General features: G+C 44.2%; 4 protein-coding genes and 1 long non-coding RNA gene across 18 annotated transcripts; 2 read left to right on the top strand and 3 right to left on the bottom strand.

Annotated features, from left to right (window-relative positions):
• Positions 1 to 4,312: 4,312 nt before the first annotated feature.
• Positions 4,313 to 11,883, bottom strand: LOC106048151 (guanylyl cyclase-activating protein 1-like). The gene is made up of 4 exons (XM_013199984.3): positions 11,342 to 11,883; positions 8,961 to 9,110; positions 7,086 to 7,176; positions 4,313 to 6,089 (listed from the first exon to the last, which is right to left on the bottom strand). The coding sequence occupies exons 1-4, from the start codon at positions 11,537 to 11,539 to the stop codon at positions 5,962 to 5,964; spliced, it is 567 nt and encodes a 188-aa protein (XP_013055438.1). The 5' UTR covers positions 11,540 to 11,883; the 3' UTR covers positions 4,313 to 5,961.
• A 4,611-nt stretch (positions 11,884 to 16,494) lies between these two features.
• GOLGB1 (golgin B1) lies at positions 16,495 to 87,318 on the top strand. Of its 11 annotated transcripts, XR_007167406.2 has the most exons (25): positions 16,495 to 17,220; positions 21,347 to 21,502; positions 26,631 to 26,727; positions 27,336 to 27,488; positions 27,936 to 28,088; positions 33,458 to 33,616; positions 35,694 to 35,816; positions 36,266 to 36,379; positions 40,905 to 41,313; positions 42,823 to 42,908; positions 43,210 to 43,309; positions 50,634 to 50,707; positions 53,669 to 53,759; positions 55,315 to 55,382; positions 56,736 to 61,780; positions 65,827 to 67,777; positions 69,842 to 70,020; positions 71,286 to 71,451; positions 72,575 to 72,706; positions 74,265 to 74,423; positions 74,553 to 74,647; positions 75,309 to 75,443; positions 78,287 to 78,390; positions 84,219 to 84,324; positions 85,588 to 87,318. XR_007167406.2 is itself a non-coding variant. In XM_048074813.2 (24 exons), exons 3-24 carry the CDS (start codon positions 26,638 to 26,640, stop codon positions 85,720 to 85,722), a joined length of 9,723 nt encoding a protein of 3,240 aa, XP_047930770.2. In that variant the 5' UTR covers positions 16,653 to 16,789; positions 21,347 to 21,502; positions 26,631 to 26,637; the 3' UTR covers positions 85,723 to 87,318. The 11 variants fall into 11 exon arrangements, 10 of the variants coding, with proteins under 10 accessions (XP_047930770.2, XP_066848220.1, XP_047930769.2 ...); XM_048074813.2 differs by lacking the exon at positions 78,287 to 78,390 and having other exon boundaries at positions 16,653 to 16,789; XM_066992119.1 differs by lacking the exon at positions 78,287 to 78,390 and having other exon boundaries at positions 16,654 to 17,220; positions 33,464 to 33,616.
• On the bottom strand, positions 53,013 to 58,088 carry LOC106048158 (uncharacterized). Its single transcript, XR_001214085.3, has 2 exons — positions 58,002 to 58,088; positions 53,013 to 53,134 (listed from the first exon to the last, which is right to left on the bottom strand). It is a non-coding gene; the product is annotated as an uncharacterized lncRNA (long non-coding RNA).
• A 2,459-nt stretch (positions 87,319 to 89,777) lies between the features above and the next one.
• On the top strand, positions 89,778 to 105,709 carry LOC106048163 (hematopoietic lineage cell-specific protein-like). 4 transcript variants are annotated; one of them, XM_048074869.2, is made up of 15 exons: positions 89,778 to 89,904; positions 92,192 to 92,275; positions 93,802 to 93,875; positions 94,766 to 94,895; positions 95,659 to 95,769; positions 96,451 to 96,505; positions 98,331 to 98,441; positions 98,829 to 98,939; positions 99,632 to 99,687; positions 100,882 to 100,951; positions 101,195 to 101,331; positions 101,954 to 102,064; positions 102,555 to 102,858; positions 103,160 to 103,231; positions 103,621 to 105,709. In XM_048074869.2, exons 2-15 carry the CDS (start codon positions 92,192 to 92,194, stop codon positions 103,755 to 103,757), a joined length of 1,563 nt encoding a protein of 520 aa, XP_047930826.1. In that variant the 5' UTR covers positions 89,778 to 89,904; the 3' UTR covers positions 103,758 to 105,709. The 4 variants fall into 4 exon arrangements, with proteins under 4 accessions (XP_047930826.1, XP_047930828.1, XP_047930827.1 ...); XM_048074871.2 differs by having other exon boundaries at positions 101,957 to 102,064; XM_048074870.2 differs by having other exon boundaries at positions 101,198 to 101,331.
• Positions 105,710 to 107,755: 2,046 nt separating this feature from the next.
• LOC106048164 (olfactory receptor 5AP2-like) lies at positions 107,756 to 109,306 on the bottom strand. Its single transcript, XM_013200001.3, has one exon. It carries the CDS (start codon positions 108,930 to 108,932, stop codon positions 107,943 to 107,945), a length of 990 nt encoding a protein of 329 aa, XP_013055455.1. The 5' UTR covers positions 108,933 to 109,306; the 3' UTR covers positions 107,756 to 107,942.
• Positions 109,307 to 128,333: the final 19,027 nt, after the last annotated feature.

Here is a 128,333-nt window from a genome sequence, read left to right on the forward strand (position 1 = left end):
CTGCGATGGCCAGAAGGACCGAGCAATGGACAAAGGAAGTCAAAGGCTGAATATGGGGGTCTAGTGAGAAAGGAGGAAATAGGAAACAGCACGGGGAGAGAGACAGAAAAGACAAGGACAGGAAGCAGAACAGAGAGGGACCAGAAGTGAGAATAAACACAGGGACAGGGAGGGGTGCATCAGGAAACACCAGGGGCAGAGGAAGCTGGACAGAGTGACAGAGAAAAGTAAGCAAAGGAACAACTGGGCTATGCTTTGAGGCAGACAAAGACGAGGAAAGGGACAGGAACTGGGACAGAGGAATAGAGGGGGGGGAGGCACGAGAAAGAGGGAGAGTGAGAATCACGGGGGGTGTGGGGTGCAGAGAAAGGTCAGCACAGGGACGTGGGGTTTGACTGGGAAAGGGGACAGGGAGCACAACAGATGGACTGAAACAGAGGGGTGGAGAGCAAGGAAGCACAATCGAAACAGTGGAGCGGAACAGGATGTAACAACACAGAAAAGCAGAGGTAGACAAAGTGGGAAAAAACTGACAGAAAGAAATTGCAAGATAAATAGAATCATACAATCATAGAATATCCCGAGTTGGAAAGGACCCATAAGGATCACTGAGTCCAACTCCTGGCTCCACACAGGTCTATCCAAAAATTCAGACCATATGACAAAGTGCACAGTCCAAGCGCTTCTTGAACTCTGACAGGCTTCGTGCTGTGACTATGTCCCTGGGGAGCCTGTTCCAGTGCGCAACAACCCTCTCAGTGAAGAGCGTAAGGAGCAGGAAAGAAAGATTGAGAAAAATCAAATACTGCTGGGGCAACAGGACTGAGAGATGGAGAACTGAGAAGTTCTTAGAGGGAGTGGGCAGGGGGAGAACACTGGAGCACTGAGACTGAGGGGTCTCAGAATGGGACAGAGATGAGAAAGGAGAGAGCAGTGTGCAGCAGGGTTGAGACGGCAAAAGAGTGTCAAGGGAAGGGGAGAAGGACAGGGGCACAGAAGAAAAAGGTGAGCAAGCTGGACAGAGGGCTTGATGGCACGATGGTAGAGGCCATGGGACAGAGACATGCAGACGGGTAGGACAAGGAGCGGAAGGACCACAAGAGCAAAGAGCAGGGCAGATGAGGGTAGTGACACATTAGCAGGGGAGAATTGGTGTATAATTGAGAAAGACGGAACGAAGGACAGAGTGGGGAAAAGAACGACAAGGACAGAGAAGGAAAAGCCTAGGATGAGCAGAGAGAGGAAAGGGAAGTGGGGAAGTCCAATTCACGGAGCATGGGGAATAAGCAGGAGTAGTTAGAAATCCATGTTCAGTCAGGAGATTATGATCTGGTGGCAATTACAGAGTCATGGTGGGACAGCTCACATGACTGGAAAGTGGTCATGGATGGTTATGCCCTCCTCAGGAAAGACAGGCCAGCAAGGCAAGGTGGTGGATTTGATCTTTACATGAGAGAGCAACTACAGTGTATTGAGTACTGTCCAGGGGCGGATGAGGAGCAAGTTGAGTCTGTGGGTGACGATTAAGGGGCAGGCTGGCATGGGTGATACTATTGTGGGTGTCTATTACAGGCCACCAGATCAGGATGAGGAAGTTGATGAGGCCTTCTACAGGCAGCTGATAGCAGCCTCGCAATTGCAGGACCTGGTTATCGTGGGGGCTTTTAACTACCCTGATATTTGCAGAAAGCCTACTCAGCCAGCCACCCACAGTCCAGGAGGTTCCTCCAGTGCATTGGTGATAACTTCCTGATGCAAATGGTGGATGTGCCAACTAGGAGAGGAGCGCTGCTGGATCTTATTCTCACTAACAGGGAGGGTCTGGTTGAAGTGGTGAAGGTTTAGGGCAGCCTTGGTTGCAGTGGCCATGAGATTGTGGAGTTCAGGATATCACGTGGCAGGAACAGAATACCAAGCAGAATCACAACCCCGGACTTCAGTAGGGCCGACTTTGACCTTTTCAAGCAAGTGCTAGAGGAAATCCAATGGGACAGGGTACTTGAAGGTAAAGGGGCCCAAGGTAGTTGGTTAGCATTCAAGGACTGCTTCTTCCGAGCTCAAGATCAGAACATCCCAACCCGTAGGAAGTCAAGAAAGGGAGCCAGGAGACCTGCATGGTTAAACAGGGAACTGTTGGGCAAAGACAAGTGCTTCTTTGTCTCTGTCTATACTGCCGGAGGCTGTCCTGAGGAGCCCTGTACCCTTGAGGCCCCAGAGGAAGTCAGGATAATGGAGGAGTTTGCCTCGGTTGATGAGGACTAGGTTAAGGACCAATTAAGCAATCTGGACATCCATAAATCCGTGGTCCTGACAGGATGCACCTGTGGGTGCTGAGGGAGCTGGCAGAAGTCATTGTTAGGCCACTCTCTATCATCTTTGGTAAGTCGTGGGGAATGGGAGAGGTGCCTGAGGACTGGAGGAAAGCAAATGTCACTCCAGTCTTCGAGAAGGGCAAGAAGGAAGACTCAGGTAACTATAGACCAGTCAGCCTCACCTCCATCCCTGGAAAGGTGATGTAATAACTTATCCTTGGCACTATCTCTAAGCATATCAAAGATAAGAGGGTCATTATGGCAGTCAACATGACTTCACCAAGGGGAAGTCATGCTTAACCAACCTGATAGACTTTTATGAAGACATAACCAGGTGGATAGATGATAAAGCAGTGGATGTGGTCTATCTTGATTTCAGTAAAGCATTTGACGCCATCTCCCACAGCATCCTCGCAGCTAAACTGAGGAAGCATGGTCTGGACGATTGGGTAGTGAGGTGGACTGTGAACTGGCTGAAGGAAAGAAAGCAGAGAGTTGTGGTCAATAGGATAGAGTCTAGTTGTAGGCCTGTATCTAGTGGACTCCGTCAAGGGTCAGTACGGGAACGAGTACTATTCAGTATATTCATCAACAACTTGGATGAGGGAATAGAGCTCATTGTCAGCAAGTTTGCTGGTGACACTAAACTGGGAGGAGTGGCTGACACACCAGAAGGCTGTGCTGCCATCCAGTGAGACCTAGACAGGCTGGAAAAGTGCGCAGGGAGAAATTTAATGAAATATAACAAGAGCAAGTATAGAGTCCTGCATCTGGGCAAGAACAACCCCAGATATCAGTATAAGTTAGGGACTGACCTGTTGGAGAGCAGCATAGGGGAAAGGGACCTGGGGGTCCTGGTGGACAGCAGGATGACCATGAGCCAGCACTGTGCCCTTGTGGCCAAGAAGGCCAATGGCTTCCTGGGGTGTATCAGAAGGGCTGTGGTTAGTAGGTCGAGAGAGGTTCTTCTCCCCCTCTACTGTGCCCTGCTGAGACTGCATCTAGAATATTGTGTCCAGTTCTGGGCCCCTCAGTTCAAGTACAGGGAACTGCTTGAGAGAGTCCAGTGCAGAGCCACAAGGATGATTAAGGGAGTGAAGCATCTCCCTTATGAGGAAAGGCTGAGGGAACTGGGTCTCTAGCTCGGAGAAGAGGAGGTTGAGGGGTGACATCGTTTATGTTTATAAATACGTAAAGAGTGAATGTCAGGAGGATGGAGCCAAGCTCTTCTCAATGATACGCAATGAGAAGACAAGGGGCAATGGGTTAAAGCTGGAACATAGGCAGTTCCACTTAAATGAGAGAAGAAACTTCTTCTCGGTGAGGGTGACAGAACACTGGAACAGGCTGCCCAGAAAGGTTGTGGAGTCTCTTTCTCTGGAGACATTCAAAACCCATCTGGATGCATTCCTGTGTGACCTGATCTAGGTATTCCTACTCTGGCAGGGGGATTGGACTAGATGATCTTTCAAGGTCCCTTTCAGTCCCTAACCTTCTGTGATTCTGTGATTTTGTGATTCTGCGATTCTGTGATTCTATTCTTCTAACAAAGGGAACAGTTCCAAGGTAGATTTTTTTATGCTTTTTTAATCCTTTATATACAAAGAAAGCCAAATAGGTTAGAAAACAACTATCGTCCCCTTTACAGAGATTTCCTCTCTCCTGCACCCTCAGTTTTCTTCCGTGTAGGTTCTGACAAAGGCACATACACTGTCAGCATGGTGTCACAAAAAACATGCTTGCTTGAGAGCCAAAAATAAGTGAAATCATCCAGTAACAGAAGGACATAAAAATCTAGAAACTGAGAACACAATGCATGTCTGCAACTGAGTGTAATGATAATATATTGGATATTTTTTTGTGTCTATTACAAATAAACTTACAAAAATTCTTTACTTTCCTAAGAACTAAAATTAGATATTTTTTTCTGTATGTCAGATGATACTAAAAGTGCAGTTTTACATGTAGCTAAGTGACAAAGGTACAATAGAGCGAGGACTTGTAACAGGTACAGGACAGGTTTAATAGAGGTGCTTTTTTTTAAAAAAAAAAAAAAAGTCTGTCTTCCTTAGTACAAAGGGACAGCAGAATCCAACAGCGTATGTTCATAATAATCCTCTGGAAAACTGAGAAATGTTTGCTAATATCCAGGTTGTGATTCCTCTCAGCAGCTCTAAGACTACAGATGGGTACATGCCACTGGGACCCAGAGTGTAAGCCCCCTTGGCAAAATATTGGCACCTAGGCTAAAAATGATCAGTCACTCTCTCAAGCTCTAGCGACAATCCTGACTAAATCTTCCTTGACTTAGATGAAAGCTTAGACACTTTGCTAAGTATATATAGGTACATCACGGAAGCTAAAATATAAGCAAGATTAATCCCCCTCCTAATGTCTAAAGTCTTCTTGTTATAGATCTGCAAGTTCTTCCTTCTGCACAGGAATCGCATACACAACTGTGGCACAGGCACTCTGCTGAACTTTTCCTGTGTTCTCTTACCTTCTCTCTCTCTCTCCAGATTCAAAGGAGCCTCTGATTCTGACCTTACCTAACATCAGTGAACAAGAAACAGTTGGCTCAGTTTCTACCCATGCTACATGGCTCATTTTCTATCCATGCTACATTACTCATCCCATCATCTACAAAGACGCATGGTCATTTGTGGCAACACTGATCTATAGTATGAACTTCACCAATTGCATGAACAGCAGAATTCACAAGTCACCTTACTGAGTTGCCTTTTGCTTCTCAGGTTTTCTCCCCAAGAATAAAAAGAATGACCAATAAGGATGTGTGAAGCAACAATACTTAGGATCATCTTCACATACTTCATTTATTCAGTTGTATGAGAGCACAGCAGTAGGAATTACAAGGAATGTAAAAAAGATCTGATATCTCAGGTAATTCTTTTTCTTTGAGAACATGACTGGCATGTTTTCTCTGATTACTGAAGTTGCTCGTAAACTATTGACTAGTTTGGTAAAGAGTACTTTTATCAAAGAAAGCTGCAAACGGCAGCATTACTGACAGTGCAGCTGGGAACAGAATAGTCATTACGAGCCTTAAAGACTGATGTTTCTTTCAGCTCTCAAGTTCTTATGGATAAAGCTACCAAGGCTATCAGAGACTACCAAATATGAGCACGTCTGCAGCAGACAAGCCTGCTGGTGTTTATGATCTAATATCATGACAAGAACAGGGGATGTTACAATGTATTGACAGTTCTCTCCATTGATAACAATTCGTAGCTCTTCTTTTGTACACATCTGATATTTTCCACAGCCCATCGCCCCTTTCTCCCAGTGCTCTTTGCAAATTTAGGATTACCGTTAGTCCATTGCAAAGTGACAATCTGGGACACAGAAGGAAGTAATTTGTGTCTTGAAACTTGCCCTTTAGAGTTTAGGAAGTCAAGTTGAATACTGCTACACAGACCCAGTTTTTCTGAACCTCCCCTGCATATGTGTGTCTGAGTTTCAATGCTTGCACAAGAACATGGACTCAGGTACACACATATAACAGTTTCTTTCTGTTCCTACTTCCATATGTATGCTTATGGAAATTTTGTTTGTTTTTTAACAACCTCTGTCCTTCCTGGTATGTGTACAGTCTTCGGTCTATTGGCACACCATTTTCTCCCAGCTTGATTTATACACTATGCCGACGGTTGTTGATCATGGCCACAATGTGCGACAGATCCAAACTTTTCATCATAACCTCCATGAACTCCTCGTCTTTCCTTGCTCCTTCCACAAATTCATCCAGAGAAAGTTCACCTGTGTCAGGCACAAACAGAAGACCTCAGAATCATGCCAATCCACATTTGAACAGTAAAAGGAGTACAGTAATCTGACATTAGGGACCACGTGGTATACATACACTGTTCTCATGCACCAAGAGGCCTGAGAGTCATTTCAACTTTATTTGAAACTTAGCCGATATCCAGGAACTACAACTCTCACATTTTTCCCTTGCAAGGGAGAGTACATTACAAAAAATACAGGAAAACTGTGGCTAAAGAACAGGGTCATAGATTCCTATTTATAAGGCTGGATTAGTCTGCTTCTTTTTGGTGTAACCTGTCATACTGCTAAACCTGTCCCATAATTGCTGTTTTTCATGTTAAAAGAAGTGACAGTAGGAATTGTGCCAGTCAGAAATAGGTTTTCTGCCCTAGACTAATAAGATCTTGTTGAGGGAAGCAGCTCAGCAGAATTCTTCTGGAATAACAAGAGCGTATGATAAGGTAAGCACATGAAGTAGCAAGGAAAGAAGTACCTCTCAGGGACATGCAACGATTACAGTGCCACTGAATATCTTTTGGCTGACTGGTCCATAGCACTTAAAGTACTTGCTGTACAGCTTGTAACAGTCTCAGTGAAGGAATTCGGAACTTCAACATTAAATTCCAGTTCTTCCTTCTCCTGTTGCTGAAAGAGTTAGGAGCAGCTGGGAGCACCTGTTAGCCCAACCCACTTCTAACTCTGACATAAGTTACACAGAAACATACAAAAAGGAAGGAAAAAAGAAACCCTACAAAACTAATGTGGAGAAAATGTAGCTAAGAATTAGTACCAGGGAACAAATTCTATAGTACTGATTATGTATGATTCAAGGAGAAAAGTGTCTTAGCAAAACTCATGAAAAATGGATTCATGTAACAAGCAAATATAAAATGAAGAAGCATAAAGTTCAAGAAAGAAAAGAAAACATGGATCTCTCTCTTTAGCACTGAAACTATCTAAGTAGGATGACAGACATAGCATTCTCACCATCTCCATTCACATCAATTTTGTTGAAGACTCTGTTGGTGAACTCTTCTGCACTAGTTTCATGGTCACCACCATTGATAGCCCGAATAGCCTAAAAGAAAAGAGCAAGAATGGGAAGCTGCCTATTGACTCCCAGAACAACAGACTACTCCATTGCAGCCTGTCAGCCTAGATTCAGAACAAGGTAGTCATGCATGGTACCTTTCCATGCCATAATCATAGGAAAAACACAGCAGACATCATCTGGCCTTATGGTTTGCACTGAAGGGTAGGAAAGAAGAGTGGTTCTGGAGCATGTAACGAGCAGTTAAAACCAGAGGACTGCCCTAAATCTGCTTCGGTAGAGCTTTAGCACTGCAGATATGGCAGAATCAGGATCACGGCCACTTACCCAGATCAAACATACCTAACTTAAGCCATCTACATTCACAGATATAAGATGGCCATCTATGCTACCTCTAAACAAAATAAGAATATTGATAGACACATTTCCAGAGACCAATTTACTCTGTACTGAGAACTATTAGATGGATATCATGAACGTCTCTCTACAGATGCCCATTTCAATGCATCCACTGCAGCCGAATCTTGCCAAATCTAAAACTAGATTATCATTTTTCAGGTGTGAAGTGAAGATGGAATAAATTACACCTTCAGAATCTGACAGGTTAAAAGCAAAACCTTCAAATTTATCTGTGAAGCACTGGATATAAAAAGATCACTCGCAGCCCTTTGGGATTTCATGCTCCACACAGAAAATCTTGCTAACAGTTCATATTATCAAGTATAATTGCAAATGCTATGCATTTTTGAAGTATTCCACACATGAATTGATTGAGAAAAGGCACGAAAATACTCTATTTTCTATGTGAATCTTCCTAGATTCCTCTGTAGTTAAACATGATACAAAGACACAATTTAACTTCCTTGCATGCCTTGTTCTTTTGATAATCCACCTTCTACTACCCTATGGTGCACTAGGCTCAATAAACACTGTCAAACATTCTCTGCATTTGACATGCTGAAATTCTTTACTATGAGGGCAGTGAGAGAGGTTGTCCAGAGAAGTTGTGGATGCCCCATCTCTGGAAGTCTTTATGGCCAGGTTGCATGGGGCTTTGAGCAATCTGGTCTGGTGGAAGGTGTCCCTGGCCATGGCAGGGGCGTTGAAATTTGATGATCTTTAAAGTCCCTTCCAAACCAAGATGTTCTATGATTCTATGCAGTAATATATGCTATGGTGGTAAAGAAGACTGCTAAGTCTGCTTATTGGACTATGGCTTTTATAGAAGATGTCAACCATGACCATCCATGTGAGGAACGTCAGAAGTCCTACTTGTGTGGGAAGGGAGGGGAAGGGGGGGAAGAGGGGGGGAAGAGGGGGGGAAGAGGAGAGGAGAGGAGAGGAGAGGAGAGGAGAGGAGAGGAGAGGAGAGGAGAGGAGAGGAGAGGAGAGGAGAGGAGAGGAGAGGAGAGGAGAGGAGAGGAGAGGAGAGGAGAGGAGAGGAGAGGAGAGGAGAGGAGAGGAGAGGAGAGGAGAGGAGAGGAGAGGAGAGGAGAGGAGAGAGAGGAGAGGAGAGGAGAGGAGAGGAGAGGAGAGGAGAGGAGGAGAGGAGAGGAGAGGAGAGGAGAGGAGAGGAGAGGAGAGGAGAGGAGAGGAGAGGAGAGGAGAGGAGAGGAGAGGAGAGGAGAGGAGAGGAGAGGAGAGGAGAGGAGAGGAGAGGAGAGGAGGAGAGGAGAGGAGAGGAGAGGAGAGGAGAGGAGAGGAGAGAGAGGAGAGGAGAGGAGAGGAGAGGAGAGGAGAGGAGAGGAGAGGAGAGGAGAGGAGAGGAGAGGAGAGGAGAGGAGAGGAGAGATGTACCCCTGGAGACTCACCTTAATGATGTTGAGCAATTCATGTCGATCAATGCAGCCATTGCCATCTACATCATACAGTTTGAAATACCACCGCAATTTCTGTTCCATCTTCCCACGGAGAACAAGGCTGAGGGCAGCCACGTATTCCATGAAGTCAATATATCCATCCTACGGCAAAACAAAAACCAACTTGTGACAGGAACAAACAGAGGGAGTTGTGGCTCTGGAACTGCTTTACCTTATTCCTGTGTAGATTTGCAGCTAAAAGAGAAAAACAAATGTCACAGAACCGCATATGTATGTACAAGCTTTAGAACAAGAATATATACACACTATTTTTCTGGTTGCCTTTAAGATTTCCTAAACACCTGGATTCCTGTACTTATGATCTATTACATGTCTAGGATACTCTGTCATCACCAACTGCAGATAGAACATGTCATTCCTCGTGGCCAGTGCTCTTTTTACAGTAAAGGTTTCTAATCCCTAGATTTAACACTGACTAAAATTTATATTAGTTAGACACAAAAAAACAAAAAACAAAGTGCATATGTTCCTCAGTGATTCTGAGTAACTACTTCAACAGATTGCAAAGGAAAAAAATGAAACTTTATTTAAGCAAAGTCAGATGCCTTTCTGGAATGCATGTTAATATATGTAAAATGCAAATGTTGGTAGACTAGCAGAGCACTACCGTTTTACAGCAAGGACCACAATATTTTAGAATATTCATTCAGGATCATTGTCATATTCCCATTACATGAGTTTTTCATAACTTCATTGAGCAAAATAACAGAAAACACAGATAACCAACTTTCAATATGGGAAGGAGAAGATAATTGTAATTTATAAAATAACTCCATTGAAAATTTTTATTCTTTGCCCTCAGCAGAGTTCTCAGAATGTGAATATCCAGGTAGGTGATTTCATCCAGTGTCGATATCTGTGTTACTGCAGGGTGGCTCTTCCCCTGGGTGCTTTTGTTCCTTGCCATTGATTATAAAATGAACGTAGATTAAATGGCTATTAACAAGCTAAGATTAACTGATGTAGGTCCAACCCCACTGGTTGTCACACTCTTACTTCATTCCTCTTGAAATCATTTTCTTCGGATGATAGCTTTTTATCTTAATATGATCTAATTTGAATTTGAAACTTTTATTAAAACATCGTTCACTGCATAACTTGGAGCTCACGAGGAACTTTGGACAGTGCAACGTTTTTGAACAAATATTCAAATCCTTAAACTTCTCAAGAAATGACAGAGATAAAGGGAAAAGCTTGTGCAAGAACTGTAAACATGTTGGTTTAGTTTATAAAACTGCTTCTCATCACCATCACTATCCTGGGCACTGAGAACATTAGAATGAGAAAGAAGATTCTTTGATGTCTGCAGTCACTTGCAGTCATTACATCCACCACAATATCTCAGCAACCCTAATGGAGTCTAGCTGCTCCTCTCTTACCTTTCTGTAGTAATTTTGCAATATTCTTTAGCATTCCTTAACTCCATGTGCCTTTTTACATTGTCCAAACTGCCATTCCTTCCTCAGTCCCCAGCCTTTCCTTCTTCAAAACTTACCCTGAGATTTCCCACCTGTTTCACATGTCTCAGCACCTAGTTCCTCCTTGATTCGGGCTATTTCAGAATGTTGGAACACAGAGCAGAGCTGAGTTTTCCTGTGTTGCTATATGAGCAAATTTATCTGCCATTGAGATTACAGGCCTGCAAGCACAGGATGAAGTATATACAGATAAAAAACAGGCAAAAATGAGGGGCATTTAATGATTAAAGACATTATGGGAGCTACTGTTTTTTACATGGGACAGCCAGAGGTCACCTGTCACAGTGAGAAATACTACCTGCCTCCTAGCTGCTGCTGTGTGCTCTACCTCCTACTGCTCAGGAGAGCCGTTGAGACAGATTGTCTCCCCATGCAAGATTAATTTCATCTGTGAAATAACTGGAAATTACTTCCTCTACAAATGTTATAAAGATTTCTATTGACTTTGAATCATCTACTATCTAACATGCGTATTTTTGAAGAATAATAAAAGGCTTTAAAAGCTCTAGATTTCAGCATCATCTCTTTCTATTAGCATTTTGCTAGTCAAACAAGGCCAAACCAATTAATACACTATAAGGAATTCTTAAAATTCAAGGGTGAACTTGAACAAGGTAGTTAGATAATGAGGTCTTATTACCTATGGGTGTTATCTATGCCATTATCTACACTTGTTAATTTGCCCCTTACATTCTGCTACTTTACATTGACATCCCTCAGCAGTTTTGAAAAAAAAAACAAAAAATAAAAAAATACAGGGACTCCCAAAAGTTGCAAGAGTTGGTTTACTTTTAAGCAGTACAAGGTATTTCATTTCCTTGCTGGATAACTCACCTTATTCATATCAAATGTGCGAAACATCTGCTCAATGTATTCATTGGCCTGTGGATCCAGCCCTCGAAGCCCAAAGAACTGTTTAAATTCATGCTCTGTCAGCTGTCCAGAAGGACACTCCGTCATGAACTTTTTGTACCAGTGGTGGATCTCAACAGCCTGCAGATCATCCACTGTGGAGCTGCTATTGTTCCCCATATGTACGTGTGTTCAGAAGAATGGATGTTATAGGAATGATCCTCTTCGTCCTGTAGCTCTCACAGCAATGCCCGTTTGCTCCTTTCCACATTCAACGTTAATCTTAGATAAGTAAAGATCTAACCTTCCCCAAGCCAATTATAAATGTTAATCTTCTTAAATGCTGATTTACAAACCTGAAAGTTTCAATGATACAAACAGTCTTCTTAGAATGGAAAGAAGGTGTGAGATAATCTAGTAAATCACTGCTATTTCAGGAGACAAATCAGAAGGGGTGAGAAGGTTAAGCAGATACATCAGGAGCTATACTGGTTTTGTACACTACCCTATTTTTAACATTTATATAATTATACATGAAGACGAGAGGAAAAAGCTACACGATGGTGTATTTGATGTGAAGATCTGCTCCTCTAACTGGATTTGAGTCTTCTCAGCTAGAGAACTTGAATAATTTAGAGTATAGGAACAAAAGATTTCACATAAATGACCCCTCATAAGTATTAAGCTATGTGGGAAAAACCTCATCTCCACACACATGAAGGGGCATAGAAGAACAACAGCAGGTGGGGGAACCAAATTAGTCTCCTGATCTGGCTAGCCCCAGAGATACTACAGAGGGGCAATCAACCCATAAAAGACAACTGCACAAACAGGAAGGAGCAAAAAAAGACAATAACAGGGAGGGAAGCCCATTAACCTAGTAAGAGAGAATAAGCCCCTGCCTCAGCTTCTCCTAAGGCTGTCATAGGAGACCCATCAGCCCCATCGGCCTGAAGGTGACACCCATCACCATGAGTCAATGGGACAGGTTGCCAGAGTACCTTGCTGACTGGGGGGTTACTGCTCAGGGGCATAGAAAACATTGTGGGTTGCATGGGAAGGGCAATGAGGGGATTGCACAAGACTATGGGGTGGTTAGGGGAGGAACCAAAGGTAGGGAAAGGGATGGGTCTAGGTGGTCTGGGAAGGAACAAGCACGGCAGAATAGAAGGAAAATGGATGAAAGGGGCTGGTTGAATGTAAACAGATTGCTGTTTAGTATGCATGCCCTGCACCAGATCAGCACAGTCTTTCCTGACTTCTTATTAAACTCTAGAGTTCTGGGGATGCTGGAAGACTCTTGTCTTCTTATTAAACATCCAGAGATCTGGGGGTGCTAGCTGACAGCAGGCTCAACATGAGCAAGCAGAGTGCTTTGGCAGCCAGAAGGGCAAACTGCATTTTAGGATGCATTAAACACAGCATAGAGAGCTGGTCAAAAGCGGTGATTCTCATACTATATTTAACATCAGTGTGTGCAGTTCTGGTCTCCACAATATAAAAAGAATGTTAAGGTCCTTGAAAGCATCAGAGAAGGGCAACAAAGCTCGTAAAAGGGCTTGAAGACATGCCTTATGAGGAGAGGCTGAGGACACCTGGGTTGTGTAGTCTGGAGAACAAAGAGGAAACCTCATTGCTCTCTCCAGCTTCCTGAGGAGAGGAAGTGGAGAGGACAACACCAATCTCTTCTCCCTGGTAACTGATAACAGGATGCATGGGCATGGACACAAAACTGCACCAGGGGAGGGTCAGACTGGACATTAGGAAAAATGTCTACTGTGAGGGTAGTCAAACACTGGAACATGCTTCCTAGAGAGGTGGTTGATGCCCCATCCCTGTCAGTGTTCAAGAGGCATTTGGACAATGCTCTCAATAATATGCTTTGACTTTTGGTTAGCCCTGAAGAGGTCAGAGAGTTGGACTAGATGGACTAGAACTGGAGTGGGGACAGCATGTCTTGGATGCCAGCAAATGGAGCAAGTGAGAGTATGCTTGTCGGTATGTGGTCATGGGATCGTTAATGAATATCAGGATGGACTAGGCACCAGATAGGTTTATTGATTTGGGAACCAGATGTGTGCGTGTGTATGTTAGTGAAACGACTGGAGGAGTTAACCACCAGAGAAGGACCTGGGGTCCAGCCCAACTGTTGGAGAGACTGTAAGGCATGCAGTCAACTGAGACCCACTCCTCTGTGTTTCTCTGTGCAGGAGACAGACAGCCTTCAGAGCAAGGATCCTGGGCCAGCTACTGGATGGCCTGAGTCGTATTGCAATTACTGATGGGACCCACAGAGCATGTGCCTCTCTGTGTGTGGGTGTGTGCAAGGGGATCTTTAGCAGCAACTGTGTTGGTAATAGAAGATGAAATAATACAATATTGTTTAATATGTGTTACATTTGCGATGTACTATTCCGGGGCTGCGCTTGGAAGATACAAAATATATGTGCAAGGATACCATGGGAGAATGCACCGATTCATGATGAGGAGTAAGGAGGACTAAAAGAATGCTCAATTTGCAAGACATCTAGATAACTGGGGCCTCTTGGACCCTGGGAACTGGATCAAACCAACCTTGCAGTTTGGACTGAGACCGAGGGCTCAGAGAGTATGCGTAAGAAGAAAAGGTTAAAAAGTTCAACTCTGATGAAGACATCTTACTTCATCCCGACGACCACCAGAGAGTAATACGCAAGCGCAGAAGGACTGATAAGATAATTAGCATACGAAGCGGGGCTAGGTGGAGCTAGGAAATTAATATGCATAGATGTGCTGTGAAACTTAATGCATATGTAATATTTTAGGAGATAAAAGAGAACTGAGTGAACAAATCGGACGAAGTTAGATTTGGGCAGGCATGCTCCTAACTTCCGGCGCCTAATAAAGCACCTTTATATAATCACTTTGTGGATTATGTGTTTTCATGAACACTAACAACTGTAGTGGGACTGTGGGCCTCAGGGTCTGGCATGCACAGGTGCTGGGGAGACTGGGCCTGCAGGGTTAGTTACAGCATAGACCAAGTATCTCAGCCCCACTAATGGAAGGATCTGCATTGCGTATATGTTTTTATCTCCCTCTAAGGGATCATCAGCCTGATCAGCCAGAGTCGTGGACAGTCTGCAGCCATTGGTGCTAATTGTGTTTCTGTGAGTGCTGGGTGCTTCTGTCTGTGTTGCTTGCTGGGTGTAACGTACACATATTATATACATGTGTTTGTGTGAGTGTGCCTATTAGGAACGCAGTCTTAGCCTTGCAACTGGTTGGGCCTAGGAGCATGGAGCTGTAGCAGCCTCACTTCTATCAGGCCAGGAGATCTGGCAGCTCCTAACAACAGCACAGAAGAATCAGAGACAATTACCTGCTTTACTTAGGAATGGTTGTAATTCCAAGTTTTTTCCTCAAAAACTGGTTTCTGTTAAAACACAGTAATAGTTTATTTTTATAGTGTAATTTATGAACAAACAAACAACCCCTCAAACAGAAACACTTTATAATAAAACAGAAGTAATTTTAGATGATGAAACAATTAACAGTACTAAACAATGCATGTACTTATCTTTTACGTCTAGCATCATATAACAATGTAAGCAGTACATAAATTTACTTTCTCAGGAGCATATTAAATCAATGCAACAAAACTATGTATAACAAATGTTTCAGTTACTTATACTGAAGCATTATATAATGTAAAAAAAAAAAATCATTGTGACCATTCAAAAATGTCGGTGTTAGTGAATGTAGTGTGATACTATTGGAACTGAGCCCTGAAAAATATCAATGGTAATTCATGTAAGACAGACATAAGTACATAAAGGAGATAGCTTCTGTCTCTGTTAGAAAACATTACTAAACATTCTTAGACTTAGACTGCAGTGTCACATTCAAAATCTTGTTTATGGGCAAAGAGGAAGAACAATTTACGTACGTATGTAAAGCCAAGAATTTATTATTAGTGTAATGGAAATTTTAATAGTCTAATTCAAGAATCATCGTAAGTCTAGATCTAATCACAGAAAAACAAAGAAAAATAATGTTGATTGAGTACTTATACTCAGGTAAAAGTTGTACTAATAGCAATGATACAATCAATATTGCAAAACACACACATGGTTTCGACACAATTTCTGGTTTTACATTCACCAGACCACTGCTCTGGGTCCTAAAGTCTGAGGTTCACTGTAGCGTTGGCAGTGGGGAGGTGTCATAGCCAGTTGTCAGCATCTTGAGCCCTTCACTGGGAGGAAAGTGATGTCCTTGTGGATGGTTTCCTTCTCCTTTTTTTCCCTTTCCTCTTTTTCCTTCCCCTTAGGCTTACTTATCTATGTTTTGTAACCTACATTTATGCCTGCATCTTTCTTCACTGATCTGCAGCTCCATTACATCTGAATTTACTTGATATGGTGCCCCGCACACATACCAAAACCTGTTTTGTCCAGCTCTACATTATTAAACTAATCATTAGTTACTTGTTTATAGACAAGGGGTCTCCAGCACTGGAGCCTGTGCCATGCCTCTTGTTATCCTGCACCTATTCTCTACACCAAATACTGTCTCTACTTTTCAAGACCTCAGCCGGTGTACCAGACCTGCATTTCTCTACTCTGCATCTAATGTTAGAGTTTTAAATATCGTTCTAGAATAATTGCTTGTTATTACTACCTATATGAAACTATGATTATACCACACAAACAAAAGTAAATAAATTAGCCATAGGCACCTGATAATTAGAGAAATTGCTCTCTCATCTAAACAAAGTGAAACGAAGCCAGAGACAGACCGCAAAGGTTCAGACAGTTCAGACCAGCCTCAGTCCTGTAGCCTTATGAGCTCAATACAGAGCCGACGCTCTGTTCCTAGCCATAGCAATGCCTTGTTACATCGTGGTCACATCGGCAGCAGAAACACCAGCGCGTTCGAGCGCCCGCGTTAACACAGCCGTCAGCCAACGCCGCGCTGCGCAGCCCCTCAGCGCTCAGAGCGCGGCCCGAGCGGCGCGGCGCGGCGCGGCCGTGCGGGGGCGGGGCCCTCGGAGCGGGGCCAGCCGGGGGCGGGGCGTCCAAGCGTCGGGGTGGCCCCGCCCTCCCGCGCGGACGAGATGCACGGTCCCGCCCGCCGTCCCCCCGCAGCCCTCGGCATGCCTCAGAAGCCTCGGCTAACGGGCGGCTTCCTCGTTATCGGGCGGGCCCGCAAGGCCCCCTCGGGGTTGGTGGGTTTGTGCCGTGTGTCAGCGCAACCGCGGCGCCGAGGCGGGTCCTTCGCCGCGATTGGCTGAGCGATCTCCTGCGCCCCGCAGCCGATTGGCTGTTCTCCGGCGGGTAGGCGGGGCCGGACGGGAGGCGGAAGCCGCGGCGGAGCGTTCCGGTGCTGAGGTGGCTGGGGCGGGCTCGGTGCCGTGGCGGCTCGGTTGTCGCTGCGTGCCGGTTGCTGGTAGGTCGGTACCTTCCGCCTCCTGGTGCCGTCCTGCGGTTGTGTGAGGTCTGTGGGGCTGCCGCGCGGCTCTCGGCGGCGGACCTGGACCTGGACCGGACACGGGCCGCTGTGCGGCGCTGGGCACCGCTGCCAGCTCTGGCGGGAGCGGCTCCGCTGGTGTGTGGGAGGAATCGGGGCGGGTTCGCGGCTCCTTGGGGTCCAGGGCGGTGAGGAACGGCCGGGCGGGCTGGGCCGGCGGCGGTCTCCGCCTTCACCGGGCTCTGTGGTCAGGCCTGGTCTCGGCATGCCGGTGCCCGCGCTACGACCGAGCTTCTTTTGTTGGGGGTCTGAGCTCGGTGCCCAGGTTTAACCAGCAGTGGAGCCCTTCCTGGGAAGGTTTCTGCGCCGTGAGCCCCGCCGGAGGCATAGCGATCACCTTGTCCTCGCCGGTAAGTGCGGGATTGGCGGGGCAGCCGGACGCTCCCGTAGCTGCACTGTCGTTGGGACGCGCGGGCGAACCCGCTGGCAGGGCTTGCTGCCGGCTCCTTGAGATCTGGAGCTGTGGGCAGGCGGCGGTGGTTGGTGCCTGTTGTGCTCCTTCGTTCCGTGTTGCTTTTAGGGACTCTCTGCTCCCCGTGAGAGGTTTGTCCCAGGGCTTCTGTATAGCGACAGTGCTTTCAATGCCTGTTTGCTTCCCAAAGGAGGGAAAAAAAACCACAAAGAATTAAAGTTAATTTATGTATAATAAAGTTACAATAGAATAAATCAGTTACAGATACTGTCAAGGCTTTCATCATTAATTAATATGTAGAGATAGAAATGGATACATTTATGCCTAATATATTGCTTGTATGCGAAAATGGAAATCCAAGTCAGTATGATACCAGAAGAGCAATATGCTTGCCTCTGCCAGCTGTACTGTTTACTTATTTGGGTGAGGCAGTGGAGCACAGAATAACCTGTGTCCTTTTGTGCTTGTCTACTTCTGTTTATAAGGAAATTGGCCAGCACTATGTAATGCTTTACTGCTATAAGCTCAGCTTTAGCAAATCATTTGATACAGTTTCCCACAGCATTCTCCTGGAGAAACTGGCCGTTCATGGCTTGAACGGATGTACTGTTCTCTGGGTTAGAAAAAAAAAATGTCTGGGTCCAAAGGGTCCTCGTGAATGAAGTTAAATCCAGTTGGTGGCCGATCATAAGTGGTATTCTTTTGTGCTCAATATTGAGGTCAGTTTTGTTTAACATTTTTATTAATGATCTTGATGAAGAGATTGAGTACACCCTCAGCAAATTTGCAGATGATGCCAAGTTGGGTGGGTATATTGGTCTACTTGAGAAAAGGAAGGCTCTGCAGGGGAATCTGGATAGATGAATGCCGTATAATGGGATGTGGCCCAACAAGGCTGAGTACCAGCTGCTGCACTTAGGTCATAGCAACACCAGTGCAGCAGTACAGGCTTAGAGAAGAGTGGCTGGGAAGATGCCCAGCAAAAAAGGAACCTGGGGGTGCTGGTCAACAGATGGCTGAACAGGAGCCATTGGTGTGCCCAAGTGGCCAATAAGGCCAATGCCATCCTGGCCTGTATCAAAAATGGTTTTGCCAGCAGGACTAGGGAGGGAAGGAATTGTTCCTCTGTAAACAGGACAGGCAAGACTGCATTTCAAGTACTGTGTTCAGTTTTGGGCCCCTCACTGTAAGAAGGTTATTGTTGAGTCTAGAGTAAAGGCAGCTGAGAGAAAACCTCATCGCTCTGTACAACTACCTGAAAGGTTGCAGCAAAGAGGGTGTCGATCTCTTTTCTCAGATAATAAGTGATAGGATGTGAGGAAACAGTCTCAAGTTGCACCAGGGAGGTTTAGATTGGATACTGGGAAGAATTTCTTCATGGAAAGGGTAGTTAGGTTTTGGAACAGGCTGCCCAGGGAAGTGGTGGAGTTGCCATCCCTAGAGGTACTTAAGGACATGGTTTAATATGGAGTTGGTAGTATTAGGTGGTGCTTGGGCTTGATAATGTTAAGGGACTTTTCCAACCTCAACCGTTACATGATTCTAAGTAAATATGAAGTGCAAGCACCAGGCTATTTCTGCTACAGGTCTGTGAGGCTAATGTATAGGACAGCTACCAGCTTGTCTGCTGACTCTTGGCTTTGGGATGGTATTTGAAGGTGTTAAGCTTGTTCTTGGATTTAACCTCAGGGAGGGAGCAAAGAAGATGATGCCAAGCTCTCCAGTGGTGAGCAGTGACAGAACAAGAGGCAGCAGGCACAAACTGAAGCACAGGAGATTCTCTCTGAACATCAGGAAACACTTTTTTTTTTTTTTAACTGCATGGGTGACAAAGCAGTAGCACAGGTTTCGCAGAGAGACTGTGGAGTTGACCTCCTTGGAAAGTCAACTGGGCATAGTCTGGAGCAAGTGGTTCTGAGTGGCCCTGCTTTAGCGTTGGAGTTGGACAAGATGACCCCCCAGAGGTCCTTTCCAACCTCAACCATTCTGTGAAAAAGATCTTCCTCCGCTCAGCTTTCTCTTAGTTGCTGAATTTGGTCCATCAAGTTCACAGCTTTCTTGTACTGGGGAGACCAGAACTGGACACAGTACTCCAGTTACGGCTCTGCCAATGCTGAGTGGGGAGTAAGGATAACACCTCACTCCTGGCGATGCTCCTGGTGCAGCCCAGGATGCTGTTCGTCTCTGTCATGAGGCTGTGTTGCTGGCTTATGGTCAACCTGTTGTCTACCATGACCCCTAGGTCCTTCTTTGCAGAGCTGCTTTCTAGCTGGGTGGTCCCTAGCATGTGCCTGCGGTTGTTCCTCCCCGGGTGCAGGACTTTGCATTTCTGTTGGTTGAACTTCATGAGGTTCCTGTCAATGTGTTTCTTCAGCCTTTCCAGATCCCTTTGGGTGGCAGCATGACCCTCTGGTGTATCAGCACCTCTTCCTCATTGTGTGTTGTGAAAATTTGCTGAGGGTACGCTCTGCAATGGTATCGGCTAGCTCATTTTGCACTTGTGGGTACATCCTTGTGGACTTGTGTATGACCAGTTTGTGCTCCCTAACTTGGTCCTCTTCGGAGTGTAAATCTGCATTGCTCCAGACTTTCAGTCTGTTGTCAGGGCACTGGGATTCCTGAAGGTCTTACCTGTATGTGCCGAGGGGAAGAGGGCATTGAGTACCTCAGCACTCCGTGCACTTTGTCATCAGGACATCTGTCACATTTTGCAGTGGGCCCATGTTTTACCTAGACTTCCTTTTGCTGTTTATGTATTTGCAGAATCCCTTCTTGTTGTTCTTTGCATCCCTTGCCATATTCAACTCACCTGAGAAAATAATTTAAAAGTGAGTTAGAAAGACATGAATCTTTAAGACTTGAGCTCATGTTATTAAACTCCATGTCTATGCAAATAGGTACCAGCTCCTCTGTTTGCATCTTGAGGAGCACAGTTTTGAGCCAAGACTGGCAAGAACCTGTAGTTCAGTATCAGGTTATTGCAGTCAGTCTGGACATAGGCCAGGGAATCTTAAGTTTCTCCTCAAAGTCCATGTGCAGACGCTTGAAATTGTAATTCCTGTAGACTAAAGATACGTGTTGAGCCCTATAACACATTCTGCTTACAACGAATGCCTGCAGATGCCTAGATTCTATATTTTTTCCCCCATGTTTCTAATACCACTTCTAATAATTCCTCTTTCGTGTAGCATTTAAGTTCTATCAATCCTGAATCATGTTGTATGATATTTCATGTTACCTCTCAGCCACATATTGTGTATTTGTGACTTTGAGATGTAGCCTAATGGTCAGTAGGAAAATCAGAGTCATCCTCTTCAAATATTGGTGATTGTCACCAATAGGCATTTGTGCATTTGGCTGACATTTTAGAAATATGCTTTTACCACTGCCAAGAGAGTAGGGCGTGTTCCTCATTGGAGGACGGTGGGGGTGGTGGTTTACAAGCCACCTTTATTATTTTTATTCTTTAATAGCTTATTGTTCTTATGAACCAGTGATTTCAGGTCTTTAAATGAGTCTTTTGTATTACTGACTTGGTGACCAGTTAATGCTGAAGGAAGAAATGTCTCTGGTAGAAATTATAAAGCCTATATTACTGTGGAGTTCTATGACTTAGATTCGTGCAGGGCCAGCTAAGATGTGTGCAAAATGCTAGTGCTTTTTTTCACTGGCTATCATATTGATACAGAACATGTGCAATCATAGCTTTATGACGGTGTCCTTCTCCAGCAGCAGTGTCATCTCCAGAATTCTTTGCAGGAAAGACTATTTGAGGCCTGGCTTTTTCTTTCTTTCTTTCTTTCTTTCTTTTTTTTTTTTTGCTTCACTAACTTCGTAAGTATTTTATTCTGTAGGCTGCAGAGATTTAAGTTCATGCCATTAAGCATTAGAAATCAGAGTGTGTGTTTGCAAGAACAGGAGAAATTATATTTTATGAACAAGGAAGACTTTTCACTTCTTACGCTTATTCCAAATGAGTGATTGTAATAATCCAAGAGTGTGCTGTGTAGGATGAAGAATGTGCTTATTTCCTTACTGTTAAATTGTTTTCTTCTCTCCCCAAGAATCTTGGTTCCTGTGACCTGTCAGTATCCAAGAGATTTAAAAAAAAAAAAAAAAAAAGAATGGTGTGAAGGACCTGTGCATGACGAATAGTACTGTCTGGAAGTCTCTTCACTGCTGAATAAGCATACCTACCAGCTACTCAGTGCATGGGAGAGGTTGGTGTTCACATGGCATTTTCTGCTACTGATATTGAAATGTGCATTGTTACCATGATTCTATGATTTTCTACTTCTGTAAAATCAGGTAGTTAAAAGGTGACTGCTACAAAAAAGTAATGCACCGGTGTCCTCTTAACTGTCAGTATTTCCATGCTTTAAGTGGCAATGTAATGTGAAAGATTAGCTTACAAAGATAAATGGGGGCAAGAATAAGTAGATCATTGTAGCCAGCCTTAGAAGCCTACCTCTAGGTAAAACATACATCTTGTCAAACTGAAAGATTCTGTATGGTGGAGATAATTATTCTAATATGAACTAGAGTTTATATCTAATGTGATACTTGCATGTCTTACAGTTGGGACAGATAGCATGTTTTTTTGTTAAGAGAGATGTCAAATGTCCCATGTGACCTGGTCTTCATAGTATGTTAGAATAACTTAGGTCGTAAGGGATCTTGGGAGTTCATTTGGTTCAACCCTCTGTTTTTAGTCTGGCCAACTTTAAAGTTAGATCAGGTTGCTGTAAGCCTATTCCAGTGTGGTTTTGTGTGTTTTGTTTTCTTTTGTCGCCTTTGCTGTTTATTTTTTTTTCTCTGATTGAAATTCCATATACTGCATGCAACTTGTGTGCACTGACTCGTATCCTTTTGCTGTGAACCTTTTAGAATTGTCTGGCTCTGTCTTCAACTACCTGATGGATAGAAAACACCGTTCTGTGATTATAGAATCACAGAATCATAAAATATCCTGAGTTGGAAGAGACCCACAAGGATCATTGAGTCCAACATTTGGCTCCACAGAGGACTAACTAAAAACTAAATCATATGTCTGAGAGCCTTGTTCCAACAGTTCTTGAACTCCATCAGGCTTGGTGCTGTGACCACTTCTCTGGGGAGCCTGTTCCAGTGACTGATCACCCTATCAGTAAAGAACCTTTTCCTAATACCCAATATGCACTTCACCTGATGTAGCTTCTTGCTGTTCCTTCGGTCCTTTTCTGTTACAGGGAAGACAATGATTATATGTCCCTTCTTGCCCTCTGTTCTCAAAGCTGAACAAACCAGCATTCTCAGCCTCTCTGTGTCTTGAAATCCAGAACCTGATCATCATGGGAGCTTTCTGCTGTGTTTGCTCCACTTCCTTCCTGACCTTTTTTATGTACCAAGGAGCCTGAAAGTGGACACTATGCTTTAAATGTAGTCTTACAAGTGCTGAATAGAAAGGATGAATTGCTTCCCTCAGCCTACTTGGTACAGTCTTATTAATACAAACCAGTATGTACTTGGTCTTCTCTACTGCAAGGGAACACTGCTGATTTGTCTTAAACTTATCTGCAAGCATCCCAAGTTTGTCTTCTGCAGCACAGTTTTACAGCCAGTTGGCCCCTATTTTGTGCTTCTGCATATGTTTATTCTACCCTGCGTGTAGGATTCTATTTGAGTTTGCTGAACTTCATGAGGTTTCAATCAGTCTATTTCTCTAGCCTGCTGACATTCTTCTGATTGTCAGCTCTGTACTCTGGCTTATCAACTGCTCCTCACAATTTGGAGAATTTTTTGAGGGTGGATTGCATCCCCTTGTTCAGGTTATTAATGAAGATCATATTCTGCCACTTATCCCAGGATGGCAAATTGTGTTGCTGTGTGTTACGGCTGCCATTTTGTGATTCTTCAGCCCCATTTTGGCTTCTGAGTTTCAAGGAAAGGAAAGAAGGTATGCTAAGTGTCAGCCAGGGAATATATGCCCTCTCCAGTCTGTATCTCTATGTCAAGGTCCTGTCCTGTCATATATGTGTTATGCAAAGGTCTCCTCTTTCTCATGGGACATACCTTCATCTACTTAAGCATCAGGACTCAGTTCAGCATTCCCACTACTTATAACTAGAAAGCTTGTTTTGCAGGTATTGTTGCCTGTATATATGCTTGGCCTGGAAAGAAGCGTCTATTCGTGTAAGAGTCAGTTATTCTTCTTTTGAATAACTATAATTCAGTAAACTGGAGCTGGTCTCTTTTCAGTTGTGCCCATTGAGAGGACGAGAGGCAACGGGCACAAACGGAAGCACAGGAAATTCTGGCTGAACGTGAGAGGGCATTTCTTTACTGTGAGGGTGACAGAGCACTGGAACAGATTGCCCAGAGAAGTTGTGGAGTCTCCTTCTCTGGAGATATTCAAAACCTGTCTGGATGCCATCCTGTGCAACGTGGTCTAGGTGATCCTGCTCAGCAGGGGGGTTGGACTAGATGATCTTCAGAGGTCCCTTCCAACCTTGACGATTCTTTGTCTGTGGTTATGTAATGACATTGTTAAGGAAGGTCAAGAATGAACTATGAGGGTAAATTGAAATCCTGTATAAAAATGTATTTTGCAATAACGCGTGTAGAGTGGTAAAGATACCATCTTATCTTAACAATACATCTGCTTATGTGTTTAAAGAGTTTGGCTTTTCTTGGTTACGTGACCACTTATGTATTCCTTTGGTAGTTTAACACTGACTAGCAGCCAGACACCACAACACTGCTTCCTCACTCCCCCTCCTCGGAAGGACAGGTAGAGAAAATATGATGAAAGAAAGCTTGTGGGTTGAGGTGAGGACAGGGAGATCACCCACCAGTTACTGTCATGGGCAAGACAGACTCAGCATAAGGGGGACGAATATAATTTATTGCCAATTAAAAATGGACTAGAGCAGTGAGAACTAAAAGCAAACTTAAATACTCCTTCACATCCACCTTCTTATACCTCCTCCCTCCAAGCAGCACAGGGGAGTGGGGAATGGAAGTTATCGTCAGTTTATAATGCTTCATTTCTGCCACTCTTTCATCCGTATTCTTTTTCCCTGCTCCAGAGTGGGGTCCCTCCCACAGGATGTAGTCCTTCCTTGAACTGATTCTACATGGGCTTCCCACAGACTGCAGTTCTTCAAGAGCTGCTCCAATGTGGGTCTATACCATGGGGTGCAGTCCTTCAGGAATGGACATGCTCCAGTATGGGTGCTCCACAGGCTGCATCTCCTGCCAGACAGCCTACTACCGCATTGGCTTGTCTATAGAGGCTGCAGTTCTGGCCCAGAGTCTCTGCCTGCATGGACTGTCCACGGGGTGCAACTTCCTTCAGGCCATACCTGCTTATTCCACTGTGGGCTCCTCCATGGATATTTGCTCTACTGTGATACACTATGGGCTGCAGGGAGATGGGTTGCAGGGGGACAGCCTGCTCTACCATGGTTGTCTCTATGGGCTGCAGGTGATCAGTTCCAGTGCCTGGAGTACCTACTCCCCCTCATTCTTCACTGACCTTGGTGTTTCTCTCAACGTTTTCTCACTCATCTCTCTCAGCTGCTGTTGTACAGCATTTCTTAACCTTAAACATGCTCTCACATAGGCATAACTAGCGTTACTCATTGGCTTAACTTTGGCCCATGGCGGGTCCCTTTTGGAGCTGGACCAGTTTGTTTGGAACTGGCTCTTATCTAACATGGGGAAGCGTCTGGACTCTTCTCATAGAGGCCAGCCCCCCCCAGCTACCAAAACCTTGCCATGTAAACCCAACACAACTCTTGAGGCTTGGCTTTGGCTTTTCTCTCTGTTGTGGTTTCACCCCGAGTTGGCAGGTAAGTACCACATAGTCTCTTGTTCACTCTACCCATGTGGTATGGGGGAGAAAATTGGAAAGGTAAAAATGTGATAACTCATGGTTGAGGTAAAGACAGCTTACTAAGTAAAGCAAAACTTTTGTGCACAAGCAAAATAAAACAAGGAATCAGTTTGCTACTTCCCATCAGCAGGTAGGTGTTCAGCCACTTCCAGGAAAGCAGAGCTCATCACATAGGGAAAACAAACACCATCGCTCCAAACGTCTCTGCTGTCCACCTTCTTGGACAAGCTGAAGAAGTGGGCCGATGAGAACCCAATGAGGTTCAGCAAGGCCAAGTGCAAGGTGTTGCACTTGAGCTGGGGCAATCCCAGGTATTTATATAGACTGGGAGAAGAGGAACTTGAGAGCAACCTTGTGGAGAAGGACTTGGGGGTCCTGATGGACGAGAAGCTGGACATGAGCTGGCAGTGCGCGCTTGCAGCCTGGAAGGCCAACTATGTCCTGGGCTGCATTAAAAAAGGGGTGGCCAGCAGGGAGAGGGAGGTGATTGTCCCCCTCTACTCTGCTCTTGTGAGACCCCACCTGGAATACTGCGTGCAGGCCTGGGGTCCCCAGCACAAGAAGGATGTGGAGCTCTTGGAATGGGTCCAGAAGAGGGCCACTAAGATGATCAGAGGGCTGGAGCACCTCTCCTATGCAGAATGGTTGAGGGAACTGGGCTTGTTTAGCTTGAAGAAGAGAAGGCTCCGGGAAGACCTCATTGCGGCAGTCCAGTACTTGAAGGGAGCATATAAACAGGAGGGGGTACACCTGCTTACATGTGTTGGTAGCGATAGGACAAGGGGGAATGGTTTTAAACTAAGACGGGAGATTTAGGTTGGAAATTAGGAGAAAGTTTTTCAATCAGAGGATGGTGAGGCACTGGAATGGGTTGCCCAGGGAGGTTGTGGATGCCCCATCGCTGGAGGCATTCAAGGCCAGGTTTGATGCAACTCTTGGCAGCCTGCTCTAGTGGCTGGCAACCCTGCCCAGAGCAGGGGGGTTGAAACTACATAATCTTTAAGGTTCTTTTCAACCCAGGCCATTCTATGATTCATTCTATGATTCTTTACCCTAGTTCTTATTGCTGAGCATGATGTCATATAGTATGGGATATTCCTTTGGTCATTTCAGGTCAGTTGTCCTACCTGCATCCTCTCCAGTCTTCTTGTGTGCCTTCAGCCTTGTTGCTGGTAGGACAGCATAAGAAGCAAGGTCCTTGACTCTATGTAAGCACTACTCTCCATCCACGAAAAGCATTGGTGTGTTACCACCGCTATTTTCATCAAAAATCCAAAACACAGCCTCATAGGAGCCTCTACAAAGAAAATTAACTCTATCCCATCCAAAGCCATGACACTCTCTTGGCAGAAGAGATGTATTCTCTATAAGACTGGTCTCCTCTGTAACACTGAAAATCAGCATGGAGGGATACCTGCGTTATCCTAGCAGTTTTGACTGCAACTGTATTCTGACTCTTTGTTTTGTTTCAGGCTGAAGATGCTGAGCCGTTTGTCAGGTTTAGCAAATACTGTTCTACAGGAGCTGTCAGGTGATGGTGCAGATGCAGTTACTGAATCCTCTGTGACTGTAAGTACATTGTAGTGGAAAGATTTTCACATCTTATTGAGAGTTACTTGGGGAGTGTAAAGTATGTGGTTTCAGTGAAAACCGTTTCCTGTTTCTTCGCTGCTGAGTGCTAGACCGAACTGGCATTCCACTCTGTTTCCTGTATTTCTGACCTCTTAAGTCAGCACTTTTGCGATGCAGACCATAGTCTTAGTTTCAGCACCTCATATAGAAAAAAAAATTCTGAGTGAAGAAAGACTTATGAGAGTGCTAAATATTCTGTAAAGCTTAAAAGGGAGCTCTGCATAATTGGGTTACAGTGGAAGGGTTGATCTGCACGTTGCTCTCTGATACCTGAGACAGTGCAGAACATGTGGGTAGTAGCATCCCCCCCAAACTGTTTCAGATTTGCTGTTGTCTTTGGCAAATGTTTTGTTTTTTTTTTTTCTTGTATATTTTTTTTCAAGGCTATCCCGAGCTTTTCTCCTGGTTTCACCTAATTGTGTGTAGTTCTGTAGGCTGCATGAAAGAGTGCAGCATTTAGGAGTGGCAATGAAGATACCATTTGGATGCTATACTTCAGTCTTTTTGGACTTCTTTCCTCCAGAGTGCTCATTTCACCATTTCAGGTACAAACTTCAGAGTCAGGAGCAGAAAGCATGGAGGAGGCACCTGGGGAGTTACTGGAGCGCCTAGCTCAAACAGAAAAACTAGTTGTCCAGCTGAAGGATTTGATCCGAGAAAAGGATGCTCTGCTCCAGCAAAAAGAAACCGTACTCAAGGTATCATTTCTTTTAGTGGGGACCTGGGAACAAGAGTGAAATGCTGCATCAGCTTTCTGTGCAAGTCAGTCTCTGTTTTCTTCCAAGCCTTAGAGATATCTGCACTACTAAATGCATCAATTTCAGAGTGATTAAATTCCAAAGAATGTGCGCTAACCATAGAGATGTAGGATTACACTTACCTTAGGTGTAGTTGCCTCTAGAGTAGATACATTGCATGCCATGTATTTTGTTGTGGAGCTCCTCTGTGCCCACATGGAGTCCTCATATATATTGTTATACTAGTATAAAAAATACTAATATCTCTTGTGATTTTTTTTCCAGTTCAGAGTATCTGAGACAGAATGGGCTGTATTGCAGCCATCCAGCAGTCCAGTGGTTTTATGGCACGTAACCAAAGATATGTATGTGTTTTAAGCATAATCCCTTTGAATCCTTCTTTTACAGGAAGAGCGGGAGGCTGCAGATGCAAAACTGATGAAGCTGAAACTTCAGGCCAAAGCCAAACTGGCCTCTCTGAACAAACGCATTGAGGAGTTGACAGAGAAAGGATCACCGATGCCTACACAGACCTTATCAGAAGAACAAGTGTATTCTAAGGTTGGGAGAACAGGGCTACTTAAAAGATGTTAGCCTCTATATATAGTTTGGTATTCTCTTACATCTTAGGTCCCAGAGAGCTAGTAGGACCTATCTCTGTTATTAGCAGGTCATTCATAGTTCCAACTAGGATGTCTGTCCTGTAGGAAGCTGGTCTGTCTAGCTTTTTTGTACTACAGATGCCCTTGGGGTGCACAGCTTGATGTCCTCAAGGGTGTGGGCCAGTTTCACTTTGCATACCTTTGGCATATCTTTGGTAATCTGTTACAGTTAAGTTTTTCCCTGCAGAAATCACATCTCTGTGTCTAAGCTGTAAGTTTCAAAAGATTACCTGTCATGTAAGTACAGCAAAGGAAAGATGAGGTTGGCTGGAATACAAGAACAAGAAGGTCATTAAATTTGAAAGGCATTTGAAGCCATGTAGCTTGCTGTGCTACCTCAAAGTTTTGTGACTAACAAGACCTGTTCATATAAAACTGGGTAAAAGTAGGGAGAAAGAGTGTAGAGAGAAAGAAGCTATTAGCTACTAGCTAGAAACTACCATGGTTGGCAATTTCTGAAAAATTTTGAAATTGTTCTGCTGACCACATACTTTTTTCTTTAAAAAGTTAATATGACTAGGCAAGGCAAATGCAATAGAAGTCCAAACGGATCACAGGACATTGGACTCATAGAATCATGTAGGCTGGAAAAGACCTCTAAGATCATCAAGTCCAACTGTTAACCAAGTACTGCCAAGTCTACCTCTAAACCATGTCCCCGTGTATCACATCTACACGTCTTTTGAAGACCTTCAGGGATGGTGACTCAACTACTTTCCTGGAAAGTGTGTTCCAGTGACTCCCAATCCTTTCAACGAGGACTTTTTTTTTCCTAATATCCAATTTAAACGTGCCCTGGTGCAAGTTAAGGCCATTTCCTCTTGTTCTATTGCTTGTTGCCTGGGAGAAAAGACTGACCCCCCCATCCTGCTAAAGCCTTCTTTGAGGTAGTTGTAGAAAACAATAAGGTCTTCTCTGAGCCTCCTTTTCTCTAGACTAAGTAAGTTCCCTCAATGTTTCCTTATAAGACTTGTTCTCTAGACCCTTCACTGGCTTTGTTGCCCTTTTTTGGACATGCTGCAGTACCTCTATGTCCTTGTAGTGGGTGAGAGACCCAAAACTGAACACAGTGTTTGAGGTGCAGCCTCACCAGAGCTGAGTGCAGGGGTTCAATCACTTCCCTAGTCCTGCTGGCCATGCTATTTCTGATGTGAGCCAGGATGCTGTTGGCCTTCTTGACCAAGTGAGCACGCTGCTGGCTTATGTTCAGCTGGCTATTGAGCAATACATCCAGGTTCCTTTTCTGCTAGGCAGTTTTCCAGACACTCTTCCCCCAGCCTGTAGTGTTACAGGGGGTTGTAGTGCCCCAAGTGCAGGATCTCACCTTGTTCAACCTCATACAGCTGGCCTCAGCCCATCAATTCGGTCTGTTCAGATCCCTCTGTAGAGCCTTCCTGCCCTCAAGAAGATCAATGCTCCCACCCAACTTGGTGTTGTCTGCAAACTTACTGAGGTTACACTTGATCCTCTTGTCCGTTTCATTGTTAAAGATACTAAAGAGAACTGGCTGCAGATGATCTTCATTACACTAGGGAAGATGAGGGCTAATAGAAACATTGAAAAAAAGATTAAAAGATTATGGAAGATGTTAAAAGGTGAGTGTAAGTGATATTTAATGGTGAACTGTCAGGTAAAGAGTGGCTATTAATTGAAAGACACCTGAAAGACAGTCCAGTCATTGGTCACAGCCAACACTGATTAACTAGGGGAAGGACCAGTTTAATGAACTTAATTTCCTTTTGTAACAAGGTACCCACTTAGCTGACCAAGGGAAGCCAGTTGATGTAATCTTTTTGGATTTCAGTAAAGCTTTCAATACTGTTTCTCACAGTATCCTTCTGGACAAAATGTCCAGTATACAGCTGACCAAATGCATAGTACGGTGGGTGAACTGTTGGCTGATAGGTCAGTCTCGAAGGTTTATAGTAAATGGGGTTACATTAGGCTGGTGGCCAGTCACTTGGTGGGATTCTGCAGGGCTCTATTTTGGGGCCAGTTCTCTTTAACGTTTTCATAAAGGACTTGGATGCAGGACTCAAAGGTATACTAAGTAACTTTGTGGACAATTCTAAATTGGGAGGAGTGGCTGACTTCATCCACGGTAGACAGGCCTTGCAGAGAGATCTTGACAAATTAGAGACCGGGGCAATCACCAACCACATGAAGTTGAACAAGTGCTGGATTCTGCACCTGGGTTGGGGTCACCCTGGATATATGTACAGACTAGGGAGATGAGAGGCTGGAGAGCAGCTCCACAGACAGGGATCTAGGGGGCTCTGATTAATGGCAAGCTGAATCTGAGTCAACCGTGTGTCATGGCCTTCAAAAGGTCCAACCATATCCTGGGGTGCGTCAGGCACAACATTGCTAGCTGGTTGAGGGAAGTGACTGTCCTGCTCTAGTCTGCATTGGTGCAGCCTCACCGTGAGTGCTGTGTGCAGTTTTGGGTGCCAGAATATAAGAAGGACATAAAGCTCTTAGTGTCCAAAGGAAGACTACATAAAGATGGTGAAGGGTCTAGAGGACAAGATGCATGAGGAGTGGCTGAGGACACTTAACTCATTCAACCTAGAGAAGAGGAGGCTGAAGGGAGACCTCATGGCAGCCGACAGCTTCCTCATGATGGGAGTGTGGAGGGGCAGACGCTCATCTCTTCTATAGGGACCAGCAACAGGTCTTAAGGGAATGGCATGGAGCTGTGTCAGGGGAGGTTCAGGCTGGATATTAGGAAGAGGTTATTCACTGAGAGGATGGTTGGGCACTGGAACAGGCTCCACAGGGAAGTGTTCATGGCACTAAGTGTGATGGAGTTCAAGAAGCATTTGGGTAACACAGACATATGTTCTGATTTATGGGTGGTCCTGTCTGGAGCCAAGAGTTGGACTTGATGATCCTCGTGGGTCCCTTCCAACTCAGGATATTCTATGATTCTAATGGAGTAATGATTGGCTACGTGACTTGTACTTAATATTGTTGATGGATGACATCACAAAAATTACAGGAATTTGTTGCTGTAAATTGCTTTACACTATCATCTTGATAACCTTTTTCAATACAAAGTAGCACTTGGTTTTCATACGGGAGGAACTGGATGATTTTGAGGATTAACATAATATGAAAATGAGACAATTTAACAAACAGGAGATCAAGCAGTTTTGGTATCCCGCCACTGTATACTGCAAGGCCATGGAAAAAAATCCTCAGTCTGTGTAGATATGTCACTCAGGCTTTATTTCACTGAGGCTTTATTTACCTTATTTGGCTGTAGCATGTGTAGTCCAGTGTGCTGTTGCATTATTTTATGTAGACTGTTATGGACTAATGAGCATTTCTGCTGCAAAATTCAAATTCATCAGTTGAAGGCAAAATCAGAGAGAGTTTATTACCAGTGAATCAATGTGATGTAGATTTTCATTAAAAGGGTAGGTTTTTGTTTAAGGCAAACAGTTGTCCCATTATATCAAGAGTGGCAAGGCCTTAATATGGAGTGTATTCATGTTCAGATCACTTAGAATTAGGAAAGATGAATTCTGACAGCAGCAAAGGACTTTCTGTTTCCCAGTCATACTAGCAACTGCTTTTACTAGACATGCAAAATATTTTGGCTATTTAGTCAGCCAAAGGCTTAGAGGCCACAATTTTTTTCTAGAACTGTGTGAGGAAAGTAAGCACCAAGAAAATGACAGAACTGTCAAAGTGAAAGGACCATAATGACAGGTGAATGAGTGGGTATTAATTATCTATTAAGAAAAATGGTTTAGAAAAAGCTTCTAATTAGAAGAAAGAGATCTTGGTACAGCATTCAGCGGAAATGTTGGGCACCAGAGTGTTACCGGGTTTTAGTTCAGAGAAATGATGTTAGGACAATTACTGGCAATATTATGTATTTGACTCAGAAATAACTTGCCAAATATTTTGTTTTAAGGCTATGCCTACTGAGAAGCTACAGATTCCTTTATAATTATTTACCTAAGAAGATGCTGCCTTGAGTAATGGTGATATTTCCACGGGAGATATCTTGTTACTTGAAGGAAAAAAAAAACATTCAGGTTAGGGTTGCATGTTGTGTTGAACATAAGTGGTTCAACTAGGAAATCATGAGGGATCTACACAGCAAAACTTTTTCTTATTTGGTTTGCCTTTTTTCTCCTCTCCATGACAGGGGCTTTCTCCTCACTGTAATAACCCCAGGCAACAGTACCGGCTGGGGCTACTCAGCTGGAAAGCAGATCTGCAGAAAAGGACCAAGGACTCCTGGTAGACACCAAGTTGAACATGAGTCAGCAATGTGCCCTTGCTGCTAAGAAGGCTAGTGGCTGCATTAGGCAAATTATCACCAGCAGGTCAAGAGAGGTGATCCTTCCCCTGTACTCAGTACAAGAAAGACCTAGACATAAAAGCACAGAATGGCTTAGGCTGGAAGGGACCTTAAAGAACATATAGTTCCAAATGCCTGCCATGCACAGGGATACCACCCACTAGATCAGGCTGCCCAGGGCCTCGTCCAACCTGATGTCACACACCTCCAGGGATGGGGTATGCACAGCTTGCAGATGCAGGACCCAGATGCAGGACCTTGCACTTGGCCTTATGAACCTGTACAAACCTTCATGAGGTTCTCAAGCCTGTCATAGTCCCTCTGGATGGCATCCCTTCCCACTAGCATGTTGACCACACCATACAGCTTGGTGTTGTTGGCAGGCTTGCTTGTGCACTGTCCATTTCAGTGACAAAGAAACTGACCCCTGAAGAACACCGGTTGTTACTTATCTCAACTTGGACACTGAGCTGTTGACTGCAACACTCTGAGTGCAACCATCCAGCCGATTCATTACCCACCAAGCAGCTCATCTGTCAAATCCATGGCTCTCCAGTTTAGAGACAAGGCTATTATGTGGGACAGTATCCAATTCTTTGCACAAGTCCGGATAGATAATGTCAGTTGCTCTTCCCCTATCCACTAAGCTGTAACCCCATTGTAGGCGGCCACCAGATTTGTCAATGCAAACACTTAGGAAACACTTCCCAATTAAAGACATCTTGTACATGCCTATATAGAAATGAGGAAAAATGTTACTTAATGTAGCCTAACTTCATTTTAAGAAACAAAGAATAAGTAAAGAAATAAAAAAATGTTTTATGATTAGGAGTAAAGAGTGATGTAGCATTTCATGTTTGATTTATTTTGTTTATTTTCAAAATTGAGCAATAGTACCAATCAGTTTTCTTTCTTGTGTTTCTTTTCTTCTCAATTCTTTCTTCTTGCAGTGTCAGAGTAATCAAAATACAAATGAAGGGCACAGAGATGAAGTCAAAGGACTAATAGAGCAGCTCAGGGCACAAGAGGATACTGTTCAGGATCTGAAGGAACAGCTGGCTCTAGCCAAGATGAATCTTAATGATGCTGAAATCAAGTACGCGACACAGGTACACAAAAAGGCTTCTATTTTTATGTGTTTCTCACTCCACCACTGACACTGGCATAATTTAGGACAGTTGTTCTTGAGGACATGCTGCTGCTTAGGGGATATGGCCAAATATGGCAGTCTTGACAGAAGTGAGGCTACCATAGCTCCATGATCCCAGGTGCAGCCTGAAAATGCAATTCCTGGCAGCTATGCATGTACAGCTCATTTATACATGTACACAGACAGCCATACAGATCAGCACAGAATGAAGCACCAGCACTTGCATGAACACACGCAGTATCAAAAGCCTCACCCTATTTGCCTCTCAGTTCAGATGAGAGAATAGTGAGAATATGTACAGACAGAGATTGTTTCCTACCAGCAGCTGTGCTTTGACACTGCCCAGTAACTGCCCCCTGGATCCTAGTCTCTCCAGTTGCTTGTAGGTAGACATGCAAACCCACAGGGCCCACAGCCCCACTCCTCTGCTCACACACACACACGCACAGAGCTGACTCGGACTCCCCTGGTCCCTCCAGTTGCTAACTCTCTGTACCTGCCTTGGAGAGGTACAGGCGTACTAATGGACATACATAACATACACTCATGCACACCCTGACCAGGACTCTTTTGGTCTTTCCAGTAGCCAGCTCCCTGTGGTCTCACCCTCAGGGACATGCAAATACACAAAGGCAGGTCTTGCTCTTAGAGAACCTCACCAGGACCCAGTGGTGTCTCTGGTAGCTAGCTAAAGCTCCCCTGGCCATCCAGTCGTCAAGTCTGCTTGTGGTTGTCCTTGGGCACCATACACCCTCTGTCCTGGCTCCCAGGCCTCTTCACCTACTTGCCAGATAGTCTGGCTTGGTATTAGAAAGTGATCATACACTCATTTACATGCTGACACTTGCTACAGTTGCTGGCACCACAGACACATGGGCCCTTTGACCCACGGTCTGATTCTAGTTACTGGTACTCAGACCTCCCTCCCCGTGATACACACACATGCACGCTGGATAGAGGGTGCTTCCCACAGAAAAGAAAAAGAGAAATGGACTTTTATAAGAAGATCGGACAGACTGCTGATCAGGTACAGGGCATGGCCAGGGAAGCCACTGTTTGCACACACAACTGACTTTTATTTTTGTATGCCTTTACTGCCTGGTTTTTTTCATGCTTGCTCCTCTCCAGATATCCTAGATCCATCCATTTCCCTGCCCTTGCTTCCTCTTCTAAACATCCCATAATAAGTCTTGTACAGTCCCAGAATTGCAGTCCTCTTTGGCTGCTTCCACTAATACATCCTGTATCCCTAGGCAGTAGCCACTGCTAAAAGTGCTCTGCAGTTATCTTAATGAGTCTCATGCTTGAATAATGGGAGTGATGGCTCTCTGAGGAAGAAGTACTACGGAAGCAGCCCTTGGAAGGGTGTCCCTTACTCTGAGTCAGAATTTGGTTTCCTGTCTGCCTGCCGTTGTGCTTCTAGGCTTGCGTAGGTGGGCTTTTGGTGGGATTATTGTTGTCCTGTGATGGGCTTTGGAGTAGCTGGGACACAGTATTATTTTTGACTCCCACACCTGCCATTGCCTCTCTCTGCTCTGCCATGGATGTGTAGATGAGCTTTTTATCACATAACTTAACAGCTGTTGCTGCTATTGTGTTTATTTATAAAATGATTTATGTTAATACTATGGATGTCAGTTTTAGGTTTTGGTATGTGAAATAGACTGTATCCTACGCAAATACAAAACCAGAAGTTTTATGAAGTTGGACTTATATAGAAATTATATCTTTTATCGTTCTGTGTAGTTGTAAATGAAAATTCTACATTTTCTGCTTTCTGGAATCACAAATATCAGTTAACGTATATATATTAAGAGGTTAAAGATACCGTGTGACCAAGGTGACGTAAAGGATTACCAAGCTGAAGACATCATCACACACACACGTGGTGTGCTGATGTTGAAAGCTGGCCTGCACATTTGTTAAGCTCATAACTTTCTTGTTTGTTTTTTTTGTTGTTGTTGTGCAGGTTTTTGTTTGTTTTTGTTGTTTGTTTGTTTATATGTATATATATATATTGTGGCTTATGTTTTCAGCTGAGTCACCTGCAGGAAGTAATTGAGGAGAAGGAAGCTTTCCTAAAAGAGCAGGTTCAACAGCACCAAGCTGAATTGCTGAAGATAGCGGCCGAGTCAAATCTGGATGTAGAGATGCAGCAGGTATATTTGTTATTATAATCTTATGAAGGTGAAGAGAAAAGAAAATAATTTTTATTAGTCTGAGGACTCACTGGGAAAGCAGTTCTCAGCAAAGTAAGTCAGAAGGGACGAGAAGGGATTTGATCTGATTGTCTGCTTTTTTTGGTTGTTTACTTTTAGGATGCTATCTTAGACTTTCAGAGTTCCAGCTTCAGTGTGCTGATTTGCTATAAAACCTTCCCTGTCACAGTTAAGAAGTACTCGTTTATTGAGCTCTAGTTCCCTATTTGTGAAACAGTGGTGTGCTCTTACTGTACCATGGTTCCAGAATAAATGTCAATAAAGAACAAAGTTATTTAGGCTGTTAAAGTAACTGTGTTATGAAAAGTAGGTCTATGGATGAAACAAGGGAATCTAGCCTTCTTATGTTAGCCTCTCAGATTACTGTTACAGTGCTGTCTCTCTTACAGAACCTGCATACACTTCAGAGAAAGCTACAGGAAAAGGAAACAGCTCTGCTAGAACAAACTCAGGTGGTAGAATTTCTGGAGCAGGAATTGCATATGGCTGAACAACAAAAACAGGTACTTTTTCATGTTTTGCTTGTTGCTTTACTGTCATGTCTCTTTAGTGGAGTCATAGAATGGCTTGGGTTGGAATGGACCTTAAAGATCATCTAGTTTGAACCGCCTGCCATGCACTGGGATGCCACCCCACTAGATCAGGCTGCCCGGGGCCTCATCCACCTCCAGGGATGGGGCATCCACAGCTTCTTTGGGCAACCTGTTGCAGTGCCTCACCACCCTCTGAGTGAAGAATTTTCTCTTAACATCTAATCTAATTCCCCCTCTTTTAGTTTAAAGCCATTCACCCTTATCCTATCAGTACCTGCCTGAGCAAAAAGATGCTCTCTATCTTTTTAATAAGCCTCCTTTAAGTATTGAAAAGCTGCAGTGAGGTCTCCTCAGAGCCTTCTCATCCTCAGTCTGAACAGACCCAGCTCTCTGAGCCTTTCTTCATAGGAGAAGTGCTCCAGCCCTCTGATCATCTTTGTGGCCTTTCTCTGGACCTGCTCTAACAGGTGCACATCCTTTTTGTTGTGGGGGCCCCAGACCTGGATGCAGCACTCCAAGTGGGGCCTCAGAAGGGCAGAGCAGAGGGGGCCAAATCACCTTCCTTGGCCTGCTGGCCCCTCCTCTATTGATCCAGCCCAGGATGCAGCTGTTCTTCTGGGCTGCAAGCACGCACTGCTGGCTCGTGTCAAACTTTTTGTGCACCAGACTGAATGCGGTGGACTGGACTTTTGTCAGTAGCCAGTTACCAGACCGGCTTATTTCTGGCACCAAGTTTCGAGCATGAAATCAAGCTGGCAAATCCCTCAGCTCAGAGAGAAAAAATGTTAATTCTTGGATAAGAGAAAATTTAGTCTGAGTGGGGAATCATGTGATTGTTACCTCAAAATTAAGATACTCCTCCCTTTCAAAGAAGAGGACAGATTTTTTTGGTTCTGGAAAAGAAAAGAAAATGATTACTACTATGCAGAAAAGATTTCAATAATATTGCTATTAAAGATTACTAGGCACACTTTCTAACCTTATTTCTGGCTTTATGCTCAGCCTTGTATAGTCTCCCCAAAAGTTGATGGCTTCTGTCTGGTTGAGGATAAGGGCTTGCAGCGAGTTGACAGCACCACAAATCTCCAAACAGGTGGAATTTTGTGTCCGTAGCTTATTCCTCAATCCAGGATCCACTTGGAGTTATTTTTATGTTTGCTAAAATGGTTTTACACTTTGTTTTGTCTTCATTAGAAAGCAAGTTCATGCTGCATCTGATTTTACTATACATGATGTGTTTTATGTCATAGAAATAAAATGATATTGTCTATATGTCATGCTTTATGTCAGCAAATAGAGTTCTGTTTCTTTGTCTATTTTGTTACTACTCTATCCAATTTTCTCCAGTTCCCAGATTGCATTTTTTCAACTGACCACTGGTGAAGTGTTTATAGCGTTGGGGTCTCCAATTCCAATGTGTGCCTCACCTTCTATCATTCCCTGCCTTCATGTACTTCCTGCATCCCATTCTGTGTTCCTGCTTCTCAGTGCCTCTGCTGTCTCACCAGGCCCGCATTTTTCTACACTATACTGTTGTTAGTCATACCTATTTCATTTTACAAAGAGTAGGTCTTTGTAGCTGCTATCTGTTACAGAAAAACAAAAAAAGCTGCAATAATGTAAATGGATGAAGATAAGTAAAACAAATTTTGCTTAATTACATGGTAAGAGAAAATATTTTTGTAGCTAAACTGAGTAAAATCATTTCCAGGAATTTAAGGCATGTTCAAACAGCAGGCTTGACGAGCCTTGTTCCAGAGGACTTGTAAATGCAATGTAAAGCTTTGAGTCCTGTTACTAGTAGTGTCAATGCTACATTATTGGACTACAAGGCTCTGTAACTATTAATCTGGTTTTGTGGCTAGCTATAGATTTTCCAGGTGATAGCTGTTTAGGGGGCTCTAGCCACCACACTAACACGTGCATCTGCACTGAACTTGAACTTTTTCTAAGGCAGGTTTTAGAGCTACAGGTCTCTGTGCATTGCTTACAGTTGGTCCAGCCAAGCAACAGGGATAAAGATGCTTCAGAAGACCTCTCTAGCAGCCCAGTTTTTGTGCATGTGAACAGGGACAAAATCTAACCATACTGTGCAGTGCGGCCTGGTGCATTCAAAGCTGACAAATACACGGTGCTTCACCTAAGGCAAAAGTACCTAGCATGGTGCTAATATAGCTACACTGTTCTGGACTACAATGTCCAGGCCAGATCAAAGACAGATGTTCTTTGGTGCAACTTGTGAAGGACTTGGTAATATGACACAGCTTCTGCAGTGGTATTGGCTCTCACCTAGTCATTTTGGAGTGTGAATAAAATGAGATCAAGTCTCTACATACATGACTATATATACATGTGCCCCTTGAGATGAGATCCCTTAAAAGGTTTGTTTGCAGATGTATGATGAGTACCTTTTTTTTTTCCTCAGTAGCACAACTGAAAATCTCCACCGTTCAGAATGAACTTCTGCTTTATCAGTCTCGTGGGAGGGTGGTGCAGTACATCAGCTGCACTTCTGGTCAAACAAGCAGATATGTTACAAATTCATTTTTAAGCTCAAATGCTCATCATTTCTACTTAGAAACAAAAGGGACCTCTACTGTTGTCATTGGTTGTGCTGTCCTCCAGTGTCCTTAGTTAATTCAAGTTTTGAACATTAATATTGTTCTTCCTGGAGAAATGCTAGCTTTTATTATAAATATCCTTGGTCTCAAAGCAATATCTAATTCTACCACCTCTCTTCCTTTATTTATTTATAATTATTCTCTATCAGAACACAACAGGTTGATCTACTTCCAGATTTTTTGGTCAGGCTTTGAAAACTCTCAAGGTATTTGTAGGGAGCAAATGTGAGCTGATTCATTGTCTTGTACGTTTGGAGAGAAGCAGAAAGAAATTGATTTCTGACCAAAATGCTGGAAACTTCTTAAATATCTTGGAAATAGTTTCTTCCTGTTTAGACCTTGAAGACAATGAACAGAGAAACATACGTTTATTTTGGTGGTTCTTGTGGGTAATGTACGTGTATTTTGTTATTATCATTATTATTATAGAACTTGCATAAGGTGTTTAGTGGATGAAATGTAGTTTTGATGAGGAGGCAAGAAGCCACTTTTTGTTCCTTTCATGTATATTGGTTGAAGAGCTCTGATTTTTAATAGGTTTTGTAAACACAATTTGGAGCTCTTTCACAATGGCTTTCTTCTGACCACTTATAGCCCATCCCCCAGTGGTAGAGTAATGCTAGATTACAATACAGTTTACAAGTAAGCAAGATGCTCTGGACCTCTTCTCATAGGAGTCACCATAATGAGTCAGAATTGTAGCCTGCCCAATAACTCCTCCAGCAATGGCCAGGAGTCCTGTCTTGCTTCAGTCACATGCCGAGAGAAAATATTTCCCACGTGATACCCAGATGTCCCTCATGGGCATCTGTTTTGCAAGCCTTCATAGCTTTTCCGCACACAGCACTCCGCAAAGCCCGTCCAGTGCTGAGCCTCACTTCGGAAACTTTTTTCTTTTCTTTAAAACTTTTATGCACCACTCTATTTTCTTGTTCATGTGTCCCAACCAGGCACAGTGGTGGGACCTCTTACTGTCAAGAAGAGGTGAAGAACCTCGGTGAGCTGACTTGTACTCACTGTTGATTATACTGCTTGCCAAAGAGTTTTGTGGAGTGATAGCATGGATATCTTCATGGCATGGTTGTTGGGGTCCCCTGATTCCTCTTCTATGCCCTGAATCCCCTTGTGCCCACTATATGGTCATCAGGAGATCCGGGTGTACCTATACCCTAAGGCCATGGGGTGGAAGCTTCTCTTCCTACCCATAGTGTAAAAGGAGCTCCTCATCAGCCTCCTCCAGAAACTAACTATGTTGACCATACATAGGCCTAGGAGAAGGAAATTTGATGAAAGGAATTCTGGCAAGTATAGGTTCTGTGTCTGTTCCTTGTTTGTCTTAAATCTGTGGTCAGTGTCCACCAGCTTTCTGAGATCTTTCATGAATCACTGGGCATTGTGTAGAGTGTTCTGTCACTTATGGCTTCCTTTTTCAACATTTTTAACCCAATTTCACATATACACTTTTGTTCCATTTGTTAATTGTCGTCTATAATTCTCCTTTTTCTGTTGTAGTGCTTCCTCACCTTTTTGGGAAGCTTTCTTCCCTCTAAAACACAACTCATGGTAACTGTTCTACTGTTTTCTTCCTGTCTATTCCCCTGCACTAAATTTAGATTTTTCTTTTCTTTAGTTTTGGGAGTTGAACTCAAATTGTGAGTTCATGTTTACCCCAGCTTTATATCCTTTCAAGAAGCAAGTAGTAGGGCAGGTTCTTTCTAACAAATTGAGATTCCTCTCATGTTTATTTCATTCTTTCTGCTACTTAAATATTTGAGGAGGATATAATGGCAATTTTAAGATTTAATTCAGGTACTTCGCTTTGGTGCTGAATTGATCTAGATAAGAGTTAATTTAATTTTCATATCCTTTTACAGATGTTACAAGATCAATGCCAGAAGATGTCAGTGGATCTAAGCTCCCTGAAAGATGTGCTAGATGCAGAGAGACGAGAGTCTCGGAGTCTTAGAGAGAAAATGGAGATGGAACTAGCCGAGAGGAAGCTGTCCTGCCATCACTTGCAGGAGGAGGTACAGTGTCTCTCAGAACAGCTACAAGAGACAAGAAGGGCGCAAGTGGAATTAGAGAGATACAGAGGCCTGGAGAAGAAACGAAGGCAGGAGGTGGAAGAGAAAAACCTACAGATCAGTTGTCTAAAGGTGGCTGAGCAAGAACTCCAATCTAGCTATGCTGCCCTTGTAGCTGAAAATGATAAGCTGAAACAGGATGTTGACCAGCTGTTGATGCTGTCTGCTGAGAACAGTACTACAATAAAGAAACTACAAGGTGAGTAAGCATGGTATTTTGGTGAAGCAGGTTTTCAAGAACCGAAGGATCACTGGGTTGCCTTCTACTTGGCTTTGCTTTTATGATGGCTCATAAGAAACTACTGATCGTAGAATCCTTCAGGCTGGAGAAGACCTCTAAGATCATCAACCTTTAAGATTGTATTAATGTCCACCACTAAACCATGCTACTAAGTTCTAAATCTACATGTTTCTTGAAGACTTTCAGGGGTGGTGTCTCAACCACTTCCCTGGGCAGCCTATTCCAATGCTGCACAGCCCCTTCAGTAAAGTAATTTCTTCTAATATCCTACTTAAGTATGATAAGGTCTCCCCGTAGCCTTCTTTTCTCTAGGCTAAACATCCCTAGTTCCCTCAGCCACTCCTAATAAGACTTGTTTTCTAGACCCTTCATCAGCTTTGTTGCCCTTCTTTGGACACACTCCAGCACCTCGATGTCCTTCTTGTAGTGAGGGGCCCAAAACTGAACACAGTATTAGAGGTGCGGCCTCCCCAGAGCTGAGTGGATCGCTTCCCTAGTCCTGCTGGGCACACTACTTCTGATAAAAGCCAGGATATCCTGGTTTCCACCTGAACATTGAGCTGTTGACCACAACTCTTTGAATGCAACCGTCTAGCCAATTCCTTACCTAACACATGGTCCATCTATGCAATCCATGTCTCCCCATTTTAGGGACAAGAAAGTTGTGCAGGACAGTATTGTGTGCTTTGCACTAGTCCAGGTAGATGGCATCAGTTGCTCTCCCCTTATTAACCTGTGCTATAACCCCACTGTAGAAGGCCATCAAATTTGTCAGGCACGATTTGACCTTAGTGAAGATATGCTACCTGTCACCAGTCGTCTCTGTTTTCCATGTGCCTCAGTGTAGTTTCCAGGCAGATCTACTTCATGGTCATACTGGGCATAGAAGTGAGACTGACAAGCCTGTAGTTCCCTGGATCTTCTTTTTTCCCCTTCTTAAAAATGGGGGTTTTATTTCCCCTTTTCCAGTCACTGGCACTTCACCAGGCTGCCACAACTTCCCAAATATTATTTGAAAAGGGTAGCATTTGTTGTACTTTCTTCCTGTGGTGTCGTAGCCTATAATTTTTTGAGACTTGCTAATTTCTTGAGCCATATATATATTTCTAATTAATTTTAATAATTTATTGGATTCCTTTTTCTTCCATCGACTTGTGCGAGTTCTTCTTGGATGTGCCACATTCTTCAAAATCTTTCAGATTCTTCTACTGAAATGTTAAACAAGCAACCAAGGAAAGCAAACTGTACCACTTTTCTCTGTACGCTTATATTGAATCAGAACTAAAAATACTAATCTTACTGGAGGCTAATATTTCAAACTGATTTTTTCCAGCTACTTTAGGTCCCAAAACTGGAGCAGTGACTGGGATATAGAGATTCCATGTACTGTAGTGCATACATTTAAACTGGGTATATTTCAGCAAAAAAAAGATACGCCTTAACTCCCTTTTTTCCTTCCTCCTTTAGATGAACTTATACAGAAATCTAAAGAATTTGTATGCTGTCAGAATAAGCTGAAATCCTGGTTGGAGGTCTCTGAATTGAACAAAGAGGTATGGTATTTTCATAGGTCTCGTAAAATTTTCCCATATGTTGAGGAGGAACTGAAACAGAGTGAAATGTTTAGAATTTCTTTTTCATGTGGTGTTGCTTCAGAAACATTCTTTTGGGTTCTCTCAGCTCATGGGCAGACGTGTTATGACTATAAGAGCCTGGGCAAAAATAGGAGACAATCTGACTAATTCAGAAGTTGCCAACTGATACATTAAAGGGATAACTGAAAAATCAAAGACTAATGCTTCTGTAAAAACTGTGTGCAAACTTGTCTCTCTCCTCCATCCTATGTTTAAACAGGATGAAACAACTTCACAGGAAAAAACGATAGAGAAGGAAGATGGGACTGGGACTTTACTACTATCCACAGAAAACGTGGAAAGACGGAAGACTGAAGATGGTATTATTATCCTTCTTCTTATCTATTTTAGATAAAAAAACATGTCCACGGTTACTGGTTCAATATGCTTTTGTTGACAAGATCTTAAAAAATGCTAATCCTTCCCAGTTCTTAAAAGTAGAATTTATTAGCTCTTATACTGAAGGGTTCAGGCAGCACCTCTAATAGAATTAGCTAGAACTAAGATGAATCACAGAATAATTTACGCTGGAAGTTATCTCAGGGAGACTGTAGTCAAGCTTCCTGTTCAAAGCAGGGTCAGCTATGAGATCAGACCATGTTGCTGAGGCCTTTGTCTAGTCAGGTCTTGAAAACTTCCAGGATGGTGACTATACAACCTCCTGGGCAGCCTCTTCTGACACTTGACTGTCCTCATGGCAGAAATGATTTTTATGATATCCAGTTGGAACCTGTTCTGTTTCAGCATATGCCTGTTGTCTTACATCCTCATAACTTGCATCACTCTAAAAACCCTGGCTTTGTCTTCTCAAGAACCTCTTCACAGGTTTTGGAAGGCTTCTTTTAGGTGTCTACAAAGCTGTGTCTTCTCCAGGCTAAATAAGCCCTGTTGCCTCAGCCTCTCCTCACATGGCAAGTGCTCCAGCCACATGACCATCTCGATGGTCTTCTAAGCTTGCTTCAGTTTATCAATGTTTTCCTGTATTGTCCATACAAAACTGAATACAGTAGTTGAAATGCAGTCTAACGAGTGCCAGGTAGACAAGAATAATATCTTTGTATCTGCTGGCTAGACTGCTGTTCATGCAGCCCAGAATGCTGCTGGTGATGTGTACTGCCAGGCACACTGCTGGCTGGTATTTAGCCTACTGTCGATCCGATTTTCTTGATCCTTTCCCAGAGAACTAGTTCCTAGCCTGTACTCCCAGGGAGAGGACTTTGCATTTGTCCTTGTTGAATTTCATGAGGTTTCTTTAACACCCTTCCTCTAGCCTGTCTAGGTTTCTCTAAGCGGCAGCCCAGCCCTTGAGGGTATCAACTGTTTCTCCCCAGTGTGATGTGTTCTCCAAACTTGAGTGTGCACTCTGCCACCTTCAGGTCATAGATGAAGTTGTTAAATGGAAGAGGTCACAAGATGGACCTCTGTGATGCTCCACTTGTTACTAGCCTCCAGGTAGTGAATGACTCATTCAGCACTGTTCTCTGAGCCTGACCATACAATCATTTTTTTTTTATGCATCGAGTTGTCCTGAAGTCCAGACCGTCTCTTATCTTGGATACAAAAATATTTTGTGAGACACTGGCAAAAGCCTTGCTAAAGTGAAGGTAAATGACATTCCCTGCTCTCTCCGTATCCACAAATGCATGGAAGGCAATCAAGTAGTCTGACTTGCCCTTGGTAAATGCATGCTGACTATTTCTCAGTCACCACTTCCTCTTCCCTGTGCGTGGTAATGTGCTTCAAGAGGTTAGAGGCCACCTCAGGCACAGCAATTGTGAATTAATAGAGTTTCTGATTCTTGGAAAAGTATGGAGGGGGGTTAGCAGAACTGCCACCCTGGACTTTCAGAGGGCAGACTTTGGCCTGATAAGGAGACTGGTTAGAGGAGTCCCTTGGGAGGCAGTCCTGAAGGGCAAAGGAATCCAGGAAGGTTGGACACTTTTCAAGAAAAATCCTAAACTTACAGGAGCAGGCTGTCCCCACATGCCAAAAGGTGAGCCAGTGTGGAAGACCAGCCTCACTGAACAGGGAGTTGTGGCTAGAGCTCAGGAAGAAAAAGAAGGTTCATGACCTTTAGAAGAAGGGGACACTCAGGAGGACTACAAACGTCAGGAGGCTCTGCAGGAACAAAATTAGAAGGGCCAAAGCCCGATTTGAGCTCAATCTGACTATTGCTGTTTGTTGTGGTTTAACCCGGCTGGCAGCTAAACACCACACAGCCGTTCGCTCACCCTCCCCCCTCCCTCTCTGGGATGGGGGAGAGAAACGGGAAAGTGAAGCCGGTGAGTTGAGATAAAGACAGTTTATTAAGACAGGAATATAATAATAACAATAATAATAGTGATAATGATAATAGTATTAATAATAATAATGTGTAAGAAAACAAGTGATGCACAATGCAATTGCTCACCACCCGCTAACCGATGCCCAGCCTATCCCCGAGCAGCCCGGCCCCCCACCCCGGCCAGCCACCCCTATATATTGTTTAGCGTGACGTCAGATGGTATGGAATACCCCTTTGGCCAGTTTGGGTCAGCTGTCCTGGGTCTGTCCCCTCCCAGCTCCTGCTGCACCCCCAGCCTGCTCGCTGGCAGGACAGAGCGAGAAGCCGAAAAGTCCTTGGCCTGGTGTAAACACTGCTCTGCAACAATTAAAACATCAGCATGTTATCAGCGCTCTTCTCATCCTAATCCAAAACATAGCACCCTACCAGCTACTATGAGGGAAGATTAACTCTGTCCTAACTGGAACCAGGACACTGTTAAAGAAAATAAACATGTTTTTACAAATAGGTAAATGAGAAAAGGAGGAGTAAAGAGAATTTCCTTCCTTTATTGGATGTGGGGGGGAAACATAGTGACAGAAGATGAGGAAAAAGCTGAGGTGAGGTAACTAATGCCTTCTTTGCCTCAGTCTTTAGCAGCAAGACCAGTTGTTCTCCAGGTACTCAGCCCCCTGGGCTGGTAGATAGGAACAGGGAGCAGAATGAAGACCTCACAATCCACGAGGAAATGGTTAGCTATCTGCTACTCCACTTAGATGTATGCAAGTCTGTAGGGTCAGATGGGATCTGCTCAGGGGTACTGAGGGAGCTGGCAGAAGTGCTCACCAAACCGCTTTCCATCATTTAACAGCAGTCTGCCTATCCAGGGAGGTCCCAGTTGACTGGTGGCTAGCAAATTGCCCCTCACTACAGGAAATACATCGAGGCTGTGGAGTGTCCAGAAAAGGGCTACAAAGCTGGTGAAGGGCCTGGAACACAAGTCCTGTGAGGAACAAATAGGGGACTGGGAACTGGGGTTATTTAGTCTGGAGAAGAGGGGGCTCAGGGGAGATCTTATTGCTCTCTCCAACTACCTGAAAGGAAGTTGTGGGGAGCTGGGGGTCAGCCTCTTCTCACAGATAGCTAGAAATAGAAAAAGATGGAATAGGCTTAAATTGCACCAGGGGAGGTTCAGGTTGGAAATTAGGAGAAATTTCTTCTTAGAAAGAGTGGTTAGGCATTGGAAGGGGTTGCCCAGGGAGGTGGTGAAGACACCGTCCCTGGGGGTGTTTATGGAAAGGTTCAATGTGGTATTTAGGGACATGGTTTAGTGGTTTATATTGGGGGACAGTTGGACTAGATGATCTTGGAGGTATTTTCCAATGTTAATGATTCTGTGATTCTATGAAATGTGATACATTTCATCTACAAGAAGGGCCAGAAGGAGGATCTGGGGAACTACAGGTCTGTCAGTCTGACCTCAGTGCCAGGGAAGCTCATGGAGCAGATTATCTTGAGAGCCATCATGCAGCACTTAGAGGACAGCCGGGTGACCAGGCCCAGTCAGCATAGGTTTATCAAAGGCAGGTCCTGCTTTACAAGCCTGATCTCCCACGACAAGGTGTCATCCTCAGTGGATGAGGGAAAGGCTGTGGATGTGGTCTACCTAGACTTCAGTATGGCTTTTGACACCATTTCCCACAGCATTCTCCTGAAGAAGCTGGCTGCTCATGGCTTGGACAGCTGTACTCTTTTTTGGATTAAAAACTCTCTAGGTGGCTGGTAGCCTGTTGAATATGAGCCAGCAATGTGCTCAGGTAGCCAAGAAGGCCAACAGCATCCTGGCTTGTATCAGAAATAATGTGGCCAAAAGGACTAGGGAAGTGATCGTCCCACTGTACTTGGCTCTGATGAGACTTGGCTCTGATGAGGTCACACCTCTAATACTGTGTTCAGTTTTGGGTCTCACTCTACAAGGTCATTGAGGTGCTGGAGTGTGTCCAAAGGAGGGCAATGAAGCTGGTGAAGGGTCTAGAAAACAAGCCTTATTAGGAGTAGCTGAGGGACCTAGGGTTGCTTAGCCTAGAGAAAAGAAGGCTAAGGGGAGACCTTACCATACTGTACAATTACCTTAAAGGCATTGTAGCGAGGTGGGTGCTTCTCCCAAGCACCAAGTGGTTAGACGAGGGGAAATGGTCTCAAGTTGCACCAGAGGAGGTTTAGGTTGGATATTAGGATAAATTTCTTTACTGAAGGGGTTGTGCGGCATTGTAATAGGCTGCCCAGGGAAGTGGTTGAGTCACCACCTGTGAAGGTCTTCAAAAACTGTGTATGTTTAGACCTTAGTGTCATGTTTTAGTGGTGGACATTAGTACTAGGTGAACAGTTGGACTAGATGATCTTAGACGTCTTTTCCAACCTGAATGATTCTATGATTCTCTCTACCAAGAGGATACATTTTGTAATTTTTCCAAGAGACCAAAGTAAGGCATACCAGCTTGCAGTTTTCCAGATCATCTTTTTGTTCTTTTGTTTGAAGTAGGATGCAACATTTGTATTTTTCCAGTCACTGTGGACCCCAGTTTCCATAACTGATCATTGCATCAGTGAACAAGGCAGGAACAACTGTTGTCATCTACGTGGATTTCTATAATGCCTTTCTAGTCCCGCACAGCACTCTTGCTTCAAAATTGGGTAGATATGGTTTTGATGGATGAACTGATAGATGGATAACGAATTGACTGGATGACAGCATCCAAGGAGTTACAGTCAATGACTCAGCGTTCAAATGGAAACCAGTAATGAGTGCTGTCCCTCAAGGGTCTGTACTGGGACCAATACAACTTAATATCTTCACTAATAACATCAATAGTGGGATTGAATGCAACCTCAACAAGTTTGCGGATGACATCAAGCTGAATGGTGCAGTTGATACACTAGTGGGAAGGGATGCCATCCAGAGGGACCTTCACAGGTGTGATAACTGTGCCTATGTAAACCTCATGAAGTCCAACAAAGTCAAGTACAAGGTCCTGCACCTGGATCAGAGCAATCCCCAACATGAGTATGGACTGGATGATGAATTGATTGAGAGTAACCCTGCAAAGAAGGACTTGGGGATACTGGTGGATGAAAAATTGGATATGAGCTCGCAACAAGTGCTTGTAGATTGGAAAACCAATCATATCCTGGGCTTTGTAAGAAGTGTGGCCAGCAGGTCAAGGATGATTCTCTCCTTGCACTCTGCTCATGAGACCTCACCTGGAGTACTGTAACTAGCTCTACAACCACCAGTACAAGAAAGATATGGACGTGTTAGATTAGGTCCAGAGGAGGGCCACGAAAATGATCAGAGGGTTGGAACACCTCTTCTAGGAAGAAAAGTTGAGAAGGTTGGTGTTGTTCAGCCTGGACATGAATAGAAGCCTCTGAGGAGACCTTTTTGAATTTATAAAGGGGGCTGATAAGAAAGGCTTTTTGCTAGGGCCTGTAGTGACAGGAGGAGGGGCAAAGGTTTTAATCTGAAAGAGGGTAGATTTAGATTGGACATAAGGAAGAAGTGTTTCATGATGAAGGTTGTGATGCAATGGAACAAGTTGCTCAGAGTAGTCGTGGATGCCCAGTCACTGGAAGTGTTCAAAGTCAGGTTGAATGGGGTTTAGAGTGATGTAATGTAGTGAAAGATGTCCTTAACCTTGACACGAGGGTTGGACTAGATGATCTTTAAAGGTGCCTTCCTACCCAAACCATTCTATGATTCTATACGGTACAGGACATGTTTTTGCCTTTCTTTTGCTTTTGAGTATCAGAATGTTTTGAGTATTGTAGAACAGTTAAGGTTGGAAGGGACCTTTGAAGGTAATCTTGCCCATCCCTCCTGCTCAAGAAGGATCACACAGAGCTGCTTATCCAGGACCATGTCCAGCTGTCTTTTAAATATCTCCAAGGGAAACTCCGCAGCCTCTCTAGGCAACATATACCAGTGCTTGGTTACCTTCACAGTTTGTTTTTTTTAAAAAAAAAGACAACAAAAAATGTTTTTTTTGTGTGTTCAGACAGTGTTTCAAATTTGTGTCCATTGCCTCTTGTCTTGTCACTGGGCACCACTGGAAGGAGCCTGGCTCCATCTTCTCTGACCCCTCCCCCCCCCCCCCCCCCTTCAGGTCTCTAGGCTAAAAAGTCCCAGCTTTCTCAGCCTTTCCTCACAGGAGACATGCTCTAACCCTTTAATCATCTTAGTGGCCTTTGTTGGTCTCTAGATGATTAATGAAGAGGTTGACTAGCCTTGGACCCAGTATTGACACATTGGCTCTGTGGTTAGTTACTGGCTTCCAACTAGACTTCGTTCTGCTAAAAACCATCCTCTGGGCCTGGCCCATACCTCAAGAGCTTGTCTGTAAGGATTTTATGTTGCACTGTGGCAGAAGCCTTACTGAAGTCTGTGTAGACAATACTCACTGCTCTCCCCTTATCTACCAGTCCAGTCATTTCATCATATACAGTATAGTGACATACCTATCATGAAAGGTGTTTATATGCCAGTTCTCAGAAATAAAAATAAAAATATCCTAAGTCAAACAGCAGATGAGTTCTTGTACTGTTCTTGATTTGGACAATGGCCCTCCAGTGTTTTTATTCTTTCCCAGTTTTGACAATTTCTCTTTTCATTTTTATGCTAATGAAATTTGAAGCATTCTGCTACAATAATTCTTTCTTTCTCCTACTTTTTAAGAATGATTTTTAAAACTTGAAGCTCTATCAGCTATCCTTTAATTTCAATCTAAATAACAATAGAATAGAATAATTCAGTTGGAAAGGACCAACGAAGATCATCAAGTCCACCTGTCTGACCTCTTCAGGGCTAGCCCAAAGTTTAAGCATATTATTAAGGACGTTATCCAAATGCCTCTTGAATGTTGACAGCCATTAGTCATCAACCACCTTGCTAAGAAGCCTGCTCCAGTGTTTGACCATCCTCATGGTAAAGAAATTTTTCCAAATATCTAGTCTGGATCTTCCCTGGTGCAGCTTTATACCATTCCCACACATTCTGTATCACTGGTTACCAGAGAGAAGAGACCATCACATCTCTCTCTATTTCCCCTCTTCAGGGGAAGGAGAAAGGGAAAAGAACAATAAATTTTCTTTTCTAAAAGGTGCTTAAAATCATTAATTTGTTTTGGTGGTTTGTTTCTTTCAGGGAAAAAAATAACTAACACGTTATCCAATGATAATGTTATATATCTTCTGTGCAGAAGTGCTGTGTGGAGCCATGTGTCCTGTTCTCTAAAGTTCCTGAAAGAATATCATGTCACTCTCTAAACGAGAGTTTTAATTTTCAAAGAAATTGTTTCATGTGCATGCGTTTTTGAATGTTTCAGAGATACAACGCTTGCAACTTGTTCTCCAGGAGCCTCAGCAGGAAGCTGTGATGGTTGCAGAAAATTCAAAGGAGGTAATGATTAAGCAGCAGAAATAAGCCAAAACTAAAACAGGTCAAGGACTGGCCTTAAAACAGCTAAGCTGTTATGGCCTTTTTTAACAATCCTCTTTGAAAGGTTGTTATTAACCGGATTAATGGTGAAAGACAGAAATAGCTTCCAAATACTGCTTGTCCTGTGTTCTTATCAGACTGTATTTCCCTTTGCTGTCTGTGTGGAATTCTTGTGTCCTTCATTCACCCAATCCATATTCTTGCTATTTTATACCTCTTATGAGTTAGTTCTGCAGCAAAATCATAGGCTAAACTGGGGGAAGTCTCAGGAAACACGATTCCAAAGGTTCAATTGTCATTATAGGATACCTTTCAAACCCTACTTATCCCCGCTGCCTTTTTGGGGATCTGGCAGACTGACTGGAAGAAGCTGAGTTCTCTTTGTCAAACAGGAGACTAGACTGTATCTTTATATTCTTTCACTGTGAACAGGTTTAGGTACAGTTGCAGGCAATCCATTGGTGAGAAGAGTGCAGGGTTGCCTGCCTTCTACTTTGCTTTATACTCAGTCAGCCAGGTGATGGAGATGGCTGCCAGTGTATACCTGTAGTACGAATTTGTTGTAGAATTGTTTGTCAGCTTAGAGCAAGGTCTTGGCTCTTTCCAGACTGCCACGCTCTGTTCCAGTCTGCCTGCAGGGGGAAGAAGATGATGCTGTGTTTTATCTAAAACAGTCCTCTCCAACTGAGAGAGTTGGTGGTTTAAAGTTTCCAGCTTCTCTCCTTCTCCAGTAATTGCATAGCAAAATATCAAGCTTCATATTTAATGACTTTTTTATTAGCTTTTGATTTAAAAAATGGGGATGGAAGGTGTTACATATGAAAATGCCAAAGACTGTTTCCTTAAGTTTTTACTGCTGTGAAGTAATTAGGGCAAAAGTTGACATCTGGGACTCATGCATTCTGAGTCAGTTCATCCTGCTTGACTTCAGAGCCTTACATTCCAATTGCCTATTGTTGAGGTCTAATCTAGTGGATCAACAGGTACATACACGCGTAAACACATGCATGCATGTGGTCTTTTCAAGGGCAGCTATAAGCCTCTGAGCTATTTTATAGAGCTCCTTTATAAGCATTGGTGTGAATAGGTACTTTAGCATATGATTCACCTTGACCAAGGTGGGTGTTTAAAACAGTTGACGAATCCAACTCTGGAAGCGTCCATTTCAGTGCCTTCATACATATATATGCCTATATAAATAGTTTTTGTGGAGTGTTCACATTTGGACAGCTGTATCCTGCCACTTATGCTCCTGACCCATTACTTTAGGCAAAGATATGTATGAATCCAAATCCAGTACATGCGTTTGTGTTGTGTACACAAATTATTTTAATGCAGCCCATACATTTCATTTCAGTGTGTGCAGCTTGCAAAGGCAAAAGTACTCTAGAATGTGGGTCTGGAGATTGCTTCTGTATGACTGGGTAACCTGTTAGCACCCCATGTACTTACGTTCTAGATAGTTACAGCAAGTGTTAATTCTATTCACTTCATTTTGTTTTATGTCCTTACATTGCTGGGATGTTTTTTTGTCTTTGTTTTTCAAGAGGAGAGAGGAGTAGATTTTTTTTAAAGATGTTTTACTCTAGTGTTGTGGGTTAACACCAGTAAGCAGCTAAGCACCACACAGCCACTTGCTCACTCTCACCTAGTGGGATGGGGAAGAGAATCAAAAGGGTAAAAGTGAGAGAACTCCAGAGTTGAGATAAAGACAGTTTAATATTGTAAAGCAAAAGCTGTGTGTACAAGCAAAGCAAAATAAGGAGTTCATTCACTACTTCCCATCTGATTTCATTCACTATTTCTTCATCCGATTGCTGAGCACAGCATCATATTTGAAATACCGTATTGGTCAGCGGGGGACATCTGTCCTAGCTGTGTCCCCTCCCAGCTTCTTGTGCATCCCCAGTCTACACACTGGCTGGGCATTGTGAGAAACAGAAAAGGTCTTGATGCTGTGCAAGCACTGCTCAGCAAAAACTAAAAGAACATTGGTGTGTTATTAACACTCCTTTCATCACAAATCCAAATCATAGCACCATATGATCTACTATGAAGAAAATTAACTCTATCCCAGACAAACAAAATATTTCTACTTAGTTCTGACTCGTAGTCCCTTTGTACTCTAGTTCAAACCTTTTCCCACAGAGGTAGTTGTTGTGAGAGACAGTGTATGTTAGGAACTGTCATGGAATATTGCAATTTGCTCGAAGTGCAACTCGACCTGTAAGTCTTACTTCTTTTATGAATGTCAATAGCAAACTAACCAATTTCCTGAGTTTTATTCAACATCTTTGTGTGGGCAAAAGGAGTCTGTGTCTGTGAAATAGCAAAGTCTCCTCTCTCTTAGCAGTATGCTCCAACTTCAGCAGTCAGGTTCTTTCCTATCTGAAAGAGAAGCAGGAGATGTATAGCAGTTAATAGATTCTTGATGAGTAGTTCATTTGTTTATGTTTTGTAGCCTAGTGTAACTTTCCTTGAGAGACTGGAGGTTCTTTATCTGCTCTAACAGTAAAGCATAGAGTGACAAACACATGACTTCTCACATTCACTGCTTGGATGGTTCAGTGAAAAGTTAAGAATCTATAGTCAGTTGCTTTGAAGCACTGAAGATGAAAGAGGAAGCAAGGTGGGAAGGAGATTAATTGCATTCATTAATATCCTGAACTCATATCCTAAATCTGATCGGATACCCTAATCTGATGTCTTAGTCTTTTGTCTTAGAAAAACATCTTAGTCTTTTGCTTAACATCATAAATAATCTTTTTTTTTTTTAATTTTATTTCTGTTAGGCATCAGAGATGGGTTTAAAGTAGGAAATGTCAGTTTTTACACAAAGCTTGGCAGAATAGCAGCTAAGATAGCTGTCTTCCAATGCAAAGATCGTAGCTCAAAACTAAGTATGTTTTCTTCCACCAATAGAACAAAAATGCTGGATCTGAGGTGAAAATGCAAGACTTGCAGACTCTGGAAGATCCAGCCTCTTATGTAGATTGCTCTCCTACGCTGAGAGGTAAGGACATAGAATAAATTACATTGATCTTAAAACTGTGGAAATTTGAGAATCGTCATGGAAAAATCCAAGGCAATTTGGAAAGAGGAGCTTTGAAGTCAGAATCTAAAGATATACAGGAATTAGCAAAGATACACAGGAGGTAGAAGAGAAAACACTATTGCAGGCAAGAAGTAATACATCAGAAGAGAAGAAAAAAGTAGTCCCTAAGATGAGAAAGGGAGAACGTTTTGAAGGAGGCTGTTTGTAGATGCAGAGACTGATGTGTCGTACATGGAAGAGACTTAAGGTAAGATGAAGGATTGGGTTCCTGTCTTCAAACTAGCAAGCTTTTTTTTTGTCTCTGGTACTACTGCCTCCCCTCCCCACCCTACCCCTAAATTATCAAAAAAAAACAAAAAACCAACCAACCAAACAAAAAAACCAACCACCATCACCACCAACTAAAAACTGTTACCTGGGTGGTTGCAGAGTAAGGCTTCTAAAAATTAGTAATGCTATGATTAAATGTTCATATCTCTACCTTCTTGCACTTCATGAAGAGATGATCACTTGCTTAATTGCTTGAACGTTTAAGCTGTTGCCAACAATCATAGAATCATAGAATGATTAAGGTTGTAAAAGACCTCCAAGATCATCTGGTCCGACCATCGCCCTGCTACCAATATCACCCACTAAACCACATCCCTAAGCACTATGTCCAACCTTTCCATAACCACCCCAAGGGACGGTGACTCTACCACCTCCCTGGACAACCCGTTCCAATGCCTGACTACTCTTTCTAAGAAGAAATTTATCCTAATTTCCAACCTAAAGCTCCCCTGGTGCAACTTAAGGCCATTCCCTCTAGTCCTGTCCTTAGTTATCTGTGAGAAGAGGCTGACCCCCAGCTCCCCACAACTTCCTTTCAGGTAGTTGGAGAAAATACGTACAAAATAGCAAAGTCAAACCTGAATGGGCAACTACTATAATCTCTGGTGTTTCCTAGCATTTAAGAGCTTAGATTTACAACCTTGCTTTTCTTAATGCACACGTTTATAGCTTTCTATTTTTTTTTGTTTTTGACAACAATAACAAACAAAACAACAAAAAAAGAAGCAACCCAAAACAAACAAACAAAACAGAAACTGAGGTTTCAGAGTTTTTTTAATGATAATTCTAGCAGTGTGACAGAGCTAGCTGTTAGCTATCAGAAAAGTTATTTTCTCAAAGAAGAGGTGTAATTACAGGATTCATAATTAAATCCTGTGTGTTTTTTTTTTTTTGAAGGGTGCAAGTGTACTGGTTCACTTTTCTCTTTTTCTCTTCATTCTTCTGTAGAGGTTAGATATACTGTAGACTTGGGTGATGCCAGCATGCAGTAAATGCAGTAGTTTTTGCATCTGCAGAGCTTGGGGATGTCTGGACCCAGTACATAGGCTCAAACTCTTGACCTTTTTTTCTTTCCTACCTTGGAAACTGGAGAAACTCCAGTCCTGTAAATTGTCTGTCCGATTACCTACTGAATTAATGTACAACTCATTTACTTATGGTGACATGTACATTTTATGACTAGGTGTGTCAGGAGAGATGGTGAATTCAGAAGTGCAAAAGCCTTTTGATGATACTTCGGTGCTACCTGAGGTACAAATTTTACCCTATACTTTTTACTTCTCAATATTGTATGCATCCATGGATATGGTAACTACTTGTAATTTCAGAAGCCCCAAAGAACAGTTTTTTGTTTTAGCGTCCCATAATAACAACTAGTTGTTGCAATGGTGTAGTAAGCTTTAACACATAGCTTTTTTTTAATAGTTCCTGATAAATTATTTCTGCCCTCCAACCTGGTAGAATGGACAGCCTTTGCAACACAAGATACTGACTTATTTGTGTACTGGTGATCCATGCTTTATGGCCAGGATTTGTGACTGTTTTTGTCTTTTCATCTGTTTTGGGGGGTAGCAGAAAACTTTAAGATTAATATTTGGAAAAAATCAAGCACTTTAGACCAGTTGTTTTGTTTAGTGTTCATACTTTGGAGATAGACACATACTGGAATATGGGTTTCTATATTATTTCTTAACCATGTTAAATGGGCAAGTAGAATAGGGGACAAAACCTCCTATTTCAGAGACTATGGATACAGCGTATAAGTCTAGTGGAATACATCTGAGAATTACAGGAGAACTGAGACATTTCAGAATCATACTATCCTGTAACCAAGAAAGAATGTGAAATAAGGGAACAGGAAGTTACATTTATGGTTTAATCCTCAAAACAGAGTCTTTCATGCTGCAGCTTCATAGGATCATAGAATGGCTTGGGTTGGAAGGGACCTTAAAGATCATGTAATTCCAACCCCCCCCACCCTGCCGTGGGCAAGGACACCTTCCACTAGACCAAGTTACTCAAAGCTTCATCCAACCTGGCCTTAAACAATTCCAGGGATGGGGCATCCACAAATTCTCTGGGCAACCTGTTCCAGTAAATAAATTTTACTATTATCCTCATAGTAAATAACTTCTTCCCAATATCGAATCTAAATCTACCCTCTTTTAGTTTAAAGCCATTAGTCCTTGTCCTATCACTACACTCCCTGATAAAGAGTCCCTCCCCAGCTTTCCTGTAGGCTCTCTTTAAGTTCTGGAAGGCCACTTATAAGGTCTCCCCAGAGCCTTCTCTTCTCCAGGCTGAACAACCCCACCTCCCTCAGCCTGTCTTCATAGGAGAGGTATGTTCCAGCCCTTTGGTCATCCTTGTGGCCCTCCTCTAGACTTGCTCTAATACAACCATGTCCTTATATTGTCCTTAACATATTCAGGAACTGAAATGACCTGAGGAGGAGTCCTGTTTTTAATAAGGGTATTGCACCTGCTAGCACAAGTAAGGGTAACCTTAAGCTACAAAATGTGGAAAGCAGATACTTTGAGAACAATGAAAAGTGTCCCTTTGACAGGATTCAAAGGAAAATTGAAACCTTTTGTTGTGTTTTAGGCAAGAACAGATGGCTTTCCCAGGGGAAGTGAGCAGTTTACTGGGGAAAAATGTATGTCTGGAATTCTAGAATATCTTGCTGCAGAGAAACAGAAGGAGCTGTCAGTTTTGCTGCTGGAACTGAAAGAAGCCCAAGAAGAAATAGCATTTCTGAAAGGGCAGCTCAAGGACCCAAACAGTCAAACTTCTGCAGTAAATGAAGCAGGAGAAGAAACTAACCAGCTGGAAGATAATTCCCAGACACGGCATCTTGACAGGGAAGAGCAAAAGGCTTCAGATGCACAAAATGAGTTGATCAATAGCTCATTGCTGAGAGAAACAGAAATACAGCAAATTAGTGCACTTCAGGAAAACAAAACCAGTCTTCAAGAAGTGCCCCAGGGGAGTGCTGTTCATGACAGAAGGGAAATGGAAGCAACACAGGAAGTCTCTACAACAGTTTCAGAGCCTCGCATCTCTCAATGTGAAGAGCTGATAAAGCTGCAAAACCAAGTTACAGAACTGCAAATAATTCTGCTGAAATCAGAAGAATCCTATAAGAAAGATCTGGGAGAAAAAGATGAAGAAATAAATAGGCTAAACCAGTTGGCTGAGGAATACAGAAAAAAGATAGAGGATTCTGACAGTGCATTTTGTGTTTTGGCTGAAGAAAGAGATCAGCTCCTTTGTCAGGCGAAGGACCTTTCTACCATAACAGAACTGAAGGAGCAAGTGAAGCAACTGGAGGAAAATCTAGCTCATTCAGAAAAGCAGAGACTGTCAGACAGTCAGAGCAGTCTTCTGAGAGAACAAATCCAAAGCCTAAAACATGAATTTAAATCCAAAGAGAGAAAAATTGAAGCTTTGCAAAAAGATTTGGATGAAGCACAACTTCAGCTTTCTGATCAGGACCTGCAACTAAAAGATATGAGAAGCCAGGTCCAGAACAAGGAATGTGAAGTACTTGATCTGGAGCAACTTCTGAGGAAAAACACAGCTGAGATTGAAGAGCTTTCCCAAAGTTTAGCCTTAAAGGGCCTTGAAGCAGCAAGCCTAGAACAGCTTGTTGCTGAACGTACCAGGTGTATAGAGACCCTGCAACAAACCTTGTTTGACAAAGAAGAACAGATGACAGAGATCAGTGTCAGCATGTCTGAGAAAATAGTACTGCTGAATGAAGAAAAATTTTCTCTAGAAACTGAGTTAAAGAGTCTCAAAGAGAAAACAAGCCTCTTATTAAAAGCCGAGGAGGAAAAAGACAAAAACATAAAAGCAAAAGATACATACCTGAACCGTGAATCATCTGAGCAGCAGTATGAGACAGAAGCAGCATGTAAAGAAAGTGAGACGTTAGTAAGTGAACTTGAACTTCTGAAAAAAGAAAATGAACAAGTAAAGCGGAAGCTGCAAGCAGCACTTGTTAACAGGAAGGAGCTCCTGAAGAAGGTTAGCAAATTGGAGAACGAATTAGTACAGCTGAGAAGAGAGGCTGAATCAGAAAACTCAGTGGCTCAAGAAGCTGAAGGAGGGGAAAATACAACAATTAGAATAAGCCAAGAAGTGAATCTTGAAAGCCATCCCAGAGAGGGATATCTAATTCAACTGCTTTCTGAAAAGGAATCTGAGTTGCAGAGCATCCAGAAGGACCTGCTGGATAAAGAAACTGCTGAAGCACAGTTACATGCAGTGACTGAGGAAATGAAGCAAAGCTTGCAAGGAAAGACAAACATTGATTCAATTAAAGTTGAAATCACGGAAAGTCAGACAATTGCTGACAAACTAACTGAAACCAATAAAAGCCCAGAAGATTATGAAGAAAATGAAAAAAATTGTTCAGCAGCTACAAATCTTGAAGAAAACCAGAAGTCTGCTCTGAAAGAGAGGATTTCAACTCTTGAACAAGAAAAAGAACAACTTCAAAAAAAACTTCAGGAAGCCCTGGTGTCTCGCAAAGACACTATAAAGAAGGCTCAAGAAAAAGACAGGCATCACAGAGAACAGCTTAAACAGCAGAAAGATGATTACAACATTCTACAAGAACAATTTGATATGCAAAGCAAAGAGAAGGAAAGCATCCAAGCTCAGCTCAGACAACTCCAAGAACAGAGAGGATCAACAGAGAGTATTCCTGAGAATCAAGGTTGGTTGGATTCTTCGTGCTTGGAAGCAGAAAATACTACAAACAGCAAGCTTATACAAGTTGCAGGTGTTTCTGGGGAAGAGTATAAGACAAAATTTGAGAAATTGCAGATGGAAAAAGAGGAGTTGGAACATAAGGTCAGCCATATGGAAAGTGAACTTGCTTGCAAATCAGAATTAGTCTTTCATTTGCAAGAGCGCATAGCACAGTTGTTTCCGGAGACAGAAGGACTGACTAGAACCTCTGACCAAGCTGAAGCTGACACAGCAAGACTTAAGATAGAATTGGAGGAAGGTCAAGTAAAAGTTTCTAGCGAAGGCAATTTGGAAGACCTGAAAACACTTATGCATCAAAAGGATGAAGAAATTGAATTCCTTAATTTGCAGTTAAGGCAGAAAAGTGAAGCTCTCATTAACGCACAGGCACAGTTGCTGGAAAAAGAAGATTCAGTCAAGAGACTCTGTAGTCAGTTTGAAACTCAAGCTCAGGTACATGAGGAACAAAGCAAGAGACTGCAAACTGAGCAGCCTGAAATTCAGCACAAGCAAGATGACAATGCAGAAACAGCTAAACAGAAGAATCAAATGCAGAGAAAGTTGCAAGCTGCACTTATTTCTAGAAAAGAAGCGTTAAAGGAGAGCAAATCTCTGAAAGAGGAACTGGCAAATGCCAAAACTATTATTGAGAATCTTTCTGTCAAGTTGACAAATATGGAAAGCCAAATATGTGGCCATGTTAAAGAAACAGATAGTTTAACAGAAAAGTTAGTGGGTCTCACTGAAGAGCGAGAAAAACTTATTGCAGAAGTTGATAAGGTAGTTAGAGAAAATCAGAATCTTGATGGATGCTGTAAAAACCTTAAATTGACTCTAGACAGAGTTGTTCTAGAGAAGGAGAAGCAGGAGAAGGAGATGGAATCCTTGAAATGTTTTCAAGCTGCTGAGAGTTCTGAGTGGCGTGAGAAATACAGGGAGCTTCAGACAGAATATGAAACTCTCCTGCAGTCATATGAAAATGTGAGCAATGAGGTTGAGCGGATTCAGCGTGTTTTGGAAACTGTTAGACAGGAAAAGCAGGAAATTTTCATTAAGCTGAAAAGTGCTGAAGCAAAAAGTGAAGAAACAGATAAGCAGCTGCAGGAAGCTGGGCAGGAAATTGATGGAATGAAGGAGAAAATGAGGAAATTTGCAAAATCAAAGCAACAAAAGATCCTGGAACTAGAGGAGGAGAATGAGAAGCTTAGATCAGAGATGCATTCTACAGATGAGGATCTACACAGGACCGGAGATGTATCTTTATTTACAAATATTAGCCTGAAAGAAGATCTGGAGAGCTCTAGGAGGGATTATCAGTCTCTTTCTACTCAGCTTGAAACAGTAATGGCTGAAAAAGAGTCTCTTACTCGAGAGATCACAGACTTAAAGCATCACTTGGAGTTAACAGAATCCAAGCTGAAGGAAAGCAGAGAACTGATAGACAAGTATGTTGCCCAGAAGACAACAGCGGAAGAAACAAATCAGGCAGTTGTCATGCCACCACCTATGGAGAGGACTGAAAATCAAGTGGACTTAAGCTTTAGACCAAAATCTCCTAATGCAGAGCTGGAACAAAAAGCTTTTGAAGATAGTAGCTTATCTGAGGATCTTAATATCTACGTAAAAAGGATAGCTGAGCTCACAGAGCGAATCACAGAACTAGAAGATAATAGGAGGGCTTCAGAACAACAGCTGGGTGACATCCGCGTGTGTGTGGAGACTTTAGCAGGTGAGAAAAGGGCTTTAGAGACCCAAATGGAAGTGAAAGTCCATGAACTGAATATTCTCCAGGACACAGTAGCAAAGATGGAGCAAACAGTTCAAAACACAAAAGAAGACCTCATCAGGATGTCTGAACTGAAAGACACTCTAGAGGCTGAGAAGGATGATTTGGAAGAACGGCTCATGAATCAGCTGGCAGAACTTAATGGGAGTATTGGAAATTATCAGCAAAATGCAACAGAGTTCCAAATTGAAAATGAGCAACTGAAACGTGAGCTTCAGAGTTTGCAGAGAATGATACATGAAGTAGAGGAGGAGAAACGTCAGATGGCAAAGGAGAATAGTAAAGCAAGTTCAGAAAAGCAAAAGGAATATTTAGAAAATCTAAAAAACACGTGGAGGGGAGACAGTAGCACACATGTAAAGGAGCTTCAGGAATTGCTGAGACAGAAACAGCAGGAGATTAAGCAGCTGCAGAAAGACTGTATTAAAAGCCAGGAAAAAATCAGTAGTTTAGAAAGAACTGTTAAAGCTCTGGAATTTGTCCGGAGTGAGTCTCAGAAAGATCTAGAAGCAGCCAAAGAGACTTTAGCAAAAGCACTTGAAGACACCAGTAAAGCCCAGAAAGAGCTTGCTCTCTGCAGAGTAGTATTGGATGACACACAGAGTGAGGCAGCAAGGGTTCTAGCAGAGAGTGTCAAAGTAAAAGAAGAGTTACGGGCAAACAAAGAGAATATTCAAATTCAAATGAAGAAAAAAGATGAGGACTTTGAAAGAAGACTGGAACAGGAGAAAAACAAGCACTCAAAGGAAATCAAGAACATGGAAGAAAAGCTGGCAACTTTGCAGAGGGAGAAAGACTACATGGAAACAACTGTTCGTGATGTTCAAGGCTCCTTGACAACAAAGGATCAAGAAGCCAAGGAATTGGAAGGCAACCTAAACAAAACACTAGCCCAACTTGCAGCGTTCACCAAGAGCATGTCTTCCCTTCAGGATGACAGGGATAGAGTGATAGATGAATCCAAAACATGGGAGAAGAAATTCACAGAAACTATTCAAAAGAAGGAGGAAGAAATACGTTCAAAAGAGGAAATGTGTGTTATGCTAAAGGACCAGATGAAGCAGATGACTGTACGTGTGGAAGAACTTCAGATTCATATATCCAGGTAAAGAAGGTGATAATGACTAAGCTGGTATTAATGTATTTCCTTTTAAGAAGCAGCAGACAGAGGTAAGGAAGGACTTCCACTTCCTTTTGCAACATACTGTAAAGAAAGAATTATGAATACAGAAATATGCTAAACATGACAGCTGGCAAAATTAATGAATGCCTAAGATGGAGAGCAGAATTATTCTTCCTAAAAAAAACATAATTAGTCTCATCTCTTGGATCACTTGCATTTGAACAGAAAAGAGGTTTGGAGTTACGCTGTAGGGAGTTAGTATGTATTTGTTGAATGCACAAAGATGCAGGGGGATTAACACTGTGAACTATTCCCCCTTCTCATCATGAGAGTACTGCTCTTAGATCTATTCCCTGTAACAGGCAGTAGCCAACTGAGTATTATCCCGAGTCTTTAGTACTCTGAAATTTGAAATATTCTTTTGCATCGTATTGTCACTCCTAGAGATTAAACTTGGCAGGTCAATAGAGGGTTGGGATACATAATTCCAGTTTAATCCCAAATTAGATTTTGAGGGAAAGATGGAGCAAGAGAAATATAATGAAATGCGTATCTTTTATTTTCCCAAATTAAAAACCAACCCATTCTTTCATGAGGAAAATCGTTTGACAAAGTTTGCAATCAAAATGCTCTACTTTTGTATGCTGGAAAGTGAAATGAGTATCAAGCAACTGAGAACAGCAACTTCGTTGATTTATATTTCCCAGATGAAATGGGTGAGAGAAAGGAGTATTTTGATGAAAAGGAGGTGATAATACTCAACATCTAACCTTCACAATTTTTGACAATATTGACATAAAGATTTATTTCACTGAACACTGAAAAATATTCACAGAATCACAGAATGTTTGAGGTTGAAAGGGACATCTGGCATCTTGTTTTCAGGAAAACTGACTTTGGCTTCTTCAAGGCTCTGCTTGGAAGAGTCCTGTGGGATAAGGCTCTGGAAGAAAGAGTGGCCCAAGAAAGCTGAATGATATTCAAGGATCACCTCCTTCAGGCTCAAGAGCAGTCCACCCTAATGAATAGAACGGCAAAAATGCCAGGAGGCCTGCATGGCTAAACAGGAAGCTCCTGGCCAAGTACAAACACAAAAATAAGCTTGTAGAGGGTGGAAGCAAGGATGAGTAACCTGGGAAGAATACAGAGACATCGTCTGAGCATTTAGGCATGAAGTCAGAAAAGCTAAGGCCTGAATGGAATTGAGTCTGGCCAAGATCATTAAAAGGGCTTATGTAAGTACACCAGTAATGAAAGGAAGACTAAGGAAAATGTGGGCCTGTTGCTGTATGAAATGGGGTACCAGGGTACCCAGGACAGGGTAAAGGTACACAGGCTGAGGTACTCGGATGCATTCTTTGCCTCAGTCTTTACTGGCAAGACTTCCCTTCAGGAATCCCAGGTCCCAGAGACTAGAGTGAAAGGCCAGAGCAAGGAAGATGTACCAAGAAAGAGGATCAGATTGTATCAGGTTTAAGCAAACTGGACATTCATGGGGCCCATTCACTGTGGGCCGTGATGGAATACACCTATGAGTGCTGAGGCAGCTGGCAGATGTCATGGCAAGGACACTCTTGATAAACCTTGATAGATCATGGTGAAAGGAAGAAGTGCCTGAAGAGTGGAGGAAAGCAAGTATCACTCCTATCTTTAAAAAGAGCAGGGAGGAGGACCCAGGGAACAGGCCTGGCCAGCCTCGCCTCAAACCCTAGGAAGATGATAAAACAGCTAATCCTGGAAACCATTTCCAGGCACATGAGGGACAGGAAAATCATAGACTCATAGATTCGTTAAGGTTGGAAGAGACCTCCAAGATCATCTGGTCCAACCATCCCCCTACCACCAATATTAGTCATTAAACCACGTCCCGAAGTACCACATCAAACCTTTCCTTAAACACCCCCAAGGATGGTGACTCCACCGCCTCCCTGGGCAACCCATTCCAATGCCTAACTATTCTTTCTGAGAAGAAATTTCTCCTAATATCCAACCTGAACCTCCTGTGGCACAACTTGAGGCCATTCCCTCTAGTCCTATCACTAGTTATCTGGAAGAAGAGACCAACCCCCAGCTCCCTACACCTTCCTTTCAGGTAGTTGTAGAGAGCAATAAGGTCTCCCATGAGCCTCTTCTGCTCCAGACTAAACAATTTCAGTTCCCTCGGCCACTCCTCATAGGACTTGCGTTCCAGACCCTTCACCAGTTTTGTAGTCATTCTCTGGACATGCTTCAGGGCCTCAGTGTCTTTCTTGTAGTGAGGGACCCAAAACTGAACACAGCACTCGAGGTGTGGCCTCACCAGAGCAGAGTACAAGGGGACGATCACCTCCCTGGTCCCGCTGGCTACACTATTCCTGATACAAGCCAGAATGCCATTAGCCTTCTTGGCCACCTGGGCACACTGCTGGCTCATGTTCATGAGGAACACTTACCACGGATTTACCAAGGGGAATTCATACTTGACTGATTTTATAAGCTTCTACAAAGAAATGACCAGCCTGGTAGATGAGAGGAGAGCAATGGATATTGTCTACTTTGATTTCAGTAAGGCCTTTGACACTGTCTCGCATAAGATCCTTATAGACAAGCTCTTGATGTACAGTCTGGATGAGCAAATAGTGAGGTGGGTTGAAAACTAGCTAAATGGCTAGGTCCAGAGAGTGATGAGCAGTGGCACAAAGTCCAGTTGGAGGACAGTAACTAGTGGTGTAGCCCAGGGGTCAGTACTGGGTCCAGTCTTATTTAACATCTTTATTGATGTGCTAGATGATGGGGCAGAGTGTACACTCAGCAAGTTTGCAGATGACACAAAACAGGGACGAGTGGCTGATACTCCAACAAGACTGAGGGGAGACCTCATTGCTCTCTAAAGCTACCAGAAAGGAGGTTGCAGCAAGGAGGGTGTCAGTCTGATTTATCAGGAGACAAGTGATAGGATGCAAGGAAATGGTCTCAAGTTGCACAAGCTTTAGGTTGTATATCAGGAAAAATTTCTTCATGGAAAAGGAGGCTAGGCATTGGAACAGGCTGCCTAAGGAAGTGCTTAAGTAACCATCCCTGGAGGTATTTAAGAAAGACATGGATGTGGCACTTAGGGACATGGTTTAGTGGTGGACTTGGTAGTGTTAGGTTGATGGTTGGACTTGATGATCTTAAGGGTCTCTTCCAACATAAATGACTCTATGATTCTATAATTACATTAGCCAAGACACAATGGTCCTCTCTAGAACATGCAAATATTATGCCCTTTCCATTCCAAGCTACAGCTTGTTTCATCTTCAGTCTTTTATAGGAGAAATTCATTTCCATGCACAGTGAGGCTCAGATTTTGTTTGCTACTTAAGGTGTGTACCATTCTATGATTATGTTTGTCAGAGCGTCATACTGCCATCCAGCAGGACCTGGACAGGCTGATAGAAACCTCATGAATTTCAACAAAGAAAAGTATAAAGTCCTGAACCCAGGGCAGAACAACTCCAGACACCAGAAGACGCTGGAGGGTGCCCAGTGACAGGACAAAAGGCAATGAGCACAAACCGGAACACAGGAGGTGCCATCTGGACATTAGGAAACACTCCTTCCCTGTGTGGGTGACCAGGCATTGGCAAAAGCGGCCCAGAAAGGCTGTGGAGTCTCCAACCTTGAAGATCTTCAAAAGCCATCTGGAAATGGTCATGGGCAACTTGGTCTAGGTGTCCCTGCTTGAGCAGAAGGGACATGAAAATCAAGACTTGTGAGCTTCCTTTTCCCCCCTCCTCCCTGTCCTCAGGATCCTTAATTCCACTGTCTCATGGTCACTGCAGTCAAGGCTGCCTTTGACCACCACATTCCCAACAAGCCGCTTGTTGGTGTGTATGAGGTCCAGAAGAGCGCCTGATACTTTGAATTTTAAATTGAGGGAAGCTAATAATCTGGATATTTCTAGATAATTTTCTTACAGTAAAACTAATTGTGTGGCTTTTCTGTGTGGTTTTGAATACTGAGATGCTTCATTGATTTGTGACTGATTTTCTTTTCTCTGTTTTCAGGCTGGAATGCAATAAGAAAGACTGGGAATCTGAATATAAGGAGGAGATTCAGCATCATCAAAAGACATGCGAAATATTGCAGGCAGAAAAAAAGGAGCTTTTAACTCAGCTAGAAGGGTCTCAGAAACTGTACAAGGAGTCTCAGAATGAACAGCAGAAACTGGAGTCAGAAATCCAGAGTCTGAGAGACCAACTTGCTGACTTGCAGAGTTCCTTTGCCAGATGTGAATTGGTCAGAGAAGAGCTGGAGAGTATGGTCAAGCAGCAAGAGACCAGTATCCAGAATTTTAAATTCAGCTATGAACAGCTTGAGGCTGATCTGCGGGCTTCCAAGGACTTAACAAATAAGCTGCATGAAGAAACCAGTGCCAAAGATCAAAAGATCATTAGTTTGCTGTCTGCCAAGGAAGAAGCAGTTACAGCAGCTCTATCTGAATTACGGCAGCAATATTCTGAAGAAATGACATTGATGGAGGATAGGCTAACTAAGGAGGAAGAAGATAAAAAAGCCTTGGAAAATGAGAAGAACAAATTTCTTGACAAACTTGATCATCTCACTGAAAAGATTAAGATAATCAGAGAAGAAAATAAGCAGCAGAAGGCACAACTGGAATCCTTCACCAAATCCATGTCATCTTTGCAAGATGACAGAGATCGTGTACTGAGAGACTACAAGCAACTTGAGGAACGTCATCTTGTTATAATCTTGGAAAAAGACCAACTAATTCAAGAGGCTGCAGCTGAAAATAATAAACTCAAGGAAGAAATCAGAAGTTTTCATAGCCAGATGGATGACCTCAACTCTGAGAATGCCAAGCTGAGTGCAGAGTTGGTGCGGTACAGAGAAGATCTGAACCAAGTAATTTCAATAAAGGACTCCCAACAGAAGCAACTTCTCAAAACACAGCTTCAGCGGATACAGACTCTGGAAAAGGAGAAGGCAATAGTAGAAACACAGCTGAAGGAGTCTGAGCATACTCAGGATAATCTCAGGAAGTGCATGGAAGTCTTGAGAGAGGATAAAGTCAGTATGTCTCAAGAGGTTGAAACCCTTACATCCTCTCTGTCCCGGGTACAGAGTGAGATGGCAGCATTATGTGAGGGGGGTCCTATCATGGAGTGTCAAGCACAACTGAAGGCCCAACAGGAAGAGGCACAAGAACTGAATCATAAGCTTGCCCTCTCACAGAAAAGAATAAGGGAACTTGAGGGAGAACTAGTATGTGTCCAAAGGGATGCAGCCAGAAGAGTGAGAGAGGTTGAAGACAGGCTTAAAAAGGAATTAAAGTACCTGCATCATGATGCAGGGATAATGAGGAATGAAACAGAAACAGCAGAGGAGAGAGTAGCAGAGTTGGCACGGGACCTGATGGAAATGGAACAGAAATTTCTTGCAGTTACAGATGAAAACAAAGATCTGAGAGCCCAAATTCAGTCTTTTGGGAAGTCCATGAGCTCTCTTCAGGATAGCAGGGACCAGGCCAATGAAGAGCTTCAAGTTTTGAAACAGAAATACTCTGCAGACTTGGAGGAACAACAGAGTCTAGTGCAGGAGCTTCAGAAAAAGATGGTTCAGTTACAAGAGGAGCAAAATTCTACTGCCAGGGACCGAGACACATTGAGGTCTGAGCTGACAGAACTGCAGAAAGCCACTGATGAAAGAGGTCTCTTGGCCCAGATTGAGAAACTTTATAAGAAGCTCAGAGCCAAAGATGATGAGCTTCTCCATTTGTCTTCAGAACTGGAAGGCTCTTCCAACCAAGTCAAATCTTTCTCCAAGGCTATGGCAAGCCTGCAGGATGAAAGAGACCGTCTGCTGAATGAATTAGACAAAACGCGTAAGATTGAAGAAGCAAAGCAGCGAGCAGAAGGGAGCACTTTGACGACTCCTTCAGAAGTGCAGAGTCTTAAGAAGGCACTGTCCTCCTTGCAGAATGACAGAGACAGATTAGTACGTCCTTGTTTTCTCTTCTTGCTCTTATTTAAAGCTCCGTAGGAGATTAGGATCTTCAGAATTCATCACATTTAATCTGTCATTCACAGTGTTAAAAACGGATCATTGTCCTTGCAGAACCACAGTTATCACTGAGGTTGGAAGGGACCTCTGGAAATCAAGTCCAACACCTCTGCTTAAAGAGGGTCAGCTAGAACAGGTTGCCCAAAACAGTGTCCACTCAGGTTTTGAGTATCTCCAGTGGTGAATATTCCACAAGTCCTCTGGACAACCTGTTCTTTCATATATCTGGAAATGGTTTCAAGGATTTGTTGCTCCATCACCTTCCTAGGGATTGAGGTGAGGGTGACCAGCCTGCAGTTTCCCACATCCTCCTCCTTGCCCTTCTTGAAGGTAGGGATGATACCTCTTCCAGTCTTCAGAAACCTCTACTGATTGCCATGATATTTCAAAGGTAATTGAGAATTGCCAGTGACCTCATTGCTTGTGGGTGCACTCCATTGGATCCCATGAACTTAGTATGTGCCATCTATCTTACCCTCTCTGACATAGGGAAGCTTAATTATGATTTCATAGTTAACTTTGCAAAGTAGTTTCTCTTATTAGTTTCTTTTAAAACATGGAACCATAGAAGTAAGGTATGTGTTCCCTGTTAGTCTGCCATCTGTGGAAGCTCGTGCATTGGTCTTTGCTATAGTCTGCTAGTAATCTAAGACAAGGGTTGGTTTCTCCTCTTGATTTCTGATTCTCAAGACAGGTACAAGACATTGCAACTTCATTTTAATATCCTTGCTTGCATACTTATTGTGTCTGTCTTTGTGTATTCTCTGACACAATGCAGCTCAGTGAGTTTGACTTCTAGTTGCTGCTCAGATGACAGACTTTTACCATCGTTTTCCACTGATGCTTGGTCTTAGTTTTCTCTTTGTTCTGTTAATTCACAACATACTTTGTGATACTGTCTTAAACACTTATTTTTTTTGTAGAATCACAGAATGGCTCAGGTTGGAAGGAAGGGACCTTAAAGATCGTCTAGTTCCAACCACGTGCCATGAGCAGGGATGCCTCCCACTAGATCAGGTTGCCCAGGGCCTCATCCAGCCTGGTCTTGAACACCTCCAGGGATGGGGCACCCACAACCTCTTTGGGCAACGTGTTCCAGTGCCTCACCACCCTCTGAGTGAAGAACTTCCTCCTAACCTCTAATCTAAATCTCCCCTCTTTTAGTTTAAAACCATTGTCCTTTGTCTTGTCATTATCTGAGCAAAAAATTTCCCGCCATCTTTTTTATAAGCCCCCCTTAAGTACTGAAAAGCTGCAGTGAGGTCAGCCCGGAGCCTTCTCTTCTTTAGGCTGAACATCCCCAGCTCTCTCAGCTTGTCTTCTTTGGAGGAGAGGAGCTCCAGCCTTCTGATCATCTTCGTGGCCCTCCTCACAAAGGACCATTTTTGTCCATTTAATATCTCAGTTATTTGTAGACTTATGTCTCTTCTACTACTGTTCTGTTGAACTTGCATACCTGTGTAGCACTGCTAATACTAAGAGAGAGCCTTAGTAGAGAGATCTGGCTCATTATGTCTCCAGACTCAATCATGTCATCTAGACCTCAAAAACTGGTTGCAATGTAATGACAACTTATTCTAACTCCAGTCAGAGTAGACTGTTGGAAGGATTTTAGTTCCTCAGTGCTCTAGTTTACACTAAGTACCATCTTCAGGATTTATTCTTAACCAGCTCCTTCTGTCTTACTTTATGGTTTCCTCTGAATACGTAAATTAATGTTGTAGTCCAGGGTCTTTTTGTTGATGTGTGTCAAATCTTCCGGGAAGGTCTCAAAACTCACTATGCTGTTATTCACAACAGAACTCTCTGATATTTTTTTTTCTGAGCATTTCTTAGTAGCCTGTTGTAATCACTGATGTCAATTTCTAGTTTCTCTGTCATTTGAATATGACTTTTTCTCCAGATGCCACAGTGACAAATGTTCTTAAATGCTTGGAAATAGTAAACATAGCTGCTTGCTCAGTTGTCATGCACACTGATATTTCCCTTTAATTAAAGGTAAGAGAGCTGAAGAATCTGCAGCAGCAATACATACTAGTTGGGATAGAATCAGCTGAAAACTCTCGCTTAAAGGCACAAGTACAGGAATATCAGCAAGAAGCAGATAAACAGCACCATCTCCAAGAGCAGCTGGAGCAAGAAAGTATTTTCTACCAGCAGGAGCTCCAGCAGCTTAGGTGAGAATTATCTTCTTTCTTTCTCAGAGTTGTTAATGTATCATTTCTTTCTTTCCAAATGCCATTGTGGGCAGAAGGCAAAGAAAACATTGAGTACCTCAGCCTCACATGTGTCTACTGTCACGAAATCACCTGCCCTATTCAGGCGTGGGCACACATTTCCCTTGTTCAGCAATTTACTTCACGCTTAGAGTGGAGATTTACGGCCTGACATACTGGAAGGAAGAGCCTTTGTGAAATAGTTAATGGCCTTTTAATTTTTATTTCCTTCCTCCAGTGGTGGCCAATGTTATCTGCTTCAGAGGAAACTTAAGCTGTTTCTTTTATTGGAATTTATTTATATATAATTATAGCACCCTCCATTCAAAGCTGATAATAGAATGAACACCCTTTATTACCTTTCTGATATCATTGTATAGAAAATACTAATTTTGTATGACTGTCTAATCCTTTGTTTCACTTGCTTTACATCTTGTATTAAAAAATGTCTGTAATTTAAGTCTAGTAAGTTGTCATCCCCCATTGGACTAAAATTAATCAGACAAATAGGCTCTGTGCTAAAAATGGGGAAAAAAAATGTTTCAGATACTTCAGAGATCCTGAAGAATGACTGCAAGAATGACTGAACCTGGAGTGAAAGGGGGAGGAGGGGGAAGAGCAGGGGGCATTTGGTAGAAAGATGTATGGCTTATCTTTGTCCAAAGTTATATAACAGCTTTTAGTGCTCCTTTTCCCTTCCCCACAAATCTGACCTCCAAACTAAACAAATCTCATTAAGTGTGAAGCAGCTTACAAATTTTATGTATCACCTGATAGAAGAAAAGGGTTATTTCTTGGATAGCTTTTACAACACAAGCGATACTAAGGCCCCAAGTCTGTATGTTGTGATCCATGCTGTGGTTCTTGTGCATATGTGACTGAGGCAGTGCTAATGTTATAATGACAAGAGGCATTGTTAATAGCATCCTAGAAAAAAGCTTTGTTCAGCAAGAACAAGACAATATCCAGGAATACCAAAACTATGAGCCTTGAACAATCTGCACTGTTGAGCTGAATGGAGAACACTTCCTTATACTTGCTTTTAAGGTTCCTGTACTTCAGTGGTTTTTGTTTCGGTTTGTCTTCGTTATAAAACTTCTTATCTGGCATGGAATAGTGGTAGGAAATAGTTGTAATCCTTCTTGTCTCATTCTAAGCTGGGTGCCTGGATGTCATAAGCAATACTAGTAACTTCCTGGTAACTTCCTTTGCATGGTGCTTTGCAGGCAAGAGAAAATTACTTGGGAAAAGCAGATCTGCAGCATCAAAGAGCAGTACCTGATGGTCATAGCAGAAAAAGACAAGCAGCTGAACCATTTCCAAAAGATCATGCAAGAAATGAGGCTGCCCCTTACCAAGTTTCAAACTGTAGAGGAGCAGTACCAAAAGAAGGTGAGTAGAAATATACAGATTCTGTACTGCATGGAAATGTGAGGTTTGAAATTCAGCCAAAGTAGCGTGTGTTGCTTGTATTTAGATCTTGGGGATCAAACATTTTCCAGAGTGTAGTATTGTATTGTGTTGTGTGGCCTTCAAGGGCTATACCAGTGTTGTAACTTGAATTGTTGAAAACTTTTAGAAAACTCTGACATAACCTTATATGCACTTCCTTTTATTCACTTTTCCTAATGTTTCAAGAAAGAGAGTAAAAGAGATGGGGCTTCATAGGCACCTTTGTTCCTCTGAGCAGTTTGGATCTTCTCAGGTCTTTCAATCTGTCTATTTTAGAGTTGCCTCTTGCACTGTTTTTGAGTCTGAAATCTTATTTTCTGTTTTAGTCCTTTGTAGTGTCACATTCTAATTTTTAAGTCTTTTACAGAATTTTTATTGTTGTTTGTACTGTGACAGGAATCTACAATCCTGACTCAAGCCCAGAGAGGTTGAGGATTGAATGTTGCACTTTCTGCCTTCTTTTTTTCATATGGCAGTCCTAAGAGTGGAATAAGTTGACTGTTTTGCTTGGTCTAGGGAAAGACACTTCCCTGCTGCGTGTGCAGTACCTTAACATTATGAATAAGGAAAGCACTCTCCTGTCAATATCTGTAACAGTTCAGTGAAAAGCTTTTCTGTTAGTGAAGGAGGGAGGAAACCTTCCCTATCCCTTTGACACACATGCATATACACAAAGAAAAAGCTAGAACAATGTGCATGTGATTTTTTTTTTTTTTCCCAGGAGAATGCTTCAGTGCTAACCTTTTAGTCTGTGCTGAATGAGAGTAATCAGGACATTGATTTGTGTTTTGTCTTGTTTTCCTGTTCTCTTCCATATGCTTTTTTTTTCTTCCTGTATTGTAGACAGGCCCGAGACAGCTTTTGAGAAAGACCCATCCTATGTGCACATAGAGTGATCATTCCTAATTGTTTAGCTTTTCAGATGGCTTTTGGGTTATTTCTATTTATTTGCCATTTGCTGTTTTGCTTGGGCAGATCAAGTACTAAATAATGTAGGGCAGGGAGGAATAATATGAGAATAGATTGACACGTGATATGTTCTTCATTATACTTTCCCTGGCAGATTTCTCCAGAAGCTCTGAGAGGGGACTTTTCAAGCCTAGAAACAGAGACAAAACATCTCCAGTCCCAGTTAAGTGACTGCCTGAAAGAACTGCACCAAAAAGAACTCAGAATTCAGCATTTAAACAGTAAGGTACAAATTACATTTTCTATTCGCAGAGTTTGGGCTGAGGAATGTGAGGAAGAGGGTAGGCTTGAATAAGGCTCAGGGAGCAGGAATAGATCGTTCTGTTTTTGTGGGCGTTCACTGAAGTGAACACAGAATCAGAAATATTAGTTAGAAGAGACCTCTGGAGATGATCTAGTACACCCTTCTGGTGCTCAAAGCAACACTGTCAGGAACATTAGATGAAGTCATCCATGCCCTTCCCTAGCCAAGTGGTGAAAACCACCAAGAACAGATATTCCAGAACCTCTCTCGGTCCTTGTCCAATGCTGCTCTACAATTTTAATGAAATGTTTTTCTTAATGTCCAGCTTGACTTCTGTAAGCCACCGTCTATGGTCTGTTCTTATATTTTCTGCCACTACCAAAAAGAGTTTCAATCTGCCTGCTTTATGACTCCCTTTAAGGTAACTGTAAAATACTGTAAAATCACCCTTAAGACTCCTTTTACCAGGATAAAGCAGCTCAGCTCTCACAGGCATCATGTGCTTCAATCCTTTGACTATCACTGTAGCCTTTTTCTGGACTCTCTCTGTCCATTTTGAAACTGGGTCCCAAAACTAATCACCGTATTCCAGGTACAGTCTTACTGTTACCAAACAGATCAGGTAGTAGCATTCCTCAGTCTGCTGGCCTTGCTTCTCCTAATGTAACCCAGGATACAATTTTCCTTGTCCACAATGAGAGTGTCCTCTTGACTTGTATTCAGCTGGGCAGCTGCTGTAATTCCCGTCCTTCACAGCAGAGCTGTTGCCTTGACAGTCTCTTCCCATCCTGTATTGATGCGTGGGTTTTGCCTCAGGAGCAGAAGTTTGCACTTCCCTTTATTGAACTAAAGATTTCTGTTGGTACAAGGTCCCTCTAGATTGAAGTTTCAGTCTTTGTTATGTCAGCCAATCCCACAAATTCAATATTGCCTGCAAATTTCCTGATGCTATACTGTGTCAATTTATGTTGCTGTCAGTACTTAGCAGTATGTACCTCAGGCAGGCCAGAGGAGTATTCTGTCCATTGCTGTCTGTCAAGCCATTGACCACTACCTTTGAGTCCAGCCAATTTTGGGCCTATGTAGCAATTCATTTGTCCAACTGATAGCTAGATGAAGGGTTGGGGGGGAGGAAGGGGAGAGGGAGTGAAGGGAAGCAGGGGAAGGAGGAAGAGTGAGAAAGGCAGCAATAAAGCTTCCATAGGTTTGTCGGCAATAAAATGATGATTAGGGAAACTGCGGGCCCTCTCCAGAAGGAAACAGGAGACCTAGTTATCCAGCATACAGAGAAGGCTGAGGTACTCAATGACTTTTTTGCCTGTCTTCACTGGCAAGTCCCCAAGTTGCAGAAAGTAAAAGTATGCTGGAAACTTTAGCCACAAGCTACTGTTGGAGATTATCACTGGTCTATGAACCTTAGAAATGTACAATGTGGTAATACCTATGTTCCCATTAGAATTATTAGCCTCAGTTACACAGAAAATTTCACTTTCACAAAAACGTTTGAGTTCTTTACTCAACAGTTGTCTTCTCTTCTCAGCTCTCTCAGGTATTTGAGGAGAAAAATGCCCTCTCCCTCCAGCTGCGTGGTAGCAGTCGAAACATCTGTGATAGTCACCAGCACTACAATGAGGTTCTGAACCGCTGCTTGGTGCTTGAAAGGCAGCTCCAGGAGCTGCAGTCTGCAGACAAGAGCATGGTAAGGGTCTTCCTCTGGGTGCAAGAGAGTGCAAAACTTACTGCAGATGGCTCCACTAAGCGTGCAGCATTGTAGCTAGTTTCTATCTTCTTCCAGTGCCCTATGCCATATATTCATGCTTTCTCTCAGGAGTCTTTTACAACAGATGCTGCTCCTGGAGCACCCCAAGAAAAGAATGAGCCTGGAGGGAGTTACACACCTGAACTACAGGAGTTGCAGCTGAGGTAAAGAAAGCCTAAGAAACTGGGGGGCCAGGAGGAGTGTTAGTCCTGACGGAGATCTTCAGGCTGGGAAGAGCACAGTTGAGTTACACTTTGTCAGAGCTTTCAGCAGCTCATTTCCACACTAGGACTTTGTTGAAGTGGAGGTACTGTCACACATGCTTGACAGCTATATTTAGTTGTTTCTTTGCATAGAACTTCAAACAACGAAGAGACAACATTCAGTAGCAATTCCGGTTCACCATCACCAGCCGAACTACCATCTTTGATTTGACGGGCTGGTTCCTCAGTAACTGCCGAAGTATATTAATTTGGCCTGGTCTCAGTGTTGTTAGTTGTTAGCCTGGTCTCAGTGTTGTTGCGAGTGTGTCTGGAATTGAAACCTAGCACATGATTCACTGTGCCCTTTCAAAACAGTTAGCAGAAGGTGGGGTCATGGATGACAAAGCCAAGAAGCTCATTCCAGATGTGACACAGAATCTTTAAGAGGCTTGTATTCTCACTCTTGATTTCCAAATAATTTAAATATATTCATGAAAAATACCCATCTTCTTTGTAAGTGGAAGGGAGTTGGAATCTGTTCACATACTGCATTATTGAATAGAAACAGAATAGTCTGTGAATTAGCCCATTTTTTCACATGTGCTTGGTTATTTTCTGACAGGTTGTCTGAAACTGAAAATTTACACAGCAGCACAAAGCAAGATCTGAGGTATTTAGAGGAGCAACTGGAGGAAGAACGGGACCGTCGTCTTGCTGTAGAGGAAGCACTCTCTGCAGCACAGGATCAGATCAGGAGGTGAGGGAGCTTGACCAAATGGGCAGTATTACCATAAGAGTATGGTGATCATAGCTCTTTGTTCATTTCTGCACTTCATTACATTCATATGTTCAACATGACATTCAACAATATTTTAATGTATTTAATAACGTGACAGGTATAACAGATTTGGGATTGTCATTAATAAATTCACTTACTGCAATAGTGCTAATATATGATAATAGCGCCAGCAAAATTCTATCCCGTTTATTCCTCAACAAAGGGTAAAGGCACAAAGCTTACCAAGAAGGTGTCCCTGTCTTGGTGGAGGAGAAAGGTCACATCCTCTTCTACGTTTAGAATTTCTTCTTCCCCCCCCAACCCCCCAGCTCTTCACTCTAACTTCATCTTCTCATTTTTTTTCTTTTTTCTTCTCCTATATATGTACACTAACTCCTAACACTCTTTTATATCCTAACCTTATCTATCAGCTCTTCGCTCCCTGGGGTGACGTTTAGCATGATCTGGGTGAAGTGTTGAGTACTATAATCGTACATGTTTAGCATGTACTTCTTTAAGCTCATTATCATATTCAGCGATGTGAATTTTAATATTAATGTTACACATAATGAAGCAAAAGGTTACATTCATGCACAGTGGCCCTTAAGATTCTGCTCTGCTGCCAAAACAGGGCTGTCCCACCAACACAAAACTCCCTCCTTCAGCAACCTCTCATCAAGCTTGCGGACCTCCAACCACGAAGTTTGTATAAGAGATAAACTAGAACAAGATGCTCAATTCCTCTTTGCCCATGGCTTGTGCTTCTCAGAACAAGTATGACTGTTCTCTACACTGTTGGACATTGAAATGACTATACCATGTCTATCCTTCAACTGTAGACAAAGACTGAATGAGACAACTGAGTGAAAACTCATGTAAGACAAATTCTGACTAGGAATGCCAATTTTCTTAATGAATTATATTAACTATTGGAAAATATAATTTGGATATGAGAATTGGATGAAGACAAAAAAGGAGTTTTCAGGTATTTCATAGAATCATAGAAAGGTTTGGGTTGGAAGGAACCTTAAAGATCACCTAGTTCCAAACCCCCTGCCATGCACTGGGATGCCACCCCCTAGATCAAGCTGTCCAGGGCCTTGTCCAGCCTGGTCTTGAACACCACCAGGGATGGGGCATCCACAGCTTATCTTGGGCAACCTTTTCCAGTGCCTCACCACCCTCTGAGTGAAGAATTTCCTCTTAACATCTAATCTAAATCTCCCTTCTTTTAGTTTTGAGCTATTCCCCCTTATTCTGTCATTGTATGCCTAAGCAAATAGTTGTTCTCCATCTTTTTTTGTAAGCCCCCTTTAAGTATTGAAAAGCTGCAATGAGGTCTCCCCAGAGCCCAGGATGCAGCTGGCCTTATAGGCTGCAAGCATGCACTGCTGGCTCATGTCAAGCTTTTCATCCATCAGAACCCCCAAGTCCTTCTCTGCAGGGCTGCTCTCAATGAGTTCTCCCAGTCTGTACTCATGTCTGGGATTGCTCCACGTACAAGTGCAGCACCTTGCATTTAGACTTGTTGAACCACATTAGGTTCACATGGGCCCACTTCTTTAGCTTGTCCAGGTGCCTTTGGATGGCATCCCTTCCTTTTATTATATAAACTGCAACACTCAGCTTTGCGTCATCTGCAAACTTGCTGAGGGTGCACTTGATCCCCCTGTCTATGTCACTGATAAAGATATTAAACAGTACTGGTCTCAAGACAGACCCCTGAGGGAGTCACCAGCTTCCATCTGGACATAGAGCCATTGACCACAACTATCTGGGTGTGGCTTTCAAGCCAATTCTTTATCCACTGAATGGTCCACCCTTCAAATCCATATCTCTCTTCAGTTTAGAGATCAGGATGTCGTGTGTGACCATGTCAAAGGCCTTACAGAAGCCTGGGTAGATGACATCGGTCAGTCTTCCCTTGTCAACTGATGCAGTCACTCCATCATAGAAGGCCACCAGATTGATCAGGCACAATTTGCCCTTTATGAAGCCATGCTGGCTGTCTTGGATCACCTCCTTTTCCTTCATGTGCCTTGACATTGCCTCCAGGAGGATTTCGTTCCATGATCTTCCCAGGCACAGAGGTGAAGTTTGCCAGTGTGTAGTTCCTAGAGTCCCTCTTTCTACTCTTTTTAAAAATGGAAGTGTTGTTTCCCTTTTCCAGTCACCAGGGACTTCACCTGACTGACAGGACTTTTCAAATATGGAGATGGACAGAGGCTTGGCAACTATATCAGTCAGTTCCCTCAAGACTCTGGAATGCATGTCATCGGGACCCATGGACTTGTAGCTGTTCAGTTACATCAGGCGGTCTCAAATCTGCTCTTTGTTTACAGTGAGAGGGACTTTGCTCCCTAAGCCCTCATCTACAGATTCAGAGAAATGAAAGATGTGGGAAGCCTGGCTGGAGGTGAAGACTGGGGCAAAGAAGTTGTTGAGTACCTCAACCTTCTCCATGCCTGTCATTATCAGTGTTGTTGTTGTTGTTGTTGGTTGGTTTTTGGTTGTTTGTTGTTTTTTTTTTTACCTTCTTGTTTATCAGAGGGGGAACATTCTCCTTGGCCTTTCTTTTCTGGCCAATGTACCTATAGAATCCCATCTTGTTATTTTTTGCATACCTTGCCAAGCTCATTTCCATCTGTGCATTGGCTTTCCTTACCCCATCCCTGCCCATCGGGACAGCATCCCTGTACTCTTCCAGGACACGTGTCCCTGCTTCTAGTGCCTGTGCATTTCTTTCTTCCACTTCAGTTTGACCCGCAGGTCTTTGCACAGCCATCCCAGTTTCTGTCCTTCCTGCCTGCTTTCTTACACAGAATCACAGAATGGTTGAAGTTGGAAGGGACCTCTGGAGATCATCTGGTCCAACCCCACTGCCAAGCAGGGTCACCTACCATGTGTTGCACAGGATCGCATCCAGGTGGGTTTTGAATATCTCCAAAGAAGGAGACTCTGGGCAACCTGTTCCAGTGCTCTGTCACCCTTACAGTAAAAAATGTTTTCTCATATTCAGCCAGAACTTCCCATGTTTCAGTTTGTGCCTGTTGCCTTTTGTCCTGTCACTGGGTACCACTAAAAGGAGTCCGGCCCTATCCTCTTGACTCCCACCCTTCAGATACTTGTACACATTGATAATATCCCCTCTCAGTCTTCTCTTCTCCATGCTAAACAAACCCAGCTCTCTCAGCCTCTCCTCATATGAGAGATGCTCCAGTCCCCTCATCATCTTCACAGCCCTCTGCTGGACTTGTTCCAGGAACTCCGTGTCCCTCTTGTACCGGGAGCCCAGAACTGGGCACAGTACTCCAGGTGAGACCTCACCAGGGCTCAGTAGAGGGGCAGGATCACCTCCCTCGACCTGCTGGCAACACTCTTCCTAATACACCCCAGGATACCATTGGCCTTCTTGGCCACAAGGACACAATGCTGGCTCATGGTAAATCTGCTATCCACCAGGAGTCCAAGGTCCTTCTCCACAGGGCTGCTTTCCAGCAGGTTAGTTCCCAACCTGTACTGGTGCATGGGGCTATTCTGCCGTAGGTGCAGGACCCTGCATTTGCCTTTGTTGAACTTCATGAGATTCCTCGCTGCTGAACTCTCCAGCCTGTCCAGGTCCCTCTGAATGGCAGCACAGCCCTCTGGTGTATCAGCCACTCCTCCCAGTTTTGTGTCATCCACAAACTTGCTGAGGGTGCACTCTATTCCATATCCAGGTCACTGGTGAATAAGTTGAGCAGGACTGGACCCAGTACAGACCCCTGGGGGACACCACTAGCTACAGGCCTCCAACTAGACTCAGCACCACTGATCATAACCCTCTGAGCTCTGCCATCCAGCCAGTTCTCAATCCACCTCACCGTTCACGCATCCACCCCACACTTCCTGAGCTTGCCTATGAGTATGTTGTGGGAGACAGTGTTGAAAGCCTTACTGAAGTCAAGGTAGACAACATCCACTGCTCTGCCATTGTCCACCTAGCTAGTCTTTCCAGCATAGAAAGCTATCAGGTTGATCAAGCATGATTTCCCCTTGGTGAACCCATGCTGACTACTCTTGATCACCTTCTCCTCCATGTGCTTGGAGATGACCTCCAGGATGAGTAATTCCATCACCTTTCCAGGGATGGAGGTGAGGCTGACTGGCCTGTAGTTTCTTGCCCTTTTTGAAGACTGGGGTCACATGGACTTTCTTTCAGTCCTCAAGCACCTCTCAATGACTTTTCAAAGGTGATGGACAGTGGGCTAGCAATAACATCCGTGAGCTCCCTCACCACTCACGGATGCATCCCATCTGTGCCCCTGGATTTGTGGGTGTCAAGTTTGCCTTAGAGATCTCTGACCTGATCCTCTTTGACTAAGGGAAAGACCTTATTTCTCCAGACTTCCTCCCTTGTCTCTGGGGCCAGAGATTCCTGAGGGCTGGTCTTAAAAATGAAGACATTCAGCAACAAAGGCATTCAGTAATTCTGCCTTCTCTGTATCCTTTGTCACCAGGGCACCCACCTCGTTAAGCAGCAGGCCCACATTTTTCTTAGTCTTCCTTCTGCTATTAATATATTTGAAAAAGCCCTTCTTGTTGTCCTTGGCACCCCTTGCCAGATTTAACTCCAAATGGGCCTTGGCCTTCCTTGTTGCATCCCTGAATCCTCTGACAGTGTCCCTATATTCTTCCCAAGTGGCCTGTCCCATTTTCTACATTCTCTATATATCCTTCTTCCATTTGAGTCCTTCCAGGAGCTCCTTGCTCATCCAAGCAGGTCTCCTGCCCCCTTTGCTTGCCTTTTTGCTCATAGGAATACATAGTTCTTGAGCTTGGAAGAAGTGATGCTTGAATACTCACCAGCTCTCTTGGACCTTCTGACTCATGGGATTCCTCCAAGTAGGTCCCTGAAGAGGCCAGTTAGCTCTCCTGAAGTCCACGATTGTAATACTATTTCTTGCCCAGCTTCCTTCTCGCAAGACCCTGAACTCTGCTATCTCATGGTCACTGTAGCCAAGGCTGCCCCCAACCTTCACATCTCCAACAAGCTCTTCTCTGTTTGTAAGCACAGTATTCAGCAGCACACCACTCCTCGTTGGCTCCTCGACCACCTGCATCAAAAAGTTACCATCAGTGCTCTGCAGGAACTTCCTGGACTGTTTGTGCCTCGCTGCATGGTCTTTTATACATACAGGGGGATGGAGAGTTCTTGTTCTCTGATAAAAACATCCTTAAAGAGTTGCCAGCTCTGTTCAGCTCTTTTGTCCCTAAGGACAGTGTTCCAGGGGATCTCATCCACTAGATCTTTAAACAGCTCAAAGTTTGCTCTTCAGAGATTCAGGGTTCTGACTTTGCTCTTCTCCCAGGCCCATATTCCTCAAGATCACAAACTCAACCAGGGCATGGTCACTGCAGCCCAGACTGCCTCCAATGTTAACCTTTTCAATGAGTCCATTTGCATTGATGAGCACCAGGTCCAGTAACGCTTCTCTTCTGGTTGATTTGTCTAATGCATCGACCAGGAAGTTATCCTCAACGCACTCTAGGAATCTTCTGGATTACTTACAGCCTGCTATGTAGCTTTTCCAGCAGACATCTGAGTGGTTGAAGTCCCCCATCAGGATGAGAGTGTGTGAGCATGATGCTTCTTGTAGGTGAAGCAAGAAGTCCTCATCAACAGGCTCCCCTTGATCAGCTGGCTTGTAGCAGACCCCAACCACAAGGTGCCCTTTATTGGTCTGGTCCTTAACTTTTCCAAATCAATCCATTCCCTAACACAGAGGGCAATACCCAATATTTCCAAGGGTTTTGTCTCTTTAGTAAGCACCTATCTGTCTTGGGCAAAACAATCTTGACTTGATGAATTTCACTGAATTTAAATTTATTGCCAATGAACATAAACTTTGGGTATTGAGAAACAACTAATTTAGGGTAAACACTTCTCCCTACCCCAGGCTCAGCTTCAGCGTAGACACTTCTCCTCCCCCTTTCCTAGTCTCCATGCCTGTTTGCACCTTACATTATACTCATTTCCTTCAGTGAGGCAAAAGGCAGCACAAGAGGTTGGAGTCAGTATGCTATGATTTCTTTCTGCTGTTCCTTGCTTCTTACTTATTTCCTCTGCTCTGCTGTGGGTTCCTCTACTGGCCTATCATGATCCAAAGAGGGAAGGAAACTGCCCAACCCAATGATCGTAACGATCGTAACAGTGAGTTTGTAGGATTCTGTGATACACAAGGACACACAGGCTTTATTCACTAAGAATTTCTATTTATTACTAATCAGTGTGAATCACCACTAGCAAGAATGCTATGATTAATCAGGCAAATACAGATGGAATTGTATTTCTGACAAAATTGATTGGTGCCACTGGGGGGAAAAATAAATACGTCCTTCTCTAGTTGGACCTTCCCTTCTGTACTGAAGATGTACTGTTGGTGTTCAAGAAGTGTTTGGAAAATGTTCTTAAGGTGTATGGTTTAACTGTTAGGTTGCCCTGTGTGGAGTCAGGAGTTGGACTCGATGGTCCTCATGGGTCCCTTCCACTTAGGATATTCTGTGATTCTAAGATGAAAGATAGATAACAAGCTATTACAGATATTACCAGGAAGCAAGCATGCATAGGTATAGATATATGCAACAAGTGTCAAGGATGTAGTACCAATTAATAGTAATATCACTTAAGAGTAGTAGAAGTGCAATTTGAGGTAAGAAAATCAGTAATGTAACAGCAGATACGATTTGGGAGTAATTATAGGTTTTACAAAGTTATCAGTATTACTATGACAGTGAAAATACTTATGACAAACCTATCAATACTTTGACAGCAAACAGACTTACGATAGGTTACCCTTATCAATTCTAGACTTACGACAGATTATATACATACATATTCATAGAACTACCAGTACTGAATGCATCAAACAGATCCTAAAAGGGAACAAAGGAAGGGGCTGGTGGTAATGTCAATAAAACAATGTCCAAAAAGACTGACTACCAAACAGGTCAAAAACAAAACAATTCCCCAAAATACGGACAACCCCAAGGGGCCCAGAAAGGGAATAAAGTAACAGAGTCACACTTCAAAGTTGAAGTGTCACCACTTGAGGAGTATTAGGGGGGTTAGGAGTAGACCTGGCCAAGTCACAAAGTTAACCTAAAGTTCCAGCAAAACTTCAACTTGTTTAAGGAGGGAAAAGGGAACAAAGGAAACAAAGAGATGTTTCTCAGAGAGAAAAACTCTGTCTTGGGTGAAAATCAGGCCCATTTTATATTATTGAGACATAAGAAGGAGTAGGACAGCATGCTTACGTAATCAACAGGTGCTGTTAGTAGTGGTCTTCTTGCTGAGAGAGTCAATAAATAAAATTTCTTGTTTCTGCTATTTTCCTTTAAACAAAAACTTATTTCTCACATCGATTCCCACCTTCTCAGATGATAAGTCGTTCTCCTTTTCTTGTTTTGTACTGATCAACGGCGTGGTATCTTCAGGATGCCTCCCCATTATGAGTATTCAGCCACACTTCAAGGATGTTGGTTCCCAGGCTCATTTAATTAGGCCAAGTTCTTGGGCTTGGCTCTCAGGTTGTCAGACCTTTTGTTACTACAGTCAGGTTACCCCCATAACTGCTCCCATCATGGCTGCAGGCTATTTAGGGGAACACCAGCTCCAGTGTAGCTTCCTCCATAGGCCACAGTCCCTTTGGGGATGTAGCTACTCCAGCATGTCTTATCTTTGAGACACAGTCCTAGACATGCTTTCTCCAGCATGGAGTGTCTCCTTACAAGAGTGAATCTCCATCTGTGTTGCCCAGAATGTTCCTTTCCACATACCACCTCATGTATCTTCTTCTGTGCCCACGTGTGTCTTCCTTCTGCCCCTATGAGCTACCACCCTTTCTTTAAATAAGCAAATGCACGATATGTTCCTCTGATGTTTTGGCATGCAGTGAGGTGTCATCATCCATTGCCAAGCTAGATGAAAACATCTGTCAATGACACAGGGCAATTCATGGCTTCCTACCACACAGTCTCCCCCTGCAGCTCCCTGTTACCAAAACCTTGCCGTTTATGCCCACTTTATCCCAGGTTACTTGACAGGTACCATTACAGTCAGTAGAGAAAAGGAGTCTGACATAGACTAGATGTTAAGATTTGACGGTGCTGCTTGTGCATTTCATCCTTTAATAGTATCTTACCAGTCTTGAAGATATGTTACTGGGAAATAGTTAGCAAGAACCAGCACTGTTGGGACCTGAGCTGGCTTCCAAAATATTTTCATGGAATTTAAGATAATTAAATCATATGCCCTGTCTTCTTTCAAATCACATGCTATTAAATTTCACTTAAAAGCCCCCATGCACAACACAGACACCTCAGTTAAGTCAGAGATTGAAATTCCTGAAGAGGAAAAGCAGCACCAAAAAAGAAATCAAGAGTTCTGAATTTATAGGACATAAATTAGGAGAGAAAGGACTTCACTGCCAACAAGTGAACTTCCCTCTACTGGTGAGGAATGGTAATCATGCAATATGGAAATTTTCAATTTTTCTCTGACTTTGGACACAGAAAGAGGCTACACTGAGCAAGTATAACGATTATGGATTAACAATATGCCAACTCTGTTACGTTTTCACTAGCCTACAGAAAATCTGGCAATAATTTAATTTTGAAACCATATTTAACAAAATGAAAGAGGACTGTTGCTACTTGGATCACCCAGTCCTTCTACTCATTGATTTAATGTTTGTTTGTTTGTTTTTGTGGCAGGTTGCAGTCGAGTGAGTGGACATCTTCCTTAAGTGGTAGCATTGATATGACTCCAGGTCATGAGCATTCCTTGCTGATTGACTCCACGGATAATAATTTCAGCAAAGTAAGAATTTTCATTCACAGCTCTCGATGACGTGAGCCCTGGCTGATGTAAGAAAATGTGAACTGAAAACTCTGAATCAATAGCAGCTAAATCCTTCTGTAGGCATATTTAGGTCTGTAAAGGTCTGGTGGGTTTCTGCTCTTGGCTTGCTCTGCTTTCCATGCCAAAAGCCACATACTGTTCTAATTGTTTTTCTGCTACAATCTGCAGAAACAGAGTAAATTTCAGAAGCCACTGAAATGTAGAACAGCATTGTTTGTGCCCAGGATCTGGTCCCAGGTTCCTTGTGGCATAGTCAAGGCCCCAATGGTGAGCAACAGGCAAAGTCTGTGCAAACATCTTACATACGAAGTATACATGTTACTGGCCCAGCATCTGCAATGTCTGGAGAGCCTGACCTTTTATTTAGCAACCATCTCAGTTTTCCCTCAGTCACGATCTTTCAGCCTGTGTCAGGCTGGGATCCAAAGTGGAGAGATGCTTTTTCACTGTACTGAATAAGAGTCTGACAGCCACTTGTCCTGTTTTGCTAAGGAATAAACCCTGCTGAAGAGCTTGGCCTCTTATCTCTTCAGCATTTGGGGGTGCTGCTCCCAAGAGCAGCATCACTGGAAGTAGGGCAAGAGCCACAACTGGATGGAACCCTCTGCTAATGCTGGAGGTTTGTCACTAGAATAGACAGTTTTCTCTTTGTTATGGAAATTTGCCAGTAGATGTTACATTGTCTGAGGATTCCTTGAAGGCCCCTGTAGTATAAGATCACCATAGGGCAGCGCATTCAACAGGATCCAAAGTCCTTTCAGCTGCAAGGATGAAAGATCTCATCAAATAAATAACCATTTTCTTCTTCTAGCCCAGAGGATGGGTGAATCAGGATTCCTAATAGTTTGAGTCTCTAGCAGAAAAGTACCATTGATCAGTTTGTTTGTATTTCACTGGGAGGGGCTAGGAATTTGTAGAGAACAAATGTTAGGGGGAAACATTCTGCATTCTGTTGTCCTTTCTCATTCGAAATTGGAGAGAGCTAGTTCATGAGAAATCTGAAGAGAGCAGGTTTTCTGGGGAAAACCTGAAAATGGGAAAGGGGAGTATTTCAGTGAGGATTGGCTCTAGAGGTCGAATCTGACATTGGAATGGGTTTGGGAAAATTTGTGCTTATTTAGCTTAAACAATCTTATATTTGTGATATGGAGAACTTTTGGTGAAGGTTGCTAGGGACTTAGCCATTCCTAACACTGATTGGTCTCTCTTTTTCTCTTCCAGACTCGGAATATTGTTGGACTACGACGCTTGTTATGCTCTCTCTTCCGTTCCCGGACCCACTTGCCTTTGCTAGTGGCCATGTATCTGCTTGCTCTTCATGCCCTGCTCTTCCTGTGCTTTACAGGCCACCTATGAACAGAACAACAGCCTTTTCTTGAGCCACAGCCCTCTGTGTAATCCCTGAGCCTGTACTCCCTATCCACCAGGTAGCTGTAACCAGCACACCTCCCAGCTGCCTTCCCTTTCCAAATCAGCCCTTAAGGGGCAGCACCACCCAGCAACCTGAACACAAGTTGCTTGCTATCTGAATATGCAGCAGCCAGTGCTGATGCCTGGGGTATGTTTCCAGGACGTCTGTCATTCCATTCAGTGGTTTTAAATGATTGAGCAGTACATTTTCTGAACTGGGGTCCTCAAGCTAACAGTTTAAAGGACAGCATCTGATCCCATACCTGGAGGTAGCATCACTCATTTTATGTAATATCGTGATATGGTAGGAATAAATAAGATATTCATGAATTGCTGCAGTAATTCAATGCTTCTAAGAACTGCAGGATCTTCACCCTCTTAGACTGAATCAGTGAGCTGGGTTGAGAAAACTAGGTACAAGAAAGGAAAGCTTCTTCCCTTTCTTTCGTACCCTATTTCATGCTCCACAGCTCAGTGCTATTTGAAATGTATGTCCTAACGAGTTTGTGGACACTTTCAGGAATATGAATTTCAAAATCATGCTTCCTGCTCAGTTGCATTGCCTGTTGAAATAGGGACAAAATTAGTATGTTTGGACCTACTGAGCAATCCATTTAAAAACAGTTGTATGTCTGCTCTGACAAGCTTGTAAAATAATTTCAGAAATGTAATTATTGAAGAGGAATAGGAGGAAGAAACTGTTTAGCTCCAAGTTAATAACCTTGCTGCTTATAGCATTTGTGCACCTCTTACTGAAGAGAGAAAGTGCTTGCATACTTCTTGAAAAGAGAGCAGCCGTGCTCTTGCATTCTGCTCCACTGTACCGTTGTCACAAGATTAAACCTGTACAGGCTGTGTTGAAGGGTTCCATAATGTGGTATGTGGGTCCAAATCAAATGCAGAAGAACTTGAACTATAACTGTTCCCCTTGTGCTGGGGAATGGAACAGAGTTCTGAGGCCTTTGGCATCGTTGCTTTAAGAAAAGCTTGTAGAATGCTAATTGTGATCATTGGACTTGTTTGACTAAAGCAAACTGATGTAAATGGACTTGATCAAATAGGATACATGAAAAGCTGTGTTTTTCTAAAGAACTCCTGAAAATGTCCTGGAGTTGAGACAGTGCCCTCTTCCAAAGGGAGAATGTTGAATGCAAAGAAGATAGTGCTAGTCCAGTTTCTTGTCAAAGACCAAGCCATCGCTCTGTTCAGAGTACTTGGCAGAAGGATTCTATCTGCCTTTTGCTGGACTATTCATGTTTGCATTTTTTCACATGGGAAAGAGAGAGTCCTTTTGATATTGCTGGTAACCTAAGAGTCTCTAGGCACTGAATAAAACCTGTTTGAGGATGGATTGAATTCATCATTGTAGCTAAAATAATTAGATCTCTGGCAGAACACTGGCACAAAATAGCCATTAGTGCACTATCCTTGATGATTTGTGTGAATTTCCTCAACTGCATAAAATTCTGCGACCAAATACTTTGCCTATAGCTTCCTGGGGCATGTGCTCCTGTACATAATAAAGATTATTTTCAGATGGAAGTCATGTAACGTTGTCATGTATATGTCAGAGGTCTCTTGAAGGTGTAGTGCTGCTATAGAATGCCTTTTACAGGACCACCATGGAACTGTATGTCATTTTTGTGTGCACTTGCTTGTGTGTTAATTACAGAACATATGTTTCTTCATATTATTTGAACATTCATGAAGATGACCTTTTCTGCTATCTCACTTATCAGCCTTTTTCCACTTTAGCTGTAATGACCAAAGAAGGAAAGAGCAATTTAGTTTTGAAAGCAATTCAAATAAAACTGAAGGTCTGCTTGGGTTTACTTCTATTTATGCTTACATAGATTTAACTGAACTGTGCATCCTGTTAGAGTTGTACAACCCCCAAGAAAGTCAGGGGCATTAGCACCAGCAAGATGGAAATATGCCACTAACTTAGGTGGGACTCAGTTAAAACATACTGTTCTTTTTCAGCTTTGTAGCCAAAGACAGGTACATTTGTTCATATTCACTACTATAATCTACCTACCATTAGAACAAAAGTTAATAATAGGGTATTGTAAGACTGTATATGACATGTATATGTATATGATGGTCCTGGTGCGTTTAATAGGAGCAAGAATTACAAGTGAAGTATGTTTCCTTAAAGCCCATGATGCACAGGACTCAAATTCAGGATCTGCTTTTCTTGTAAACTGAAATAAGACAACCTTTTGCTGGTTTGGGGACATTAAATATCTTACACCTTCAGACGGAATGGTTAGAGCTTAAAATAAATAAATAAATAAAATAAAACCTCAGAAGAATCTCCTGATCTGATAAGCATAGTCTGACCTAATAGATCTGTGATTTGACCTAATGAAAGATAGAGAATTTTACCTGATGATTCCTGTTTCGAATGTTTCAACCTTTTGTTTCTTCCCATTGTGGATGCATGTGTCCTGACCACTTTTTTGATTAGGCAAAAAGCCCCGAGTATCTTGTCATTGAGTCAAATAGAAATGACTGCGCAAGTGCTTGCGTCACTTGACACTTTGGAAAGGAGGTAGTTTTGGTTTGAGAAGTTTGGTGTTGAACCAGTGTGATCCATGCTAGTCATTCCAAAATTGTGCACTTCCCACCACTGAGCAACATACTGAAGAGTTTGGTCTTTAAGTGCTTAGGATTCTTTAACTACATCCTTTCCATATTTCTGCTTAAGGGTATTTACATTTTTTGACCTGGAAGAGCTTTAATTTATGTGTGTGTGTGTATATATATATGCACATACCTAATGAGGTTCAACAAGTCCAAGTGAAAGATGCTGCACTTGGGCCGGGGCAATCCCAGACATGAGCACAGACTGGGAGAACTCATTGTGAGCAGCCCTGCAGAGAAGGACTTGGGGGTTCTGGTGGATGAAAAGCTTGACATGAGCCAGCAGTGCGCACTTGCATCCCAGAAGGCCAACTGCATCCTGGGCTGCATTAAAAGAAGAGTGGCCAGTAGGTCAAGGGAAGTGATTGTCCCCCTTTACTCTGCCCTTGTGAGGTCCCACCTGGAGTACTGTGTACGGCTTTGGGGCCCCCAGCACAAGAAGGGTTGATCTGCTAGAGCGAGTCCAGAGGAGGGCCACAAAGATGATCAAGGGGCTGGAGTACCTTGCCTGCGAAGACAGGCTGAGAGCTGGGGATGTTCAGCCTACAGAAGAGAAGGCTCCAGGGGTGACCTCACTGCAGCATTTCTGTACTTGAAGGCGGACTTTTTATAAAAAAGATGGAGAGAAACTCTTTGCTCAATCAGATATTGACAGGACAAGAAGGAATGGTTTTAAACTAAAAGAGGGGAGATTTAGATTAGAGGTTAGGAGGAAATTCTTCACTCAGAGGGTGGTGAGGCACTGCATCAGGTTGCCCAGAGAGGATGTAGATGCTGCATCCCTGGAGGTGTTCAAGACCAGGCTGGATGGGGCCCTGAGCAACCTGATCTAGTGGGTGGCACCCCTGCCTGTGTCAGGGAGGGTTTGGAACTAGATGATCTTTAAGGTCCCTTCCAACCCAAGCCATTCTATGATTCTGTGATACGATTCTATGATATACATGTTTATATGGATTTTTTTTTTTTTTTTTGATAGGGCTGTAAAGTACAGATCCAAGCATTGTAACAAGTTCTGTAACCAAGTTTGCTTTCTTGGGATCTCTTTGTAATTGTCAAGCCCACGGCTTCAGACATTTTTGTTTCTTTTCTGTCAGAATGGTTTTTTTTTGTTTGTTCTTTTTTTTTTTTTTTTTTTTTTGTGGAGGAGATGTTACTCTGGAGATCACAGTCTCTTTCTCTTTTTGCACACTAAGAAATTCATGCCCCCTTAAGCCCTACTCATAGACGGAGTAATCTGTGTCCTGTGTATACTCCTTGTCAGCCTTCCAGAGCACAGGCAGTGTGCAAGGGAACTGCAGCACCCTAGAGCAGGTTTTGGTGCTCATTACTTGAGCAAAGTTGGGGGCTGGGACACAGGAAGTGAAGTTAGCTGAAGTTAAAACAGGAACCCAGAACGCACGGAAGCCTAGAAGCTGTTACTAGCATCAGGTGCTGGGGCAAAAAGCAGCAAGTTTGCCAGCAGGAGCTGGTGGGCATTTTAAGGTAAGACTGGCTTTTGAGAGTGGAAAGTGATCAACAACAAAAGTAGTACTTTGGTGGGCAGAGAGAGCAGATTCCTGACCCAGCATGTGTGAGTTGATAATGCTCAGTATTTACTTCTCTGTTCCTTGGTCATAGAATCATAGATTCATTGTCATCATTGTTGCTTTTGTGTTTGAGGCTTTGAAGAAACAAGTTTCCAAATCCAGTACAGCTGTGCTAAGTGGTACCCTGTATTTGTGCTGTAGTGGATGCTTCTGGGGAAAGAACAGAACAAACTAGCAGACTGATGAACTGCTCTTGGTAGTATGTCTCTTAGAGGTTGCCTGGAGTCCTGTGGTGTGATTACAGACTGTAGTTTGTTATGGTTCCCAAGATGCATGGGGGTGGCTTTGGAGAGTAAGTGGTCAATAACCTTTTACAGCAGGATTTAAAACCCTAAACCACTTGCATTAGAGTTGGCCGCTCGTATTAGCTGCCCTGAGTTGAAAAGCCCTGTGCTAGTTTGTTATTGCTGCTGTTCTAACACAAACAAAAATGAGCCACACAAAGAAAAATGAGCCACGAACTTCAAAAGTCTTTGGAGTGAGAGAGGCTAATAAATTAGGGAGAGGAAAAGGAGATGAAATGTATTGTTAGATTGTGCTATGTTGGCCACATCAACCTTCCTTTTTCACCTGTTTGCTATTAGCTATGTTCTGTCATAGGATTGCTGTCAGAGCATAGAAGCACAGAGTATGTTTCCAGGCCTCCTGTTTTCTGGAGTATTACACTTTTTTTTTTAACTCCAGATGCAACCTGGGGAAGGCCTAAAGTCAGATCTTCACAGTACCTACCTAGGTCCTAAATACTCTCCCTTGGCTTAGCCTGTCTGGCTTTTTTTAACCAAATGAAAGGTTCATCCCTGCTCTCCTCTTTCATTTCCTGTTGTCTGCTCCCTGATCTCTCAGTGCTGTCTGGGCAATTTAACTCAGGACAATGAGCTGGGCTGGAAGGTTATTCATTCAGCTGTTGCGACTATACATTCCCAGTTCATCATAAACATTTTGTTTGCGCAGAAAGCAACGATCTTGGGCACATGGGGTCAGTTTGTATGCTAGTTTATGTTCTGTCCTGTTGTGGGCTTGAGGAGTTGGTCCTGTTGAGAAGCACATAATAAAAAGATGCTGTGTTATGAGGATCAGCAAAGAGCAGTTCTCTTCCCTCCTGTTGGTTTGTTCACTGTTTTATGGGATGTTTGCAGTGGTGTGAAACAGGGCTCACGCACAATGCTGCACATCCTGTTCAGTCTTTCTCTCTGCCCTAGTGAAAAGCTTCTTTGGGCTACAGTAAGAACAATTCAGGGCTCCTCAACACCACAGGCAGAAATATAGGAGGTGAGAAGTGAGAGCGCTGATGAAAATGATTGATCTGTTGTATATGGGCCAGCAAGCCATGTAATCTTTCTTCTGTTTCTCATTTTGTAGACACTGTGTTGTTTGGGAGGGGCTTTTTCATCATCTTTTTTCAGAGTCACCTTGAAAATGAAATTCAGGAGCTTTAGATTTCACATTACTTTTTTTGACTTCCTCTTCCTGGGTCTGTCACTTCCTCCAGGCCTCTTTGGACAGCTTGTACAAGCTGTACTGCTGCAGTTTCAGCCTTTCCCACCATGCACGCTTAATGCTTTTAGCCTCCATTTCCTGCTTTTACTATATAGCTGACATAAACACCACACAGCACACTCTACCAGCATTGTAAGACCAACATGCAATTTTTCTCTGAACTGTCTTTAGCACACTAAGCAGTGATTAAAAGTTTGAAAAACAGGAGACTTCAGGAGTTCAATCTCAATTAAATATGTGTTGTATCGTGGTAGCAGAGGAAGCCATAGCCTCTGGTGGTATGCCGTGACTGTGCTTAGCAAATGGGAAGTTAATGCATGAAGAACCTCACAGAGCACAGAAAATCAATATATGATGGAAAAAAACAGAATCTGATAGTCGGATGCTAGCAGTAACGTGCATTAAAATAAAGTGTACAGTTTAACTGTGAAGATGGTGGGCTAGAAGGCTGTGGTTTACTCTTAGATTCACTGTGTGTTTTGCTGAAAGAGGTGCTGGGGCTCAAGAGAAACTATTTTGGGGTGCCCTGTGCTGTATGAGGCACAAGCTCGATGGGGCAGGTGGCCTCCAAAGGTCCCCTCCAGCCCAAGTTATGCCATGACTGCTGTGATATGACAGGTCCATGGCAGCGAGCCAGTAGGGCCTGCAGGCCAGGCCCCAGGTGACAAAATGTACTCCCTGTGCAGATGTGGAAAGCGGTCGTGGGACACGATGTGTCGGTGAAGGTTGAGGCTCAGGGAGACGACTGGGACACTGACCCCGATTTTGTGGTGAGTGTGTGGTATAGAAAGTCATGTCACTGAGAGTCTCGCTGTCTCTGGACACATGCTTGTCAGCTGTGCTTGAGGGCTTGGCGCAGGATTCTAACATTGTCCTTTTCTGTCTTTTCTCCGAATGGAAAAATCCCAGTAGTTATTGTCACCCAGTACAAGTGCAGCTCCATGCCGCTAAATAGCTCTGTTCTCTTCTTGTATCTTTTGTAATTCTCTAGGTGAGATGGTGAGAGCGTAGAAGTGCTCAGCCTGTGAGAACCCTATGGATTCAGAAAGTGTTATGACGCTTTCTGTTTAGTTCTCTATTTCTTTCCCAATAAGTTACTCACACTTTGGCCTTTTGGCCAATTCCTTATTTGCTACTCTCCTACATAATTGCATGCAATTCCCTATTTCATACTCATTCCTGAATGAATATTTTGGCACCATCATTGTTCAGATACAGGATTATTTTTTCCCATATGCTTTTAGTACTTATTAACACTAGCTTTCATTTACAATTTTATCACCTGTTGATATGGCATCACAAGATTTTTCTGCACTGTGTTGTCTCCTGTATTTGGTCAACCTAAACAATCTTTTCATGGCTCAAGACAAGAACATCTCATTCTTCATACTCTTTTTCTAAACCTTTTGGGAACAGGAAAAGTTCTGCTCCTTGTGGTACTAAGGAGTGCCAGCCGTGCCTTACCATCACAAGTCTCTCTGAGCTATGTGAAATTTTCCTTTCCAAGGGAGTTTTTTGCTGGACAGTCTCTTCAGTGACACAGCTAGTGCCCTCTGTGTTGGAGATTCAGTCTTGCCTAGTAATTCTGAATAAGAAATTCTAGCTTGGGATGGAAGAGAAAGTTCCCTTCTCACATTCCTCAAATTACTAATGTTTAAAAAAAAATCGGTGACATCAAAATTATTTTTACTTAATTCATCCATTTGTGACTATATTTAAAATAAGCCCCAACAGAATGAGACTGTGTATTCTATTTTGTATATACTTACTTTTAGCTTTATATTAGGAAAGAGCTTACTCATGCTTCAATTGGTCAAATACAATTTCAGACCTACAAAAAGGCAGAACAACTGCTGTCATATAAGAATTGAAGCAGAACAGCCGACCTTGAGTAAAATGTCAATGTTGGCGTTTTTCTAACATTTTCTTAATCATTTGATTTCTACAGCACTTTTATTTGCTAGGTCTTCCCTCAGAGGAGGGAAGGAACGTCCCGGCCTCCCCAGGCGCCGGCCCGGCAGGGCGGCAGACGCCTTTCGCCCGCCCGCGCTGTGCCTCGCCCGCTGCCCCGTCCTGTCCGTGCCCGGGAACCCTCCGCCCTGTCCGCGCCCCCTTCGCTCGCTCCAGCCCGGGTCGTCCGGACTCGGGCAAAGCCAGGCCCGGCCCTGCGAGGCTGCAGCGAGCGCGGTCCTCCGGGAGGACAGCCGGCGGCGCGCGGGGAACCGGGGGTTGGAGCCCCGTTTCTCCGGAGCGGGCGGGCCCCGCCGCCCGCTGACGGCTGCGGTTCGCTTTGCAGAACGACATCTCTGAGAAGGAGCAGCGCTGGGGGGCCAAGACCATCGCGGGCTCTGGACGCGCCGAGCACATCGAGTAAGTGCGGCCGGGCGGGGCGGGAAGCCTGCGGCGGGCTGTCGGCGCGGCCACGGCCGGTGAGGGGAAGCGGCCGCCGCGGCCTCGCCCGCGGGCCGAAACCTGCCAAAAAAGGGCTGGTGCGCGACGGGGCCGCGGCAGGGGCGGAGCGGGACCCAGGGCCGCCCCCGCTGCCCGCCCCGGGCTGTCTGCCGGGCCGCTGGGTACAAGGGGCCCGAGAGAGCTTGGGCAGCGGCGTGAGGGGCCTGCCGGCTGCCGCGGAGCAGCCGTGGTGCACCCTTCGCCCCAGAAAACGGTGGGGTAGCAGAGGGGCGGGCCTGGGCCGCCCGGCACTGCCGCCTGCCCGTCCAGGCTCGGCCGGCTGCACCCAAGCTCTTGTTTTGAGATGCTCGTGTTGCACCAGAAGCAAAATTCACAGGACTGACGGTGATGCCGTCAGCGGTTAAATGTGAAATACCTTCGGACCGAGGCTGTTCTGCTGTGGTAAAGGCATCCTGCTCCTTCTCTCTCCAAAGCCACCCCTATCTAGCAGCTCCCGTGGGACATTTGGTACTGCCTTGTGCATTGTGAAGTACTGCAGCACACAGAAGGAAAGCTTGGGTTCCTGTGAAAGTCCTGAATGGGACTGCAGTTTAGGGACTGGGTGCAACTGCTGAGCCTGCTTCTCTGGGTCCTTTGCCAGGCCCCGCGGTAACATCACCTCCCAGCTACTGTGCAGTGGCTGCAGGTGTGGCTGCCACACAGAGGGGCCCACTGAGGGCACGCGGTGGCTGCTGACAGTGTGCTTATGTGCATGGGGCTCTGGGTGGCATAGTGGCACAGGGATGCTCCAGCTGAATGCACAGGTCTGCAGAATCCCACAGTGACTTGCCTTGACACTGTCTTGCCAGCATCCACCAGCTGAGGAACAAGGTGTCAGAGGAACACGAAGTCATCAAGAAGAAGGAGCTGGAGACTGGCCCCAAGGCCTCCTATGGCTATGGGGGCAAATTTGGAACAGAGCAGGACCGAATGGATAAGGTAACAGTTGTAGAGGACTTCCCTGGGCTTATTGGACGAGGCTCTTTTGCATCAAGGAGACAGCATCCCTGTCTTCTGGCCTGACCCTGAAGGGAAGGAATGGAGAGCTGGCATGATTCACACGTGTCCATCTAGCCCATAGTCTGTCTCCAGGATGTGTTTGAACCTATTTGTATATTTTGTCTCTACAGCTTCCTTGCAACATTCCCCTTAGTTGAGTTAACTACTCTGTGAAGAAGGACTTTATACTGCTTGTTTCAAAACTGCTGCATAACAATTAAATTAGGTGGTTCCCTACTTGTGCTTGGAGAAATAATGAATAATAATCCCCCACTCACATTCTGCGTTACAGACCTCTCTCATACCTCCCCCAGGTGAAGCCCTGGTCCATAATCTTTGTTATCTTTGTTCTCATATAAAATGTTTTATGTTTTCTGTTAATCATCATCATAATCTTCTCTATAGCGTTCAGCTTTTAATACCTTTTTGTCTGAAGTGAGATGATAAGACTGCAATAGTATTCAGTCTGTGGGGTCACTGTAGATTCGCATGGTACCAGGATGACAGGGTGAGAAGCAGAGTTTCCAGGAGGCCAAAAGGGAGCAGTCATACTCGGACATTCCTGCCTTGTGGTCAGTTTGGACCTGTCTCCTTATGGCCACAAGCGTTTTGTCAGCAGGGCAGAACAACTCGGTGCCCATGTCTCTGTTAGCCCACTGGTCTGAGTGTCGAGGAGCTCATGTCATGCTTTGTCTCTCCTTAGTGCGCTGTGGGCCATGAGTATGTCGCTGACGTCGGGAAGCATTCCTCACAGACAGATGCAGCACAGGGCTTTGGTGGGAAGTTTGGAATCCAACGGGACCGAACTGATAAGGTGTGTTGAATGGAGCAACTGAAGTATGTTTTTGCAGCCTACGCTGAGTACTGCCGCTAAAATTTGTATTACTACATTTAGAATTGTTGCTGCAGTTTTCAATGTGCTGATCGGAGCAGGTCTAGGTATGCTGTTCACCATGGTCTCCACGGTAACATAGCTCACCTGTTGTGTGCAGGACAGTAGCTGATAACTTGCAGCATACTTATGCAGATTGGCTCTCTGGTGTGCATTAATATGCTTGCAGTGTCCTATCCAGGCAGTGCTGTGTTTGTGTCTTGGACATCGCTGCTCCTGGGAGCTGTGGTGTTTCTCATCTCCAAACCCACAAGCTTTGCCATATGCAGTGACTGGCCACGGCAGGACTGGCCAGTGACAGCAGGCTGCCCTCCATCCTGTGCATATCCTGCAGACACTGCCCAGGTGCTTTGGCAGTTAACAGGGTGTGGGGTCAGGATTATGGCCCTTTTACCTGAGTTGCATTCCTGGGCATTCTGCCACAGGGACAATGGGAATGCAAGTCTGAGGAGGTCCTTGCCAGATGAGCAGTGGCCATGTATCTGCATGTTGAGCACAGGACAGGGAGCAGGGTCCCAGCCAGGCCCCAGGGCACTGGATGAGGGTAGATGAAATCTGACTTGGCCCCCAGGATGACTGACATTCCTCCCCTTCTTGTTCCAGTCAGCGCTGGGTTTTGAATACAAGGGTGAGGTGGAGAAACACTCGTCCCAGAAAGGCAAGTCCATGGGCATGTTTGGTCCCTTGATACTTCACCCATTTTCTCTTCTCCCGATATCCTGTGCTGTCTGCTGTGGCACAGCCTCCTTTATTATCCTCCTGTCACTTTTTGCAGATTCCTATTCTCAGTCATTCACCATTGTGGCTTCATTGCCTGCTGTCCTGTAACCGCCTTTCTGCTGTACATCCCTCTTGCCTCTCTGTTCTGCTTTGCTGCATCCTGACTGAGCAGAGAGGACACCCCCACACACACATCTGCTGACAAATGGATGATTCTCCCATTCCTTTAAAAGTCCTTCTGAGAAACTGCTACAGAGAGTATCCAATCACTGTAGGATATAAGAAATGATTTCTGAAAAAATGGCATATAAGAAAAGGCACAACAATGGATAAGGAAACAAAAGCCTTTATAGCACTCAAACTCTTGCAGAGTTCTGGAGATCATTCAATCAAACTTTGACATATAAATAAAAGCAGCTATATTCTGAAAGAACGTTGCAAGAACTGAAATGAAAGGTTAAATATTCTGCAGACAAGAGAAGAAGAGAGGGCAAGGCCTGTTACTGTTTCACATAAATGTGAAGAATGCTGCATTACCAAGAAAAGAAGACTGCTATCATTATTTTTCAGAGGAAATTATAAAAGAAGGAAGAAGATTTGAGGCATTTTCAGTTGATCTTAAAGTAATAAGTCAAGCAAAATTGTGTTACATTAACACATTCTTGTATAAGAGGCCTCATAGTAAATTGTAGGCATGAAATGTCAGGCAGTGTAAAACCACAGAAATCACTCAGGACAAAATGAAAATGTTTGAAGCAAGGCAAGGAGAAGTTACGCTGAACAGCTGCGTATTTGCTTTATTTTTCATAAAAATGTTTCAATGTTGAAAACTCTAGCATCAAGGTAACAGTCATAAAATCTATATTTGCTGAAGACAACTTCCTAAAAGATCTGTTTTGTGGTGGCCTAATCAGTAAATAATAGTTTAAGTGAGAGAAAATTAAGAAATTTCTCAGAATTACAGATTTTAATAATTACTTTCTGTTCTTATTCAACCTTAAGTGACTGAGCTTCCATGAAATTGAGTGAATATTATTCTGAGAGCCGTTCTTGAATCCAAAATGTTTTCATGCATGTTTCTCTAGGGCAAAATCTTCATGGATTGATAAGGCTGAATTTGCTAGGCTTCTCTAGAAGAGACAGAGACAGACTGAGAGGATCTGTAGCATGTCTCCAGAAATGTGGCTTTCAGCCTTTGCTGCAGCATCCAGACTCAGCCGTTTCCGTGTAGAAGTTGAGATTCCACTATGGCAAATATAAGCCATACAACAAAAGTTTGCCATTTCTTCTGTGATTTCAAAGGCTTACTCAAAGACCTTTTCAGAGACTGGCAGACCACAGGTTGAGATGCTTGCTGTGCGGATATGTGAGTGAGTGGATACCCAGGCACTCAGGGCCCCTAAGTCATGTCTTGGCTATGCATGTTCTGATGGCTGGAGCTCCTACTGCCTCCTCATCTGCATTTGGCATGTTACCTGCCTTCTTTGCCCTCCGTGCATGCCATGTCTCCTGCTGCCCATTGCTCTTGAGCTCTTGCTGGCGTGACCCAGACTTCTCTTGTGCACCCATTCCCATGGACCCTCATCCTCAATGGCCCTCGGTACTCCCTGCCCTCCACTCTATTCTCTCCAAGTGCCTGCTGTTTCTAGTGTTGTCCATCATCTTTACTACTCATCCTTCTCCCTGATGCTCCTCCCCATCTTAAGTCTTTCCTTCACCAGCCCCATACCTGGGGTAGAACCTCAGTCCATGCACCCCCTTAGATTACTCCAAGGGTTTTGGCGGCCGTTATGGTGTGGAGAAGGACAAGGTGGACAAAGCAGCAGTGGGGTTCGACTACAAGAGCCAGGTGGAGAAGCACGACTCTCAGAAAGGTGAGCTTGGGGAGCCAGTTGCAGCAGCAGTGTCAGGATTGGGGCTTGGGACTATCCCCGTTGGGGCCATGTAGTTCTGTGCTTGGTGCTTACAACCTGGTGTATGTGTGGTGGAATGCTAAGGGAACTGTTGGGTGCCCAATGCTGATTATGCTGAGAAGCTGATTGCAGGTGATGTGTCTCAAGGAGGAGGGAGGGTTATTGATGTATCCACCAGTGGAGAGCTCTGGCCTTGCTCCCTGTCTGTCCTCATCTCTCTCTAAGTCCTGGGCAGGAAAAACTACTTGCTCCTGTGAGAACAGCCTGTGCTCACAGTGCTGCCACTTCTCTCTTTCCCTCCATTCTCTGTTCGCCTCCATTCCATGGTCTGGATCCCCATGACTGAAGACTATTCTGCGGGCTTTGGTGGGAAGTTTGGGGTCCAGAGGGATCGACAGGACAAGAGTGCTCTTGGCTGGGACCATCAGGAGGAAGTGCAACCCCATGCATCCCAAACAGGTATAGCAATGCTGCCAGAGGTGGCAGCATAATTGCCTTGAAGCACGTGTAGGTGTAGAGCTACCTGTTCATACTTGACAGAGATCCAGCTGATATAAACTGAATGTGTATAGCATGTTGTGGAATTGCAGGCAGGTGGAGCAGCTGAGACACTGTGAACCCCCAAAGCACAAGGATAAACTCTGCCAGAGTAGGGTTTAGAGAGCAGCTTGTTTGGATCAGTGACAGACATGTGAATACAAGTGCCTGAATCAGGCTTCTCCAACTGTGCTATGCTTTCTTCTGTCAGGTACAGTCCTGATTATAACCTCATGAAAGAAAATGAGCACATGGGAAGGAAATGGCTTGAATGCTTCTAGCACTGTATATCTAACTTCAGTGAACAAGGCCACACTGCACTCAAATGGCATGACTGGCTTCTCAACCCAGTGACTTGGAAGGAGATTTGCCATCATACAGCAGTGAACAGCTGTGCACTTCACTGAAAGGAATGAAAAAATCAGTCTTAAAATCTTCCATGTAGAGCATTTTGCCTCCTTTACATAGTTCCTTGTGTGATGAGATGCAGCTTGCTAGCCACCAGACATTGTGCCGTTCATTTTAAGACAAAACTAACTTGTTTCACTAGTCACAGCATGCTGAAGTCAGAGGAGCCTATAAAATATAAATTAGCCTCATTTTTTTCCATACAGACTATGCCAAAGGATTTGGAGGCCGCTACGGGGTCCAGAAGGACAGGGTAGATAAGGTAAGTCTCTGCATGCAGGAGTCTGCTATTGCCTCCTGCTAGTCAGTGCTCTTTGCACTACTGCAGGAGTTTAGAATTCCCAGATGGAGACGAGGTCCCACTGGTCACTGCACAACCATTGCAGGCATGAGGGAACTGACCCAGTGTAAATGCCAGAGGGCACAGAGGAATGCAGCCTGGGGAGCTAGGGAGGAAAGGAAGAATATTTTCCATTCTCAGTTGCTTTTGAATCATTCCACTCTCAGACTGACCAGTCATACACCTGCTTTCTCTTGTAGTAGTATTTAGTGATGTGACTATGAGTAGAGCCAGTGAAGAACTCTCTAAGAGAATTAAACTGTGCTGTCCTGTACATGTAGTGCCATTTGAGGTACTGGGGGCATACTGTCTGCCTGCTGTCTGTTACTCCTGCAGGCCCTACATGTACCAATACAGTCATGATGAGCAATGATAGCTCTTTCGAAATGAAATTTTGTGAGCATACAGCCTTGTGAGAAGTCTGAGGTGTGTCTTGCTACAAACATCTGATTGATGCAATTAACAGCTTAGCCATCTCTTCACACCTCATAAAGCCATCAGGATCTCAGATAGTCACACACATTTTTCCTTACTGTTTTCCAGCCCCAGCTATTGTGTACATATACTGCAGGCAACGACCTGCTGAAGGGCGGTGCCATTTTCATGGTTGTGCAGCTGCCGCTGTGCATTCAACAGGAAAGTGCTTCCATGCCCCATACCTCTGGGAGTGCAGGGGACTGGTTCACCACTTACCTGGACCTCAGGAAGAGGAGGACTGTCAGGCACCACCCCAGCTGTTTGCAGCATTATATGTGAGCGCTCCTGCCTTGAGTGCCCAGCCTTCCTGTCCCATACAGGAGTCCTCTTGCCACTGTTAAACCTCCTTGGCTTGGCTCCACATAGCCTTTAGAAGTTTTCGGAGCATTGCCTCTCTATAGGAACAGCCCTTGCCTTTGGCTGGAGATCAGCAGATACTTCTGGCAGTGCAGGGAGGCACTGGAAAGCAGGACTGCAGCCAGCAGCCTCCCTTCCCACAGGGCTGTGGCAGTTTTACTGATGAAGGCAGACATAGCTGGGAACAAAGCTGTGACTTGTTTGTGGTCACCAACAGCCAAACCCATCTGGTGGAATCTCAGTACTGGCCTTGCCTAACAAGCTGGACACTTCCTTTTGCAGAGTGCTGCTGGCTTTAACGAGATGGCAAGTCCAACTTCCTCATATGAGAAAACAAGACCAGTGGAGGCAGGTGAGATAATTGTGTACCAGCCCTGGGCTTGGTGGGAAGCTGTGAATCTCATGGGCCCTTTGTAGCAGCACACTGGCAGGCAGGGGCTGTGGTGGGCTGTGGATTTAGCCTGTGTTGAAAAACTGAAGCAGGTGACTATATTGCAAGTTTCTCTGGCAGAGGCAGAGGTCCAGGTTTCTCCTGGGTGCTTGGGGTGGTGGAAAGGAGCCATTGGGCAGGCTTGAGCAGCTGTCATCTCCACAGCAGCTTCCAGCAGCACCAGCAGCCTGCGGTCGAGATTTGAAAACCTGGCTAAATTGGCAGACGAGGAGAGCAAAAGGCAGGCAGAAGAGGACCGGGTGAGGCGTCAAGCTCAGGAGTGCCAGGCAGCTCGGCAGAAGGTGAGCCATGACCATCTTCCCATGTCCCCCAAGGCTTGTGAAACAGGCTTTTCCCCAGGACCACAGAGGTCCATGTGCTTCTACCAGATCTTGTTACAGTGACCTCTTGTCTAAACAGCTTCCCTGTAACTGCCAGGGACTGCCATTGAATACCATGCTATTCAATCAATGTTTCATGGTTCGGCACACGGATCAGGATGTGTGAGCACCCAACCATGACACCCTGCGGTTTGGTCTAGTCTCCTTGCCTTTAGTGCCAGGCAAGCACAGTGCAATAGCACCTCCTTGGTATTGCCATCCCAGCAGTATGTATTCAAGGTTTTCCAAACTGGAGATTGTACCCAAACCTTCATATTTAAAAGACCTCCTTCTACATTGCGCTGTTGCTATGTTTGATGTGCAGATAAGGTTTCTTCAATAAAACACTCTCTAATGTATTCCCTCCTCGAGTCTGCTTCCTGCAGACCCAGTAGTAGTTACAGGCCTGCTGGTGTCCAGTCTGTATAGCAGGTTTATGGCAGCTGGAACAGATTTCGGTGTGAGAAAAATTGTCTTGAGAGTTGCTCGGTTGGGAATGGACCTGTTTCAAAGGGACTGAGGAGCTCTGATGACTTTTCTCCAGCAGGAAATCCCACAGAGAGCGAAGGACCACAGAGAGACAGTTCCTGTCACTGTGACACCAAGGGTCCCTGGGAGAGCTGTCCAAGACAGTCCTGTGTCACAAGGAGAGCAGGTGCTGAGGCAGGCTGGGGGGAGCCAGAAAGGGGAGCAGAGAGGATTGAGCCTGTGAGGGGACTGTGATTCACAGGTAGCCATGCACAAAGAAGAGGGGTGCAGCCACAGCACAGAAGAGGCTTTGCAAAGAGTGAGGGGGAAATATTGGGATAGTGATGGGACATGGCTGCACAGCACCTTATGCCATGCAAAACAGGCTCTTGGAATGGGGTCACTGCAGCAGCAGTAGAGTGGACTGTAGCTATGTATGTGAGATAGGCTCAAAAACATGAGCCATGAAAGTGTGTTCAGCACTCCCAGGTTCTAGTTCAGCCCAGACCTAATGGCTGAGTTCCTTTTGTGGATGATGTTCTATTTGTGTCATGATAGTACTAAAAACATGCAGCAGAGTGGGCTTGCTTGCATTGGGTGCTGTGCAGTCATGGTAGAGCTGCCTGTAGTGATTGCTTTCCTGGTGACTTTCTTGTCACTTTCTTACCTCCTGGCAGGAGGCAAAAGGGGAGGATGAGGAAACACCCCCCACTTTGCCACCAAGGCCAGCAGATCTGGGTGAAGAGCTGTCCAAGTTTCCCAGCCAGGATCAGCCCATCTACAGTGAGAGTTTGGATGTCAGTGGAGATTATGAGGAGCTGCTAGAGCACTCTGACTACTGTGACGGTATCAGTGCAAGTGCTGACTATGAGGAACTGCCAGCACCCTTGGGAAAGCCAGATGCCGTCATCAACCGTGGAGGAGATGGAGGTGAGGACTATGAGGAGATCCTTCCTGAGGAGTCCAGCCAGCCCTGCGTGGGTGAGTACAGAGAGAAGAATCTTGGAGAGTGTATCTGTCTGTTTGCATCAGTGGATGTATGGGACAGACTCCAGAGGGATTTTGTGTCCTGAAATTTTCTGTGGTCAAGTTAACAATCCATGCTGATAGAGACTTTATGTCTCCCAGCCCCTTGCCCTGCTCCAAGATGCAAAATCAGCTGCATGGGATGGTGTGTCAGGCAGCAGGTATCTTTGCTGAAGAAGGGTGGAGGGTGGTACTGACCAGATCTTTTTGGTTGCTTTCAGCCTCTTTTCTTATTTACCCATCCTGTCTTCTGCAGGGGAAACGGACAATGTTTATGAGGTGGAGAGCCCTGGGACCTGTGCTGTGGCTCTCTATGATTACCAAGGAGGTGGGTGTGCCATCCAGGCTATGGGAAAGGCAATCATCCTGACAGGAGAGGCACTGGGAGTTTGGCCAAGGTGGGGTGGGGAGATGGTTGTTCACACCATCAACAGTGGCAAAAAGATTTTGAGTTGGTTATTTCAATTTCTTCCTCATGGAAAAACAGAATGAGACCTTACTTTGGAACATAGACACTTCATCTTTCATCTGTGAAGTCCTGCTCCTTCTCTGTTCTATCTGTGCTGTTTGTAGAAATAGATGGGATAAGATGAACTCGGGGATTTATCAACCTTCTTGTTCTGTATTCTCCTGGGGAGAGGTAAGGGAGGGTGTAAAAACAGTTAATTCTGGGGTTATCTTTACACTGTGACTTTGTTTTCTGATCAATCTTTGCAGATGGAGATGATGAAATTTCTTTTGATCCCGATGACACAATCACACACATCGAGATGGTAGATGAAGGCTGGTGGCGGGGTCAGTGCCGGGGCAAAGTAGGCCTCTTCCCAGCAAATTATGTGAAGCTTCTGCAGTGAGACCAGCATTGTCCAAACTGCCTTATTCCAAACTTCTGCCTCTGTCTGCTTCAGCCTTCTACATATTGTTAGCTTAATTTGGCTCAGCCTGGCATGTCTACGTGCAAGAAGTACCAGTGAGCAAACTGGCAGTTTCTGACAAAATATTTGGCCTGTGCCTAAGATGGATTCTGAATCACAGTAAGGCCGAGGTTGGAAGGGACCTCTGAAGATCATCTAGTCCACCCCCCCCCGCCAAGCAGGATCACCTAGAGCACATTGCGCAGCATGGCATCCAGGCAGGTTTTGAATATCTCCAGAGAAGGAGACTCCACAACCTCTCTGGGCGACTTGTTCCAGTGCTCTGTCAACCTCACAGTATATAAGTGCCCCCTCGTATTCAGCCAGAACCTCCTGTGCTTCAGTTTGTGCCCACTGCCTCCCATCCTATTGCTGGGCACAACTGAAAAGAGATCAGCTCAATCCTCTTGACACCCTCCCTCAGATATTTTTATTCTGTTTCCCATCCAGTCCTATATGGGATGGTTTTCAGAACATGTGGATGTGATATATTTTCTGTCTAGACTGTCCCATATGTCAACTGGAAAGCTTGCAGGAGAAGTGTGTCCGTTCCTGTTTCAGCAGGGCAATTCACAGCAAGAAAAAATAACTAATCTAGTCAGGGCAGAAGGGACCTTTTATTTTTGAACTGCCATTTGTCACCTCTATCTGACAGGCCTTCTTTCTTCATAGGACTAAGTCCAGAATATACAGCTGTAGAATAAGAGATACTGCCCTGAGCTATGGCCCTGGACCTTATCCTACCCAGTTGTCAAGGGAAAACAGCACAGTGAAGACTGAACTTGCCTTTTTTCCCAAGAAGTTTCCACTTGCAAGATGCAATATGTTTGCAGTGCAGAGTATAGAAATGTGAGCTGGGTCTATCTGGGCAGATTCAGGGCTGGCACCTGGGAACAGTTGATCCTCACACTGAACACTGCTGAGTTTGCCTACAAACAGACATAAGCTTTGATGTAATGAGCTGTTCCATTAAACAAGACAAGTGTGTGTTGGTCAATGAAGATGAAACATAGTAGATGCTATCTACTATGGTAGTAGATTACTTGTTTGTTTTTCCCCTGTGTGCCAAGAACACAGGGCTATGTTGTTTCTGGGGTAAACTTTGAAAAAGGAAGTAAAAAATTTAGATTATTTTCTGAGAACAATGACTTTGGTAAATATGTCTTGGAGCAACAGAAAAATACCAAAAGGCTTCACTTAATAAGGAATATGTTAATAACTGTTTCGGTCGCCATCCAGGCATTCCAGCAGAGGAATGTTCTTCCAGGGAAATCCTTTCCCTCTGGAAAATGAGTCAGAATAAGTGCTGCTGGATACAGCCAGTAGTATATTTTTGAGTTCCATTTTTCCTATTAACAGTTCTGACAGTATAAATAAGCACACACGTGCAGGATAAACAGACCCACAGCTTTTCTCTAGCCTAAAGACTCTAGCATGTTCTCCAGTCAGTGATGAAGGTGGGTTCCTCCATCCAGTATTCGGCTCCGTTTCCCTGTACTGGTGGGTGGTTTGCCTCTCTGTGCTGAAGTCAGGCCACCACTTCCTAGCATGGAAGTGAAATAGTTATGCCTCCTAGGTCTTTGCAGGCCTCACTAATTAAGGACTATTTGAAGCTAATTATCTCACCAGTCAGCACGATTTAATTAACAAGGGAGTGAATTATTCATGACAGGATGTACAGGCTAGGGGCTCCTTATCTGAAGAATTCCCATTGCTATTGCTATTTACCGTATCCTGCTTCTCTGGCACAGATTGGAAAAGAACAAGTTGCATAACCTAAAGGTATATAAATTTTGTAACTGCCTCATTTGAACAGAGTTCATGTGAGCAGAGCCTGTCCTTCTGCTGCACTGCACTAGTAATAAACTGCTTCTGTTCTGACGTGATCAAAATTGTGTCCTGTTTTTCATGCTATCACGTGTCAGGTGTCTGCTGTAGGCTCCATTCCTTGCACAGTGAAAAGGGTCCTCGTTTCTAGCCCTCCTCTGTTGCAGATATGAGGAAAAGGCCAAGTGGGTTGAAAGCAGGATAAGAGGAAATGTGCATGACATTTATTTTTAATGTTTAAAGCAGCATTCAGGTGACAATCCAATGCAAACTGAAGCCCTCCCCTAACAGTGTGTTCCAGGTTAGATGCTCAACATGCCACTATAGGAGTTGGCTGTTGATATGCAAGTCCCATCACATCAGGAATAAATCAAGGACTTGTTGAGCATTGCAGCCTGTGAGAAGCTGCAGAAACACATCCCAACACAGTGCCAAATGCCAGCAGCAGGGGTGTGGAGGACCCCGTTATGGCACCTTTGGCTTCCAGTGTAGCTCACAGGTTTGTTGTGGCCTGTCCTGCACCTGGACAAGAAAAAACTCATATGAGCTCCTGAAGGGCACTACAGCATCCCTGCTTACTGTTTGAGACTGTTTGAAAAAAAATCACAGTCTCTGTCTGCCAATCATGGGAAAGACACATTATGTTTTAGGTAAGACGTTATTTTTAATTCAAAATTTCTGGAGATTTTTAATCTCCCCCCCTTCCCCCCCCCCCCCCCCCCCCCCCCCAATTTTGCTGTGTCTTTTTGGTAACCAAAGTATAGATGATCATGTTTTGGTCTCTTCCAGCCACTGTGTTCCTCTGTGGCACAGCTGCAGAAACATTGCCATGCCTGCAGGCATGCATCTTGAACACCTCCAGGGATGGGACATCTACAACTTCTCTGGGCAAGCTGCTGCAGTGCTTTGCTACCCTTACAGTGAAGAATTTCCTCCTAATATCTAGTCTAAATCTACCTTCTTTTAGTTTAAAACCATTCGCCCGTGTCCTATCATTATCTACCCGAGTAAAGAGTCCTTCTCCATCTTTTTTTGTAAGACCCCTTTAAGTATTGAATGGTAGCAATAAAGTCTCCCCAGAGCCTTCTCTTCTCCAGACTGAACATCCCCCAGATCTCTCAGCCTTTCCTCAGAGGAGAGGTTCTCCAGCCCTCTGATCATCTTTGTGGCCCTCTTCTGGACTTGCTCTAACAGGTCCAGATCTTTCTTGTTCTGGGGGCCCCAAACCTGGACACAGGACTCCAGACGGGGTCTCACGAGCACAGAGTAGAGGGGGACAATCCCGTCCCTCAGCCTGCTGGCCACTCCTCTGTTGATGCAGCCCAGGATGCAGTTGGCCTTCTGGGCTGCAAGTGCACACTGCTGGCTCATGTTGAGCCTTTTGTCTACTGGAACCCCCAAGTCCTTCTCTGTAAGGCTGCTCACAATGAGTTCTTCTCCTAGTCTGTACTTCTGTCTCGGATTGCCCTGGCCCAGGTACAGCACCTTGCACTTGGACTTGTTGATGCTACTTACATACCAACAGCCAACTCTTACAGTGGCATATTGAGCATCTAGCCTGGAACACACTGGGTTAGGGGAGGGCTTCAGTTTGCATTGGATTGTCCCCTGAATACTGCTTTAAATATTAATAAATATATAAATAAATAAATATCATGCACATTTCCTCTTATCCTGCTTTCAATCCACTCAGCCTTTTCTGCAACAGAGGAGGGCTAGAAACAAGGGCCTGGGGAGATCTCACTGCAGCCTTTCAGTACTTAGAGAGGACTTATAAGAGATGGAGGGTGACTTTTTACATGGGCAGGCAGTGATAGGATGGGGGGATGGTAGTGTGGGCAGTTGTAAGCTAAAAGAAGGGAAATCTAGATTAGATATAGGGAAGAAATTCTTCACTCAGAGAGTGGTAAGGCACTGGAACAGGTTGCCCGGAGAGGTTGTGGATGCCCCAGTCCTGGAGGTGTTCAAGACCAGGTTAGATGAGGCCCTGAGCAACCTGATCTAGTGGCTGGCATCCCTGGCTATGGCAGGGGAGTTGGAACTAGATGATCCTTGAGGTCCTTTCCAACCCAAGCTATTCTATGATTGATTCTATGATTCTATGATTCCATGATAATGTGGCTGCGGTGGGTCCTGTACTGAGCTCAGCATGTGATACATAATCCTGGAACTATAGCCTTGATCCCGACTTGATTTTGCCATTTTCTTATCAGTGATATGCCAAGGGTCAGACATGTGATGACAGTATACTATAAGCAGCCCCTGCTTTCCCAGGCAGTCCCGAGCCTACTGCTGCCATCACAGACTTCCTACAGCCAGCTGATGAGGGGCCAACACCACATCAGCATTGCTGCCGGGGGAGCCCCAAACACCCCATCCCTGCAGGGCTTTCTGCAGGGCCCTCTGCACCTCCTGGTTGCGGAGGCTGTAGATGAGAGGATTCAGCATGGGGGTGACAATGCAGTACAGCGCAGAGACCACTGTGTCAGCCACTGGCGAGTAGCCAGTGCTGGGTCGGTTGTAGTTCAGGTTGGCTGTCACGAAGTACAAGGTGACCACAAGCAGGTGGGCAGAGCAAGTGGAGAAGGCTTTGTGCTGGCCAGCAGCCACAGGCATCCCAAGGACAGCAGCCAGGATGCGGAGGTAGGAGATGATGACAAACAGGAAGGGGCTGAGGCCCACAAAGAAGCTAGCAGCATGGAGTGCCACTTCGACAGGGTGGGTGTTGCTGCATGCTGCCCTCAGCAGTGGGGGAGCATCACAGAAGATGTGCTGGAGATGGGCAGCCCCGCAGAAGGACAGCTTAGAAACCAGGAGTGTATGCACGGCTGAATCCAACATACCCCAGAGCCAGCAGCCTGCAGCTGCCACTGTGCAGACACCCTGGCTCATGGTGTGGACATAGTGCAAGGGCTGGCATATTGCTGCATAGCGATCATAGGCCATGACAGCTAGGAGTGCACACTCGGCCCCTGCGCATGCCATCAGGAAGAACATTTGCACCAGACACCCGCAGTAGGAGATGGTTGCCTGTGAGCGTAGCACATTTGCCAAGATCTTGGGTACTGTCACTGATGAGTAGCAGATGTCCAAGAAGGACAGATGTCTGAGGAAGAAGTACATAGGGTTGTGGAGATGGGGATCCAGGGACACAAGGGCAAGTATTGCAAAATTCCCCAGAAGCGTGACCAGGTAAATAACCAGAAAAAGGACGAAGAGGAAGGGCTGGCCATGGGAAAAGCCCAGAAGCATGAACTCTGTCACCCGAGTCTGGTTCTCTCCTGCCATGGGGCCAGCTGGTTTGGTCTGCAGGCAGAAAGCACTGGGGAGAGGTGGAGATTGTGAGCAACGGGACTGATGCACACCCACCCACAAAGCAAGGATTTCACTGGTGTAATGGCTTTAGTCCTATCTCCATAACAGTTGAAAGCCTCCCATACTGGTATTTCATAGATGGTGGCATTTTACAGTCAAGAGATGTGTTACTCAGTGTTGGTGACCTGACTGCAAGAGTCACACAGGAGAAACCATGACCATTGTGCATCCTGACTAACCTACACTTCCTTGGTTCACCCACTGCATTGAAGAAGACCCAGCATGTCTTTCTTTTTCTCCTGTTTGCACTTATGGTGACCGCACGCTTCCCTACTTCATTAAGGTCCCTTCCCACCTGAGCCACTCTATGATATGATTCTATGTTAGTACTCTATAATATTCCTGAATCAGAGAATAAGGTAACTGGCCAGTGTAGCAACCGCCACTGAGCATGTCTTTGCCAAGAACTCTAGCTGCTGCTGGGTTCTGGACTGGTTTTCACTGACAGCACCAGGTATGGCTGGAGTGCAAGGTGGGGTACTGCACATCATTGAACTCAAGGAAGTAGTTCTCTGCTATTCTGACATGGAAATTGTACACTTCAAAACAAGACGCCATCATGTCTGCCTGCCTGCATCTGTAAAGGGTATCTGTGAGCAGCTTTTCCTCATGGGTAACAGTTCAGTCTTCTCTGACAAACCTCCTGTGATCAGGATTCAGCAATGTCCCCACACAAGCTATCAGTTCCTGTCACTCTCCATTTAGTGAACATTAGAGATATTTCCTGATGCTTATTCAGGGTTCCATTGCCATTATACAAGGCCAAAGGGAATATGCCACACACACACACAAAATCCCTTTCTCTTTAAAGACGTTTTTAGCAACTGATTACAATTGTCCTGTCTCTTCACTATGTTAAATAACATGATTAAATTATTTCAGGCAGAAATCCTTGCTTAGCATTCATTTATACATTTTTAATTTCTCTGTCCAAAGCATGTAACACAGAATCACAGAATGCTGAGTTTGGAAGGGACCTCTGGCGATCATCTTGTCCAACTAGGGCCATCTATTCAACCAGGGCTACCCAGAGCTGCTTACCCAGGATCATGTCCAAATAGCTTTTGAAGACCTCCAAGAAGAGAGACTCCACAGTTTCTCTGGGCAACCCGTGCCTGGTCACCCACACAGTGAGAAAATGTTTCTTGATGGCACCGCCTGTGTTCCAGTTTGTACCCATTTCCTCTTGTCCTGTCAGTAGGCACCAATGGAAGGAGCTTGGCTCTGTCGTCTTTGCACCCTCCCTTCAGGTATCCCCTCCCAGCCTTCTCTTCTCCAGGATGAACAGTTCCAGCTCTCTCAGACTCTCCTCATAGGTGAAAAGTTCCAGTCCCTTCATCATCTTTGAGACCTTTCATTAGACTCTCTCCAGCATGTCCATGTCTCTCTTGTACTTGGGAGCCCAGAACCAGACCCAGCACTTGAGGTGTGGCCTCCTCAGTATTGAGTAGAGGTGCAGGATCACCTCCCTCGACCTTCTGGCAATACTTTGCCTAATGCAGCCCATTATATTGTTAGCCTTCTTTGTGGCAAGTGCACGTTGTTGGCTCATGTTTGACCTGTATTCTACCACGACCCCCAGGTCCTTTTCTGCCAAGTTGCTCTCCATTTGTGCAGCCCCTGTCATATATTGCAGCATGATGTTAAAACAGTGAGCAATGGAGAATTTACTGCTTTTTCTTGGAGTTTTTTTTTTTTCCTTAGGCTCTCTAAGAAATTAAAAACATTGCTAAATTTTTTGTGCATTTTTTTTTTTCTGATGGAATTGCTGGAATGTCAGCTCTGTCCCATTTATGCTTTTCAGGTCTTTCTCTTCCAGATTAGGTAGTCTCTATTGTGATAGTATTTTCTCCTTGTTTCTACACTTGCACACTGTGATCAGTCTTAGTGTTTGTTTCAATGTGCTAAGCAGACTAAGAGCTTTAATGTTTCCATGGTGAAGTTTACTATTTTTAGTTCTGTTTCATTTCTGTTACTCTCTATTTTTTTGGTTCTAATTTTAATACTGAGAGGAAAACTTTCAGTCAAAAGGTTAATTCACCATAATCATGGAATCATTTAAGTTGGAAAAGACCCTTAATATTATCAAGCCCAAGCATCACCTAACACTACCAACTCCACCTATAAACCGTGTCCCTAAGCATTACTTCCATTACTCCCAGCCATCCAGATAGTTTTCTACACAGCAAACAGTACATCTGTCCAAGCCGTGAGAATGAGACTGCCCTCCTTGATTCCCAAAGGATCAAGAACTCTATTATCTTGAGATCGCTATGCCCAAGAGAGCCTCCAACCAACACATCAACCACAAGACCTTCCCTGTAAACAACAGGTCTAGTAGGACATCTTCCCAAGTCAGTTCTCTCACCACCTGTGTCAGGAAGTTACCGCCACACATTCCAGGAATCTCTTAGTCTGTTTCTTCTCCACTGTATTGTATTTCCAGCAGACAACTGGGAATCACAGAATCACAGAATGGCTGAGGTTGGAAGGGACCTTTGAAGATCATCTAGTCCAACCCTCCTGCCGAGCAGGATCACCTGGAGCACATTGCGCAGGACGGTATCCAGGCGAGTTTTGAATACCTCCAGAGAAGGAGACTGCACAACCTCTCTGGGCAATCTGTTCCAGTGCTGTCACCCTCACAGTAACGAAGTGCCCTCTCATATTCAGCCAGAACTTCCTGCGCTTAAAGTTGAAGTCTCCCATGGGAATGAGTGTTAGCAATTGCAACACTTCTCCTAGTTGCTTATAAAATATTTCATCCTGGTTGGGTGGTCTATAGCATCCTTCTACCACAATAGCTCCCTTGTCGACCTTTCTCCTGACTTACCCAAAGGCATTCAACCCTTTCATCACCATAAGTAAGCTCCATAAAATCAAGACCTTCCCTCATATAGAGGGCTACTCCAGCTCTGCCTACCCTGCCTATCTGTCCTGAAAAGTCTGTACACATCCATATTAGCACATCCAATGACATAAAAACTTGATACTCCATCTTGAGTGTGGGTGCTGCAACGCTGAGATGCAACTGCTTGGTCAAGCTCTCCAGCAGTGTCCAAAGTCACTGTATTCTTTAACAGTGTTTTTGTTGTTGTTTTAATTACTATTTCTGCATATGTTTGACTGGTACATAAGGACTATATCATCCATTATTCTGGAAATTAGGAATGATCTCTTCCTTCAAGTCAGTCCACAGCCAAAGCAATATGGATTTTGATGCAAGAATAGCACAGCTTGTTTGGCCCAGTGTTGCTTTGGTCCTGAAAGCAACCAGTATCATGTTCCTGAGAGAGACAAGAGCTGGAACAGCACATAGCAGTGTTCCCCTGGAAACATCTCCTGTCTCCATTTGTTCCTGTCTGCAAAGCTGCATAATGTGCACATTTCTCTGTACAAGTTCAAAACTATGTATGCATGAACATTCACAGCACTGAGGCAGTTAGTTTTGGTAGGCCATAGATGCCTCCGTGGTACAGGTGTGAGTGCATGCTCTGCTAAGGACCTTGTCAGGTGCTTTTACTACTGACCTGCTAGCCAGCAGCAGGAGTCTACTGACAAATTATAGTGGAGATGGCTCCAGTTAAGGTGGGGACCTCCCTGTTACACAGGAGGGACAGGGGAATGTCAAGGAGTGCTAAAAATAAGAATAAATTCAAAGTAGGAGATTAGGTATGTAAGGGCTAGTCATCTGTTTATGTTCTGAGCTCAACCCTTGAAAATAAGAGTAGGTGAGAAAGAGGTGAGTGAGCCCATCACATGATGTCAATGAGCCCTTGGGTCGATGCAAGTACACAGTGATGATATGTCAGTCATGGTATTTCCAGCAGCCGCGGGGAATTGTTAGTTCTGCTGCAGGAGTGAGAGAGGGCTGGAGACCTGCCCATGATGTACTCCCCATGCTGACAAATTTAGACTGGATTAGGTGTGAAGGCACAGGACTACAGTGCAGACACAGAAGCTTCACAGAAGCTGAACCTAATCTTTCACCATCGTATGGAGCAATGTAGCAGTCAGTGACACAGCCACATGACAAGAAATGCCTGATTTAAATCTTTTGTCCTCAGACATCCTGTACACAATGAAATGGAAACATGGTAGGAAAATCTTCCGTCCTCCCTCACACTGCACAGGATTGAGCCTTGAAAGTCTCCACCTTGCACCAGCTCCTTTCCTTACCCTCTCACTTGCACCGAAAAAGATTTCTCAGGGTCACTAATGACCTCCAACTGTTTCCCAGTAAAGCTACACCACTGTCCACTGCTGACCGGCCCCAAAAGGCTGGATGGGTGAGCAGAGAGTGAGCACTGGTGCTGTTAGTGCTGGGGAGGCAGTTGGTTTCTCTCGCTCCCCGTAGGTGGAGGAAGGCACTGTTGATTGGTGTGATAGCGATGCACTGGTTTGAGACCCAACTTACCACTAGTGCAATGCCTAAAGAAGGTGCTTTACATCACCTCAGTGCACTTCTACATAGATCCAGCATTTTGGGGTGCAATGTGTCACCCTACCTCCTACAGGAAGCCAAATATGCTGTGTGCCCACCCAAGGAAGCTAGCTGCTCCTGGAGGAGGATGTGGCTTTCTTCTCCAAGCTATCAAGGCCCATTTGCACCAAGCTGAGCAGACCAGATAGCCTGGAGCAAGTAGCCATGGGAGGTAGAATCCTGAAACTTGGGTATGGTCCAGGACCAGTTTGAGGTGATGGCTGAACTAAGGAAGCCAGCAATAATGCAGGACTAATTTATTCTGAAAAAGACTGGATTATTTTGCTTGAGGCATCACTAGCAGCCACAGCCTGCTTGCATGCCTGGAACACCTAGGAGCCCTGGGTGCCATACCGTGTGCTGACAGGATCCCCTGAGGTGGTCCCACCATGAGTAAGACCCCTAAGAGCATCCCACCATAAACAGGACTGCTGTCCCCACCATGGGCAGTGGGCCTGCCCTTCCTGCACTCCCTTACCTCCATGTCCAACAGCAAACTCTGGCAGACATCCAGTGCTTGCTACAAGAGGAAAACTAGCAATGTTCATGAGTGCTGCCCACAGCATCTTACCTGCATGAGGAAGGGCCTCTGTGTCCGCTAGGCTTGTGAGCAGAGGAGCTGCTTTTAACCTCATGAGGACCCTGGGGGAGAGGCTTGCAGAGGTAGTTCTTGTTCATTGGCAAGGAGCAGAGACACATACCCCAGTCAGCCTACACAAGTGGGATCTGAGCCATTGGGATGAAGCCCTCCTGACACAGGACTCACTTTGACCCCACATGCTGCTCCAGGCTGTGCCAAGGGCAGCTCAGCCAGGCCCTGTCTGAGAGAGCATTTTCAGGGAAGCTGGGCTGACAGGGTAGAAGCACCATGACAAAAGGACTTTTTGACACAGTCATTTGCTTAGACTTTAAAAAATTTTGCCTTTCTCCTGTGGCAATGATGAATATTTCCTTGTTCCACACAGAAATTCAGTGGCATGGTATTCCCGTGTAACCTGGCTACTCTCTCAGGTTTCTAGATGAGGACACATGTTGGCAGCACTTGGAGAAACCGCCTCCCACACTGATATTTGAAATAAGGCTTTGCTGAGACCATCAACACTTGGCAGAAATATTAAAATATACTGAAATCTTGTCAGATGCCAGAAACTTGGTATCAATTTCTGGCAATCCATGTCCATTTTTTTGTAGTTATTTCTTCAGGGCAGACTTTATGAGGAGAAACTTCAAAATTGTATCCTCCTCTGCTCTACCAAGGCATATCAAATCTATCCTTGGGTTGTGTAACCACGAGGTTTGGGCTCAGATCCTGTGAGTACTAAGCAGTTCTGGAGATCAGACTCAACTGGGTGCAGAGCCCTTAACTTGTCCAATTGTAATGGCTGAGCTTTTCAAAAAACAAATACACTATTGTAAAAAATCGTGAACTTCTCTATGTTTCCCTGTTTGCTTTGACAGATGTATCTTTACCAGCTTAAGAATTCTTTCTCAAGCAAAAACCACCATCGCTTATACCACAGCTCACTATAGCTGTAGTGCCTACTCACTTTTAATGGACTGCACCTGGACACAAATGTTTCCTTTGGACACAGAGCCAAGGAAAACAATGCAATTCATGATGTTGTTCCAGGTGGCAGTAATCTGCCTGCACGGTCCAACCACTGCCTAAAACACAACCAGCTCCATGGTCAGACAAGGCTGCTCTGGGCTGTATCCAATCAGGCCTGGAAACTGCCTGAAGACAGAGATGCCACAGCCTCTCTGAGACCCTGATCAACTACCTCACAAGCTTCAGAGTCACTGTTGTTCCTTACATCCATTCAGAAGGAAGTATATTGAACTTGAAATATCTTTGCCTGTTGCCTGACTTTTGCCTACTGCCTCTCTTCCTCTCTCCAAGCCCATTGTGAAGAGCCTGGCATTATTTTCTTGATATCCTTCCCATACGTACAGTAAGGCTGCTAGCTGATACACACCGAAGCCATTTCTTCTGCAGGCTGAACAAGCCTAGCTCCCTCAGCCTCTGCTCACAAGGCAAGTGCTCCAGTCCTGGTCATCTTGGTGGCTCTCTACTGAAACTTTCCTCCAGTTTGTTGACATATTGTTCTGGGGAGCCCAGCACTGGATCCAGTATCTGGATATGGTTTCAGGAGTACCAAATAGAGGGGCATAACCACTTGCCTCATTCTACTTTCTTTGCTTCAGTTCACACAGCCCAGAATGCTCTTGGCCACCTTTGCTGCCAGGGCAAACTGCTGCATCGTATCCAGCTCACTGTCCAACAAAGGCTCCTAGGGCCTTTTCCACAGAGCTGTTACGTGGCCAGGCATCCCCAGCCTGTCTTGTTGCCAGGTGCTCTGTCTTTCCAGGCATAGAACTTAGCAGTTGTTCTTGTCGAATTTCATGAGGTTCTTGTTGGCCTCCAGCAGGCCTCCAGCCTGCCCAGGTCCCTCTGGAAGGAAACCCTTGAACATACACACCCTCGATTTGGTGTCACCTGCAAATTTGACAAGAGTGCCATCTCTTCCATATAACTAATGAAGATGCTAAACAATACAGGTGAGGTGGACAGATACCTGCGATGCTCTACTTGTCACTGGTATCCAGGCAGAGAATGACTTGTTAATCACCATTCTCTGAACCTGATGATCCAGATAATTTTATACCACTGCTTTCACTGATATCACTATTGCTTTGACATATGCAAGCTGAATGCATTTTTCTTCCTGTTTTTTCTTCCTGTCTTTTTTTTTTTTTCTTCTTTTTTTTTTTTTTTAAACACACTTCTATTGGCTGGGCAACTCCATTTGCCCAGCCTTTCTGTGGTCATGTCTGATTGAGGAGCTCAGTGCTTTGTTGATGGCAATGTTTCTTCCTGTTGTCTGCAGCAGGCTTGTGCTCTCTTTTTGTTTGTTTGTTTGTTTTTTCCTCAGTGATTTGGACTATTACTGATGTAGTTTTGATGGTGCTAAAACTGCTCTGCCAGATGTCATCCAAACAGTAGTTCCAATAGTTTTAATACAAACTGGCTCAGCATTGTGTTCTCTTTTTCCCCTGAATATCCCTGTTTAGAAAGCTCCATGGGCAATATTCTTCATGATTTTCTTATAAATACCACAGTTTTAGCACTCAGACTTATTTGACAGAGATTATAGGAAAATGCCTTCTTTTACTATAGCATCGACACAATTGAGCATACCAAACTTCCAGCTCCCTTGTACGAGTCAGTCATTGCCATACATTGCCCAGTGGTTTCTGTGGAGGCTCTGGGGCTGGAGCACAGGATGTATGCAGAGATGCTGACAGTTCGATTTGTTCAGCCTGAAGAGCAGAAGGTGAAGGGGAGACCTCATTGCAGTCTGCAGCTGCCTAATGCGAGCAGGAAGAGATGATGGGGACAGATTCTTCTCACAGGTGCATTGTGATGAGAAGGGGCAACAGGCCCGAGTTGTAATGAGAGACATCCCCCTCTGGGAAGAAAAATCCTTCAAGCACTATATCTAAGCCCTGAGAAGCTATGGACTCTTTGTACTTGGAGATACTCAGCCCTCACCTGCCCACAGCCCTGAGCAACCTGTGCTAATGGGTCCTGATCTGAGCAGGGTTGGACCTCTTTCCCACTAGCGTAAGTCTGACCTCTGAAATTAAATTATTATCAGGTTTTGTAAGAACATTATTTCAGATTTCTCTCATTGCTTTTTTTCCAGTAAAGAGTTGAGTTTCCTTCAAGAAGTATATGTGTGTGTGTATATATATATATATATATATTTTTTTTTTTCAGATAAATTGCCTGGAATACTCTGCTAACTAGACCAGTCCATAAGCAAGAATAAGGAAAATCTGGCATTTCCAGTTCGGTCTGCCCAAGATAGGACAAAAGCCTCACACTGTATCTTCTGAAAGTGGTAATGGAATACAGTGTGACATTTGTTTCTAAGACTTGCATTTATTTATTAATTTTCTGAAGAAAACTGCAGTGCCTCAAGCTACTCTGTAGCAGGGAACAGGCATGACTGGTTTGATACTGTGTAGTGAGGTGGGGGTGTTGGTCTCTTCACCCAAGCAACAAGCAGCAGGACAAGAGGAAATGGCCTCAAGTTGGATCAGAGGGTATTCGGAAAATATTCTTCACTGAAAGGGATGCGAAGCTTTGGAACAGGCTGCCCAGGGAAGTGGTTGAGCCGCCATCCCTGCGGCTATTTAAAAGATGTGTAGATGTGGTGCTTATGGACATGGTTTAGCGGTAGACTTAGAACTGCTAGGTTAATGGATGGACTTGATGTTCTTAGAGCTCTTTTTCATGCTAAATGGTTCTATGATTTTCATTCCATTTAATTGACCAATAGTATTTACTTTGTGGGAAAAATAAAAAAGTCAGTAATGGTTGCACCTACATAATCCATCTATAAAGAGGGCCAAAGCTGACTTGATTTACTTGTGTTTGCCAGGGGCTGAGAGTTTGCATAAATGGATCAGGCAATGTAAAGTGACTTGTTAACCTGTGGCATCATCCCTGCGTTGCAGGGTTTGGGGGAGGTGTAACAACTTCACAGGGCCCTGTCACCAGCCCCAGGGTCAGCTTTTCTTCCTGGCCAGCTTGCACTAGGAAAGGGATAGGGAAAGGCTGTCCTGTGACTAATGAGCAGCGTTCAAAGGGAGCCTTTTGATGAAGCCTTCTTGCTCCAACTACAAGAAGCATCATGCTCATGGGCTCTCATCCTGCTGGGGGATTTCAATCACCCAGATATCTGCCGGGAAAGCTACACATCAGGTAGTAAGCAATCCAGGAGACTCCTAGAGTGCATTGAGGACAACTTCCTAGTCCAAGTATTAGACAAACCAACCAGAGGAGAAGCGTTTATGGACTTGGTGCTCACCAGTGTGGATGACCTCATTAAAGAGGTTAAGATTGGAGGCAGTTTGGGTTGCAGTGACCATGCCCTGGTTGAGTTTGTGATCTTGAGGGATGTGGGCCTGGCAAAGGGCAAAGTCAGGACCCTCAACTTTAGAAGAGCAAACTTCCAGTTATTCAAAGAATTAGTGGATGAGATCCCGTGCGATACTGTCCTTAGGGAAAGAGGACCTGGTCAGAGCTGGCAACTCTTTAAGGATATTTTTCTTAGAGCGCAAGAGCTCTCCGTCCGCATGTGCAATAAATCAACCAGGGAAGGCAGGAAACTGTTATGGCTGAGCAATGACCTTCTGGTCAAACTTAGGCAAAAAAAGGAACTGCACAGGTAGTGGAAACAGGGCCATGTGCCCTGGGAAGAGTACAGAAACGCTGTCCGGATGTGCAGGGATGGGTTCAGGAAAGCCAAGGCACTGACAGAGCTAAACATGGCAAGGGATGCAAAAAAATAACAAGAAAGGATTCTACAAGTACACTGGCCAGAAAAGAAAGACTAAGGAGAGTGTACCACCTCTGAAAAATGTAGATGGAGGACTGGTAACAACAGACATGGAGAAGGCTGAGGTACTTCACAACTTCTTTGCCTCGGTTTTCACTGCCAATCAGGCTTCCCACACCTCTTAAGGCTCTGAACCTCTAGGCGGGGGCTGGGGGAGCACAGTCCCTCCCACTGTAAGCGAAGAACAGGTTCGGGACCTCTTGATGCAACTGAACAGCTACAAGTCTATGGGGTCTGATGACATCCATCTCAGGGTTCCGAGGGAATTGGTTGATGTAGCTGCCAAGCCACTCTCCATTATGTTTGAAAAGTCATGGCAGTCAGGTGAAGTCCCCAGTGACTGGAAAAGGGAAACATCACTCCCATTTTTGAAAAGGGTAGAAAGGAAAATCTGGAGAACTACAGACCAGTGAGCCTCACCTTTGTGCCTGGCAAGATCATGGAACAGATCCGCCTGGAAGCAATGTTAAGGCACGTGCAAGACAAGCAAGGAGGTTATCTGAGACAGCCAGCATGGCTTCACGAAGGGCAAATCATGCCTGACCAATCTGGTGGCCTTCTGTGATGGAGTGACAGCATCAGTTGACAAAGGAAGACCAAGTGATGTCATCTACCTGGACTTCTGTAAGGCTTTTGACACGGTCCCACGTGACATTCTGATTTCTAAGTTGGAGAGATATGAATTTGAAGGGTGGACTATTCAGTGGATAAGGAATTGGCTTGGAGGTTGCACCTAGAGAGTAGTGGTCAATGGCTCTTTGTCCAGGTGGAGGCCAGTGACAAGCAGCGTTCCTCAGGGGTCTGTCTTGGGATCGGTGCTTTTCAATATCTTCATCAATGACATAGATGATGGGATTGAGTGCACCCTCAGCAAGTTTGCAGATGACACAAAGCGGAGTGGTGCAGTTAATACAACAGAAGGAAGGGATGCCATCCAAAGGGACTTGGATAAGCTGGAGAAGTGGGCCCACGTGAACCGAATGAGGTTCAACAAGTCCAAGTGCAGGGTGCTGCACCTGAGATGGAGCAATCCCAGGCATGAATATAGACTGGGAGAAGAACCTATTGAGAGCAACCCTGCAGAGAGGCATTTGGGGGGTTCTGGTAGATGAGAAGCTCAACATGAGCCAGCAGCGTGTGCTTGCAGCCCAGAAGGCCAACCGTATCCGGGGCTGCATCAAGAGAGGCGTGGGCAGCAGGTCAAGGGAGGTGATTGTCCCCCTCTGCTCTGCCCTTGTGAGACCCCATTTGGAGTCCTGTGTCCAGGTTTGGGGCCCCCAGTACAAGAAAGATGTCAACCTGTTATAATGCGTCCAGAGGAGGGCCACAAAGATGATCAGAGGGCTGGAGAACCTCTCCTATGAGGAAAGGCTGAAAGAGCTGGGGATGTTCAGTCTGGAGAAGAGAAGGCTCTGGGGAGACCTCATTGCAGCCTTTCAATACTTAAAGGGTTCTTATAGAAAGGATGGAGGGGGACTCTTTACTCGTGTAGATAATGATAGGACAAGGGGGAATGGTTTTAAACTGAAAGAGGGGAGATTTAGATTGGATGTTAGGAAGAAGTTCTTCACTCAGAGGGTGGTGAGGCACTGGCACAGGTTGCCCAGAGAAGCTGTGGATGTCCCATCCCTGGAGGTGTTCAAGACCAGGTTAGATGAGGTCCTGACCAACCTGATCTAGTGGGAGGCATCCCTGGCTATGGCAGAGGGGTTGAAACTAGATGATCTTTAAGGTCCCTTCCAACCCAAGCCATTCTATCATTCTATGATTCTTGCCTAATGATTATTTAGTGGACAGCTATGGCAACTGCAGCCCTATCTCCATCCCTTTCTCATCCTTTGGCCAGCCCTGTCCTCATGCTGCACAGAGCCAGACCTCTAAGGCTTCTCACCCGGGCCTTGCCCAGACTTGGGCACCAAGCCTGCCCCGGGGACCAATTACTGCACTTCAAACAAGATGAAATAGAATGCTAAATGGAATAGAATTAAATAGAATGCTGAAGTTTGAGAGAAAAGTTTTCTTGCTTCCAGTTTGTCTGCTTGGTATACATTCCCTACTGGCTTCCCTCCACAGAGAATATGACACCAGGGTTTCGGTGCCAAGTACTAAATGCCCAGAGCACTTCACTTTGCCACCTAGCATGTTTTTGTGAAACTTCTAAACAAGGCACATAGGGAGCTATTAGAAGTTTGATGTAGTCACTCATGCAATAACTTTGAATCTGTTTACATCTGCTGTAATCAATTGCATCAGAATGTAGAAAAAGAATGAAAAATGGAGAAAGAACACCTTCCCATCTTTGAAATGTTCGCACTCTAGGCCAAAAAAGTACACACAGAGTTATTGAAGTATTAAAAAGAGAAAAAGCTAAATAATTTAGCAGTGCCTTATCAGTCATTATGAAATACCTGAATGTCAGCAAACTTTGTGGAAAACACAAATTATTGCAACAGAAAATACGAAGTTGAAGTTCCATAACCACTTGTAATACTGATTTTACCTTCGTGCTCAAATTCCTGCTCTACACAGAGGCAGTATGTCTATGCTATACATGTACACTACAGCCATATCAGATATCCCAGTTGTTATAGTTAGGAAGGGCAGTTTGATATTCCTTCCTTTTACTGGGAGTAACAGGTTCCTGACCCATCTGTAGGGTGTGTGCATAGGGAGATAGATGTTTGCATTTAGCAACAAGACCCACTTCATGAGTGGTATGAGCCAGATCACAGCTGCACACGGGTGCTGCAAAAGCACGTTGGTCAGAGCTTCAGTGACTGCTGTAAGCACCTGGAGAGTGGTCTCACCATGTGAAGCTAGGACAGAGAATTAGAAATGTATGTTTTAAAGTTTTAGAAATGGTTTCCTGCTTGAATAATTTAGCAAGAGTGTCTGCGGCAATGCAGGAGGCCAGAATGCAGCATGCCTTGAGCAAATGGAGGGAGCACAGCAAGAGCCCTTGAGAAAAGTTTTGCATAGAAAGACAGTGCTACTGGTATGATAACCAAATTTAAAGACAAATCACTGATTTCTTGACGTGTTTAGAGTAGTAACTGAATGTAGCACAAAGATGACAAACTCACCTGCAGTAGTCATTCTGTGCTCTCTGCTCAACAATGGAGAGCAACAGGTGTTTTGGGGAGTGTTGTAATTTAACCCCACAGGCAGCTAAGTACCATGCAGCTGCTTGCTCACTCTCCCCAGGTGGGATGGGAGAGAGAACCAGAAAGGTAAAAGCTTGAGGATGCAGGGGTTGAGATAAGGACAGGTAAAGCAAAAGCTGTGCATGCAATCAAAGCAGAACAAAGAATTCATTTGCTACTTCCTATCAGGAAACAAGTGTTCAGCCACTTCCAGGAAAGCAGGGCTCATCACACATAACTTTCTTGGAAAGACAAATGCCATCACTTCAAATCCCCACCCCCACCCTCATTCCTCCTTATTTACCCCAGATTTTATTGCTGAGCATGTTGTCATACAGTAGGGAATATCCCTTTGGTCATCCTGGGTCTGCTGTCCTTGCGGCGTCCCCTTCCAACTTCTTGTACACCCCCAGCCTCCTCACTGTCAGGGCAGCACAAGGAGCAGAAAGGTTCTTAGATCTGTGTAAGCACTGCTTTGTAACAATTAAAACAGTGGTGTGTTATCCCACTATTTTCTTCAAAAATCCAAAATACAGTATTGTGTGAGTCTCTAAGAAGAAAACTAACTCTATCCCAGCCAAAACCATGCCAGGAAACAATTTGCCTGACCTGTCAGGCTGGAACAGCTCAGAATCATGTTCCCGCTGAAGACCAGTGCCAGGCATAAGATAGCCTGAGCATCCTTGGAATCTGTTTCCAATAACCAGCATTTCTGACCTTTGGCATTTTCAAGCCAATTTTGCAGGTATGCACCACTTTCAATGCCAAGCAGGGCACAAGCAATCCAGGTTTCAAGAGAGCATTGCCATTGACTTCCTGATAGAGGAAGTCGCTCTCTACCAGACTTGGTACTCATGAATAAGAAAGAGCTTTCAGGCATATGAAGGCTGGGGGCAGCCTTACATGCAGTAACCACAACGTGGAGGAAGTCAGGAAACCGAGAGGAACAAGCAAGGCAAAAAGTGTAAGGACCTGAGGGTACTAATATGCCTTAATACTGCTGACTATTCTCACCTGGGACCTCCACCCCCCTCTCTGCCCACAGTCCCAGGAGCCTGTCATCCCTGGACCTTAACCTTTGCTATTATGGGCAAAACAATCTCAGCTTGAGGAATTTCACTTAACTCACTGCCAATTAATGTAAACTTTTAATTACTCATTCAGGTACTGAGTTAAAAACAAGATGCCAAAAAAATAATAAAATAAAAACCTTTCCTCCCCTTTCCAAGGCTCAGCTTCAGTCTAACTCCTCTTCTCTCTGGTACCAACTCCCTTTGTTTTCTTTCATGTTATGCTCAGTTCTTCCCAATTCTTTTGGTGAGATGAGACTGCAGGAGGCTGAGGTCAGCACATTGTGCTATCTTTTGCCACTCCTTGCTTCTTACTTATTTCTTCTAACACTTTTTCTTTCTTATTTTCTCTGCTCAGCTGTGTTTCACCCATGATCTTCAGTTCCCTCAGGACTGAATCTGCTCCAGTATGGGTCCTCCACAGGCTTCAGTCCCTTGGGGGCATTCCTGATCTGGCGCGGTTCCTCCCTGGGCTTCATTTCCTTAAGGAAGAAATGGGCCAACGGGAATCTGATGAAGTTCAGTAAAGGGGAATATTATATCCTCCAGCTGGGCAGGAATAATTCCATGTGCCAATGCTCAGTACGTGGGTGTCCTGGTGACCAACAAGCTTACCATGACACTGGTCAGCAGCATTGCCAACAATGCACCCTTGTGGCAAAAAACGCCAACTGCATCGTCAGATGCATTAGCATCCATTGCCAGCAAGTCAATGGAGATCTTTCACGCCCTGTTTGGCACCTGTAAGGCTACTCTAGAGTACTCTCACTACTTCTAGGCTCCCCAAGACAAGACAGCCATAGGGAAACTGCAGTCCAGCAAAGGGCCATGAATATGATTAAGGGACTTAAGCATCTGACGTGAGGAGAGGCCAAGAGACTGTTCAATCTTAAGAAGAGAAGCTCAGAAGGGTTTACCAGTGCACATAAATACCTGATGGGAGGCAGTAAAGAAAAACAGTGCTATCCAGTGAATAGATGAGAGACAACAGGTACAAACTGAAAGACTAAAAAATTCACTTAACACTTTATTTTATTTTTATTTTTTTTTTCCTCAGTAAAGGTAACAAAACAACCACCAAAGCAACCTGCTGTAGGAGACCCTGCTTTGAGCAGGGTTGTTAGTCTAGCTAGTCTCTGGTGGTGTCTCTCAAACTCCATCTTTCTGTGATTCTGTGACCTGGGCAAAGGTGGCACATGCGTGGCACATGTGGTGGAGCCTGAGTATCTCTGGTGAGGACTCTAGAGTGGGGCTGCAGTAGAGCTCAGCTGCAGATGATGCAAAGTGGGCATGTGGGTACCTGAGTTACAGGTCAATCTCTCCCTCCTCCCATTCTGACCATAATCCAGACCATGCCCAGCTCAGGTGGTGTCCATTGCTATTTAGTATTTCCTTTTACACATTTGACCTTATTCAGTAGCTAGCATCCAGCTGTTGCCACAATTGTGGAGAAATAAAATGGTGATAACAATAAAGACAAGATTTGTCTCTTTAAATCTAACTACACAAACAAGTTGACTCTCTCACAGGCGCATCTTACTTTCACAGAATCATAGAATGGTTTGTGCTGGAAGGGACTTTAAAGACCACCTAATTCCACCACCACCATCCACCTTCCCAATACCTAATCTATAGCCACCCTCTTTTAGTTTAAAATAATTCCCCCTTGTTCTATCACAACTCTCCCTGATACAGGGTCATTAATGAAGTGATGCCATGTTCTGCCATGATGCCACAGAACTTGCCTTTCCAGGACCAAGGCGGTGTTTCGGGTGGTGGCATGGTTTACTGGTATGTTTCCAGCCACCCATTAGTTGCTTCTACCATGGTGTGTATGTAACATTTGCCTTGACAAGTTTGTGGGAGTGGTCCAATATAGTTAATTTGCCTGGCCTCACCATATCGAAATCCTAGACACTGACCCCTATTCCAGGGAGAATATTACTCTCATAGCTCACCTCATCGCAGCTCACATGACTTGTGTGATAGCCTCAGTGGTCAGGTCCACCCCTCAAACATGAGCCCATCTGTGTGTGGCATCCCTCCCCAGATGTCCTGATATTTCATGGGCCCATCAAGCTACAAACATCTCACCTGTATGTCCAGGTCCACCTGAGACACTTCAACTCTCAAAGCTCAGTCCACCTCTTCATTATTCCGATGTTCTTTCGTGGCGCGACTCTTGACCATGTGAGCATCTATGTGACATACCTTTATGGCCAGGTTCTCTATGCAGGCAGCAATATCCTGCCACAGACCAGATAGATTTACCTCTGCGCGCTACCAGCTGCTCTGTTTCCATTGCTGCAGCCACCCCCACAGGGCATTTGCCACCATCCATGAATCAGTGTAGAGATAGAATACTATCCACTTTTTTTCTTTTAGCCATTTTTAGAGCCAGTTGGATGGCTTTCACTTCTGCATACTGACTCAACTCACTTTCCCCTTCTATGGCCTCTACAGCTCAGAGCGGGGGACTCCACACAGCAGTTTTCCACTTCTGATGGCTCCCTACCACACAACAGGATCCGTCAGTGAATAATAAATACTGCTTTCCGTCTTCTGGCAACTCATTATATGGTGGTGCCTCTTTGGCACAAGTTACCTCTTCGGTTGATACTCCAAAATCTCTGCCTTCCGGCCAGTGCATGTTCTCTTCCAGGATTCCTGGGTGGTTGGGTTTCCCCATTCAAGCCTGCAGCGTAATTAACGCTACCCACTTACTCCACGTAGTGTTGGTTGCGTAACATGTAGTGGGGATTCTCCTTTTGAACTTCCAGTGAAACACAGGTAGTTGTGGTGCCAAGAGGAGCTGTGCTTCTGTACCAACTTCTGAAGCAGCTTGAATACCCTCATATGCTGTTAGTATCTCCTTTTCAGTTGGGGTGTAATTGGCTTCTGATCCTCGATAGCCCCAGCTACAGAACCCCAGTGGTTGACCTCGAGTTTTCTGGGGTTTTCTGCCAGAGGCTCCAGGTGAGGCCATGTTCCCTAGCTGCAGTGTAAAATACATTTTGCACACTTGGTCTTGTACGGACAGGCCCAAGGGCTACCGCATGAACTATTATTTGTTTGATTTGTTCAAACGCCTATTGTTTCTTGGGGCTCCACTAAAAATAGTTCCTTTTTTGAGTCACTCAATATAGAGGGCTCACAAGCTGCCTATAGCCTGGAACAAGCATTCTCCAGAATCCCACAAGGCCTAGGAAAGCTTATGTTTCTTTTTTGCTAGTTGACAGAGACATAGCAGTTATTTTGTTGATCACATCCGTTGGAATGTGGCAACATCCAGCCTGTCATTTTACCCCCAAGAACTGGATTTCCTCTAGAGGTCCCTTGACCCTACTCTATTTAATGATACAACCAGCTTTCAGGAAAATTTATATTATTTTCTTCCCCTTCTCAAAAACCTCTGCTGCTGTGTTGCCCCACTCAATGTCACTGATGTATTGCAGGTGTTCAGGAGCTTCCCCATTTCAGTGTAGTCTGGATCAGTCCATCGCAAACGGTAGAGCAGTGTTTCCACCCCTGGGGCAGTCAATTCCAGGTGTACTGGATGCCCCACCAAGTGAAAGCAAACTGTGGCTTGCACACTGCTGCCAAAGGGATAGAGAAAAACGCTTTAGAGATATCATTTGTGACATACCACTTGGCTGCCTTTGATTCAAGTTCATATTGAAGTTCAAGCATGTCCAGCACTGCAGCAAGGAGATCTTGGCCAAACTCAATCAGAAAAAGAAGGCCTACATAGGCTGGAAGCAAAGACATGAAGCCTGGGAGGGATAGAGACATTGTCCATGCAGCCAGGAAACAGGTTAGGAAAGCTAAAGTCCAATTAGAATTAAATTTGGACAAGAACAGCAAGAGCAACAGGAAAGGTTTCTATAGGCATATTGGTGATAAAAGGAAGACAGTGTCACATCTGCCTGGCAAGATCATGGAGCAGATCCTCATGGAAAATATGTTAAGGCACATGGAAAAAAGTGGTAATTGGTGACAGCCAACATGGCTTCACTGTGGGCAGATCACGCCTGACAAATCTGGTGGCCTTCTACAATGGGGTTACCGCATTGGCAGATAAGAGCAACTGACATCATGTACCCCAGAGGGACTGGCTGGCTTGAGAGGTGGGCCCAAGTTAACACCATGAAATTCAACAAGGCCAAGTGCAAGGTCCTGCATCTGGGTCGAGGCAACCTCAAACATGAATACAGGCTGGGTGATGAGTGGGTTGAAAACAGCCCTGTCAAAACAGGCTTAGGGGTGTTGGTTGATGAGAAGCTCAACAGTAGTCAGCAGTGTACGCTTGCAGACCAGAAAGCCAACTGTATCCTAGGCTGCATCAAAAGCAACATGGCCAGCAGGATGAGGGAGGTGACTCTCCCCATCTACTCTGCTCTTGTGAGACTACACCTGGAGTACTGCATTCAGCTCTTAAGAGAGCACAAGAAAGACATGGACCTGTTAGAATGAGCCCAGAGAGTGCCATGAGGATGATCAGAGGGCTGGAGCAGCTCTGCTATGAAGACAAGCTGAAGGAGTTAGGGCCTTCCATTACCTAAAGGGGGCCTACAAAAAAAAAGCAGGGACTCTGTCAGGGCATGTATTGACAGGACAAGGAGTTACGGTTTTAAACTGAAAGAGGGAAGACTTAGGTTAGACATTGGGAAGAAATTCTTTACTCAGAGGGTGGTGAGGCACTGGAACAGGTTGCCCAGAGAAGTTTTGAATAACCCATCCCTGGAAGCATTTAAGGCCAGGTTGGATGGGGCTTTAAGCAACCTGGTCTAGTGGAAGGTGTCCCAGGCCATGGCAGGCAGTTGAAATTAGATGATCTTTAAAGACCCTTCCAAACCTAGACATTCTGTGATTCTATGAAACAAAACCTGACTTCCACATTTTCCACAAAACACCTAAAAAAAGAGAAGTCAATTCTACAAGCTGTTGTTGAAGCTCCGTACTTAAATTAAAAATGACCGTAGTTATTTTTTTCCAGAGAAAAGAAATTCTATGTAACTTTCAGAAATCTATCCCATATCCTTAGTCCAAGGAGAGGTATGGGAGCTAAGCAATTTGTTGGACAAATTATACTTAAAAGACTGCAGTATTTTTATGAAATACCAGAGCATCCCCTCCACAGTGGGGAAACTGGTTAAACTTCTCTCAGTCTCATGTTCAAGTACCACTAGGTGTTGAATACCTAATATTCA

Source organism: Anser cygnoides, chromosome 1, assembly GCF_040182565.1.
Source record: "Anser cygnoides isolate HZ-2024a breed goose chromosome 1, Taihu_goose_T2T_genome, whole genome shotgun sequence".
In the NCBI taxonomy this organism is placed as follows: domain Eukaryota; kingdom Metazoa; phylum Chordata; class Aves; order Anseriformes; family Anatidae; genus Anser; species Anser cygnoides.

Excerpts from the sequence above, each read along its gene's own strand:
- LOC106048151 (XM_013199984.3), bottom strand. The coding sequence starts at position 11,539 with ATGGGGAACAATAGCAGCTCCACAGTGGATGATCTGCAGGCTGTTGAG. Across the intron at positions 7,177-8,960 it reads AATTGCTCAACATCATTAAG|GCTATTCGGGCTATCAATGG; the intron begins GTGAGTCTCCAG and ends CTTTTCTTTTAG. Across the intron at positions 6,090-7,085 it reads AATTGATGTGAATGGAGATG|GTGAACTTTCTCTGGATGAA; the intron begins GTGAGAATGCTA and ends TGCCTGACACAG.
- GOLGB1 (XM_048074813.2), top strand. The coding sequence starts at position 26,638 with ATGCTGAGCCGTTTGTCAGGTTTAGCAAATACTGTTCTACAGGAGCTG. Across the intron at positions 55,383-56,735 it reads ATACTTCGGTGCTACCTGAG|GCAAGAACAGATGGCTTTCC; the intron begins GTACAAATTTTA and ends GTTGTGTTTTAG. Across the intron at positions 61,781-65,826 it reads CTTCAGATTCATATATCCAG|GCTGGAATGCAATAAGAAAG; the intron begins GTAAAGAAGGTG and ends CTCTGTTTTCAG.
- LOC106048163 (XM_048074869.2), top strand. The coding sequence starts at position 92,192 with ATGTGGAAAGCGGTCGTGGGACACGATGTGTCGGTGAAGGTTGAGGCT. Across the intron at positions 93,876-94,765 it reads GGACGCGCCGAGCACATCGA|CATCCACCAGCTGAGGAACA; the intron begins GTAAGTGCGGCC and ends CTGTCTTGCCAG. Across the intron at positions 96,506-98,330 it reads GAAACACTCGTCCCAGAAAG|ATTACTCCAAGGGTTTTGGC; the intron begins GCAAGTCCATGG and ends GCACCCCCTTAG.
- LOC106048164 (XM_013200001.3), bottom strand. The coding sequence starts at position 108,932 with ATGGCAGGAGAGAACCAGACTCGGGTGACAGAGTTCATGCTTCTGGGC.